The sequence below is a fragment of the Lepidochelys kempii genome, chromosome 27, assembly GCF_965140265.1.
Source record: "Lepidochelys kempii isolate rLepKem1 chromosome 27, rLepKem1.hap2, whole genome shotgun sequence".
Lineage (NCBI taxonomy): Eukaryota > Metazoa > Chordata > Testudines > Cheloniidae > Lepidochelys > Lepidochelys kempii.
The window spans coordinates 5628642-5751736 of record NC_133282.1 but is presented as its reverse complement, the minus strand read 5'-3'; the positions used below and the strand labels follow the sequence as shown (position 1 = coordinate 5751736).

At 52.6% G+C, this 123095-nt stretch overlaps 4 protein-coding genes across 9 annotated transcripts; 2 read left to right on the top strand and 2 right to left on the bottom strand.

Annotated features, from left to right (window-relative positions):
• The first annotated feature begins 17779 nt into the window (after positions 1 to 17779).
• HIGD1B (HIG1 hypoxia inducible domain family member 1B) lies at positions 17780 to 21365 on the top strand. Of its 2 annotated transcripts, none has more exons than XM_073326085.1 (4): positions 17780 to 17857; positions 19186 to 19289; positions 19855 to 19989; positions 21162 to 21365. In XM_073326085.1, the coding sequence occupies exons 2-4, from the start codon at positions 19193 to 19195 to the stop codon at positions 21224 to 21226; spliced, it is 297 nt and encodes a 98-aa protein (XP_073182186.1). In that variant the 5' UTR covers positions 17780 to 17857; positions 19186 to 19192; the 3' UTR covers positions 21227 to 21365. The 2 variants fall into 2 exon arrangements, with proteins under 2 accessions (XP_073182186.1, XP_073182185.1); XM_073326084.1 differs by lacking the exon at positions 17780 to 17857 and adding an exon at positions 18253 to 18334.
• A 2409-nt stretch (positions 21366 to 23774) lies between these two features.
• On the bottom strand, positions 23775 to 61122 carry EFTUD2 (elongation factor Tu GTP binding domain containing 2). 2 transcript variants are annotated; one of them, XM_073326246.1, is made up of 28 exons: positions 61022 to 61122; positions 57963 to 58071; positions 56127 to 56292; positions 55629 to 55707; positions 51147 to 51222; positions 46804 to 46869; positions 46488 to 46523; positions 44908 to 44998; positions 43312 to 43394; positions 42636 to 42802; positions 41481 to 41605; positions 39862 to 39925; positions 39119 to 39209; positions 38455 to 38590; positions 37586 to 37713; positions 36047 to 36240; positions 34933 to 35044; positions 34431 to 34571; positions 33749 to 33850; positions 32018 to 32100; positions 31166 to 31252; positions 29818 to 29944; positions 29196 to 29283; positions 27583 to 27701; positions 26856 to 26950; positions 26302 to 26455; positions 24828 to 24935; positions 23775 to 24551 (listed from the first exon to the last, which is right to left on the bottom strand). In XM_073326246.1, the coding sequence occupies exons 2-28, from the start codon at positions 58065 to 58067 to the stop codon at positions 24456 to 24458; spliced, it is 2919 nt and encodes a 972-aa protein (XP_073182347.1). In that variant the 5' UTR covers positions 58068 to 58071; positions 61022 to 61122; the 3' UTR covers positions 23775 to 24455. The 2 variants fall into 2 exon arrangements, with proteins under 2 accessions (XP_073182347.1, XP_073182346.1); XM_073326245.1 differs by lacking the exons at positions 51147 to 51222; positions 55629 to 55707; positions 56127 to 56292; positions 57963 to 58071; positions 61022 to 61122 and adding an exon at positions 47901 to 48063.
• Positions 61123 to 61204: 82 nt separating this feature from the next.
• Positions 61205 to 87578, top strand: LOC140904047 (Ig-like V-type domain-containing protein FAM187A). 4 transcript variants are annotated; one of them, XM_073326250.1, is made up of 5 exons: positions 61205 to 61318; positions 64287 to 64438; positions 79454 to 79586; positions 81024 to 81126; positions 86132 to 87578. In XM_073326250.1, exons 2-5 carry the CDS (start codon positions 64296 to 64298, stop codon positions 87454 to 87456), a joined length of 1704 nt encoding a protein of 567 aa, XP_073182351.1. In that variant the 5' UTR covers positions 61205 to 61318; positions 64287 to 64295; the 3' UTR covers positions 87457 to 87578. The 4 variants fall into 4 exon arrangements, with proteins under 4 accessions (XP_073182351.1, XP_073182348.1, XP_073182349.1 ...); XM_073326247.1 differs by lacking the exon at positions 61205 to 61318 and adding an exon at positions 61325 to 61744; XM_073326248.1 differs by lacking the exons at positions 61205 to 61318; positions 64287 to 64438 and having other exon boundaries at positions 79499 to 79586; positions 86106 to 87578.
• A 4988-nt stretch (positions 87579 to 92566) lies between these two features.
• GFAP (glial fibrillary acidic protein) lies at positions 92567 to 121866 on the bottom strand. Its single transcript, XM_073326252.1, has 9 exons — positions 121333 to 121866; positions 113625 to 113685; positions 108886 to 108981; positions 107075 to 107236; positions 106275 to 106400; positions 104920 to 105140; positions 104152 to 104195; positions 102182 to 102267; positions 92567 to 96211 (listed from the first exon to the last, which is right to left on the bottom strand). The coding sequence occupies exons 1-9, from the start codon at positions 121845 to 121847 to the stop codon at positions 96176 to 96178; spliced, it is 1347 nt and encodes a 448-aa protein (XP_073182353.1). The 5' UTR covers positions 121848 to 121866; the 3' UTR covers positions 92567 to 96175.
• Positions 121867 to 123095: the final 1229 nt, after the last annotated feature.

Below are 123095 nucleotides of genomic sequence, written 5' to 3'. Positions count from 1 at the left end.
AGCAGCGGCAACGCCGGCTCATGGGGAGGTGGCGGTGGTGGGGCACCTCTCCGCGCAGCAGGTAGGCTCAGCGCCAGGAGGGTCCCCACCCCACCCCGGAACTCGCGGGGCTGCTGCATAGCACCCTGCCCTCTGATTTTTGCATAACACCCTCACATCGTCCTCCCCCGGGCGGTGCTGCATTGCTGGGATGGGTATGATCTTCTCTCCCGGGCCCCTCGCTGAGAAGGAACCAGCGAGAGCAGAGGCTTGAAGTTGTGAATGGCTGTGAAGTGGCTGGGAGTTCAGGGTGGTAACAAAAGGGACCAGGAGACCGGTGACTGAGCCACCTGGGCTGTGCTTAGTGCAGCTGCAACCCCAAGTGAGCAGTGTGTTGGGATCCCCGGGGTGCAGCTTGGCACTGTGGGACCGCTGTGCCCCCTGAAGTCTCTCCAGCCTGGGCGGCCTCTCACAATGCCTTGCTAGTGACCAGCAGAAACTCCCTCCAGGCGCTGTGATCACTCAGCACCACAGCATGCGGAGCCCCACACCCAGCTGGATTGCACGAATGCTCCCAGAGCCACTCAGGAATCACCCAGAGAAAGGCACCCGCCAAGTCCCCCCAGCTCCCAGCACTGCACCCCAGAATATACCGTCTTGCGCTGCTCAAGATGAGCACTGCAGATTTACTAACTGGTTCCCCACTTCATCAATGGAAAGTGGGCATACACCCGCCTTTGCACAATATGAAGAGATTTGCCACACACGTCATACACACTCACGGGTAAAGATAAACAGTAAAACAAATTTATTGACTACAGAATATAGATTTTAAGTTATATTAAGTGATAGGCAAAAAGTCAGAGTTAGTTACCAAAAGAAATAAAATATCAGCACGCAGACTAACCTCTCAGCCCTATTAGACTGGGCAACAACTAGACTAAGCAGTTTTTCTCACCCTACTGGATATTGCAGTTCATAGGACACAGATTTCACCCTTGAAATCTGGGTCAGTCCCCACAGTTGGCTTCAGAGTGTCCTTGTTGCTTGCAGTGTAGTGGGTGAAGGAGAAAGGCCCAGCATATGGCCATTGTGTCTGTTTTATACCCTCTGTCCATCTGCTTGGAAAACACAAGTCCACACATGTCTGGGGACATTGCTGAGGCCCCAGACAAGGTTGAGCAATTCCTCTGGTGTGGCCTCATGCAGGTGAGTCATTGCATTGTAGCTCCCTTGCTGGACAATGGCTGGTGATGGGTTGTTTGACACCCCGCCTGGGTGTTGGCGACTTTCCTTGCTGTTGCCTCTGGGGAGCCAATATCTGGCTGATTCCCCAATTTACAGCATGTTTTAGTGACCACCATACAACACACGTCTCATAACTTCATATGCATGAATGATACACATCTATGGATAGAGAAATGACTTTCAGCAGGTCAGAATGTTTCCCCTGATACCTTACAAGGCCTGCTTTATATGTGAGATCACGACTGTACAAAAAGGCGGAATATGGGGTTCCAGGACTCTGTCTCCCCCAAGGTATAGAATGTCACAAGTCACACGAACAACTTCTGGGTCTGCTTCAAAACCCTGGGCAGGCATGTGACTGGCACACACGAGGGAACCCAAGCTGGGAAACCTGGGCTCAGGGGCACTGGCTCTGGGGAGACAGTGGGCGACTTCTCTGGGCACAAAGACATGGGTCCGATTCTGGGCTACCAATGCTGTTTGCTCTCTGCAGAAGTGGAGGGAGGGTGCTGACATAGAATCATAGAATATCAGGGTTGGAAGTGACCTCAGGAGGTCATCTAGTCCAACCCCCTGCTCAAAAACAGGACCCATACCCAATTAAATCATCCCAGCCAGGGCTTTGTCAAGACTGACCTTAAAAACTTCTAAGGAAGGAGATTCCACCACCTACCTAGGCAACACATTCCAGTGTTTCACCACCCTCCTAGTGAAAAAGTTTTTCCTAATATCCAACCTAAACCTCCCCCACTGCAACTTGAGACCATTACTCCTTGTCCTGTCCTCTTCCACCACTGAGAATAGTTTAGAACCATCCTCTCTGGAACTACCTCTCAGGTAGTTGAAAGCAGCTATCAAATCCCCCCTCATTCTTCTCTTCTACACACTAAACAATCCCAGTTCCCTCAGCCTCTCCTCATAAGTCATGTGTTCCAGACCCCTAATCATTTTTGTTGCCCTTCGCTGGACTCTCTCCAATTTATCCACATCCTTCTTGTAGTGTGGGGCCCAAAACTGGACACAGTACTCCAGATGAGGCCTCACCAATGTCGAATAGAGGGGAACGATCACGTCCCTCGATCTGCTCGCTATGCCCCTACTTATACATCCCAAAATGCCATTGGCCTTCTTGGCAACAAGGGCACACTGCTGGCTCATATCCAGCTTCTCGTCCACTGTCACCCCTAGGTCCTTTTCCGCAGAACTGCTGCCTAGCCATTCGGTCCCTAGTCTGTAGCTGTGCATTGGGTTCTTCCGTCCTAAGTGCAGGACCCTGCACTTATCCTTATTGAACCTCATCAGATTTCTTTTGGCCCAATCCTCCAATTTGTCTAGGTCCCTCTGTATCCTATCCCTGCCCTCCACCGTATCTACCACTCCTCCCAGTTTAGTATCATCCGCAAATTTGCTGAGAGTGCAATCCACACCATCCTCCAGATCATTTATGAAGATACTGAACAAAACCGGCCCCAGGACCGAGCCCTGGGGCACTCCACTTGACACCGGCTGCCAACTAGACATGGAGCCATTGATCACTACCCGTTGAGCCCGACAATCTAGCCAACTTTCTACCCACCTTAAATGCACCGGTTTGTTGGTAGTACAAGAATTGCAGCAGCGTGGGAACAAGATCCAGTCGTACCCAGGGTGCGAAGGAATCGTGCTGCTGAGTGCTCCAGAAGGAGGTGAAAACCTCGCCTCAATGCCCCTGCCATGAGGGGATGGCAACTGTGCAAGGGAGCTATGGGTCCTGGTCCAGTCCCAGGGATGCCCCATATGCCATCCACAGCCACAGAGTCACGGATGCAGAGACACGGGCAGAAGGGAGCATTGTGATCATCAGTCTGCCCTCCTGGGTAACACAGGTCAGAGACCTGCCCTGAATTAATACCTGGTTGAACTAGAGCAGATCCAGTCTTGATTTAACACTTTCTAGTGCTGGAGAAGCTCTTGGGATGTCGTTCCAAAGGTTAATTATCCTCCCTGTTAAAAATGTGCCTTATTTCTAGTCTGGATTTGTCTTGCTTCGACTTCCAGCCATTGGCTCATGTTATCCCTTTGTCTGCTGGACTGAAGAGCCCTTTGCCACATTTCCGTTCCCCACACAGGTACTTACAGGCTGTGATCAAGTCGCCCATTAGCCCTCTCCTTGTTAAACTAACCAGTGAGCTCCTTAAGTCTATAGCATGCTAAGCATTTGTTCACATCCTTTAATCATTCTTGTGGCTCTTCGCTGACCCCTCCTCAATTTATCAACATCCTTCACCAGAACTGGACACAGGATCCCAGCAACAGTCACACCAGTGCCAGATACAGAGATAAAATAACCGCTCGGCTCCTACTTGATTCCCTTGTTCATGTTTCCCAGGGTGGCATTAGCTCTTTTGGCCACAGCGTCGCACTGGGAGCTCGTGGTCAGCTCATTATCTACCACGATTCCCAAATCTTGTTCAGAGTCGCAGCTTCGCAGGATAGAGTCCCCCACCCTGTACATACGGCCGACAGTCCTTGTTCCTAGGGGGGACATTTACATTTGGGCAGTCTGAACTGCGATGTGTTTGCTCTTCCCCGCCTACCAAGCAATCCAGCTCACTCTGTATCAGTGACCTTGGCCTTTTCATGATTTACCATTCCCCCAATTTTGTGTCATCTGCATATTTTCTCAGCTTTGATTTTATATTTTTTTCAGGTCATTAATAAAAATCTTAAATAGCTTGGGGCAGGGGTTCTCCACCTTTTTCTTCCCAAGGCCCCCCCAAGATGCTATAAAAACTCCATGGCCCACCTGTGTCACAACAACTGGTTTTCTGCATATAAAAGTCAGGGATGGCGTTGGGGATAGCGAACAGGGCAATTGCCTGGGACCCCATGCCAGAGGCCCCCCTGCGAAGCTAAGTTGCTCCAGCTTTGGCTTCAGCTTTGGGTGGCAGGGCTCAGAGCCACGGGCTTTGGCTTTCTGCCCTGAGCCCCAGCGAGTCTCATGCTGGCTGTGCTTGGAGGAGACCCTGAAACCTGCTCACGGTCCCCTGGGAGCCCCGGACTTTGGTGAGAATCACTGGCGTAAGGCCAAGAACCGATCTTTGAGGGACCCCACTAGAAACACACCTGTAGAATGTGAGACCTATCAGTGAGCCAGTTTTTAATCCATGTAATGGTGCCATGTTGATTTTGTATCGTTCTAGTTTCTTAGGATACTGTGCAGTACCAAGTCAAACGCCTAACAGAAGTTCAAGTATATTACATCAGCACTATTACCTTTATCTACCCAACTTGTAATGTCACCAAAAGATATCAAGTTAGTTTGACAGGAGCTCTTTCCCATAAACTCACATTGGTGGGCATTAATTATATTACCCTTGTTTAATTCTTTACTAATCGAGGACTGGATGAGCCTTCTATTATTTTGCTGGGGGTCAGTGTCAGGCTGACAGGCCTATAACTACCTAGGTTGTCCCATTTATCTTTTTCACATATTGGCACGTTAGCTTTCTTCCAGTCCTCTAGAACGTCCCCTGGGTTCCAAGACTGACAGAAAATCAACATTAATGGTTCAGAAAGCTCCTAAGCCAGCTCTTTTAAAATTCTTGATTGCAAGTTATCCAAACCTGCTGATTTAAAGATGTCTAACTTTAGTAGCTGCTGTTTAACATCTTCCTGAATTACTGCTGGAATGGAAAGGTTTTCATCATCACCATGTGATGTGACCGTGTCATCTGGCTTTTCCTCAACTAGGGAACAGGAACATTTATGCTAACATGTGCTCCCTATCTAAGTAATAGACCACATTTCCCAGAACCAGCAACAGAATCTAGGTACCCTGAGACTGGTAACCACTAGATTAGACCATTCCCTATTCCCCAGCAATAGAACCCAGGAATCTGGAGCCCCAGGCCTTGCTGTAACCAGTAGATCACATTGCCCCCGATTCTCCAGACTGGGACTATAACCTGAGTCCTGCCATCCCTGCCTGGCTCTCGCCCACACTCCCCTCCCTTAAGAATGCCACCAGCATCCCCCAGGCCGGTGCGTCTAGCCCAGCCAGGTTTGTCTGAGTCTCCGTGTCCAGTGAGTGAGGCTGAGGAGGGTGTGTGAGAGGAAAGCCCCTTTGGAGGCCTAGCGACTGGGGAAAGTGCAGTGCCGGCCACCATGACACAGGCTGAAGCAACGCGGTCTCTTTGTTTACTTCCTCCACTGTGATTTCCTCGCGGTCTATATATAGCTCAGGGCCACAGCTTGCACGGCCAGCTCCAGACTGCCATCAGATCTGCTTCCATTGCTCCAGCCAGGCTGCAGGCGCAGGGTCAGCCAGGAACCCTCCCGGCTGACAGCATGGCCTGGAGAGCCAGTGGTTAAATAAAACAAAAGCAAAAGGAAATCGATTAAATCCTTGCGGGGGGCAGGTTTGGTGAGGGGACATGGGCAATGCTCCTCACCTGTGTGTGTCTGCGCCGGGGTGGCCTGGAACTCAGGGCCCACAGCACGGCTTCCTCCGACAGGCATCATGGCAGGACTTACCGGTGTCTCCATTGTCTAATTTTGTGCATCTTCTCTTCTCTTCTCTTCTCCTGCTCTGCGTTGCTGGAGGGGGATTCTAAAACAAGCCAAATCTCCGCTGTCACACACGCTCCACCCGGGGGTGCTTCCCTGCCGTGATCACAAGGCTCCAGCTGTTAGCTGCTGCAGAGCTGAGTGCAGTGAGGCGAGGAAGTGGGAGAGACGTGTGAGGGCCCTGGCCTCTCCCGACTCTTCTTTCCTCTTTGCAGGTGATGGCCATCCACGTGCCCCTTGCCCACAGGCCAGAGAGAAAATCCCCAGGATGCCGCCTGCTCTCCACAGGCCCCGCCCCGGCCCAGCTGCTGATCACATCTCAGGGTCTCTTGCTTTTGTGTGTCACTGGCTGACAGTGAGAGACTGACAGATGCTCCAAAGTTGTAGCCACAGCATCTTGCGCAACGTGGCTGAGTGGAAACATGGGGCGGCAGAGACAAGACAGGGATGCCAGGGCCTTGTGGTTTTCCGGGGGAAGGTTTCCGTGGAGGCCACAAGGAAGCTCTGATCAAGAGCAATGTGCACTCAAGGGCTGGCACCCTCAGCCCTTAAAGGAAATCTCCTGTCTCTGTGGGTGGGGGCCCTGAGCAGAGCCCCCTGCAGCCCTTCCCCGCAGCAGTGCCAGGCTCTGGCCACACCCCAGGCGCTGGCTCTGAGGGGAAGGGACATCACGTTGGGCCCTGGCAGATGTGCCTTTGTGGAGCTGAAGGTGGCACAGTGTGCTAGACTCCCACCGCCTTGCAAAGAGCCTCGCTCCCTGGACTCTGGAAGTCATAATTCTCCTCCCCACAGCCCCACAGGAAGGCCAAGGCTGTGAGGTTCCTGGGACGGCCTCCCTGCTTCCTCACACAAAGCTTGGGCGACCTCACGGCTTCCTGGTGGGCTGGCAGATGTGGGCAGAGTCCCTGGCGTGATGACCCAGGAACAGCAGAACCTGCGTTTATTACTGGCAGAGGGACAGAGCCAGCTCCCCGCATGGGGCTGACGCCAAAACACTGTCCCTGTCTCTGAGCAGGAAGCATCCCCTCCCCTGCTTCCTCTCAGGGCACGGCCGGGGGCCCTGCCCTTCCCCTCCAGGAAGACCCAGCCAGTGCAGTGACTCGATCACGATGCTGCCCCCTCCATCCAGGAACCTCCACGGCCCTTGGAAGCCCTGATGCCCTGAGGCTCACGCCCTGTGTAGTAGGTCCCATCCCCACTGGGCAGGTGGGTCACAGAGGGACCTGCTCAGTCACACAGGAGGGGGGAACAGAACCCAAGTCTAGCCCTCTGCCTTGGCCAGGAGACCATCCTTGCAGCTGCTGAGCCTGTGGCCCCGTCTCAGCTCTGCCCTGGAACCGGACTGGGGTAAAATGTTACCCCCCCCTTGGCTTCAGCCACGGCCTTGGCCCGGCCTCTCCCTTTCTCTCCATCCGCCCCGTGGCTGTGTCCCCGTTACTCTGCGCACTCTCCACAGCATCCTGATGAGTGCTGGCCAAGTGCCGGCCCTGCCTTCCTTCGAACCCCGCCCCAGCCGGACGATCCCAGGCCCCGCGGGGCTTCTTCCCAAGCGTACGGCGTGGTAGGGCCCGCACACTGTGACCATCTGGGGACGGGAATCTGTGGGCCAGGCACATTTGGTCCATGGCCCAGCACCATTCGCCCTACTCCTGCCTAGGGTTGGCAACTTTCCAATCGCACAAAACTGAACACCCCAGCCCCGCCCCTGCCCCGAGGCCCTGCCCCTTCCCACCCCTTCCCCAATGTACCGCCCCCCGCTCACTACATTCCCCCTCCCTCAGTGGTTCGCTTTCCCCCACCCTCACTCACTTTCACTGGGCTGGGGCAGGGAGTTGGGGTGCCGGAGAGGGTGAGGGCTCCAGCTGGGGGTGCGGGCCCTGGGGTGGGGCTGGGGATGAGGGGTTTGGGGTGCAGGAGGGGGCTCCAGGCTGGGGGGTGGGGCCATGGGATTCGGAGTGCAGGAGGGGGCTGCGGGTTGAGGCGGGGGTTGGGGTGCAGGAGGCAGTACAGGCCCTGGGGTGGGGCTGGGGATGAGGGGTTTGGGGTGCAGGAGGGGGCTGCGGGTTTGGAGGGGGGCTCAGGGTTGGGGTGCAGGCTTACCTCAGGCAGCTCCTAGTCAGCAGTGTTGCAGGACTACGGCAGGCTAGTCCCTACCTGTCCTGGCACCGCACTGTGCCCTGGAAGTGGCTGGCAGGTCTGGCTCTTAGGCGGGGGGAACGGGACAGGAGGCGCCATGTACTGCTCTCACCCACGGGCTCCGCCCCATCTCCCATTGGCTGCGGTTCCTGGCCAATGGGAGTGTGGAGCTGGTGCTTGGGGTGAGGGCAGCGCGCGGAGACCCGTGGTCCCCCCGCCTAGGAGCCAGATCTGCTGGATGCTTCCCGGGCGCAGCACTAGCCTGCCTTAGCTCTGCAGCACTGCTGACTGGTCTTTTAATGGCCCGGTTGGTGGTGCTGCCAGGAGCTGCCAGGGTCGCTTTTCGACCGGATGTTGCAGTTGAAAATCAGACACCTGGCGACCCTATTCCTGCCCTGGGATAACGCAGATGGGCTGAGCGTGGGGCTGTAGCAGCCCAGATCCTGGGCCCCAAAGCATTCTGCCTGCCCTGGGCAGAGCTGAGATCAGCCAGTAGGAGTGCAAGTCAGGAGAGCTGGGCTCTGCACTGACTTACTGCATGACCTTGAAAAACAACGGCCCCCGTCATATTCAAGGTGAATATTCATTAGCAGAGCCCCAAGTCAAATGCTGGAAACGGCACCATTAACAGGGAGGGTGACTAACTGTTGGACCAAACACCAAGGGAGTCTTCAGAGCCAGGCCGGAGGCTTTCGGGAAGATGCTTTGGCCAAACAAGCTACTGGACTCAGTACTGGGGTGACGGGGGGAAACTCTGAATTGCGATTTACCAGAGTTCCGACCAGGTGATCTAATGGGTCTGTCCGGCCTTAAACTCTGTGAATCTACAGCGTGGTGACTGCACTGTCCAACCGAGCAATCCTGGTGCCCTCAGCAAGTTCTTACACGCACAAGAGGGAAGGCTGGTCGGGTGACGGGTTCTCGATTCTCGAACCTCCACTTGGACAAACTCTGATCAGCACGCGTGGTTGTGCAGACACCTGGGCTGCAAGCGGGTGCTCACAGTGGCTGAGATGCCACCTTCTTCTTTCTGCTCACAAACCCACCCTGAGCTTTGCAGGTGGCTCTCTTCTTCGTAGCTATTTGCTGGCTGGTGTCAAGCCGCTCCCATCCCTGGAGCTGTTCAGTTGGCTCTTTGCGGTGTGTCTTTCGTCACTTGGTATCACGTCTGCTTTCTGACTGGGTGGATGGAACTTTTTAAAGCAGGAGAATAGCCACCAATGACCATTCTTCTTCACCCCCCAAATTCCCGTCTCCACTCAAAGGGGAGTGTCAGAACAATGTACGGCCATTCCCCCTTGAGATGTTTGCAAGGCCGGGTCCCCAGGGGCACGGCTGTGGGTCAGGATCCAAGCAGGTATTGCCAAAGAATCTTGCACAAATCCACTAGCACTAGCTAGCGTCAAGGACATAGGTTCTGTGTTCAAGGTGCACTCACGCTCTGCGTTGGGAGGAGGAATACAAAGCCCCAGCACTCCGCTCCTGTTAACTTCAGAGTCCCAGTTGCCTCATTAGCGCCTTGTCCGGCTCGCTTTGGGGAAGCTGGAGGGCTTTCAAGTTTCCTCCGCGCCTTCTCTTTTTATTCAGAGCATCTCCCCGCTCCGAGGGTGGTTTATTTGCAGTGATGAATGCAGCTGGCAGGCCGAATGACACAAATGCTCGTTGGACCTTGTTAGTGACAAGTCACCAGTTTGGGTTTCTTTGAGACTAACAATGGCTCTGCGTCCTAGGGTTTGACCTCCGCTCTCCTTTCCCGTCCCCGCGATGCCACATCCTAACCAGACTTGGCAGCTAATATTAAGGCTTCCTGACACCCAGTTAACTTCCAAAGCCTTGCTCCTCTCTTTGCATTGCATTGTATTGCGGGCTCAGCACTGGGGGAAGCTCAAAGTCTCTCTGGAAAAAGGGCAGAGTATCTGGGGCCAGGTGTGAACTCCCAGCACCCTTCAGCACAAGGCTCGTCAGAGCCATCCCAGTCTGGCTCCAGTCAGCGAGGAAGGGGGTGGGCACCGCAGGGACCTGCATTGTCAGAGTGGCCCTGGGTTTGGTCACAGAACCACTTGCAGAGTTGCAAAGGCTCATTAAAGCCATTGTCATTCACTTCCTCAGACTAGACAAAACTCCCTGGACCTCAGGGAGTCAGGCACAGATCCCCAATGGGAGTTAGGTTCCTAAATACCTTCGGGCTCGGGCACCAACTCCCATGGGTTCAGAATGGCTAGCTTCCGTCAGCCCTTTGAAAATGGCAGTCTCCATGCTAATGGTGCCAAGCTCTTCATCCGACCCCTCCCACCTGGAATGAGGGCAAAGCACAGGCCTGTGAGTCAAGAGATGGGTAGCTCTGTCCCTGATGCTTCCCAAGTCTCTGCCCTGCTCCGTGCCTCAGTTTCCCCATCTGTCAAATGTCAATCACCATATTGCTCTTCTCCCCCCGGGGGGGCTGTGAGGTTTATTTCATTCTTGTATGTGAACTGCTTTCAGATCCGCACGCCCAAGACAAGTTGTATTGTTGTTATTATATCTCCCCCGTGCACTGTCCTCCCCGACACCAGTCTTTGAGGGATACAGCCAGCCCCAGCTGTCACCAGCAGATACATCCAGCTGTCACAGGAATCCAGCACCTGGGCACTTGTTCTGAGAGAGCAGGCATGGCCCCACTGGGCCCCTCGGCTCCGGCACCCCTGCACGGAGCCTCTCGGTGGACTCCACCCAGACCCAGTAGATGAGACGCTCCAGTGCCTCTTCCAAAACTTGCTTTTGCCCCTCTCCAGCCCATCGATGGGAGGGTCTCCCAAGTGCTTTCCAAAGCTGCCAGCCCCTGTGGGAGGCGTTTCTCCGTCTCTGGGCTCCCGTAGCGGCTCAGTGCACACAGGAGCCAAGGCTGAGGTTTCCCAAAGTGGCGAATCATTTTTGGGCTCCAAACGCAGACTCTTCTAAAGGGGCAAGTCAGTTTCCTAGGCCCAAGTAAGTGGCCACGCTGGAGGCCAGGTGTTGCAGTGTAGGGGTGGGGGCAAGAAACTCCCTCCCATCAGTATATGGCGCCCCCTTCAGTCTGCTTCCCGACATTGCTCTTTAGCCAAGCTAGCATTTCCTGGCCTTGTCCAGCTGAGCTGAGGAGTGGTATGGGGGTGGGGAGGGAGCAGGGAGCGAATTCCCCCTTGTGGGGAGCAGGCAGGGATGGTGTTTGAAGCTGCTCTGGGAGCAGGGAGGGAGACGGAGTCCCAGGATAAGGGTTAGTGGGATAAACACAAGGGGCCGTGCCCCGCCCCACCTGGCTAGCTCCCCCGGAGACACAGGCAGGGCAGAAACCAGGCAGTGTGGACAGGCTCCATTCGGGAAGTGGGAGGAATGGGGCTGTACAAAGCAAGTGTTACAACTGGAGGGAGGCTGGCTCAGTGGTCAGGGCTCTAGCCTGGGACTTGGGATAGCTGGGCTCAGTTCTCTGCTCTGCCACAGCCTGTGTGACCGTGGGCAAGTCAGTCAGTGCCTCAGTTTCCCATCTGAGGAGAAAGATGCTCTTGTTCTCCCATCCTGTGGAGCCCTGCGGGGCTGGGACCATTTCTTACTCTGTGTCCATGCAGCACCTAGCTGAGGAGGGCCCTGAACTGGGGCAGGGCCTCTCGCTGCTTCAAGTAAATAAGGACAATACTTCTCAATCGATCCCATTAAATGTTCCACTCCAGCCGGTGTCTCAGTGGCCCTTCACCTGCGTCTCCGTGGAGGGCTGGGAAGCCCTGATGTGCCCTGCCCTGGCACCCTGACGGAATGCGCTCGTTAACCTGGCTGCAAGCCGCCCGCCAACTGCAGTTGAGAGGCCTGCACAGCGTCTGTCCGAACCAGCCCCGCCACCCGGAGACCCAGCTGAGCCTGCAAACAAAGCTCCAGTTCCTTCCCGCTGCTTTCCCAGAGCCCGGCCAGCTGGTAGACAAAGGACACACGGGGGGCACTTACCAGACTGGTTTGCCATGCTTCAAAGGAAACGACAGGACCCCCCAGCAAAACAGTGTGAGGTCCTGGATGCATGAAAAGCCAATTAGCTTAATGAAGTGAACCATTACAAGCTCCCGAGCTGCCTCTCCAGCAGGAGAGTGAATTTGTGTGGGGGGGTGGAGGGTGAGAAAACCTGGATTTGTGCTGGAAATGGCCCACCTGATGATCACTTTAGATAAGCTTCAGAGGAACAGCCGTGTTAGTCTGTATTCGCAAAAAGAAAAGGAGTACTTGTGGCACCTTAGAGACTAACCAATTTATTTGAGCATGAGCTTTCGTGAGCTACAGCTCACTTCATCAGATGTTTACCGTGGAAACTGCAGCAGACTTTATATACACACAGAAATCATGAAACAATACCTCCTCCCACCCCACTGTCCTGCTGGTAATAGCTTATCTAAAGTGATCAACAGGTGGGCCATTTCCAGCACAAATCCAGGTTTTCTCACCCTCCACCCCCCCACACACAAATTCACTCTTCTGCTGGTGCTAGCCCATCCAAAGTGACAGCTCTTTACATAATCAAGTCGGGCTATTTCCTGCATAGATACAGTGGGGTGGGAGGAGGTATTGTTTCATATTCTCTCTGTATATATAAAGTCTGCTGCAGTTTCCATGATATGCATCTGAGGAAGTGAGCTGTAGCTCACGAAAGCTTATGCTCTAATAAATTGGTTAGTCTCTAAGGTGCCACAAGTCCTCCTTTTCTTTTTTCTCCCCGCGCTCTGGCCCAGATACTCTCCTGCCCAAGCCTCAACAGAGACGCTGCGTGGGCAGCCCTGGGCCGCTCGGTAGCGCACCCTCTCTTGCTGGGAAGGAGCAGGGGGACAGACGGCTGCGGACCAAGGAATCCACCTTTACAAATGCACTAACTGGCCCTCATGTGCCGGCGGCAGAGCGTGGGAGAGCCCCCCGCTCCCCTCCCCCGCCTCAGCCAGGGAGGCATGTGGGGGAAGCTGGCCCTCCTGCTGCCTGAGCTTTCCTGCTCTGTGGGTAAATAGGGGCTGCCAGGCCAGCACCATTTGCTAGTAGCTGAAGCAGCTTCAGGGAGGGAAGAGCTCGCTTTGGAGTGAGCCCAGCATTCCCCAGGCGGGTCAGTTGCCAGAAGGGGACCAGGAGAATAGCTCCAAACCATCCCAGGCCAGGGGCCTGCTTAGACAGCCCCACACGGCCCTGGCCACGCTGCCAGAGCGGTGCAGCTCCTGCTAGTCTCCTTGCTCTGGAGAGTGCCAGGCCCTGACCTGCCGGCTTTCCTGCAGCACCAGAGCCCACAGCAGCAGGGTGAGCTTGGCTCCCATTTTACACGTCCCCTTCCCTGCAGGGTGGGCCCCAGAGCTCACCCCACCCCCCGGCTGCTGGTCCCAGAATGGGAGCGTCCCCCTGGGGTTGTTATTTCGATGGGGACAGCTAGCGTGGCGGATCAGCCAGCCTGGGACCGCACGTGGTCCGGGCTGCTGCCAGGGGCCCATGAGCAGGGTCCGTCCCCCGCCCAGGAGCTCTCCGCAGGAGGGAAGCAGCTGGGTGTTGGTGCCAGGAAAAGAGTGTGACAACGGACACGTGTGTCTGGGGAGGAGGGGGGCGTTGCCAGTGCAGGCTGCAGGGGTTGCCCTGACGGGTTCCTGCCCCCAGGCCGCTCAGAGGCAGCCTGACAGAGCCAAAGTGGCGGCGTGGCTGGAAGCAGCTCTGGGCTCCAGCGAGAGGAAGCAGCAGGGCCGTGCCGCCCTCCCTCCTGACCCCGCTGATGCACCCTGGGGGCACGTGGGAGCTCACACAGCCAGCTTGGGAAAGGGCTGTTTATCTCTCTCCCTTTCACCCCTGGAATTCACAGGGGCTGGGGCCCGGCTCCAGCCCTTTGATCTAAGGAGGGGTCAGTGTTTTCCACTCGAGCTCCCCGCAGTGAGGGAGGGAACAGGATGTTGGTGGCTGCAGCTGGGCCACCAGGCTCTGACCCGGGTCCCTCTGTAAACATCCCTCATGAGAAACAATCCCGTCCCCAGCCTGGTGGGAACGGGTGGGACACGTCTGTCGCACTCTCCCTCTGCTGGAACCTCCCTCCCCGCTGGCCCCGGCTCAGAGGCTGGCTCATGGCGCCTCACTTCTCATCCCTGTGAGTCCAGAGTAACTCAACTGACTTTGCTGGCTGAAATCAGTGGGCCAGATACCACGGTGACAGGGGCTAGAATAAGATCTCAAGAAGCAGTATAGCCCAGCACACAGACCTGGGACGCAGAAGACCTGGGGTTTATTCCTAGCTCTAGCTTGCTGGGTGACCTTGAACAAGTCATTTCCCTGCTCCGTGCCTCAATTCCCCCAGTTAGAATGGGGACAGGACACTGACACTGACCTCCTTTGCACGGCTCTCTGAGATCCTCAGGGCAGCTCGAAGGGGAACTGCCTGATCTTGCCTATACTGGAGAATTCCTAAGGAACTGTGGAAGGGCACAGATCGGAGCCTCTGCCCTGTCGCTCCCCGTCACTCTGGCAAGACGGCCACATGCCCCAGAAGCAAGGAGCACATGGCAAACCTAATGGGGCTCTGAGCTCGGCACCCTGGGGAACATGTGCTGACAAGTTCGCCACCTTTGGCTGCATGCGGAACTGGGTCCTTAGTGCTGCACGGCAGGGTTGAGGGGCTGTTGCACCCCAGCTGGGGCTGCCCTCCCCCACCTCCCAGCTGGTTTATTACTGGTGGGGGATAAATCGCTGCCGCTGGGAAGCAGCAGCCAGGGTGCCAGTGTCCCAGGTGGGCACTCTGCTGCTAAGCCAAGGCAGGGGCTTGCCCCAGTGCATCCCAGTTTATCCCCTCTCACATTTCTGACACCCTCTCCCTCAACCATGGGCAAGCAGATATTGCTTGCCTCTTGCAGGGGGCTGTGGGAGCTGCACATGGGGCGATGGATCCGGGCTAGCGGGGGTCCCACGGGGTAGGGGGACTCAGCACATCCTGGGGGGCAGGCAGAACTAGATTAAGAGAGAGGGAAATGGGGCGGAAGAGCAGGGAAAGCTGCCTGGCTCCGAGATCCACTGGGACAGAATCCTTTCCCCGGGGAAGTGCTGGGAGCCCCAGCAGGATGGGGACTGGCTGCTCCCCAGATCTTCTCGGGCAGCTTAGCCCACTGATCAGGGTGTGTCACTGTCTGCCACAGCGGAGGTTAGCAACACCCTGGCCTCGGGCACGCCAGCTGTAGAGACTCCGGTGTTGAGCCCTGGATGGCCCCAGTGCAATCCCTTGTGTCTTGGTCAAGACGGCGATGGACTGGGCACTGGGCGACCAAGCTCAGGCCTTGGGCCTCCTCCGAGACCCCGCGTCCTCTAAAAGCTTGTCTGCTGCTTCAAAGGGCTGCTCCTAACCCACAAAGCCCTATGAACTGGCAACACCCTTTGCGTTGCCCACGTTCTGAAGCGATCCAGGGACCTGGCTTCCTCCCCACTCACCCCTCCCCCAAGCTGTGTGTCACCTGCAGAGTTTCCCGGAGATGATTTCTGATTTGCGTCTAGGTTATTAATCAAACTGTGAAATAGTGAAGGGCCAAGAGCCACTCCCTGCAGGACTCCACTGGAAACACACCTGCTCAATGATGATTCCCTGTAAACAGTTATATTTAGTCAGTTTTTAATCCATGTAATGTGGGCCAGGTTCATTTTATATTCTAGTTTTTTAATCAAAATATTGTGCAGTATCGACTCAAATGCCTTGCAGAAGTCTAATTATATTATACCTTTGTCAACCAAACATGGAATATCATCAAAAAGAGATATCAAGTTAGTTTGTCATGATCTATTTTCCACAAACCCATGTTGATTGATATTAATTATGTTACGCTCCTTTAATTCTTTATTAACTGACGAGTGGATCAGCTGTTCCATTATTTTGCCCGGGATTGATTTCAGGCTAACAGGCTGGTAACTACCCACATTGTTCCATTTCCCTTCTTAAATATTGGCACAACATTAGCTTTCTTCCAGTCCTCTGGATTTTCCCTAGTGTTCCAAAAGTTCTGGAAAAATCAACTTTAACATTCCAGATTGCTCCTCAGCTAGCTCTTTTTAAACTCTTGGTTGTAAGTTCTCCGAACCTACTGATTTAACAATCTCCAACTTTAGTAGCTGCTGTTTAACATCCTCCTGAGTTACTGTTGGAATGGAAAGTATTTCTTCATCATCTTATGATATACCTACATCATCTGTCTTTTTCCCAAATACAGAAGAGGAATATTTATTGAACACTTCTGCTTTGTCTGCAATTCTACCATTTCCATTTAGTAATGGACCAATACCATTTCTAGGATTCCTTTGGTTCCTAATATACTTAAAACCCCCTCTACTTATTGCCCTTAACTGTGCCGGCCATAGATGCCTCCTTGTGTCCTTTTGCTTCTCTTATCAATTTTCTATAATTCCTAGCTTCTAATTTATATTCATTGCTATCAACTGCCCCCTTTTTCCATTTGGTATCTATTGTTTTGGTTTTTTATATATATCTGCTTTTGCTTCAAATTAATGGCTTGAGACCTGGTTTATCAGAGATTGCCTTACACTTCATGATCATCCAAGACAGCTATTCTCCACATTAATGATGCAGCTGGACAGACCAGGCATGGACCACTCTCTGCAGCAGCCTTCCATTTATCAGCTCCATAGGGTGATGGAAGGTCTATGCCAAATCTATAAAGCCCTTGGAAAGAAAAGATGCTCTTGTGGCTAAAGCCCCTGCTAACGTGGAAGAGAAGCCCTGGAAAGCCTCTGCCATAGATTTCATAGAGAGCCCATACACCATTTGCTGCAGAATGGCTGCGCGGGAGCAGCACGCAGGCAATGCTCCATGGTGATGTTCTCTAGACTGGTCTAAATCCAGCAGAGAATGTGACAATTCGGAAGCCCTGCCTCCCAGCCTGAAGTTACTGATTTTCACAACGCACCGGTGCTGAAGCCTCTTCCCCAGGCTCACTGGGACACGGCCAGTGAGCAACATCAAACAATGCCATGGGCATGTTGGTGACACCGCCCACAAGAGGATCTCCAAGCATTTTACCAATGTCTGGTCACTTGGCTGCACAGCCCCCATGTCGGCAGATATTAGTGTCCTCGGTTTACACATGTTCAAACTGAGGCCCCAGGAGGGGAAATACTTGCCCAATGAATCAGTGCCAGACCTGGTGCAGAACCCAGGAGTCCTGACTCCCAGCCCCTGCTGTCTCTCCTAAGCAGACAACCCGGCCTTCCTCGTGTGGGGCGGGGGAGGCCGCTGGGCTCTTCCCTCCGTACTAACATTAGTGTGTGGGGTTGTGTAATTCCTGCCACCAGCCTGCCACTGCCCAGCACCACCTGCCCCCAGGGGATCTTCTAGCCCCACCACTTCCCCCATCCCTCAGGCATGAGGGGCCGGGCACGGCCGGGTGTCACTGCCTACCCATGGGGGGCCATGTAAGGGGGTCCAGGGGACGGGAGTCCCGTGGTTAACGGGGCTGGCAGCAAAGGCAGGGCAGGGAGCTCAAAGGCTTGTTAGCGGGAGGAAGGCAGAGCCCATCCTGGGGCGAGGGTGGGGAGTCTGGGGGCTGTGAGCTACGACTGCAGGGGTGGCTGGCAGACAGGGAGGGACAGGAGGCTGGTGGACACCCTGAGGTGCTGGTGGAGCTGGGACTTTTCCCGCCTGTTTCTCGTGGCTCAGGGAATCCTGGGCAAAGCTGGAGGCCTGGGTGCTCAGCCAGTGGGTGCGGTCTTGATTTCACCAGAGACCCTTTCCTCTGGGAGAGGAGCTGGAGTCCAGCAGACAAAGGGTTAAGGTCCCTGGAACTGGTGCCAAGTTACCAGCCCCCTCTCTGCTCTCTCCCCCTCCCCAGCCAGTGACTTTGCTGTAACCCTAACGTGAGGGGCTGGGAAATGTCCCTGGTGCGGACGGGGAGAGGAGATCCAGCCCGGGCAGCCTGCAGACCTAGCCCAGCAACACTGAGAGCAGGTAAGTGCCAGCAGGCCCCTGGCACATGGCTCTGGGTCCTTTGGATGGGGCCCGGTGAGTGCTGGACAGTGCCCAGGAGCCAGCAGCCTTGCCAGGGGCTCGGCACCCTGGCTGCCTGCGCAAGGAGGGAGGTTCAGTGTCTCAGGTCACGGCGCTTCGCTCGGCTCTCTGCTGGGTTGGGCCTGCAGCTTTCTCGGCCGCTTGGCAGAGCTGTTGGCGCTGGGCAAGCAGCCCAGGGATGAGGGGTTTGGAAATATCCCTCACTGGGAAGCCAGGCCATGCCATACTGGTGCCCAGCGGCCCTTGGCAGGTAATGGCTACAGAGCTGCTGAGCATTAGCAGCATGAAAGCTGCTCCAGCCCCATCCGCTGCGCACCTGGGCACGGACCAGGGGATGGCGGCTCCTGTACAGAGGGAGGCAGGTTCTCGAGCAGAGGGAAGTCAGGACCCCACCCCCTCAGAGGATACCAGCTACAGGTATTTTACTGCACCCCTGGGACCCTGACGCTTGCTCCCCACCGTGAACTCAGCCTGCCCTGCTTTAGGACAAACGTGGCCCTTCATGGTGTCATGCTCACAGGCCCGTCACTGACCGTAGCTACAGCTTATCCCTGGCCTGTGGCACACGAGCGCCATCCCGGTTACCTGGGAATTGTCCCGCTGGCTCAGGGGCTGACAGTGGCCTCGGGTTGGGGCTGGCACCGGGCAGGCCCCAGGCACAGCCTGGCCTTGGGCTGGCTGGTGCGAATGCCGCGTCCCCTGCGCTGCAGACCCAGTCGCACCCGTCCACGATGCCCAAAGCCCAGCAGAACGATGCAGGGGTGAGGCACTGGAGCCCTGCTGGCATCTCAGATGCTTGCTGCAGCCGCACGAGCCCATCGCTGGGGGCAGCAGGGCACAGCACGGACCGCGTGGGTTCTGTTCTGGGAACCTCCCCCCGCCCCAGGGGGAACAAGTGGCCAGCAGTGGCCCAGCCATTCACATGCCTTAGCTGGGCAGCCCCTGGACAGGCCCCAGGGAGGCAGGATTCCTGGGTTCTGCCCCTGGCCCTGCCACCGATTTGCTCTGTGACCATGGGTAACAGACACCCGCCCCTCTCCGGGCCCCAGGTGTAAAGTGGGGAGAGGGAGGAGGCGTGGGTTGTTCCTGTGGTAAGACACTAGGAAGCACAAGGAAGTTGTGATAGTGAAAAGCCCTGGCTGGGGGCACCAGGCAGACCCCAGGGTACAGCTCGGTGGGGTGGGGTGGGGGCAAAGGGGACACTGGAGGAGGGGAGTCACTGACTGCTGGGGTTGCAAAGCTGGCTCACGGAGCCTGTTTGGCTGCAGGGGCAGGATGGTTATGGATGAAAGCCAGTGGGTCCCTGAGCGCGAAGGCACCGTCTCCACCAAGCTCCTGCAGAAGGCGGGTGCGGCCCCATTCGTGCCTGCTGGTGAGTGGGGGCGAAGGGGTGCTGCTGGGAGGGCAGCGTGCCCCGGGACCCAGCGAGGGGACGGCCTCAGGAGCTGCTCCCTGGAGGCTGGGTGGGGATGGACGGGGGTGGCAGGACCGGAATAGCAGGGCTGCGGCAGGTCAGATGGGAGCTGCGGGAGCTTTCATAGCATCTGCCCCACAAGCTGCGTGGCCATGAGAGGTGTGAAAAACCCTTCCCCAGCCGAGCCAGGGCAGCTCCTGGCTTCCCACAATCGCTGGGTGCAGAGCGCTGGCTGGCATGTGAAATGGACCCATCCTCCGAGCCCAAGGGAGGGGAAGAGCTAGTAACTACCGGGCCCATGTGCTGACCGGCCCCTGCAGGGGGAACCGTAGCATGGACGGTGCTACGGGCGGGGGCTGCCGACGGGAGCAGGGTAGCACAGAAGCCGGGAAGAACCAAACACACCAAAAGTACCAGGGAGGCCCTTGGCCAGCAGCTCACGCCGCAGCATCAGCCTCCTCAACGCCAGCTGTGTGCCCCGGAGAGCCTCCCAGTGACCCAGCTGCCATGTGCTCTCCCACAGGCATTGGGGGCTTTGCCCTTGTGGTCGCTTATGGCCTCTACAGACTGAAGGCCAGAGGAAAGATGAAGATGTCTGTGCACCTGATCCACACCCGCATGGCTGCCCAAGCCTGCGTGGTTGGAGCCATCACGCTGGGTAAGTGAGGGCTGGGGTATGCTGGGGCCAAGGTGTACATGGGCTGTAGCCTAGGCAAGCTGGGACCACAGACGGGGGCTGCATTCTGCTAGGCACCAAAACCCCCGCCAGGGTGGTGGATTCTGCAGCCGCTGGATGGTGCGTTGGCATTGGCCACCTCTTCTTGGGGCCGCGGCCTGAGTCACGCAGAGGAAAGGGGGGGGGTCACTCAATCGGAGGGGTTCACTTGAAATTGGTGCCAGATAGAAGGGACTCCTTTGTCACACACAGAATTGGGCCATGAAGTCCAAGGTCCCTGCCCTCACGTACAAAGGGAGAAGCTTTGTCCACACCCAGGGCTGCTGCTGAATATCACCTTGGGCACCTGAATCACCCATACAGTAACGGGGCTGCTTCTGCAAGCGGCGTCCCCTTTCCTCCACCCTGCTGGAGAAACCTGCCTTCCTCCCCTTCCCCACCATGGCTTGAGACAACGCAGCCCCTCTCTGCCAAGATGTGTGGAGGGGCCAGCAGGCAGGGGGGCCAGGCAGCTGGGGAACATCAGCCGGGCGAGGACAGCTGTGCGGAAAGCTGATGGGCCCCAGTGAGCTCTCTGGAGCGCGCAGTTAGCAGCTTCCAGCAGGCCGAGTGCGTCAGCCCAGGTGCAGGGCCGAGGCCACAGCCGCTTGGAAAAGCTCTCCTGATGCTAGGGCCCTGCCCCCTGGCCAGACTCCAGCTCGGCGATCCTGTAGCAGTTCGCTGGGCCTGAGTCTCGTTTATACTGCAAGCCCTTGCAGCGAGACTTGGGCAATGTGATTTGGGGGCCGGAAGGGAGTGTTGTGCCCATCCGGTCTGCCCTCCTGCATGGCCCGAGCCGGAGCGTTTCAGCCAGTGCCTCCTGCAGCGAGGCCAACTGGGGGCAGGTTTTAGAGACACCTGCGTGAGGCAAATCGCCCGCAGCCTGGGGGTAGCTGCGTTGGTGGCCAAGGGCCCTCGTGGTTCACACTTTACAAACTTCTGTTCCCAGTTGCCCCTACGGGTTCAGCTGCCAGCTCCTCGGGAGTGGGTGAAGTGACCCACAGCGCTCCAGAACAGACAACGCTCTAGAAATACAAGTTATTTGTGTGGCATGTTCCTGGTGCCACTGTCCCTTTCCCTTTCGGGCCTGCACGATGTCACGGTCTCTCTTGCAGGAGCAACCTACACGGTGTACAAAGACTACCTGCTGAAACGGGCTGCAGACAGAGCCCAGAAATAGCCCAGAGGAAGCTGCAGCGTCCGAGGGCCACAGCACAGCGATCTTCCCTTGGCGGAACCTAGGTCCCTGCAGCCCCGCGCTCCCTGGGGCTGCTGTTGTGTATGGAACCAATCCTGCTTTCACGGTTTATAAAGTTACAGGTAACGGGAGGCTCAGCCCCGTTCTTGGAACACACTTTCTGAGCTGGTCAGTAAGGCAGGCAGGCAGTGCAGGGCTCCAGGGGGCAGGACGCCTGGGTTCTAATCCCAGCTTGGAGGGAGAGCAGCGTGGCAGCTAGGCAGAGGGGGGGGGCGAGGGCTCAGACTGCTGCATGATGGATGAATGGTGCTAAGGTGAAGGGAGAAATGATGCCCGTGTGGCGAAGGCCGGGGCCTGCGCTCCATGCCCTGCTCTACACCTGGGTGGCCTGGCACTAGTGTCTCTGAGCTGCAGTTCCCAGAGCCGGATTAACCTTTTGTGGGCCCCCATGGGGGCAATGGAGCAGGGTGCAGTGGGGTCAGTCCCTGGAGCGAGGGGCTGGCCAGGGGCATGGCATGGCAGGGATGGCTACGCTCCGCCCAGCCCAGTGCAGGGAACTATCTACAAACTGGCACCCACAGCTCTTCCCCACCCCCTCACAGCCCAGCACCCACTGCCCCCCAGACACCCCTTTCCCCATACCCTGCCTCCCGGCTGCACTCACTGGCTCTGCTGGGAGGTGACCGTCTGACGGGCTGAGCCGACAACACAGCCAGGGCTGGTCCTGGGGCGGGGAATTGCTCCAGCCCCTCGGGAGTGGTGCAATCAGCCAGGCCAGGGCCCACTTGCCTGGAGGGGCCCAGTCAAGCCCTCCCCCACCCAGCTGGCTGAGACTGGCCATGCTTCTGCACCAGTCCCAGGTGGCTCAGCTCCCGGGAGACAGGCGCAGAAACGGACTGCAGACAGAGCCCAGAAATACCATGGGTGGTGGGAAGCATAGACTGCCCGGAGCTGCACTGGGGTCTGGCCGGGGGGCAGGGCCAGGGGATGAAGAGGAACAAGTGGTGGGTGGGATGGGGTGGGGCAGGGAGGCTGGCAGGGTCTCAGCGCACAGGGCAAGCAGAGCAGGCTGGGGCCCCTTCTGAGCATGGGCCCGGCTCCATAGCGCCATTGTAAACCTGGCACGGGCAGTTCCCCCAGCTCTGAAACAGGGTAACCACCCCATCTCCTCTCCCTTGCCCCGGTTGTGGTCTGGGGCGGAGCTGTGCCAACAAAGGACTGCCGCAGGGCTGGGAGAGGTGCATGGCAGGGTCCTGGGCCAGAGCCACGCCATGGGACTGAGATCTCCATGGAGAGAGAACAGGGCTCAGGGCCCCCACAGGCTTGTTACCAACATGCACTGAAGCCAGGCCAAACTGGTCTCCTTGGAGCTGAGCCCCCTCATCCAGCCCTAGGTAGCCATAAGACAGAGACCTGCTCTGTTAGGCAGCCCTGCTCCCCGCTGCTAGCATAGAGCCAAGGGCCATGCTCACAGCCTGGCACAGGACACAGGTGCCTGCCCAGAGGACAGGAGCTCAGTGCTGCCGCCGGGGGCCTGACATCCCAAGGACTTTCCACCTTGCCTCAGCTCAGGCCAGCAAGACCCACATGAGTGAATAAAGCAGGTGCTCAGCTCCGGCTGGCTCCAGAAAGCCCTGGGAGCTGCAGACAGGGATGAGGATGGGACTCTGGAGGGGCCATGGCTAGGGCCAGCCCAGCAGGAGGTCGGGGCTCCAATATGAACGGACCCAGGGAAGTGCAGTCACATGGAGCTGGAAAGAGACCAGGGACCAGCACAGCATTTGCTCCACGAGACCAAACCCAGCAAGTTGGAGGGTGAACAGAGGCAGCCTCAAGCAAAGGCCCCAGGGTATGCGGAGAAGAGGTATGGCCTGAGCAGGGGCAGGGCCGGCTTCCCAACACTGACCTGGGGGGGCAGCACTAGGGCTGAGGGGAAACCGTCAGTGTCCACCATGGGCCATTCAGGGACTGGCCTCTTCAGAGACTGACAGGAGATGGGACCATTACTGTGCCCCTGCCTGCTAGCCCGGAGAGAGTGCGGGCTGGCTGGAAGCAGGAGACTGGAGTGTGATCTGGGGGAAGGCCTGTGACCGAAGGGGAAGGGGACATTATGATTTGCAGAGCTACGTTGGAAGGCAAACACGAGAGCACAGGCCCTGCACAGTACGTATGAGGCAACAGCCACAGGGCTGCCGAGAGAGTCTTAAGCCTAGCGCACCGGCGATCCCCCAGCCCATGAGCCACAAGCTGCAGAGATGGGAGCAGCGACCCTGCCAAGCCATGGCGGTGATTGACACTAGCGCATCCTGCTTGTTGGAGAATCCACAGGGGGGCTGCACTGAAACCTGCTGAACCCAGCACACACCTCCCCCCAGAGGCAGATGGGCCAGAGGACGGGTGCAGCTCACAGTACAGAAGCAAGGGTCAGTGGGTCCTTGCTCCTGTGCTGGCTACTGGCTCCAGTATGTGGGCTCTGAGCCAAGCATCTCTCCCCTCTGGGCAATGAGACCCCCCGGGACAGAGACACACGCCAGGGGAGAGGGGTTTTATTCAGTCTTTACAAAGCTCAAAAATAAACTTGTACAAAATAGAAATAAAAATCCAGACTGTCAGGAGGTCCAGACTCCCGCCACCCGTTCCCTGCAAGGTCACTAACAACCCCCCAGACACAGGCCATCCCCCTTCCTGGGCACCCCAGGAGAGGCTCTGTCTCCCCCCACCACGAGAAGCCTACGCACGTCACTGGCTGCAGGAGCTTGGCGGCAGCTCCCAGCTTTATCAGAGGCAGAGGGCTGAACCCAGCATGAAACCCCTGCACGAAACTTCAGTTTGTCCCTAACGCCATGTTCACTAGGGGAACACGGGTGTGGATTAACCCCTTTGGGCCTGGAACTGCCACGCACAGCTATAAAATTCATTTGTACACAGCAATGGAAGTGACAGGCTGCAGGGGACCAAGAGTGATATCAGCCATGTCCATATTCTGTCCGTCTCGAGTGCAGACTCCTGGCCTAGGGAGGCACTGAACACACACAGCCTATAAGGTCGTGGGTAAGGGTACTTCTGAGGCCTTAGCAGAAGTGCCCAGCACATGCAGTACCAGGGCAGCCGGACTGCGAGGGAGGAGATGTTTGCAGGACGACGAGGAGGGGGAAAGAGCTGGGCCGGCAGACACTGGAGCAGTCTCTGGTTAGCCTCTGCAGCAACATGGTCACATGGGGTAGTTCAGAACAACATCCTGCTTGGCCAGCTCCAGCAACATAGGGTCGTCGAAGAACTTGCTGATGCTCACGTCCTCGCTCAGGCCCTGTGGAAGGAGAAGCAGCAGCGTGAGCTGGAGAGGTAAGAGCCAGCAGAGCTCCCAGAGAGCTGAGCAGCCCACCCTGGTGCGTTCAAAGCCCTGCTGAAAGACCCTGGGAAACAGCGCAGCCATTCCAGCAGCAGTGCAAGGGATGGCTCCATGCATAGGGCAGCATACGGAGTCCAAAGCACAGCTGTGGTGCGAGGGGCATGCTGGGCCCTGTGAACTGTGCAGATAGGGGAGAAGAGTCAGCAGAGTAGGCGAGGCTGCTGCGGGCCTTACCTTTCTGCGCCTGGTCTTGATCATGAACTCTCTGGCCAGGTGAGGTGCTGGCTGGGGCTCCAAGGGCCGGATGACGATACTCTTGTCCAAGGGGTCTCCAGGCACTATCTGAAACACAGGCCAGAAAGTCAGCATGGGAGAGAAGAGCCCCTGAAGGATCCTGAGAGCAACCCTCAACTAGAGCAAACTGGGCGAAAGCCTAGTAAATCCGAGTCCTGGTGACTGCAGTCACTGCCGCTGACAGCCAGTCTGCCTGTTCTCCGTGTGGGGCTAGGCAACTTAATCTTCCACAGCACCACTAACTGTGCCTATGAGTATGACAGCAACACGGCTGCAGGCCTGCTCAGTTATTGCCACCAACAGTCCCTGAAGGGTTAATCTCGGCTATAGTCAACCTCTTTCGGTTGGAGCATTGCCACAGTGACAGTCAGTGGAGAAGAGGTGTTTGCAGAATGCACTAAGCTGCGTATTGGTTCCCAAGTGTCACAATGAGCTTTAGGAAGGTATACACGGGCCGATTTGTTGCTGATTTAGTTGGGGTTGGTCCAGCTTTGAGCAGGGGGTTGGACTAGACGACCTCCTGAGGTCCCTTCCAACCCTGATATTCTATGATTCAGTCAAAACCAGGAAGGGTTTTGTTTTCTGAAACCCAAGGTGCGTAACCTGTCTCACAAGCGTGGAGGCCAGCTCCTGAGCCTAGGCCCCAGGACCTTCCGTAACGTGCATGCCAACCATCAAAGGAATTTACTCATCATTGCGGAGATACGGCTGCCTGCTGGCAGCTCCCATTTGAATGGAGGTGCTGGCTCAGGGTTCATTCTAATGGGAATTTCCAAGCTAAGGAGTTAACAGTCCAGCCTAGGAGTCTAATGTCTGAGGTGCCCGTTAGGAGGGAACTATTGCCTGCTCCTGCTGAGGGGGGACTTGCAGCCCCAGTGTTTTAGGCATCTCTACCGTGCCAGTACGGTCTGGGGCCCACAGCTCAGCCGGCACTTTCCCAGAGTAGAGAGGCACTGAAACAAGTTCTTTAATAGTTAACCGCTGAGGCGGAGCCTGTGCGCTCAAGGGCTAGTGCCCTGCACTGCAGAAACCGGGATCCCAGTTCCTGGCCCTGGTTTCTTGCTCCCTGAGTTGAAGGGCTGGGAGTGGCACTGAGGCAGCTTCCTGTGTCACCAGTGAAGGACCCATTAGTGCCCATTAAGCAGCGGTGAAAGGGATCCCATCCAGATCACATCATCCAGGGGGAAGCTGCAATATGGAGCCTCCTGGCCTAAGGCCTGGGACTGGTCATCTGGCTAGCAGCAGTAAATGTACAGCTAACATACAAAACGGGAAGGGAGCAGAGGCTCCTCCCAACCCCCGAGGGCCTGCAGTCATCCGTTCCCTTTGCTCGTGGTGCACAGCGAGGCTGGTGGGGCACAGGCCTTGAACACAAAATGCCCCCCCACATGGCTCAGATGGTGCAGGCACTCACCTGCCAATGGTGGAAGACGGAGAGAGAGAAAGCTTGTCCCTGCGTGTGAGTCCTCAAGTCAGTCTCAAACCCAAACGAGTCAATGGCTGGGATAAAGGCTTTGATGGTGTAAAGCGGGGACCCTGGGATTGGAGCGTCCTGAGTCACATGACCTCTGGCGAAGAGTCACAAAGAATTAACCTCCCACATCTGCCTTTGAGGCATCATCTGTTAAAACATCCCACTGACATTACCTCTGTTCACCCCTCCACTGTGAGCACTGCAGGAGAGAACCACATACACAAAGGACTGAATCTGATCTCGAGCACCCCCCTCTGGCTGAAGTGGGGGCTCCCCGAGACACCCTCGCCCCTGCATCAGGGGCAGTTGAGATCCGCCAGAGAAGGTTTCATGCAATGCCACTGGAAAATGAACACTGTGACTGCACATACTGCAACTCTGATTTCCTCACGTGGCCTGCCACCCCAAAGGGACATCGCTTCTGGGCAGAGTCGCCACCTCGCACACACATCCACGAGGGCATCCCGTGGAGCCATGGGCTCCCTGCAGCTTACCTCCGCCGGGCCAGCACAGTGTACACTGCAGACACACAATCAGCAGGGGCCTGGACCTCCACAAAGTAGTACGGTTCCATCAGCCGAGGAGTGGCCTGGGAAAAGGAATGGGAAATAAGAAGCCAGGCACACACCAAGCCCAGGCCCCAGGTGTTCCTATAGGCCAGGAGGGAGCACACATGTGTGAACTGGAGATGGACAGCACTGTGGGCACATACGGGAAGGACCAAGAGTTACTAGCGGAGGGATCCTGACCCCGCTGGCCAGGCTCCTGACCTGCTGAACGCCTTGCAGCGGATAAACAGAACCTCGTGGAGCTGCTGCAGGTGTCTGGTCTGTTCTACAACCATCCCAGAGCAAACCCACAGAGGGAGGATCTCATCTTGGCTCAAAGCATCCAGGCTGCTCCCTCCCGGTCTCAGCAGGCCAAACACAGTAATGGACCTGGAGATGGAGCAGATTCGTGCAGGTTCTCAAGCAGACTGGGTTTACTCTGTAGCACAGGAATGACACTGTTATCGCTGCGCCTGCCTCTTCCTCTGGGGACTGGGAAGATTAATTGATGAATGAGTTGATTTAGGCTGAAAACGTCTCAGGGCAGGAATTCACCACGCACCTCCGCGGTCCTTACCACCCACCCACACAAACCCCACAGTTCCACACTGCCCCTGAAGGAGACAGAAGCTGTGTTAGGCCCTGGCCTCACCATGCCCAGCACAGGCCTTACCATGAGGAAGGCGGAGTACACAACCCTCCTTGCTGTTGGGATAATTTGCCCTCCTCCCCGGTGCAGCGGCTCCTGAGCGATCACAGCGTCCAGGATCTTAAACTTCACATTGCGGATCACTGAGCATGGGAAGGAAGAGAGCAGGGAGTGACTGACGCCGTGGCTGGAGGAAGTCCCATTAAGAGCGGAAGGCTAACCCTTCCGCAAAGACCAGCCCAAACCGCACATTCTCAGGGATCATCACGCCCAGCGCAGACACATAGCTTGGGTGCACAGGAACAGGGGAAAGGCCAGTAGGGACCACTGTGATCATCTAGTCTGACTTCCTGTGTAACACAGGCCACAGAACATCTCTGCATTAATTCCTGTTTGAACTAGAGCGCATGTTTTAGGAAAACAGCCAATCTTGGTTTAAAAGTATCCAGTGATGAAGAATCCATTATTTCTAGTGTAAATTTGTCTAGCTTTAACTTCTAGCCATTGGATCTTGTTACACCTTTGTCTGATGGACTGATAATGCACTCTTCAAAGTTTTGTTCCCCATGTAGGTACTTACAGATAAGGCTGCAAGTCTGTCAGAGAGGTCACAGATTCTGTGACTTTCCGTGACGTCTGCAGTGGCCATTGCTGGCCACCCCCCAGCAGCCACAGGCGTTTGGGTGGGGGATTCAGGGCTGGGGCGCAGGAGGGGGTGAGGGTTCTGGATGGTGCTTACCTCAGGGCGGTTTCCCGGAAGCAGCGTAATCCCTCCGCTCCTAGGGGAGGCACGGCCAGGGGGCTCTGCACGCTGGCTCTGCTTGCAGGCACTGCACCTGCAGTTCCCATTGGCCGCAATTCCCGGCCAATGGGAGCTGCAGAGCTGGTGCTCGGGGAGGAGGCAGTGTGCAGAGACGCATGGCTGCGCTTCTGCCTAGGAATGTTGTTGTTTCCGGGAAGGCATGGAGCTGGGTAGGGAGCCTGCCAGCCCCGTCACCCAGCACCAGCATGGGTCCCAGGCCACATGCCGCTCCCACTCCCCTCCCCCCGAGCACCCGTGGTACCGCCCTGGGCCACCCCCCTCCCCAAGATTTAGTCAGGGGTATATAGTACAAATCATGGGCCGTGAATTTTTGTTTACTACCAGTGACCTGTCCATGACTTTTACTAAAATACCTATGACTAAAACATAGCCTTACTTATAGACTGTGATCAAGTCATCCCTTAACCTTTTCCTTGGCCAGCTCTTTTAAAACTCTTGGAGGCAAGTTCTTTGGATCTGCTGATTTAAAAATGTCTAGCTCTAGTAGCTGCTGTTTAACATCCTCCTTACTGTTGGAATGGAAAGTATTTCAGCAGCATATGACATCTGATTTTTCCCCAAACCCAAAACAGATATATTTATTGAATATTTCTGTCTTTTCTGCATTGCTAGACATCTAGTCCAACCTCCTGTATAACAGGCCACAGAGTTCACCCAGCAAGTCCTGTTTAGACAGCAACACACCTGGTGGTTAAACCAGAGCAGACCTTTTGCCCTGGGGCATATTATAGACAGATAATTTGGCTGCCAAAGGGGAGGAGAATTAATTCTTCTTGTTTTATTATTTGCATCTGCCTCAAGTTCTCTTACTTACACTCATCACAGAGGGGCCCTTCCCTTGTGCCCCATTGGAACCCCTGCACGATGCTGTCCTTCACAGAGCCCAGCAGGGCCTTATCCACCTACACAGAAACAGACACATTACAGATCAGCACTGCTGCATCCAGCTGCAGCAAGGGAAAGAGGGACCATTCTCAAGAGTGAATTCTTAGAGTAGCAGCATTGCTTTGCACTTCTAAGGGCACTCCAATCACGATGCAGATATTCTCTTCCTTTGACAGAGGGGTAACAATAAGGCAAAGAGCTCAGAGTCAACATTTCAAAATTTGGCACCTCGATCCATTAATCAAAGTGGCTTGACTTATGCGGGAGCTAAGCAACTCTGGATCACAGGGCACTTAAGCCACAAGTGGCTGGGCCCAAAGTCAAGGCAAGTCAGTGACAAAGCTGGGACTAGCCCATAGATGCCCTGTTAGCCCCCTGTTCTAACCAGTAAGACAGCACTCTTGCAAAATTACAGCTCCAGACCCCTCCTGCCAATGCCTGGGGAAAACATGTTGCCTCTGAACTACAGGGTAGACAAAGTTGCCCAAGTCCCTCCAGTGTGACTGCGCTCCTCACATCTAACTTCTTTCCCCAGGGCTGTGGTTCCTCACCTCCGAGGGCAGCGTGTCATCTACTAGAATGTTTGGGCCAGTAGCGTCTGGCCCAAAGGCCCAGATGGAACGGGCAGCCAGCAAATCCCAGTCATACTTGGTCTGGAAGAACTCGCCCAGCTTCTTCCTGATGGGAAGGGAACAAACAGGGAAAACGTTGGACAGCCCAGATCCTGACTCACTGGGTAGAGACATGCAGGCACATAGCTCATCCTCCTCTTACGGCGCGTCTACATTACACAGTTAGGTCGACATAAGGCAGCTGCAGCCTTCCTTCCACCGATGTACGTGCTCTGCTACACCGACATCATAACTCCACCTCCATAAGAGGCGAAAGGCTTATGTTGGTGTAGTTAAGGCGACACAGTGTCTGTGTAGACAGGGTATCCCTTACATTGGCTGTCTTGTCAACTTCACTGAACTGTGAAATTGACAAGAAAGCCCCCACTCCTCTGGAGAGATGGGAGGCTGGACCCTGCTCCTTGCTGAGAGCCGGGGCAGCTTTGGACCCCAGTCCTAGCTGGGAGCCTGGGTGAGAAGTTGGGGCAGCCCCCTGCCCACTCCTTGCATGGAGCCTGGCAGCCTTGTCAATTTCACAGCTGGGCGAGCCATGAAATTGACAAGGCTGCCCAGATCACAGCAGGGGGCGGGGCCGAGAAGGGGGGGCAGCTGGACCCCACTGTCCAGTGGGGAGGAGCCCCAGGCAGCTTCTCCCAGCTCCTGGAGGGGAACGGGTGGAGGGGGTGAAGAAGCCTCGACCGTTTCCCCCTGCTCCCAACGGGAACGGGTAGGGGAGAAGCCCTGGGTGGCTTCCTTCACTTCCAGTAGGGAACGGGGGTGGGGTAGGGTATGAAGCCCCTGCTCCTGGTGGGGAACAAGGGTGGGCAGCTTTCCCCACTCCCTGAGAGGAACGGAGAGCGGGGGTAGCCCACCAGGAGTCTGGGAGCCTGTGGGGAAGCCAGGCTCCTGGCAGGGAGCTGCTAGCAGAGCTAAGAGACCGGGCTCTCAGCTCCCCAGACTGCCCCTTTTAGGTTGGTGGAAGCGCTCCTGGTGAGGCCACGCACCACTGACCCAAGGAGAATAGTGTGGCACGTGCCACCACAGTAATTACTGCGGTGGCTGTAAGTTGACCTAATGTAGGTTGACTTAGGTTTGTCCAGTGACATAGCCTTAGCCTCAGGGTGACCCACAGGCTGTATTAGGGCTGCTCATGGACTGGCAGGGTAGCACCGTCCCTATTAGGTTCCTCTTCCTATACACTGATGTTGTGTGACTTCCAGAGCTGTACATTTCCCTCCAGTTCTTCTACACACACCCACAAAGCCTCTGCTCTCCAAATTAGGCAGACCTGTTCCAGGTGATCTGGACCACCTCATTCTCAATGTCCTCCGCGAGTCCCTTCTCCAGCGGCTCAGCAATCATTGTGATCTTGTTCCTGTGCAGAGAGAGACGATGCCAATCAGCTAGTCACAGAGATGGGAGCTTTCCCAGAGGGCAAGCTGCACAGTTAGCGGCAACAGACTGACGTGAAAGGGGATGAGGAACCCAGAGAAAGTTACAGTGGAAAAATACGTTTCCCCTCTTGTTCTGTGGGAAACCACTGTGTTTTTACAACAGCTGCGTGCACAGTACAACACCTGGAACGTGGCTAGGGAGACAGAGCTAGCCGCACATGTGTCAGTTTACTGCCTGTTTATATTTCCAGGACTGACTCGCTCACAGCTCTTGGAAAGTCAGGAGACCCAGAGTTCTGCCATGGGAATGGCAGAACCGGGAGCTCAGCAGTCAGAAGGTTTGCAGATGATGATGTGCAGTGGAATCTGATTAGAATGAGCCCTGGACACTGGGAAGCAGCCCTTTTAACCAGCACATATCAAAACAGAAATTCCAGTTCACAGAAACTCCTGTTAGGTCCCTTCCTGAGGCCGGTGTAGGAGTGTGCCCTCTTGTACACTACAGAGTGCTGGAAACAGGGGTTGCCAGATCAGATCACATGCAAGGTACATCTAGCCCAGTACCCTACCTCCAACAGCTGCCAGTGCCAGGTGCTGCAGAGGAAAGTGCTGGTGTGATATAATGTGGTTAGGAGGATGGGGGAAGGGACACAACAGAGACTGGCTTCAGTCCAGGGGAAGGGGTTCCCACTGTCTCCCATGGGGACACCATTTCAGAGTTGGACTATTGGGTCACTAAGCCATACTTCTTATTGGGTGTCTCGGCAAAACACTTCAGGGAGGAAGTTTCCACAACAGTCTCACAGAACGTCACAACCGGATCAGCAACCTTTAAAAAGAACAACAGCAGCAGTTTGTGCCTTTTCTTTGAACTTTTCAACTTCACAAACACACTTTACACAGGGACTGTCTGAAACCTTTTAACCCTCCCATTGTCCCCAGCAATGCCTGAGATCACTATAATCAAAAGCAACGCGAGAAATATTAGCTGCTTGTTTTGCTCAGTATTCCCTTTGGGCAACTGGCAGCACTGGGTGTCGAGTCAGTGTCCCCACTCCTCTCAGCTGGTTAGGCTGCCCTGGACAGTTGTGGGTCTTTCACAGCAGCAAGGGAGAGAAAAACATTGAAAAACCAAGGAAGTGTGACTGTGAGGCCACAAGGGGCTCTGGGCAGGGGTAGCTCTGAAAACAGTTCTCAGGGTTTGAAATTGACTGGATTTCAACTTGACAGTGTCCCTTTAAGGCACCTGGATCCAGGAGACTGACTCCCTAGGTTATACTCTGAGCCCCATGCACTCGGCAGCACCGTGGGACTGAATTCTTCAGCAAATATCCCTAATGTGAATGTACTGCAGTACCATGAAATACTCTTCATTCCCACTCCTGCCCCCAAACACCTGCCCCCAACAGGGCCTCAGGGCTGAAAGTGCTCAGTGACCTACTATGCAGTGGGGATTGTTTCCAACAATGGCTATTTCTGACAATGGATTTTTTCTCTGTGGGTCTCAGTTGTCATGGTGTCATCTGGACAGCCTGGCTCAGAACGGCCTTTCCCCCATGTATGTCAGAGGAAAGGGGAGCTTGTAGTGAGCTTCGGCGGTTCATGTCAGTTCTCAGGCCTTGGCTGCTGGCTGTTCCACAGGCAGCATAACTACCCAGCCGACACTTCTGGCTCTGCAGCTCCCACTCCCTGCTGCCCGGCTCCACGGAACAGAAGCTCGAGAGCTGCAGTAAGTCTCGGCAGGAAACAAAACGCCAGGTGCCTGCATCTGGCGAAACAGTAACTTCTGCAGCAAAAATGCTGGATTCTATGGCATCTTGGAAAAACCAAACAGCAAAGCTCAGGAACTGTGGTGATGACAGGATCAGGCTGTTCACTCCTCTCTGAGCCAGCCACTGAGGCTCTCTGCAGTCAGACCTGCACTGGTTACACTCCGTCCAGGTTTTCAAAGTTATCTTTGCAGCCATAAGGGCTAGAAGCTCAATTTTAAAAACATGAAGCTGAGATTCTGAGGCATGACTCTGTGCCAAGGGACGCGCAGGGCCTGGAGGGATGTATTTGCTTTCTTTGATATTAAGAAATAAAGGGAAACTTCTCCCCATGTCCTGAAACCCCGGAAAGGGAATAACAATTCTTCGCCCTTCTCTAGTGCCTGTCATGTGAGGATCTCAGACATCCCAAATCTCACCCCTCCTGCGAGGTACGGAAGTATGTTTCACAGAGGGATAAAGTGAAGCCTACAGAAGGTAAGTGGCTCGTCCAAGGTCACGCAGCAAGTCAGTGGCAGAGGTACGAATAGCACCGTGCTCTGTCTCAGCAGACAGCAGTCTCTCTACACCTCAGGAGCTGCAGTCATGAGACCTGCTGGAGCAATGGGCTGGGGGCAGCAGCTGATTGCCACACTCTCAAGGGGGAGGAAGTCCTGTTTTATGTACCCCCAGTAACGACCACAGGAAAGGTTCATTTTGCTTCCTCACCTTGATATCAATCTCTGAATACATCTTCCGTAAGTCATGCATCACACAGTCCAGGTACAGCTCCCCCGTCCCCAGGATCACGTGCTCCCCAGACTCTTCCACCTGAAACAGATGGCCCAAGCTACAGCACAGCATTCCTTCTGACCTAGCCCCTTCCAGCTTTGTCCACAAGGCCAAGGGAAACTTATTACAGTCAGAGAACCAAGAGGGAAAGGTCCCGGCTCCTGAGTCTAATCAACAAGGCAAGTGGGGCCAACTCCTGGCTTGCTGAGAAGGAAGAGCAGCCCGAGCCCTAGGTTCCCAGCATGGGACACTGCAGGACGTGCTGCAGAGCCGTTTGGCTGTGAGGGAGCACACAGTTACTCTGCTTCCAGCCTCTTCTTGCTGGAGATACAGGCTCTGTGGGAAACTTGTACCTTCATCTGGCCTAGCCCCCGCAGCAAAAGATGCTCTAGGGAATGACGTAGGGTTCAGCCCTTGGAGAATCATGGTCGGCTAGTCCATGCAGACTAATAGCAAGTGAGTTTCAGGGGAGAGAATGGCAAAGTCAAAAATGGGCTGGTTTTGACCATTTAAAGCGTTAAGTGAAGACAGCACAAGGGGGCCCAAAGAGCAGGGCAGGGCAGGGCCTAGGAGCAGCCTAACCAGGGGCACCTGGATCAGCCTCGCCTCAGCGACACACCTTGGTGGTGAGCGATGGGTAACTCTTGTTAACTTTCCGCAGGCCATCCAGCATTTTAGGGAGCTCCGAAGGGTTGACTGGCTCCACGGCTATTTTGATGACAGACGTGGTGTTGAACTTTAATGGACGGAAGATCTGAGCCTGAAACCAAATCAGAACCATCAGTAAGATTCTGGTGACAAGGGAAATCTCTACTTCGTAGGACAACCATCCCTTGGAGCCTGGAGTCAGCCACAGTACATGCCCATGTCATTGCTGGGCAGCACCATGGAGCAAGTGCAGGCTAGTAGGAGGCCACCTGCATTCATAGTGAGTGTTCTTGTATTGACAGACACAGCCAGGCACCCTGAAAACTGGTAATCCACAACGGGGCTGCCTTGCTCATGGGAGAAAGTAACATTCTGGTTGGAGGAAGTCACTGCCCCCAACCTGACCATCCTAGACAGCCAGCAGACTCCTTGACGCTCCCCTACTGGGAAGGATGCTGAGTCACGCACAGTACCTCCTCATTGCCTCTAGGCTCTGTGATGGTTGCAGTCTTCACAATTGGCTGGTCCACCCCCTCTATTAGGATCCAGTTGCCGGCAGGGACCCGGTTCACCTCTATATGGTATCTGACATACAGAACAGGATAGCACACCCATTAGTCACTGCTGTCCCCATGCTGTCTTCTGTTCATCCACCTTCTCGCCCCCTGGTTCTCAGACATACATGTCTGCACCTTCTTCCATGCTGCCTGTTCCCTGTGGAACAACGCCCCTGTGCTGAGCAGAAGATTGGCTGCCCTCTTCTTCTGCAAACCTCTCTTCTGCTGCAACTCCAAGCATGCAGACAATGCTGATAGGGCTCCAACAAGGTTCTAGATCGGTGGTTATGTCTAGGGCCGGATTAACCTAGGCAAACATATACTTCTCCTGGCTTGGAGGGGACGGAAAGGGCTGGAGAGCGAGCGTGCCTCACACTCACCTTGCGGAGGCAGCTCCTGTCCTGCAGGGGGCTGGGCCTGGCTCCCTGCTTCAGGTGTCACAATGTGGTGTACGGGGGTCACAGCACCACTCAGGTTTGGCCAGCCCTTCAAACCTGAGCGATGCGGTGACCAGTGCTGGGCCCAGCCCCACAAGATAGGACCCCCCTACATGCTCGGTCTCCAACCCTCCCGCACCCCACCAGGGCCGCCCCTCTGCACTTGGCCAGGATTAGTGTTGTGATGCTAGGGTGGAAGGTGCATATCTGTGATGATGGTAGCATGCAGTTGGCAGGTCACTTAGTAAAAAGTTTGGGACCCACTGGTCTATCAGATAATGGTAAAAGAGAATGCAAACGCATCTATAGCTGTACTGATCATATCCCTCTCTGCACCCTTTGAATGTCACTTATCCTCTCCCATTGTAAGATCTTTGGGGCTCACCGGGTATTTTGGCTCAATTTCGTAAACTCAATGTAGCCTCAATCCAGTTGGTCAACCTGGGACTTTTCACCACACTAAATGCACCCCTCCCCGCCTCCAAAACCCTGAGCTTTTCTCCCTCACACTGCAGCATCAAGAACAGCAGCAATGAGTGGGGACTCCTCTCCCAGACTGCCGAGGTTTGTCCTCTTCACTGATACCCTGGTACCTTGCCACTGAGATCCAGAGCCGTCCCACAGTGCAGATCTGGGAATCCTCTTCATCCTCCAACGTGTAGTTTTCTCCCAGTACCTTCACGGGCTGCCCTGCATGGATGGTCCCACTCAGCACCCTGCCAAAGGCGTGGAACTGAACCCCATCGTCTGTGCTGTACATTTTCGTGGTGTGACACATTAGTGGACCCTTGCCCCCAAAAAAGAAATCAAAGTAAGTCACTCCCAAGACACGAACTCATAAAGCAGCTATTAGACCCACGTGGGATTATCAGGAACTCTGTCTGAAAATCCACAAGGAACAGTTTTCGGGTCCTCAATTTTCTTCCTCTGCCTGGAATTCCCTCCCCATTGGCCAGATCCCTGGAAAGAGCATGGTTAAGTGCATTTCTCAAATGAACACTGCGGCAAATTGCTGCTTTCCTCACGTAAACACCACCACGTAAGCCTGTAACAGTGCTACCTCACAATATGATCCCAGAGATTGCAAACTGAGAAGTTTGGGCCAGGCCTCTACCTGGATGCACCACTTTAGAAAGGGGGCTTGGAGAGAAGAATGCCATTGCTGAACTGCCAAGTCACTCCTTAGCCTAAGACCCAGTGCTAGAATTTCTGTGCTGCTGGAGGTCCCATATTTCAGATGAGACACAAAACCCAGGTCGTGCCCAGGTCCCTTGACGGTTAGCACTGGTAAATCTGCTTGGGTAATTAATTTTTGCTAAAAGCGGCAAAGAGTCCTGTGGCACCTTATAGACTAACAGACGTATTAGAGCATAAGCTTTTGTGGGTGAATCCCCACTTCATCACATGCATCCGACAAAGGGGGTATTCACCCATGAAAGCTTATGCTCCAATACGTCTGTTAGTCTATCAGGTGCCACAGGACTCCTTGCCGCTTTTACAGATCCAGACTAACACAGCTACCCCCTCTGATAATTTTCGCTAGTTACACAGACCTTAAATGGGGCAAGGCACTCTCTTTCTCAACAGTTTGAAGGTGATGCTCTACTATTTACAGGTCAATTCTTCACTTCCTAAGCTGCTGTCTAGCATTGGTGGGACTGTTAAACAGCTGCCGAGTGCCACCCCAGAGGAAGCTACATTTGAAGAAGTGATCCCTTTAAGTACAAAAGACACTGTAAAGGCAGAAACTCTGCTCAGACTAGCTCAGACCAATTTTTCAGGTCAGACTTTCATGCAGAGATCTACCTTCATCTAAAATGGAAAATAATTGTCCACAAAAGGCCCCGAACATCCCACCATCACAGTGCAGTTCCCAACTGTTGGGAAGTTCAGTCCTGATCTCTGTCTTTCCCTGCACATTCTCCAATAACCCTCTCTCTCTACGGCTGCCCTGGCAGGCTTCTGAATTTCTCAGAGCGGAGAGATTTGCTTCAGTAGCAGATAAGAGATTGTGAAATGCTGCTGGATGCCTCTCTAGGAGGAGGCTGCCTTGGTGACCGCAGGAAAGGAGGACTTCTCTTCTACCCCATGCTGCTTTTAGAGAGGTAATGGTAAGTGAAAGGGGTCCTTACATCAGGGTCACACTCGCTCATGGCCTCCCCCAGGTCTGAGTCGACGCCGCCGGTGTAGGTGTGCTCGATTTTGGTCTTGGCTCCCACCTTTGGGGAGGGAATATGCTGCACACACATGTCCACGAAGCCTAGGAGAGCAGAGCTTCATGAGAATGCTGCTAAGTGGAGGAATCCAGAGTACAGCATTGAGGGGGCTTGAATAAAACACGACATCTTTAACCCAGAGGACTAGTCAGTCTACAGTCCTGGGTGACAACTCACTTGGGAGCGGACAGCTTATACTGGAACTGCCAACAGAGGACACTGTGCTGCTGGCGAAGGATCAGTGAACCCCCACAGGACGCCAGCCTACTGGTTTTAGGCTGCACATTGGGGCGTTCAGGGGCAGCCTTTCAGGAGAACATGCTGAAGGCAGAGTTGAGGGCATGTGTGCGCAAATGAATTATTTTCAGGGAGTTCCTGGCATACTGAACCCAGTGCAAATCAATGTCATGTATAACGTGTGGCCTGGAAACTATACTAGAGCTTCTGGGCACCTACGTCTCACTTCCTCCAACTCAGTCAACTGAGTTTAGGTGCAAAGGCCAAGACCGTTAAAAGCCAGGAACCTACAATTTGTCTCTAAATCCAAATGTAGGCACCAAAATAAGCAGCCTGACTCGTGGAGCAATGGGCACCACCAGCACCAGCTGAGAAGTGAGGGGAACCTGCAACATGGGGACATCACCACTGAAAACAGAGCCCTAATGCTCTGCCCGCAGCAGGTTAAACTGGCAGCCGAGGCATCCAGCTACTGGCCCAGAGTGCTGGCAGAGCACTGCACAGCTACAGGAGCCCAGCAGCTAGGGCAGGGGAGAAACAGGACCTACCTGTGAACTCCCCAAAGAACTTCTTGCAGACAAGCCTTAGCAGGGGTCGAATGTTTAGCTTCAGCTCCTCTTTGGTCAGGTGGATGCCCAGCTCATCCAGAGTGCGGGGGAGAGTGGTGTCCACATCACCAACCACCTGTGGGATGGCACACACCACTGCCACAGTTACTGAGAGATTCACTGCCATTGACTCCCGTGTGCAGACAACGGTACATCTGAGCCATTCAAATGGCGATGGGACAGGACATCAGTGTGAAAGGACTAGGGGGCCTGCAGGCTAACATCGGGCCTTTTACCCTGGGAGAGCTGGGTTCAGATCAGTTTAGTTCCTGCAGTGAAACTGGTTGGGTAATTTAAAGTTAGTACTTGGTGGCCACTGGGACACATCCCAGATCCAACGCACCTGGTGCAGGTCCTGCTGAGGAGAGCACCATGAACAGAGGGCGTATTTGGAACGAGGAGCAGAACAGGTGCCGGAAGAGAAGGGGCTGCCCCTCAGACACAAACATTTGTGATTGTGGAATTTTCCTAACAGGACAGCAGACAGATTTCATGTGTAGCGCCATCTAGTGTTCAGTCTTTAAACACTCAGCAACAGATACTACAGGCTTCCATCACTTGGCACTGCACTCACGTCAAAGGGAAGGGGAAAGAAAGCATGTACCTGAGCCAGGATCTTGTACAGGGGTTCTAGGACAAACTCCACAAAGCTCCGCTGGGAACTGCTGGTCGGGGCCTTTTTAGTGAACTTTCGTCTGTGCAGGAAAGCCAAGAGGAAAGATGTGAATGGAAAGTGCTCTGCCACCCAAAAGCACCATGACCTCTGTGATATGTACACTAGCCCCTGCATGCCTGGATATTCATATTTCCCCCTTCCCCCTACGCAGAGTGTAAGATCTGCTGGGCAGGGACTCTGACCTGACCTGTCCTGGGGAGCTCTGTGCACTCCTATGGAGCTATACACATTATTAAAAAAAACAGACCCCAATGCACCCTCATGGGCATTTAGTAGGAATGCTAGTAGGGCATTTAGGTCCCTAGGAATTGAACCTGCAACCCCTCCAAGGTATCCACTACCACTCAGAAAAACAGGAAGTTTAGCCACATGCCATCCTGCATCCCCTTTCAAAATCCCTCTGCATAATCCCGGTGAGTTAGAGCAGGCATGTCTATGCCCCAGGGTAAGCCCAGCAATGACAACTAACCATGCCTGCAGAGGAACATGATCGCTGTGCCACCAACAGGCAGGACACACAGCAATGTGGATTCACACTTAGTAGAGGAGAGGCTCAACTCAGCCTCTTCCAACTCCTCTGTTGTTCTACAGGATGGGGTCGGGGAGGGCAAGAGATGCTGCTTGCACAGTAATAAAGCTGGTGAACAAAGATAATTAAAAACACTACGTACGTCTTGGGGTTGAAGTAGATGTCACCCCAAAGCCGCTTTGCAAACTCCTGGTAATTGATGTCTCCTACAAGGGAATAAAGAAATAACCTCAGCTATCACACGATGAAATACCTCTCTCCACTGTTTTCTTTGTAAATGATCAAGGGAGTTCAGAGCTGCAGAAGGGCGCTGGCTCGACAGCTCTGAGGCTGAAATTCAGGCAGCTGCAGAGCAAGATTCCCTGACACCAATCCTCAGCACTAACTTGGAAAACCACGCAGCGGTGAGAAGGGAGTGCAGTGTCTGTGACCTGACTGCTGACAAGGGGATCAGTCAGGGCCCAAGGAGTCTGTTCAGTTCCAAGGGACACTGGAACTCTTTCCAAAAAATTATGACTGAAAAGAGCCGACCTACGGGATCCACTCGCTTCTCCAACTCACTTCTCAAGCTAAGCACTGGAGGGCAGCTGGCATAGCATGATCTCCACCTTCCACCCAGGCTCATTACAATATTTTCTGCCTACGAGTATCTCTCAGCATCCCCTCTCCCTCCCTTCCCTAGCTTTTAGATCGTGTACTAAGTCCATACATGAATATCCCTCCTCAAATGCCCAGGGAATAGGCGGGACCGTAGTTCTAGATTTCAAGTCATGCTGAGTTTACAAGTGATAAGACATCAGCACCCACTCACACCACTTCCACTAAATGCAGAGTCCATTAGCGTGCCTCACCAACTGCTGCCCGCACGCTAAATTAGCCTGAGAGTCGGGAAAACCTCAGGCCGGGCACCAAAGGATGCCACAATGAAAGAGGATCTTGTTTATTCCTTCTTATGGTGCATGAGCGCGTCAGCCCCCTGATCTCTGAACAAAGGCTGCTTTTCATGCCCACCCCCAAAGTTGGGCCAGCTGCCTGGCAGCATCTCCTAGATCCCAACTTCACCACAACTGCAGCCCCGTTCTGAACCTGGGACTTGCCAAGTTCCAGCTGGCCAGGCTAAGCACATGGCTATTCTTTTACTGCCTGCTCTTTCACACCAGGCAGATTGCCTCAGGCTGGCATCGAGGCAGCAGAGATTCAAACCACAGCCAGGACAGTTACATAAAAAAGATCCAGGGGGCAGGAAGAGGGCAAGACCCCCCAGGGGCAAACTTCAGCCTGGATACAGTGGAGTCTCAACTCCAGAGAACCAGGCTTTCCTCATGGCTATGCTGAAAGATTCTTAACCCTTTCAGCTCTGAACCATTTTGTTACCCCATGCAGAGGGCAACACATATGTAACCCTTTATCTAGAACAGCGACAGTGGGTTTTCTCCATTATAGATGTACGTACCATACAGTGGCTTCCACCCATTCCGATATTTACAAGATAAAGAATTACAAGAGAAAATATTTATCCAACAACGTTCCTCACTGGTATTCCTGTTTCCTCAACAGCCAGAAAGTGGCAGGTGAGAAATACCCCAACTGGGCTCTGCAATAACTCTCAGCTCCCTAAATGTTTCTGACTGCATGTGCTAGCATATAAGTGCATACACGAGCCAGCGAAGACCTGAGCTGCTGTAAGTACTTGAAGGGGCTCCACAGAAGTTAACAGGACTTGAGATGTTGATGTGTGCATGGTTTTTGGCTGAGTCTTACCAAATGTGTCTGCATAAATCTTTGCAAAGGAGCCAAGCGTGAAGCAAATGCTATACTGGGAACTGGAGAAGCAGACGTTCCCCAGAAGAGGGGAGAGGATCAGGTTCTCGTCGGTGGAATACATGCTGAAACAGAAAAAGCTTTTATGTATGGCATAACTCTATAGAGTGATGGAGATATAAACAGAGGAAGACACTGTCAATGAACCTAAACCCAGAAACAAGAGCCACTCCACTGAAGGAACTCTGCACTGCCCCCAGGGGCCTACAAGAGGGCTCCAGCACTAAGGAGCTGTGTTTTAGGGTTGGTTGTTGTACACACACACACACACACACACTTCATCTAAAGGTATTTTGCAGTTTAATTAACTATTGTTTACTCTTTTCAAAACACATGAAAGAAATGGAGAAGGAAAAAAAAACCTTTTGGACAATTGAGGGGAAGAGACCAACAGAGGACAAACAAAGCCGGGATGGAATAAAATGAAAACGTGAATTTGCAACATGCCACCATCCCAACTGCCAGTGCTGTTCTGTAGGGCGCCTGATAAAGCAGCGGGCAGTAACACATGGTGTGTATGGACAGCAGTGAAATGCTGCCTTCCTCCCCTCTGCCCTGTTCAGGAAGGGTCCCACTGCACTAGGGGCACAGCAGTACGCAGGGATGCTTGAGAGACAGCAGTACTTCACAGGGGATTTAGCAGATTGGGATGCCCAAGTCCCATTACCTTTTAATGGAAATTGGAAACTCAAATCCCTTGGTCAGCTTTGAAAAAATCTCAGCCCAGGCTCTAAAAAAAAATTATCTACAGCTTCATACCATTTTGAGGACATCCACCATGGGACAGGCTGGCCCTGCCAAAACACCAGATAATGACCAGGGCCAGGGCTCCCCCACCCCCCCAAAATGTACATGCACACACTGTAGAACAGTGAAGTCCTCTCCACCAAATGTGTGTTAAGTGAACAAATCCATTCCAAGTTACGTATCTAGTGCGTGCACTTGCCATGGGTGGAGAACGGTTCCATGACATGCAACTGTAATGACATATACTTTTGATTTTAGCATGAGTGATGCTCAAACACAGACTCCAAGATGGACTCAGTGGGCCAAGGATACCATGCTCCAATGACCACCCCCCTCACAAATCTTTACCTGATCAAGCCATTGACCTCATCTACTATGTGTCGGAGTTTGTAATAGGCATCAGTGGGTGGAAGCTTCAGCTCCAGGATCAGCCGATCTATCTTATTAATGCACACGGTCACTGCCAGCCTCTCCTGCACTGCGTGCTTGATCAGCCTCTCTGTGTTCAGCATAACCTGTGGAAAACAAGGAGCATTACCAGACGAGCTAAAGCCCTTGATAACATGCTCTATGGGGCGTGACAGACAAAGCAGTGACCCTTATCCACTAGGCCAGCAGCCTGGAGAAAAGTCTAAGCTCACCCACCAGTGACCTGCTAATAATATGAATTTTAGAAGTATGTATTTGACCCAAGAGCATTCCTTTAAGCCACCCCTTCTGACACCTCTGATATAAATAATCATCTTTATTTCAGATGTGGGGGGAAATGGAGGTACAAAGTAGTTAAGCGAGTAGTCCAAAGTCACAGTGGATCAGTGTCAGACCTGGAAATAGAACCCAGGAGCCATAACTCTCTGCTTCAATACCTAGAAAATGCTACCCATTCTAAATCAGCCTCCAAAGAGCCCCATCACTAATGCAAATGAACTCTACACAGATTGCTTCAGCTAGATTGAAGTCAGGATCAAGGAGCTCAAGAGATTCTGAAATACATCCACAGGAGGTAAAAGAGACTAACACTTACCCCCTCGGCCGCATCAATGAAAAGCACAACTCCGTCGGAAATTCGAAGACCGGCAGTAACCTCATCAGAAAAGTTCACATGGCCTTCAAAACAAAAGCAGTTAAAGCTCAGTGAGCCCAGTTCACAGAAATGACTCACTGGAGTGGGGAAAGCTGCCTGCACCTCTGATAACCTGTCATTGGCCACAAGCTTGCACTCCAGAGGGCAGGGGTGAGAAGAATAGTGTTCCTTTGCCTTCCAGAAAGCACCTCAGTTAATCTAGCCAGGGCACTGTTGCCAGCATTGTGTATAAAGACCTTCCAGACTGTCTTATGCTGATTTTTGAGACTACAGCATGCTACTAATGTTGTTTCTAATAGTCATCTGTTTGCAACTGTAACTCTATCCCCAGATCTTTGTACAAATGCCTGTGGAAAGGTGGTAATTAAAGTAGTACTTTCAGAGAGGTGAATGAACTAAGTTAAGGAGCAGAGTTGGGCAGCAACCAGTATAATCCCTGCAAAACCCTCCTGCCTCTTCTGGTGTCTTCTGTGCTTGTCTCTCCTTGGCTTCGACTGAAAGCTCTTTGGACACAACAGGGGTGTTATTTTGTAATGCACTGTATCAGTCTCCAGTCCCAGGCTGTTTTGTAACTCCATACATAGCAAGCAGAAGTGTGGCTCTGATTAGAGCAGGAATGAATGCATTTCACTTTCTTGCCCAAATGGACCACGTGTTCAAAAGAGCTCAGTACGGCAGGCACCAAGTTCTTCTGAAAACCTAAGCGTAAGTCTCACAATCGCACTTTGGAAGAATCTGGCCCAAACGTGGGTGCTGAGACTTTGAAAATCTGGCCACACATCTACTTCCCATATATTTAAGTCACCTCTGCTGATTCAGCTCATACACAAACAAGATTCATAGGTTCCAAGGCCAATAAGGGACCATTCTGATCATCTTGTCTGACCTCGAAAAAGTGAGAGAGCAATGTTCTCAGTCCTGTTAGTCATGAAGGAACTAGTCCAGCTAAGAGAGCACGAGCTGAAGCCTATGCTGCCTTAAGCATCAGAAACAAAAAACTGCCGGCTAAATTCCAGCTGCAAAATCTCTCTATAGCTGGTAGTGTCTTCAGAAGCAGAGAGCAGCCAGCTGGAAGGTCAGATCTGAAGCTCTGTTAGGGCTGAAATGGAATTACTAAGAGTAAACATGAAACCCCAGGAGGTCATCTTTGAAGGGAAACTTTTTAGAGTGTTGTTGCACTTTATAAAGTCTAAACTGAATAACTGGTCTATGAGATTTAAATAGACAGACACTGGATTTGAGAAAATGTAAACTGGTTTGGCGCAAAACTCCATTATGCCCTAGCACCAAAGCCCCCCTCAGACCCTCCTTTGTCAGACAGTGGTTTATATTTTTAATATTCCATTCATGTCTATGCACCTTCTTTCAGAAGACCTATAGGTTTTATGAACTGGGGCCCATTTGTGGAAGCCTTTACTGAAACGTGCATTTCTTACTCACACCAATAGCACCACTGGCTTTACTGAGACTAACTCACAAGCAGGACTGCCAGGATTAAACCCACAAATTGTTAGTGTCTGGATCAGCTCAACACACCTGGCGTGTCCATGATGTTGAAGAGAAATGATTTCCCCTTGGTGTCCGGTAGAACAACAGTTACCGGGGTGCTCTTGATTCCAACACCCCTCTGAAAGAAATGAAGCCAGGATTAGCAGATAAATTACAGTGCAACATGACTGAAGGAAGTGGCAGTCAACCATGGAAGGAGAATTCATCAGACAAGACACAGGAAATCGCCCATCCATCCCAAGGTCCCATTCTCCTGCCATACTGGATTGGGCTGCTGATCCAGACACCCAGTAAACCTGCTCGAGCAGTAGCTAACACCCAGGTCATCTGAGGAAAGAGAAATCTCCTGAATACTGCACTCAGCTAATGGGAGAATGAATTCCTTCTGCCTCCCTTCTCGCTGCTGCCACCAGGTCATGCCCTGGCACGAGCTCTGCCCATACGCAGTGTAAAGAAACAGTGAAGGGATGGAAATACAAAGTTGACAGAACAGACCCAGACATGACTCTGCACCAACAACGTGTAATCAGTATGACCCAGTTTGTTTTTAAATATAATCAAAGACCCCAGTCTAAAGGTTGTAAGTATCAGAGGGTAGCTGTGTTAGTCTGTATCCACAAAAACAACACAGAATCCAGTGGCACCTTAAAGACTAACAGATTTATTTGGGCATAAGCCATCTGAAGAAGTGGGGTTTTTACCCACGAAAGCTAATGCCCAAATAAATCTGTTAGTCTTTAAGGTGCCACCGGACACCTTGTTGTTTCAGTCTAAAGGTTCAAATCCCAGAAAGCCCAGGATTTATGAAAAATGGAATCTGTTTATTCTGATCTCTGAGTTTACCCTCCACTGCCACAGCAGCGAATAACCCCTGCCCTGCGCCTTCCCTTCACAGACCGAACCCACACGTGCCACTGGGACAGCCTCGGAAATTAAAGAGTTTAACTTTATAACCGTTATCATCACGGCAATCCCCCTTGCAGATCAAGTGCCACCCGGATTCTTAAGGTGATCTGGCTGGCTGGCCAGTCTGTGTCTATCTGACCTTATTGTGCCACTGAAGCTTTTGGTTCCCAAGTGATTGCCAAATGCATAGTGGCCTTTCTTGGTATACACACTTCAGCATTCGCTGGTCTTCCATCCAAATAATACATCCATCACCAATTTTACATTTACCTCCAACATGCAGGATATTAAATAGCCCTTTCATAATACTACATTGGTCAGTTAGCCTCAGCATCAGAGAAACTCTTGGCAGTTTCAACTACAAGGACAACTGACCAGATTGCCACAGGTGGTCAGCTTCAGTATATCTTTTTTATTTAATTAAACGTGACTATTAAGGTTATATATAAGGAGGCAAGAGTAATGGAAGGAACATAAGGTTTGGTCTGCTTGTCATTGCTTGAAGCAATAAGATCCTTGGTTTACAGATCAACTGGTGTGATTAATCAAAATGAACCTTCCTCCCAACATACAGGGCAAAAGAGGTCACACTTGGAAACATTACGAGTGAAGAATTAATTTTTTCATGACTTTCTGCAGCTTGAGCGCAGTTTGCCAGAGTTAGTTGCTATCTCAAGCTTGCTATCTCAAGGTGCACTTACCTCTTGCTCCGTGAACAGTATGTCAGTGTAGCAAAGCTGCAGAAACAGACAGTTCTCAGGGTCAGATCATGAAACAAGATGTCTTTATATCAAACATTTTGAAGTCTGAACTAGGAAGTGATGGCTGTCTACATATAAACAACACAGTAAATAAATGGCAGAGCTAAGAACAGAACCCAGATGCCTGACTTCCAGTTCTCGGCTCTAACCTTTAGATTGTATTCTCCCTCATGCACAGAATCTCTCTATTTGAATGTGAGCACCCTCTGCCTTCCTGTCATCCCAAACGATCAGAACATATTGAAAAGCCACTTACATCCTGGTCGTAGCGCTTCCTGATCTCTGGGTGCGTCTGCTCTATCAGGCAATCCACAAAACAAGTCTGAAAGTATGAAAAAGGCAAGAAAAAGCAAGGTGACCGTATGGCTGATAAGCAGATATAGATGGGCCACCAAATCTTTGCTATTTTAGCCAGAGAGGTGGGAGGGAGCGGAGCTGGTGGCTAACTGTATGTTACCTGAAGTGGACTCTCTGTGATAGCAATCTCTCAAGGGACTAAAACTATCAGAGTAGTGATGAAGTAACTGACAGATCATTAATACTACTACAATTTTACTATGGGCCCACTCAGGATGGGGGCCCCACTGTTTGGGCACCAGTACAAACATAAATAGATGTAATCTGAGCCCTGAAGGGCTTCCAATCTAAAGCACACACAAGAGATGAAGGGTCAGGAACAACCCTTAACCATGGAGTGGGGATACTCAGGAAGACCAGGGCTTTAAAGAGCCCGCTCCTAAGCAACAAGAGGAACTAGTGAACAGGAGCAGCTAACAGGGGAGTTTTGTGAGGGATTTTACAGGGGGCACTACATACACTTAACATTTCTTAAACTTCTTTAAACTTAAGCTACAAAACATCCCCTGATAAAAACAAAACGACAACAAAGGAACCAGTGGCAGGAGTAAAAAGAGAATGCAGGCAGAAGTCCAGCAACAGAGTGGGGGGCTACCCAGTGTATTGCACCCAATGCAGCATGTAGGCAGGTAGCATATGGCCCTGAGAGAGCATGTATGGGTTTTGGAGGCCAAGGTGGCTGAGCTAGAAGAGCTAAGGGAGACAGAGAGATACACAGACGAGACTTTCCAGGACACAATAGTATGATCCCACCCCCAGTCTAATAGCCTCTGTGCTGTTGAGGAGGGTGAAAGTCTCAGGGAAGGAGAACATCCAACTGGAGCAGAAGGAAACGATCCCATAGCTGGGACCCTCCTTCCAGATGATGTTGTGGTATCCTCTCGCACTGAGGATACCTCTCCGGAGGAGGGAACTCCAGTTATTAGGAAGATACAGGTATTAGTAATGGGCAATTCGATCATTAGAAACATAGATAGCTGGGTTTGTGATGATCACCTTATTGTGCCACTGAAGCTTTCGGTTACCAAGTGATTGCCAAATGCGTAGTGGCCTTTCTTGGTACACACGCTTCAGCATTCACTGGTGCTGAGATAAAGTTTCTTGACACCTTAAATGACTGCTTCTTGGAGCAGCTAGTCCTGGAACCCACAAGAGGAGAGGCAATTCTTGATTTGGTCCTAAGTGGAGCACAGGATTTGGTTCAAGAGGTGAATATAGCTAGACTGCTTGGTAATAGTGACCATAATTCAATTTAACATCTCTGTGGTGGGGAAAACACCACAGCAGCCCAGCACTGTAGCATTTAATTTCAGAAAGGGGAACTACACAAAAATGAGGAGATTAGTTAAACAAAAATTAAAAGGTACAGCACCAAAAGTGAAATCTCTGCAAGCTGCATGGAAACTTTTTAAAGAAACCATAATAGAGGCTCAACTTAAATGTATACCCCAAATTAAAAAACATAGGAAAAGAACCAAAAAAGAGCCACCTTGGCTAAACAACAAAGTAAAAGAAGCAGTGAGGCAAAAAGGCATCCTTTAAAAAGTGGAAGTTAAATCCTAGTGAGGAAAATAGAAAGGAGCATAAACTCTGTCAAATGAAGTATAAAAATATAACTAGGAAGGCCAAAATTTTTTTCTGGAAGAACAGCTAGCCAAAGACTCAGAAAGTAATAGCAAATTTTCCATTTTTAAGTCCATCAGAAGCAAGAAGCTGCTGAACAACCAGTTGGGCCACTGGACGATGGAGATGCTAAAGGAGCACTCGTGGACGATAAGGCCATTGCGGAGAAACTAAATGAATTCTTTGCATCAGTCTTCACAGCTGAGAACGTGAGGGAGATTCCCAAACCTGAGCCATTCTTTTTAGGTGACAAATCTGAGGAACTGTCCCCGATTGAGGTGTCATTAGAGGAGGTTTTGGAACAAACTGATAAACTAAACAGTCATAAGTCACCAGGACCAGATGGTATTCCCCCAAGAGTTCTGGAGGAACTCAAATGTGAAATTGCAGGACTAACAACTGTCGTCTGTAACTATCATTTAAATCAGCTTCTGTACCAAATGACTGAAGGATAGCTAATATGACACCAATTTTTAAAAAGGGCTCCAGAGGAGACCCCAGGAATTACAGGACCCCAGGTAAACCTGACTTCAGTACCTGGTAAACTGGTTGAAACTATAGTGAAGGACAAAATTGTCAGACACATAGATGAACATAATTTCTTGGAGAATAATCAAAATGGTTTTTGTAAAGGGCAATCATGCCTCACCAATCTACTAGAATTCTTTGAGGGGGTCAACAAGCATGTGGACAAGAGGGATCCAGTGGATATAGTGTATTTAGATTTTCAGAAAGCCTTTGACAAGGTCCCTCACCAAAGGCTCTTAAGCAAAGTAAGCAGTCATGGGATAAGAAGGAAGGTTCTCTCATGGATTGGTAACTGGTTAAAAGATAGGAAACAAAGCATAGGAATAAATGATCAGTTTTCAGAATGGAGAGAGGTAAATAGTGGTGTCCTCCTGGGGTCTGTACTGGGCCCAGTCCTATTCAACATATTTATACATGATCTGAAAAAAGGAGTAAACAGTGAGGTGACAAAATTTGCAGATGATACAAAACTACTCAAGATAGTTAAGTCCCAGGCAGACTGTGAAGAGCTACAAAAGGATCTCTCAAAACTGGGTGACTTGGCAACAAAATGGCAGATGAAATTCCATGTTGATAAATGCAAACTAATGCCCATTAGAAAACATAATCCCAACTATACATACAAAATGATGTGGGTTAAATTGGCTGTTACCACTCCAGAAAGAGATCCTGGAGTCATTGTGGATAGTTCTCTGAAAATATCCACTCAATGTGAAGTGGCAGTCAAAAAAGCGAACAGAATGTTGGGAATCATTAAGACAGGGATAGATAATAAGATAGAACGTATCACATTGCCTCTATATAAATTCATGGTACATCCACATCTTGAATACTGGGTGTAGATGTGGTCGCCTTATCTCAAAAAAGATATATTGGACTTGGAAAAGGTTCAGAAAAGGGCAACAAAAATGATTAAGGGTATGGAACGGCTGCCGTAAGAGGCAAGATTAATAAGACTGGGACTTGCCAGCTTGGAAAAGAGACAACTAAAGGGCGATATGATAGAGGTCTATAAAATCATGACTGGTGTGGAGAAAGTAAATAAGGAAGCGTTGTTTACTCCTCATAAACACAAGAACTAGGGGCCACCAAATGAAATTAACAGGCAGCAGGTTTAAAACAAACAAAAGGAAGTATTTTTTCCACACAATGCACAGTCAACCTGTGGAACTCTTTGCTAGAGGATGTTGTGAAGGCCAAGACTCTACCAGGGTTCAAAAAAGAACTAGATAAATTTATGGAGGACAGGTCCATCAATGGCTATTAGCCAGGATGGGCAGGGAAGGTGTCCCTAGTCTCTGTTTGCCAGAAGCTAGGAATGGGCGACAGGAGGTGGATCACTTGATGATTCCCTATTCTGTTCATTTGCTCTGGGGCACCTGGCACTGGACACTGTCAGAAGACAGGACACTGGGTTAGACGGACCTTTGGTCTGACTCAGTATGGCCGTTCTGATGTTTAACAGGGAAAGAACATACAAGTAGATGAACACTGTGAAAAATGTACACAGCATGACTAGTTACATTTGGGGTTTTTTCCCTTTCTTTATTCATTGGGAGTAGAGGGAAAAATGTGGGAGTTAGTAAGAGCAAAGGAGGGAAGGAAAGAGGGACTGTCACACTCTGTCAGCTCCCTAGCCATGAGGAGCAGGCCTGGTTTTGTAGGCATCACAGCAGAAGGCAGCCTTGACAAGGCCACGGTAAGGGTATTGCTCCCCTCTCCCCCAATTGGTTAGATATACCTACATATTGTACTGATATATACTATCAAACACTCCCAAGCTGATGCGTACACATCACTTCTTAAAGCAGAGTTAGATAACTACACATGCATTAGCTAGAGAACACAGAACTGAATGCATAACTGGCTTCTGGCTTACTACTTTAACCACTGAGAGACTATCAACAATCGGCTTGGCCTCCTAATTAAAAAAACAGTCACTACTGTGAGCCAGTGAGCTCTTACATAGGTGCTATTAGCAAGGCATGTCCCTGCACAAGTGTGCTGTTATCCTTCAACAGCACCAGCTGATTCATTAACACAGAAGACACCCTCTGTCCTCAGCTAGGCACAGCCCTGTATTCATTCTACCTTGCCATGGTGGAGATGCCCGCACAGGGTCACATTCCGAATCAGCTCAGAGTTGTCCATCAGATCTGCCAGGAAACTAGAGGAAGGGAAGAAACAAATGACAGTTAGCTGCTTCTATTCTGCCCACAGTACGATCCCCCAGTAAGACCTGGCACTTCAGCTGCACCTTTCAACCCAGGGTCTTGAAGTGCTTTAGAACGTTCATTCTCCTAGCTCCCTGCCAGGTACATAAACATCCTCAATTCACAGACTGGGAAGCTGACCCACAGAGATTAAGTATTGGACCAATGGTATTGATCCATTACTTGATGAAATAGTAGAACTGTCAATAACAGTGCTGAAAAGATGGAAGTGTTCAATAAATATTTCTGTTCTGTACTTTGGGAAAAACAGACGATGTATTTATATCATATGATGATGATAATACACCTTCCATTCCAACAGTAACTATGGAGGATGCTAAACAGCAGCTACTAAAGCTAGACATTTTTAATTCAGAAGGTCCAGAGAACTTGGATCCAAGAGTTTTACAAGAGCTGGCCAAGAAGTTTGCTGGACCATTAATGTTGATTTTCAGTAACTCTTGGAACACTGGGGAAGTTCTAAAAGACTGAAAAAAAGCTACTGTTGTGCCAACATTTAAAAAGGGGATGACCCAGTTAATTATAGAGACCTGTCACCTTGACAAGATAATGGAATGGCTGATATAGGGCTCAAGAAGAATTAAAGGAGATTAAATTAATTTGATGATATTTTCCATAAATCCATGTTACTTGGCATTAATTATATTATAGTCCCTTCAACTACTGCTGGAATACTGTGTCCAGTTCTGGACAATTCAAGAAGGATGTTGATAAATTGGAGAGGGTTCAGAGAGGAGCCATGACAACGATTAAAGGATTTGACAAAATACTGTATAGTGATAGATTTGAGGAGCGAACTCTATTTAGTTTATCCAACAGAAGGTTAAGGGATAACTTGATCATAGTCTATAAAGACCTATGTGAGGAACAGAAATGTAATAACGGACTCTTTGATCGAGCAGACAGATATAACAAAATCCAATGGCTGGAAATTGAAGCTACACAAATTCAGACTAGAAATAAGGCACACATTTTTAACAGTGAGGGTAATTAACCACTGTAACAACTTTAACATAAGAACATAAAAATGGACAATGGCCCTTCTAGCCCAATATGTTGGTCTTCTGACAGTGGCTAGTGCTAGATGCTTCAGAGGGAGTAACAGATCAGGGCAATTTATTGAGTGATCCGTTCCTTGTCATTCATTCCCAGATTCTAGTAGTCAGAGGTTTAGGGACACCTGAAGCATGGCGTTGCACCCCTGCCCATTTTGGCTAATAGCCACTGATGGACCTATCCTCCAGGAACTTATCTAATCTTTTTTTAACCCAGTTATACTTTTGGCCTTCACAAAATCCCCTGGCAACAAGTTCCCCAGGTTGACTATATGTTGTGTGAAGAAGTTACTTCCTTATGTTTGTTTTAAACCTGCTGCATACTAATTTCGTAGGGTGACCCCTGGTTTGACTGTTATGTGAAGGGGTAAATAATACTCCCCTATTTACTTTCTCCACCCCAGTCATGATTTTATAGACCTCTGTCCTATCCCCCCCAGTCGTCTCTTTTCCAAGCTGAACAGTCTCAACCTTTTAATCTCTCCTCATATGGAAGCTGTTCCATCCCCCTGATCATTTTTGTTGCCCTTCTCTGTACTTTTTCAACTCTAATTTTATTTTATTTTACTTTATTTTATTTATTTATTTTTGACATTGAAGGACCAGAACTCCATGCAGTATTCAAGGTGTGGGGTACCAGGCATTTACATAGTGGCATGATGATATTTTCTATCTTCTTAATGGTTCCTAACATTCTGCTAGCTTGTTTGAGTACTGCCGCACACTGAGCAGGTGTTTTCAGAGAACTATCTAAAATGACTCCAAGATCTCTTTCTTGAGTAGTAACAAATAATTTAGACCTCATCATTTTGTATGTATAGTTGGGATTACGTTTTCTAATGGGCATTAGTTTGCATTTATCAACATTGAATTTCATCTGCTATTTTGTTGCCCAGTCACCGAGTTTAATGAGATCCCTTTATAGCTCTTCACAATCTGCTTTGGATTTAACTCTCTGGAGTAGTTTAGTATCATCTGCACACTTTGCCTCCTCACTGTTTACCCATTTTTCCACAGCAGCTAAAATTTAGTCAGGGGCATTTATAGTAGAAGTTATGGACAGGTCAGGGGCTGTGAATTTTTCTGTTTATTGCCGTGACCCATCCATGACTTTTTACTAAAAATACCCATGACTAAATCTGAGCCTTATTTATGAATATGTTGAACAGCACAGTTCCCAGTACAGATCCTTGGGGAACCCTCCTATTCACCTCCTCTATTGACACTTCAATCTGGTACAGTTCCTAAGATCTACCACCTAAAAAGAACAACTCAGGAGTTTGAATCTCCCCTCAGATCCTCTGCAGTGAAGACGGATGCAAAAAATTCATTTAGCTTCATTTAGCTTCTCCACAATTGCCTTGTCTTCCTTGAGTGCTCCTTTAGCACCTCAATTGTCCAGTGGCTCCACTGATTGTTACGTTTTTGCGTCTTTTGCTAGTTACTCTTCAAATTCTTTTTTTTGCCTGCCTAATTATACTTTTACACTTGGCTTGCTAGAGTTTATGTTCCTTTCCATTTTCCTCACTAGGATTTGACTTCCGATTTTTAAAGAATGCCTTTTGTCTCTGCCTTTTTTATTCTGTTGTTTAGCCATGGTGGCTTTTTTTGGTCTTCTGTTTTTTTCCTTTTTTTTATTTGAGGCATAGAAGCTGAAACTATATCTATTATAGATTGCAGAGTAGCAGCTGTGTTAGTCTGTATTCGCAAAAAGAGAAGGAGTACTAGTGGCACCTTAGAGACTAACCAATTTATTTGAGCATAAGCTTTCATGAGCTACAGCTCACTTCATTGGGTGTTTTAAAAAAGTTTCCAAGTAATGTGCAGGCATTTCACTCTTGTGACCATTCCTTTTAATTTCTGTTTAATTAGCCTCCTCATGTTTGTGGAGTCCCCTTTTTTGAAGTTAAATGCTACTGTGGTGGGTTTCTTTGGTATTTTCCCCCCTACAAGGATGTTCAATTTCATTACATTATGGTCACTATTACTGAGTGGTTCAGCTATATTCACCTCTTGGACAGATCCTGTGCTCCACTTCGGACTAAATCAAAATAGCCTCTCCCCTTGAAGACTCCAGGACTAACTCCTCCAAGAAGCAGGATTAATGGTGTCTAGAAATTTTATCTCTGCATCCCGGCCTGAGATGACATGTACCCAGTCAATATGGGGATAGTCACTATCTCCATCCTGGTCATGTGGTCAGTAGTATATTCCTACAGCTGTATTATTATTCAAGCATGGAATTTCTATCCATCGAGATTCTATGGTACAGTTTGATCCATTTAAGATTTTTATATGTTTGACTCTATGTTTTCTTTCATATATAGTGCGAGTCCCCTACCAGTGCGACCTACTTTGTTATTCCAGTATATTTTGTACCTGGTATTACCATGTCCCATTGGTTATCATTCCACCAAGCTTCTGTGATGCCTACTAAAGCAATATCCTCATTTAATACCAGGCACTCAAGTTCACCCATCTTAGTATTTAGACTTCTTGCATTTGTATACAAGCTCTTATAAAATTTGTCAATATTTAGTCGTCTGCCTTTATGTGATGTAACTGAATGGGACTCTTTCCTTTGACTGTTTCTCTTCAGTTATTTTTCAGGGGCTTTGATGGATTCTCCATCACTGGACATTTTTTAATTGAGATTGGATGTTTTTCTAAAAGATCTGCTTAATGCCTCATACTGCATTATATAGGATGTCAAAGACCACAATGGTCCTTTCTGGCCTCACAATCTACAAAGTGCCTCATACAGTCAGTAGGACAGCTGTAACTAGCACCCAGGATTCTGGACTCTCTCTGCACTTTTTCTGAGTCACTCAAGAAAATAGCTATGTTTTAAGTGAATTCAAGGTGTGGGTTTCTGACTGACAAACTCCACATTAACGGGTGAAAACTAGGGTTCTGAAGTTAGTGAAGTAACGACACTATGTGTGCTGTGCAGTGCAGTGAGTGGAATGCATTTTTAAGCTTCAGTTCCTTTTGTACCTTCTTCCTTCTCCCCTCTAGCTAGAAAAAGGGAAACCAGCTGCTCTTGCAGTTCTGCTGATGGTATCCCTATGCCAATGAAAGGCCAAACTGCTGCTGTTTTGGAAAGCTGGAAGACAAGACGTTTTCACCTCCACTCTAGAGCAGCTTTTTCCTCCGAGTGGTACATACCAATCCCTCTTACCTCCCCTCAGCCTGTGAACATGGGAAAGCAAAGGGTACACTGTATGAATGACTTGAACCAAATACGAACTTTTGAAAGAAAAAGAAAGCCACACAGTACTCACTCCATCTCATACACGGTGACAGGCAACGTCTGTTCCATCAGGGAGAATTTCTTGGTTTTCACAGGTTTAATAATAGGCTCTGGAAACAAACCAAAGAAAAATGGAAAGGTATTCCCTAGTACCCCTCAGCTCCAGCATTCTCTCTAATTTTAGAAATTAACTGTAATAAATAGTAGACAAAACTTTAAGCTGGCACTGTGATTTTCAAGTTGATGGCATCCCTTCAACTCTTGTACGTGCAGAGGATCAGAAACTAAACTGAAATAAGTTTTTATTTGCCATCTTTAAATTAACTCATGAACAAAATTCTTCTTTGTTAACTGTCTCAATAGAACTTCTGTTAAAACGACAAACCAAATGCTAACCAGAGAGAATTCTGAAGTGAGGAAACTAACGATACTGCCAGCAGCAAGACTTTGTTTTCCTTCTCCCTTACAAGTTTGTTTTAAGAAACCCTCCCTGATCGCACCCACGATTTACTAACCTCTCATTACTCACCAGTGAGAGGCTGTGTATCTTCCTCCTGCACTATGGTCTCTACCTCAGGCCCGTAAACCTCTTCTGCAGTCGGATAGTATTTCTTATCCTCATGCAGTACCACTTCCATTCCAGGATGATCTTCATCATGATCTCCTATATCATCGTCATCGTCATCATCATCAAGCTGAAACCAAGAACAATACTTTGCTATTCTTTAGAGCTTTACATCCAAGGATCTCAAAGCACTATACAAACATTAAACTCCTATTTTACAGTTAGGAAACTGGAGGCAGTAAGTGGGTAGGTGATTAGCTGATGGTCACACTTCAAGTCATTGACGCAGCTGGAAAAGAATCTGGCCATCATAACTACAACTAGAATCTAGATCATATGCAACTGCAGTGCAGGTCCCAGTCTTGCTGTATCAGGCACCGATCAAAGTCAGGTCCTGAAAAACGTTCTGATGGGCTCCCCCACTTTCAGTTTGGAGGTCATTTTTCCACCTTGAATCCATTCCAGATAGCCACAATGAACAGCAGGTCATCTTTAAATCAGATACCAATGTCACATGCAAGTGATGCTTGCACAGCAAGCAATTGATACCAGTACCCTTTATCCATGTGCACAACATACCCAAGGCTGGCAGTACAAGTAGTGAGACACAGTGGACCCCTTCTGCATCAAAGTGCAGCTACCAAACCCTGTGCATTAAACCCCAAAACCCCACGTGTGTGAGTTATGATTTCACTAGTACAATAATGATTATTTTGCATATACATATAAATACTGGCACCATTAGGAGCTCTACTTCTTTAAAGGAACAATCCAGTGATTAGTTCCAATTTCTTAGATCACTAAAGATCTACCAAAGAACTCACAGTGAAAGAGCAATTTTCAGCACCATTCCTAAACATATCAGTGGCTGTTTCTGTTTTCATAAATATAAATACTACTCATATTCCCCTATTCTATGTTCTTACACCAAGCTCATCATCATAATCTCTGAACACCTTCCAGTCATGCATTAAACATGACTAATAGTGTCATGTGTTGGTGTTAACATCTCTTAATGGGAGACACCGGAAAGTATGAGTAAAATAATGAGGGACTCAGTGTAAGGATCTTGTTTAAAACACAAGATATGGAGCTCCTATTTGAATGCGTACAACAGCAAGGAAACTCACTTAAAACAGAGAAAGTTTCTTATTTTTTTTTCACACATTCAAGTGGAAGCTGAATTTCCTTGTCTCTTTCTGACTATCAAGAGGGCAGCTTCCTATTAGATTTTTAATTTTTATTATATTTTTAGATACTTTGTTTTTAGAAATCTACTAAATCAGAATATTTAATAGTACATCAAAGTTTTCCTTGAAAACATTAAGTAAGTTTGCTGTGGTGTGGAGTTTTGTTTTGTTTTTGAGAGAGAGAGAGAGAAAAAATCATTTTCTGGGGACAGGAGACACTGACACAGAAGGAACAGTTACTTTTCAGCTTGCACCAGAGATCGGTTGATAACTGTAGTCAGGATTAAAATTCAGGAGAAACAGGTTAGAGCAGGAGTAGGAAAACTTAAGACATGAATAACCTTCATTTCAGTTTTCAGAGTAACAGCCGTGTTAGTCTGTATTCGCAAAAAGAAAAGGAGTACTTGTGGCACCTTAGAGACTAACCAATTTATTTGAGCATAAGCTTTTGTGAGCTATAGCCCACTTCATTGGATGCAAGCTTATGCTCAAATAAATTGGTTAGTCTCTAAGGTGCCACAAGTACTCCTTTTCTTTATGCTTCATTTCAGTATTACGTTATTCTGGTGAAAATACAAATTAAGATCTTTTTGCGCAAGTTTCATTGCACCTCATCAAGATCCTTGGTCTCTCTGCCCAGTTCATCATCATCATCATCGGAGTCGAGCTCTGGCCCGATGTAGTTCCCAAACTCATCATACAGGTCTGTGTCCATGATGCTAAGTACCAAGAGAGACAAAGCCATGTGTAACTAGAATAATCGGGGCAACTGTTTTCCTGCACCATGGATGAAGGTGCATCCCGCCCCCCCCCCACCCTGTCATTTAAGTTTATTTATTAAACACATTTGATAACTGACTCTCTCTGCCATCACCCAGTGCTCCCCCATGACCCCCCTCTTCACCAGCACCCATCCCACATCACCCACCCTAGAGCCCCTGGTTAATCAGCAACCAGAGCCCATCCTACATTGCACCCCTGCCACGCCCAGCATATCATCCTCCCTAGAGTCCCTTCTGCCAGCACCCAGCATCGCTGGCAAATGTCATCCTCCCCAAAGCCCCCAGCACAAGCACCCAGTGTGCCCTCAGATAACCCCTCTCTGCCAAGTCCTTCACATCACCCCCTCCAGAACCCCTTCCATCAGACCCCAGCACTCCAACACCCTTCCGAGCCCCAATCACCAGCACCCCCTACATTACCAAGCCCCAGCACACCACCCTCTCCAGAGCCCCTCTGCCAGTCCCGCACATCACCCCGTCCAGAGCCCCCTGCCTTCCCCCACATCACCACAGCCCCCAACTTCCCAGCACATCACCCTCAGCAAGTCCCCCACATCCCCCCTCTCAGAACCCCCTGCGTCTCATCACATCCCCCAACTTCCCCCACATCACCTCGTCCAGAGCCCCCTGCATCCCCCCTCCACATCACCTCGTCCAGAGGCCCCTGCATCCCCCCTCCACATCACCTCGTCCACAGCCCCCTGCATCCCCCCTCCACATCACCTCGTCCACAGCCCCCTACATCCCCCCTCCACATCACCTCGTCCAGAGGCCCCTGCATCCCCCCTCCACATCACCTCGTCCAGAGGACCCTGCATCCCCCCCACCACATCACCTCGTCCAGAGCCCCAGCGTCCCCCCTCCACATCACCTCGTCCAGAGCCCCCTGCATCCCCCCTCCACATCAACTCGTCCAGAGGCCCCTGCATCCCCCCCACCACATCACCTCGTCCAGAGCCCCAGCGTCCCCCCTCCACATCACCTCGTCCAGAGCCCCCTGCATCCCCCCTCCACATCACCTCGTCCAGAGCCCCAGCGTCCCCCCCTCCACATCACCTCGTCCAGAGGCCCCTGCATCCCCCCTCCACATCACCTCGTCCAGAGGCCCCTGCATCCCCCCCTCCACATCACCTCGTCCAGAGGCCCCTGCATCCCCCCTCCACATCACCTCGTCCACAGCCCCCTGCATCCCCCCTCCACATCACCTCGTCCACAGCCCCCTGCATCCCCCCTCCACATCACCTCGTCCACAGCCCCCTGCATCCCCCCTCCACATCACCTCGTCCACAGCCCCCTGCATCCCCCCCTCCACATCACCTCGTCCACAGCCCCCTGCATCCCCCCCTCCACATCACCTCGTCCAGAGGCCCCTGCATCCCCCCTCCACATCACCTCGTCCACAGCCCCCTGCATCCCCCCTCCACATCACCTCGTCCAGAGGCCCCTGCATCCCCCCTCCACATCAACTCGTCCACAGCCCCCTGCATCCCCCCTCCACATCACCTCGTCCAGAGGCCCCTGCATCCCCCCTCCACATCACCTCGTCCAGAGGCCCCTGCATCCCCCCTCCACATCAACTCGTCCACAGCCCCCTGCATCCCCCCTCCACATCACCTCGTCCAGAGGCCCCTGCATCCCCCCCTCCACATCACTTCGTCCAGAGGCCCCTGCATCCCCCCTCCACATCACCTCGTCCACAGCCCCCTGCATCCCCCCTCCACATCACCTCGTCCAGAGGCCCCTGCATCCCCCCCTCCACATCACCTCGTCCAGAGGACCCTGCATCCCCCCCACCACATCACCTCGTCCAGAGCCCCAGCGTCCCCCCCTCCACATCACCTCATCCACAGCCCCCTACATCCCCCCTCCACATCACCTCGTCCAGAGGCCCCTGCATCCCCCCTCCACATCACCTCGTCCAGAGGCCCCTGCATCCCCCCTCCACATCACCTCGTCCACAGCCCCCTGCATCCCCCCTCCACATCAACTCGTCCACAGCCCCCTGCATCCCCCCTCCACATCACCTCGTCCACAGCCCCCTACATCCCCCCTCCACATCACCTCGTCCACAGCCCCCTACATCCCCCCTCCACATCACCTCGTCCACAGCCCCCTACATCCCCCCTCCACATCACCTCGTCCAGAGGCCCCTGCATCCCCCCTCCACATCACCTCGTCCAGAGGCCCCTGCATCCCCCCTCCACATCACCTCGTCCAGAGGCCCCTGCATCCCCCCTCCACATCACCTCGTCCAGAGCCCCCTGCATCCCCCCTCCACATCAACTCGTCCACAGCCCCCTGCATCCCCCCTCCACATCACCTCGTCCACAGCCCCCTACATCCCCCCTCCACATCACCTCGTCCACAGCCCCCTACATCCCCCCTCCACATCACCTCGTCCACAGCCCCCTACATCCCCCCTCCACATCACCTCGTCCAGAGGCCCCTGCATCCCCCCTCCACATCACCTCGTCCACAGCCCCCTGCATCCCCCCTCCACATCACCTCGTCCACAGCCCCCTGCATCCCCCCTCCACATCACCTCGTCCAGAGCCCCCTGCATCCCCCCCTCCACATCAACTCGTCCAGAGGCCCCTGCATCCCCCCTCCACATCACCTCGTCCAGAGGCCCCTGCATCCCCCCTCCACATTACCTCGTCCAGAGGCCCCTGCATCCCCCCTCCACATCACCTCGTCCAGAGGCCCCTGCATCCCCCCTCCACATCACCTCGTCCACAGCCCCCTACATCCCCCCTCCACATCACCTCGTCCAGAGCCCCAGCGTCCCCCCCACACCCACACCAACGTCCCATCAGCAGCGCGCAGCCCCCCATCCCCTCCCAAGAGGCGCCGTGGCCCCAGCTCAGGCCGGGCCCGCACGCCTCACCCAACGCTCGCGCTCCGCGCCTTCCGTTCCGGCGGCCGCTGCCTGCGACTGTGCGACACCAGCGCGGAAGGACCCGGGGGGCGAGCGGTACGATTGCCTAATGGGCCGCTTCAAACCCCGTTGCAGCCAGCGCCGCGGCCGGAGCGGGGAGTTCGGAGGTGTAGGCCCAGCTGGGTCCGCGGCCCCTGGGGCCGGACCGTCTCGGCTGTGCAGTCGGTTCTGATCAGGCGTTTGGCAGGGACACCTCTAGCCGGGGGCCTCGGCCCCGCGGCGCGGCCGTTGCTATGGAGACGGCAGGTGAGGCCGGGGGCGGAGCAGGGGTCCCCGGGGCTCGGTGGGCTCAGCTCCCTGGGGGCCCGGCCCCGAGCCGCCCCCTGCACTGACCGGTCCCGGCGGGAACAGTCCCGCCCAGCTCTGCGCCCCCTTGGCGGGGCTAGCCCAGGGTCCCCCGCAGGCCCGGAGCGAAGCCGGGACTCGCCCCAGCGTGGCCAGGGCCCCTGCTCCCTTCGCTGGGCCGCTGTGATCCCGCGGGGGCGGGGGGCCCCGTCACCGCAACCGTCCCCTGGCTGCTCCCTGGCAACCCTGGGGCGGGGGGCCCCGTCACCGCAACCGTCCCCTGGCTGCTCCCTGGCAACCCTGGGGCGGGGGGCACCGTTGGAATCGTAGAGCCGGAGCTAATGGGGGGACTTTTTGGCCCGAGGGCCACATCTGGGACTAGAAATTGTATGGCGGGCCATGAATGCGTAGACAATTGGGGTTGGGACGAGGGCTCTGTTCGAGGGTGCGGGCTCCGGGGTGGGGCCAGCGATGAGGAGTTCAAGGTGTGGGAGGGGGCGCTGGGCTGGGCTGGGGAAGAGGGCTGGGCGGTGCGGGCGGGCTCTGGGGTGGGGCTGCGGATGAGGAGTTTGGGGTGTAGGAGGGTGCTCCGGGCTGGGACTGAGGGATTCGGAGGGCGGGAGGAGGATTAGGGCAGGGTCTTGGGGTAGGGGAAGGGGGGTCTGGGGATGAGGGGTTTGGAGGGTGGGAAGGGGATCAGGGCTGGGGCAGGGGGTTGGGGCTTGGGGAAAGGCTCAGGGGTGCAGGCTCTTGGCGGCACTTACCTCAAGTGGTTCCTGGAAGCAGCAGCATGCCCCGTCCGCAGGCACCACCCCTGCAGCTCCCATTGGAGCACCGGAGGGGGCCATTGGAGCATGTAGGAGCCGGAGGGGGTCATGCCGCAGCTTCTGGGAGCCTTGTGGAGCGGCCCCCAACCCTGCTCCCCGGTTGGTGCACTGTAGGGAGGCCATGCTGTGGTTTCCAGGAGCCACATGGAGCGGCCCCTGACCCTGCGCCCTGGGTGGAGCGCCAGAGTGGGACGTGGAGCGGCCCCAGACCCCGCTACCCAGTGGGAGCTCGAGGGCCAGCTTAAAACGGCTGGAGGGCCGGATCCTGCTTGCGGGCAGTAGTTTGCCCACCCTTGGTCTAGAGCCCCTGCCGGGACCATCCCAGCTATAGTTATTGTGTGGGAAGCCTACACGCAGGGGCTAACAAATTTATTAGAGCATAAGCTTTCGTGGGCTACAGCCCACTTCATCGGGCTGTAGCCCACGAAAGCTTATGCTCTAATAAATTTGTTAGTCTCTAAGGTGCCACAAGTACTCCTGTTCTTTTTGTGGATACAGACTAACTAGGCTGTTACTCTGAAACCCTACACAAAGGGGGTGTCCTAAGGCACAGGGATGTTAATGGACCACTTTACCTTTAACGGCCCCTTAGAATATGTGCTGTTTAGCATAATGACAGGTTTCAGAGGGGTAGCCCTGTGAGTCTGTATCAGCAAAAACAATGAGGAGTCCTTGTGGCACCTTAGAGACTAACACATTTATTTGGGCATAAGCTTTCGTGGGCTAAAACCCACTTCATCAGATGCATGAAGTGAAAAATAGAGTAAGAAGAATATATATTATAGCATATGAAAAGATGGGAGTTTCCTTACGAAGTGGGGGGTCAGTGCTAATGAGCCAATTCAATTAAGGTGGAAGTGGCCGATTCTCAACAGTTTACAAGAAGGGGTGAATACCAAGGGAGGTAAAATTACTTTTATAGTGCTAATGAGGCCAATGCAATTAAGATGGCCCATTTCCAGCAGTCGACCAGAAGGTGTGAGTATCAGCAGAGGGAAAATTACTTTTTGTAGTGACCCATCCACTCCCAGTCTTTATTCAGGCCTAACTGTTAGTCTCTAAGGTGCCACAAGGACTCCTCGTTATTTAGCATAAGTAATCTGTTCGATCTTTTATTTAGCTGTGACACTCTGAGTACCTCGCGACCCCCGACCTGAGGAAGAGCTCTGTGTAGCTTGAAAGCTTGTCTCTCAGCAACAGAAGCTGGTCCAATAAAAGATATTACCTTACCCACCTTGTCTCTCTAGCTTCTGCTAGTGAAAGAGACAAGCTTTTGAGCTACATGGAGCTTTTCTTCAGCACTTTGAAAATAAAACACAGGGTGTCACACCCTTATGCACTTTGAAAAGTACCTTACTCCATGAGTATTGCCATTGAAATAAAGTAACATGCTACTCAGCATGAGGAAGCGTGCCTGACTGGCACATAGTGTTTTTATTTTCAGTGTCTGTATCTGACCCTGAATATTGTTAAGAGTATGTGTGAGCTGTAAATTTTTTTATACTCTCTGGCAACATGACCCTTGCCGTTCTTTTTGACCCTTAGGCTTTATTAACTGTAACATTCTTAGTCTGTATTTTTAGCAACGTTTATATCCTGGCAGTCTTAAGTCAACGTTTAGGGTGTCTGATGATAGTGATATATAATGATGCCTGTTTTCAGTGACTAAATGGGAGTCCAGAATAAAAGCATTTGTGTAGTAGAGGGTGGTCTTTAACTACAGGTTAAACAAAATTGCACTGGAAAATTTGGGCATACTTCAGGGGTGCTGGAACAATTTATATAGTGGGGGTGCTGAGACCCATTGATACAAACTGTAAACCCTGTATATAATGGAAATCACTTCAAGTCGGGGTGCTGCAGCACCCCCAGACCCTTAGTTCCAGCACCTATGGCATACTTTGAAGTGATTATTTAAGACAGGAGTTTGCCTGGCTGAGGTGGGATCATTAACGCATGACACGCTGTACTATTAGTTACTTATAGTGAGTCTAACAAAATCTCTAGTGATGAAATGGATAGATGGGAAAGAGTGAGGAGTATCTCTTGTCTGATGCTTATGCACCTGAAGTCACTCTCGTGGTTATATGTGTGGCTCTCAGGTTTTTGAAATGGAGGAAACTGGAGCAATAGATTTTTGTGCTTTGGAGAGAGAACTGCAGGCTGCTGTTGCTGCTGATGAAAAGTATCAAAGAGAAAACGATGCCAAGTTCCGAGCCGTTCACCAGAAGGTGGCATCCTATGAAGAATTCAGGTTTGCAGGATTTTGTTTTCTATGGTGAATCACAGAATTGGGAATATAACAATCAAATGTTTCTTTCATCAGGATGAAAGTTTCATGTTAGTTAATCAGAGAATCAGAGAAATGTAGGCCTGGACGGTAGCTTGATAGGTCATCTAGTATAGTAGTCCCCTGTGCTGAGGCAGGAGTTAGTTTTATCTAGATCAGGGGTGGCCAGGCTGGGGCTCCGGAGCGCCATGCGGCTCTTCCGAAGTTACTATGCGGCTCCTTGTCTAGGCACCGACTCCGGAGCTGGAGCTACAGGTGCCAACTTTCCAGTGTGCCGGGGGGTGCTCACTGCTCAACCCCTGGCTCTGCCCCAGGCCCTGCCCCCACTCCACCCCTTCCTGCCCCCTCCCTTGAGCCTGCCATGCCCTCGCTCCTCCCCGTCTCCCTCCCAGAGCCTCCTGCACACCATGAACCAGCTGATCGGGAGGTGTGGGGAGGGAGGGGGAGGTGCTGATTGGCAGAGTTGCCAGTGGGCAGGAGGCGCTGGGAGCGGGGGCGTGGAGCTGATGTGGGGCTGCTGACGTATTACTGTGGCTCTTTGGCAATGTACATTGGTAAATTCTGGCTCCTCCTCAGGCTGGCTACCCCGGTCTAGATCATCCCTGACAGGTGTTTGTCTGACCTGTTCTTAAAAACTTCCAGTGACAGAGATTCCACAACCTCCCTATGTAATTTGTTCCAGTGCTTAACTACCTATATACGTAGGCAGTTTTTCCTAATGTCTACTCTTCTCCCTTCCTACAATTTAAGACCATTACTTTTTGTCTTGTCCTCCGTGGTTGAGAACAATTTATCCTCTTTAAAGCAGCCTCCTCTTTGAAACAACCTTTTACGTACTTGAAGACTGTTATCGTGTCCCCCATCAGTCTTCTCTTCTCCAGACTACACGAACCCAATTTTTTCTATCTTTCCTTGTAGGCCTTATTTTCTAGACTTTTAATCATTTTTTGTTCCTCTCCTCTGGACTTTCTCCAATTTCTCAACATCTTTTCTGAAGTGCATTGCCCAGAACTGGACACAGTACTTCAGTTGGGGCCTTATCAGTGCTGACTAGACTGGAAGAATTACTTTTTGTGTCTTGTTGCAATGCTCCTGCTAATATATCCCAGAATGATGTTCACTTTTTTTGCAATGGTATTACATTATTTACTAATATTTCGTTTGTAATCCACTATAACCCCCAGATTCTTTTCTGCAATACTCCTTCCAAGGCAGTCATTTCCCATTTTGTATTTGTGCAACTGATTATTCCTTCCTAAGTGTAGTACTTTGCATTTGTCCTTACTGAATTTCATCCTGTTTATTTCAGACCATTTCTTCAGTTTGTCAAAATTATTTTGAATTCTAAACCTGTCCTCCAAAGCACTTGCAACTGCTCCCAGCTTGGCATCATATGCAAATTGTATAAGTGTACTCACTATGCCATTATTCAAATAATTTGTGAAGATATTGAACAGAACCAGAACCAGACCCAGGACAGATCCCTGTGAGACCCCATTCGATATGCCATTCCAGCTTGACTGTGACTACTCTCTGAGTACCTTTTTCCATCCAGTTATCATCCATCTTATATAGGTTTGTCTAGGCCAGAGGTGGGCAAACTACGACCTGCGGGCCACATGCGGCCCACGGGACTGTCCTGCCCGGCTCTTGAGCTCCTGGCCGGGGAGGCTAGCCACCAGCCCCACCCCTGCTGCCCCTCCCATCCCCCCCATAGTTACGCCGCTGCATGGGCAGCGCATCTGGCTCCATCTGGGCAGCAGGGCTGTGAGTTCCTGCCACTCTGAGCGGCATGGAAAGGGGGCAGTGGCGGGGGTTGGGTAGGGAGTCCCGGGGGGCAGTCAGGGGACAGGGAGCAGTTGGATGGGGCAGAGGTTCTGGGGGGGGAGAGTGGTCAGGGGTCGGGGAACAGGGCAGGTTGGGTAGGGCATGGGAGTTCCGGGGGACCTGTCAGAGGGCGGGGGTGTGGATAGGGGTTGGGGCATTCTGGGGACAGGGAGCAGGGGGGTTGGATAGGTGTGGGAGACCTGGGGGGGCCTGTCAGGGGGCGGGGGTGTAGATAGGGGTCGGGACAGTCAGGGGACAGAGAGCGGGGTGGGGTTGGATGGGGGTGGGATCCTGGGGGGCTGGTTAGGGGCAGGGGGTGCCGGTTAGGGGCAGGGGGTGCCGGGAGGGGGCGGTCAGGGGACAAGGAGCGGGGGGGTTGGATGGGTCGGAGGTTCTGAGGGGGGCAGTCAGGGGGCAGGCAGTGGGTGAGGGCGGATAGGGGGCGAGGGCCAGGCTGTTTGGGGAGCACAGCCTTCCCTATCCAGCCCTCCATATAGTTTCGCACCCCGATGTGGCCCTCGGGCCAAAAAGTTTGCCCACCCCTGGTCTAGGCTATATTTCCATACTTTATTTATGAGAAGGTCATGTGAGACAGTATCAAAAGTCTCACTAAAGTTGAGATATATCACATCTGCTGCATCCCCTCATCCACAAGGCTTGTTACTCTGTCAAAGAAGGATACTAGGTTGGTTTTACATGATTTGTTCTTGACAAATGCATTTTGACTGTTACATATCTCCTTATTAACTTCTAGGTGCTTACAAATGGATTGATTGATTATTTTTGCTCCATTAGCTTCCTGGATAACAAAGTTAAGCTGACTTTGTTACTCCTGAGGGCATTCTGCGCCAAAAAATTAAAAATTCTGCGCACAATATTTTAAAATTCTGCAAGTGTTATTTGTCATTAAATAAATGCAGAGGCTCCAGCATGGCAGTGGGGAACATGGACCACTGGCTGCACGAAGGTGGGAGATTGCCTAGCAGCTCCCCCACTCCCGGGACATGGACTCAGCAGTGAGGCTGCATCCGACCCAGACACAGCACAAGGTCTGGGCCTGCCCCAGAAACACCCTGGGATCTTGCCCCGCTGTGCCAGGTGTACCAGATGTGGGGCAGGCAGGCTCAACCAGGCAGGATTCAAGTGTGGAGGGGCTCAGTATGGAGGGATCCAGGTGTGGGGTGAGAGGGTTCTGTGTGGGACAATCTAGGTGCAGGCAGCTCAGTGGAGGGTCTAGCTGGGGGGTGGGGTTGGATGCACAGAGGCTCACTGGGGGGGCAGGTTCCAGGTGCAGAGGTAATGGGACTCTGCAGGGGCTTCCAGGTGAAGGTGGTTGGGGCTCAGCGAAGGGGTCTGTGTGCTGGGGAGTGGGGCTTGGTGGAGTGGGGGTCTGGGTGCAGCTAGTTGGAGGTCAATGGCGTGGGGGTCTGGATGTGGGGGCTCAGGGTGGTGCAGGAGGTGGGGCATCAGGGTGGGTGTTTGAGTGCATGGAGCTCAGTGGGAGATGGTCTGAGTGCAGGGGTGGGGGGAGCCGGAGGCAGGGGATCTGGGTGCAGGGAGGCTCCTGATGCAGGGGTTGAGGTTCAGTGGGGTGGGGTTTGGGTATGGAGGGCTGAGAAGTTCTGGGAGTACCAGGTGAGGCTTGGCAGGGGTGTCTGAGTAGGGGAGGTCCAGATGCACAAGGGTTGGGTGGATGGGGGAGCAGCTGCCCCCATAGCTGAGGAACTATGTGAGGAGGAAGCAGGGGAGGATGCTGAGCTTCCTGCAGCTGGGAGAGATTTCTGGGGGTGGTTCTGACACAGCCCCAGCCACTGCTTGCAGGGGAAGAGGAAGTCCCGTCCTCTCCTGCCTCCAGCTCAGCCGGGACTAGCAGCTGATCCCGGCTCAGGGTAGGAGCCACTGGCAGGGGTGTCCCCAGCCCTGCAGTGATTTACCTCTCTGCTGGCTGCCTGAAACAATGTATCTGTGCAGCTAGGGCGTGGTGCGTGACTGCTCTTGCAGCTTCCCTTTGCTTCCCTGTCAGAAAGTCATTTTCTGTGGGGGACATGAATTCTGCGCATGCACAGTGGCAGGGAATTCTCCCAGGAGTAAAAACTTGTCTATAATTCCCTGGATTGTCCTTAATTCTCCTTTTTATAGCTAGATACTATATTTGCCCTTTTCCAGTTCTCTGGGATCTCTCCTGTCTTCCATGAGTTTTCAGAGATAATTGCTAATGTCTCAGATATCTTCTCAGTCAGCTCCTTGAGTCTTCTAGGATGTATTTCATCAGGCTCTGCTGACATAAAGACATCTGCCTTGTCTAAGGCTTTGTCTACCCTGGGAAGTGAAAGACAAAACTTTTGTCGTTCGGAGGTGTTAAAAAAACAGCCCCCAAAAGACAAAAGTTGTGCTGATGACAAGCACCGGTGTGGACAGAGCGTTGTCAGCAGAAGCGCTCTCCTGCCAACAACGCTAATGTTGCTAGCTGGGGTGGAAGTTTTTTGTTGGCGGGAGAGCTCTCTCCTGCTGACAAACATCGGCTACACTGTGCGCCTTTTAGCAGCATGGCTGTAGAGGCGCAGCCATGTCGCTAAAAGCTGCATAGTGTAGACATAGCCTGAGCCCTTTTCAACTTGTTCTTTCCCTATGTTAGCCTCCGATCCTACCTCGTTTACACTGATTTTCACTGTTAGTTGCACAATCGCTGCTAACCTTTCTGGTGAAAATTGAAGCAAAAAAGGCATTTAAAACTTTGGCTGTTGCTGCCTTTTCTGTTATTGTCTCTCCCGCTTCATTGAGTAATGGGCCTACCCAGTCCTTGGTCTTCCTCTTATTTCTACTGTATTTGTAAAATGTTTTCTTAATACCCTCTATGTCTGTAGCCAGTTTAATCTTGTTTTGTGCCTTGGCCTTTCTAATTTTGTCCCTACATGTTTGTCCCTACATGTTCCTTCGTAATTTGACCTAGTTGCCACTTTTTCTGTGATTCTTTTTTGAATTTCAGGACGGAGATCTCCAGGTTAAGCCAGGGTGGTCTCCTACCATACTTCCTGTCTTTCCTATGCATTGGGCTAGTTTGCTCTTGTGTCTTTAATAATGCCTCTTAAAAACTGCCAGCTCTCCTGAACTCTTTTTTCCCCTTAAGCTTGCTTGTAACAGGATGTTTTCTTTATTCCATTGTCTTTATTCTGCATGTCTCCCTCCTATCATTCATTAGAATCATGAACTCTTATCGTTTCACGATCACTTTCATCCAAGCTGCCAACCACCTTCAAATTTCTCCCTATTTGTCAGAATCAAATCTAGAACACCCTCTCCTCTAGTTGCTTTCTCCACCTCCTGCAATAAAAACGAGTCTCCAATGCACTCCAAGGACTTGTTGGATAATCTTTGCCCTGCTATGCTATTTTCCCAACAGATATATGGGAAGTTGAAGTGTCCCATCCCCATCAAGTCCTGTGTTTTGAATTATTTTGTTAATTTAAAAAAAGCCTCATCCACCTCTTCTTCCTGGTTAGGGGTCTGTAGTAGACCCGACCATGACAGCACCCTTGGTTTTTACCCCTTTAATCATTATCCAGAGACTATCAACAAGTCTGCTTCCCACTTCTATCTCAACTTCAGTGCAAGTGTGTATACCTTTGACATACAAGGCAACACCTCCTCCTTTCTTTTCCCTGCCTGTCTTTCCTGAACAAGCTGTACCCTTCTATGACAATATTGCAGTCATGTGAATTATCCCACCAACTCTCTGTGATGCCAGTTATGTCATAAATGTGATTATTCGCTAGTATTTCTAGTTCTTCCTGTTTATTCCCGTACATCTTGCGTTAGTATACATGCCCACATTCCCCTAAGATTCTGACCCTTCACACAGGTTCTTGTTTTGGACTTACATGTGGGCTTTTGTCTCCTGCCCCCATCAAACCTAATTTAAAGCCCATCTCACTAGGTTAGCTAGTCTGTATCCAAAGATATACTTCCCCTTGATAGATGGACTCTATCTCTGCTCAGCAGTCCTTCTTCTCAGAGCAGCATCTCATGGTCTAGGAAACCGAAGCCCTCCTGGCGACACCATCAGTGCAGCCATGTATTTATTTCCAGGATATCTATCTCTGCCTGGGCCCCTACCCTTGACGAGAAGGAATGATGAGAACACCACCTGTGCCCCCGACCAGTTCACCCTCACTCTCAGAACCCTGTAGTCACTTCTGATCTGCTCAGGGTGAGACTTTGCATTATCATTATTGCCCACGTGGATGACCAGCATAGGGTAGTAGTCAGAGGGCTGGATAATCCTTGGCAGTCCTTCCATAATGTCTTGGATATGGGCCCCAGGATGCCATGTCAGGCCAGCAGATGGATGCCTCCATCATCCTTAGAAGGGAATTACCGACCACCACTACCCTTAGTTTCTTCCTGGAAGTGGTGGCTGCGATCCTCCCAACCTTTGGGATACATGGCTTCTCCCCCTCCACCCTTGGGGAAATTCCTCATCCCTTGTTGCCAGGGTAGCATACCAGTTTTTTATCTTTCTAGATAGTGGTTTGGGAGTGGGGCAGGGGTGGGGAGCACTGCCTGCTGCCAGAAGTAACCAGCAGCCAGCTTCCTCCCTGTGAAGGAGCCATTTTCTCCTCCCCTGGTGACGCTCCTTCAGTCCTGACCAGCTGGATTGCTGCCTCAAGCTTGGATGTTTCCATATGAATATTTTCAATTAATTCCTCATATGCATGGATGCTCCTCAACCTAGGCTCCTCCTCCTGTAGCTCTCCCTCCTGCTTCCTGAGAGATTGTACCAGTAGGCCCCTCTCACACTGGATGGTCCCCCCAGCCTGGCTTTCTGTGATGGGGAAATGCAGGCCACAGTTTCTGCAATTCCACATCAGGACCTGGTAGAGACATCCATGGCTGGGTTGTCTTGTCTGGACGCAGGAGCAGGTGGAGGAGCCAGGAGCAGTGTCGGCCTTGGCGATGTAGCCTTTCTGAACCATGCTGAGTTTACTCTTTCTCCCTCCTACAAACTCCCCTGTTTGCTAGCTCCCTTTGGTCACTTTGCATCTGGCTTTTAAGCCCTTCTTTCCTACAAGGGAAGAGTGATCAAATGAATGTCCTGCAGTGACACAATTGCATCTTTCACTGGCATCCTGTCGGTTTTGGGAAATGAAGTAGGGGTTTGGTGGGTCAGTATTTAGATGAGAGACCTCAAGGAGATTCTTTGGGTGCAGAAGGAGGTAGAGATGGCACTCTTATTGGTACTATGAGACTACTGCTCCAGCATTGTGTCAGAGGTCACTGGGCTGTTAGAGGTGCTACCTTTTCAGAAGACATAAAACTGAGACCCTGGCCACCTAGGGTGATTAAAGATCCTGTGACACTTTCACAGTAACAGTGCTAACTCATGCCTTGATCAAATTACGTTTTGGGTAATTAAATTCAATCTCCCTAAATTGTTCCTGAAGCTTCAGTTGAATAAGGTAAGTCTTTGCTTCCCTTTAGGGCATGTCTACACAGCAGGTCTGACACATGTTTAAGCCCAACCCCCTTCTCCCCAACCATCCACATATAAATCCCCAGACAAGTTCCTGTATGTCATCAGAACTTGAGCTTGCTAGCTTGTCTGGGGGCATAGGTACAAGCCTGTGGCCCACTGTAGTGCATGTCTCTGCCCACCCACTATAGAGTGAGGATGTAGCTAAAGTACATGTTGCCCGCCAATGCTATCCAACAATTCCCAAGCTGTTAAACATATGCCATGTTAGACCCCAGAAGTGTTTGTATGTCCTCCTTCCTTTCCATTTATTCATCCATCTGTATCCAGCTATGTCATAACCATACAGCTAAGCATAGCCTAGAATTCCTCCTTATCTGTAAGGGGTTAAGAAGCTCAGATAACCTGGTTGACACCTGACCAAAAGGACCAATGGGGAAAGAAGATACTTTCAAATCGGGGGTGGGAGCGGGCGGGACGGGGGCGGGGGAGGGAGAGGAAGGCTTTATTTGTGCTCTTTTTTTGTGTGTGTTCTCTGGGGAAGCAGAGAAGCATCAGGTCAGAAAACTCTTTCTCCTAAAATCATCCTAAAATGAGTCTTAATATTGCAAAAAGAGTAAGTAAATAAGGCAAGGCGCGTTAGATTATCTTTTGTTTTTTAGCTTGTGAATTTTCCCTGTGTTGAGAGGGAGGTTTATCCTTGTTTTTTTGTAACTTTAAAATTTTGCCTAGCGGGTAATCTTCTGTGTTTTGAATCTGATTACCCTGTAAAGTTACCTTCCATCCTGATTTTACAGAGGTGCTGCTTTTACTTTTTTTTCTTTATAATAAAGTTCTGTTTTTTAAGAATCTGGTTTACCTATTTGGTTGGTATATTATTCTCAAGCCTCCCCAGGAAAGGGGGTGAAGGGGCTTGGGGGGATATTTTAGGGAACCAGGAACTCCAAGTGGCCCTTTTCCTGAATCTTTGTCTAACTCACTTGGGGGTGGCAGCAGTACCCATCCAAGGATAAGGAAGGATTTGTGTCTTGGGGAAGTTTTTAACCTAAGCTGGTAGAAATAAGCTTAGGGGTCTTTCATGCGAGTCCCCACATCTGTACCCTAGAGTTCAGAGTGGGGAGGGAACCCTGACAAGCTACATTGTAGTTTTTCTCTTTTTAATCTTTCTCAGAATCACTTCCATGAGTTCCCATCACATCCAGTTCTCAGCCTTTGCTATGCTACTGTCCAAAGCTTCCTCTAGCAGTCAGCAGTTGCCCTGTACTCTGATTCCAGCACCACTGTTGAAGTCCCTGTTGTCATGGGAGAGACAGGCTTGGTCTACACTACAGAGTTAGGTCGACATAAGGCAGTTTACGTTCGCCTAAGTCTGGAAGCAGCTACACTAAAATGTTGCTTCAACTGAGTAGATCGCTCAGTACACGACTTAATAACTCCACCTCTGCAAGAGGCCTAGTGCTTAGGTCAATGTAGTTAGGTGGACACAGTGTCAGTGTAGACACTGCATTACTTATGTCGACTTTAATGGTCTCCAAGAGATGTCCCACAATGCCCCACCATGACTGCTCTGGTCACCCTTTTGAACTCCACTGCCCAGTGCCCACGTACACAGGTATATGCCTCCCCCCCCTCTAAATCCCTGCAAATTTTTGAAATTCCATTTCCTGTTTGCTCGGCATGGAGAGCTTACCTAGCAGCTGACCATGCTGCAGCTGCCCTCCTGCCTGGAGTAACCAGGAGGTGGTGGATCTCCCAGGACTGTGGGGAGAAGAGGCTGTGCAGCACAGCTCTGATCCAGCCATGAAAACATAGATATCTATGAGCAGATCGCTCCGGGCATGGTGAAGAAGGGCTAAGAGAGGGACCCTCAGTAGAGGCACATGAAAGCCAAGGAAGTGCGGCAGGTGTACCAGAAGGCAAGAGAGGCCAACAGTCACTCTGGTGTGGAGCTGCAGCCATACCTCTTTTACAAAGAGCTGCATGGCATTTTTGGCAGAGACCCCCCACCCCCAAGAGCCATAACTGGCCATCAGGAAGTTTAGACTTGAAATTAGACAAAGGTTTCTAACCATCAGAGGAGTGAAGTTCTGGAACAGCCTTCCAAGGGGAGCAGTGGGGGCAAAAGACATATCTGGCTGATAAGTTTGTGGAGGGGATGGTATGATGGGATAGCCTAATTTTGGCAATTAATTGGTCTTTGACTATAGGCGGTAAATGTGCCCAATGGCCTGTGATGGGATGTTAGATGGGGTGGGATCTGAGTTACTACAGAGAATTCTTTCCTGGGTGTCTGGCTGGTGAGTCTTGCCCACATGGTCAGGGTTTAGCTGATCACCATATTTGGGGTTGGGAAGGAATTTTCCTCCAGGGCAGATTGGCAGAGGCCCTGGGGGTTTTCACCTTCTTCTGCAGTGTGGGGCACAGGTCACTTGCTGGAGGACTCTCTGCACCTTGAAGTCTTTAAACCATGATTTGAGGACTTCAGTAGAATCATAGAATATCAGGGTTGGAAGGGACCTCAGGAGGTCATCCAGTACAACCCCCTGCTCAAAGCAGGACCAATCCCCAACTAAATCATCCCAGCCAGGGCTTTGTCAAGCCTGACCTTAAAAACCTCTAAGGAAGGAGATTCCACCACCTCCTTAGGTAACGCATTCCAATGTTTCACCACCCTCCTAGTGAAAAAGTTTTTCCTAATATCCAACCTAAACCTCCCCCACTGCAACTTGAGACCATTACTCCTTGTTCTGTCATCAGCTACCACTGAGAACAGTCTAGATCCATCCTCTTTGGAACCCCCTTCCAGGTAGTTGAAAGCAGCTATCAAATCCCCCCTCATTCTTCTCTTCAGCAGACTAAACAATCCCAGTTCCCTCAGCCTCTCCTCATAAGTCATATGTTCCAGTCCCCTAATCATTTTTGTTGCCCTTCGCTGGACGTTTTCCAATTTTTCCACATGCTTCTTGTAGTGTGGGGCCCAAAACTGGACAGAGTACTCCAGATGAGACCTCACCAATGTCAAATAGAGGGGAACGATCACATCCCTCAATCTGCTGGCAGTGCCCCTACATATACATCCCAAAATGCCATTGGCCTTCTTGGCAACAAGGGCACACTGTTGACTCATATCCAGTTTATTGTCCACTGTAACCCTTAGGTCCTTTTCTGCTGAACTGCTGCCTAGCCATTCGGTCCCTAGTCTGTAGCGGTGCATTGGATTCTTCCGTCCTAAGTGCAGGACTCTGCACTTGTCCTTGTTGAACCTCATCAGATTTCTTTTGGCCCACTCCTCTAATTTGTCTAGGTCCCTCTGTATCCTATCCCTACCCTCCAGCGTATCTACCTCTCTTCCCAGTTTAGTGTCAGACATAGGTTAGGGGTTTGTTACAGGAGTGGGTGGGTGAGATTCTGTGGCCTGCGTTGTGCAGGAGGTCAGATTAGATTATCATAATGGTCCCTTCTGACCTTAAAATCTATGACTAGTTACCAAGGCCATTCTGTGTCTGGAGATTTTTATTATCAATAGTCTCCATCTGTACCAGCTGGCATACCTGCATACACCTCCCCTGATCTTGGGCACCCACCCCTGTTCTCCGAATCAGTTTTCTCCAGTTACCTAGGCCATGTCTACACTACAGAGTTAAGTTGACTTAAGTTACATTGATGATCATAAACCGCTTTGGTTGTGCGTGTCCACACAACGCTCCTTGTGTCAGCAGAGTGTGTCCACAGTCAGTGCTCTTGCATCAACAGAGAAAGTGTTGCATTGTTGGTAGGCTATCCCACTGTGCAACTCACCCCTCTCTGCCTCTGGGAGCTCTGGGAACGGATTGCAGTGCATCATGGGGACGTGCTTACCATCCCATGATGCAGTTCTTTCTGTCCTATCATTCCATGGGCTTCCAACTTTGTTTCATGATGTTTTTCAACAGCCCTTGTTAACTGTGTGCCCTTCATCTCTGCCTGAAAGCATGGATCCTGAACTGCTCACCCGTCTGGTAATGAGTGTTATGAACACAATGCAGCTGGTCCTGCAGTATTTCATAAGCTGTGAATCAGAAAGTGAATTGGTGGTACCTGCCCTGCTGTGTGCCATGGAAAGAAATAATTCAAGATTGCTGCTGGCATTCATGGAGCAGCTGCACATGGACCTTCGGTACTGGGCTCAGGAAACAAGCACTGAGTGGTGGGATAGCATTGTTATGTAGGTCTGGGATGATAAGCAGTGGCTGCAGAGCTTTTGGATGCACAAATCTACCTTCCTGGAATTGTGTGTGGAGCTTGCCCCAGCACTCCAGTGCAAGGGCACCAAAACGAGAGCTGCTTTCACTGTGGAAAAGCGAGTGGTGATCACTGTGTGGAAGCTGGCAACTCCAGACTGCTACCTTTCAGTCGTGAATCAGTTTAGAGTTGGAAAGTCCACCGTGAGGGTTGTGATGATGCAAGTGTGCAGGGCCATTAATTACCTTCTGCTGCAAAGGACTGTGACTCTCAGTAATGTGCATGCAGGAAATACTTGATGGCTTTGAGACAATGAGATTCCTTAACTGTGGTGGAGTGATAGATGGAACGTATGTACCAGTTTTGGCCCTAGACCATCTTGTGACAGAGTATATGAACCGGAAGGGCTACTTCTCCAGGGTCTTGCAGGTGCTGGTGGATCACCGAGGCTGTTTCACTGACATCAATGCAGGGTGGTCAGGGAAGGTGCATGATGCTCAAATCTTTAGAAACACTGAACTGTATAGAAAGCTACATTCTGGGACTTTCCAGACCAGAAGATTCAATCGGGGGATGTGGAAATTCCCATAGGGATCTTGGGAGACCCGGCCTGCCCCTTGGTCCCATGGCTCACAAAGCCTTACACTGAGAACCTAAACAGCAGCAAGGAGTGCTTCAATAACAAGTTCAGCAGGTGCTGAATGATTGTTGAATGTGCCTTTGGCTGATTAAAAGGTCGCTGGTGCTGCCTTTTTGTCAGGTTAGACCTCAATGAGGAAAATATTCCAATAGTTATCGCAGCCTGTTTTGCGCTGCATAACATTTGCAAAGGGAAGGGGGAAAAGTTTCCTCAGGGGTGGAGCACTGAGGTAGATCATCTGGCTGCTGATTTTGAGCAGCCAGATACCAGGGTAATAAGAGGGGTACAGCAGGGGGAGTATTCAAATTAGGGAGGCTTTGAAGGAGCATTTTGACAATTATTCCCAGTAATGTGGCTTTAAGTGATGCATTCGGCCAGGCAATGTTTACTTGCTGCCTTGAATGATCCCTGTGGTGCTTGCTTTCTGAACATTAATCATACTAGATATCAAAGTTCCTATGCTGGAGCAAAGCTGCCACAGCACAGCCTCCTCTCCCCACAGATCCAGCAGATCCAACAGTTCTGGTGTATTCCATGCAGGAGCGCGTTTACTGTGGAAAGCCGGCATGGTCAGCTGGGAAGATGCTGTGTGAACTGTCCCCGCTGAGCAAACAGGAAGAGGAATTTCAAAAATTCCAGGGCCTTTAAACGCAGGAGGGGTGCACACATGTGTACCTTCAGGGCAGTGGAGTTCAAACTGCTGACGAGAGTGGTCATAATGGATATTGTGGGACACCTCCTGGAGGCCAATTAGGGCAACGCAAGCAAGCACAGGACCTACACTGACGCTGTGTCACTCTAACCATGTTGCAAACAGCCCTATGCCTCTCTTTGAGTTGGTTTTATTATGTTGGTGTAGCAAGGGAGTTACATCGGCAGGAGGAACATTGCAGTATGTACACCTCCACTGTTTTGTCGATGAAAGCTGACTTTTGTTGACAAAACTGTGGAGTGTAGACAAGGCTCTATACATGCAATAAGGGCTCAAGCTTCCTGCTTTCTCTAAGGCCATATCTGCACTACAAATTTAAGTGGGCCTAACTTATGTCCGCATACAGCTGTTGCAGTAATTACATCACTTGTGCATGTCTACACTTTGCTTCTTGTGTCGGCAATGTGCATCCTCACCAGGAGTGCTTGAATCAATTATACTGTCAGTGTGAGACATTGTGGGACAGTGTTTCACAGCCAGTAACAGTTCACGTAAGCAGTACAGTGTCTACTAAATTGTATCTAAATTTATGTGAGCACAAGCTTTCGTGAGCTACAGCTCACTTCATCGGATGCACGTATCTCACGAAGGCTCATGCTCAAATAAATTGGTTAGTCTCTAAAGAGCCACAAGTCCTCCTTTTCTTTTTGCGGATACAGACTAACACGGCTGCTACTCTGAAAAGTGTCTACACTGACACTGCATCGACCTAACTACATCGACCTTGACTCTATGCCACTCACAGAGGTGGAGTTATTAAGTTGGTGGACCTGGGCTGTTAAATCAGCAGGAGTGAAATTTAAGTGTAGACACTTCCGTAGTGAGGTTGATGTAAACTGCCTTGCATCGACTTAACTCTGTAGTGTATACCAGACCTTAGAGATAGCCCAATGAGGATACAAAGATCTGTAAGGATGAGTAATAGCTTCCTTTCCAAAGGCTTAACTACCACTTTGAAACCTCATTTCACAGACCAGTATGCAGGTCTCTGACACACACTCGCTCTCTCCCTCTCTGTCGTTAGTGTGACGAAGTGGGCCTGTTCTTAATGTTTCCTCCGAATATTGTGGGGGTGCCTCAGTTTCCCCTATGCAGTTCTTAAGTATCTAGGGGGTGGGGTAAGGGTGTATGATCATTGCAAAGCCCTAGAGGGCAGGTGTGTGCAGGGGTCTGGACACAGAGAATGGCCAACACCCTGTTTCCTGGCAACTGATGGCCTGGGCCCTTCCCCCCCTGCAAGGTGAGAGCTGAAGGGTTGGAGAACAAAGGAATCAGGTGACCTCCTGGCCCGGGAAAGGAACAAAGCCCAGAGGAGGAGGGGCTGGAGGGAGTTTCAGTTTGGGGCTGGCTGGGACATGGAGTGAAGTGCAGACGTGGTTGTCTGGCTCACTGCCCCCCAAAATGGACCCAGCTGAGGGGTCCCGTTCTCTGCACCTGCAAGCTCTGTTTTAGACCATGTTCCTGTCGTCTAATAAACCTTCTGTTTTACTGGCTGGCTGAGAGTCCCGTCTGACTGCGAAGTTGGGGTGCAGGACCCTCTGGCTTCCCCAGGAGCCCCACCTGAGTGGACTCACTGGGGGGAAGCGCACGGAGGGGCAGAGGATGCTGAATGCTCTGAGGTCAGACCCAGGAAGGTGGAAGCTGTGTGAGCTGTGTGTCCTGAAGACAGGCTGCTCACAGGAAGGCGACTACCCCAGAGCCCTGACTGGCTTCATGGGGAGCAGTTCCAGAGCATCGCCCAGGGACTCCGTGACAGTTAGGAACTATCAGTTAGGGACAGAGGTCCAAACTCTCTGTCACAGTGCCCTTAGCCCCTTTTCATTCTGGGATGACAGGTTTCAGAGTATGAGAGATCAGACTTGAGAAGTGGAATTAGATCTCTTGCATGTTAGTCTGTGTAGTAGTAAGCAGTAACTGGGAACATATAATCTGGCCACAAGAGATTTTGTGATCTTGATTTGAACCCAGATCTTTTACATGGTAGAACTTTGCACTACAAACTCAGTGACTGTGCCAGTCTCACAGAGAGGAATCAAACTGGAAATGGCGCTAATTTCAAGAGGATATTTGCTCTTGCTGGGTTTACTGCTCCCTCTATATTTCCTGCAGGGATATTGTGCTAGCATCACACCTGAAACCTCTAGAGAAAAAGGACAAAATGGGAAAAAAGAAAAACCTTCTTTGGAATTCCTATGCTACCCAAGCTAATGGCAAGCAGGACAGAGAGATGGAGCTAGCCCAGGTGAGGAGGAAAACTCCATTAGTGTTTGTCTACACACAAAAGTTAATTCAAATTAAGGTAGGGTGTGAATTTAAAATGCAATAGCTATTCCAGAATAATTCCATGTATGAACACTTATTCCAGAATATGAGTACCTTGTTCTGCTTTAGTTTAATCTACTTCCAAAGTGGATTGAGCTGATGAGGGCTTGTCTACACTTAAAAGTTAATTTGGTTGGCGGGGGTGAATTTTAAAGCACAATAGCTTTAGCACAATGTGTAGACAAGCAGTAAAAGAAATCTCCAGAATCACCACAGTAGATCAGACCAACGGTCCATCTAGTCCTACATCTTATCTCTGACAATGGCCAGGACCAGCTGCATCAGAGGAAAGTGCAAAGCAGCCCCTAGGGAACAATCTATATAATAATATTCCAGGATTCATCTGGGTGTCACTCTGAAGCATAGAATGTCTTCTGAGTCAGTGTGAAATGGTGGAAACAGCCACAAGCATGGCTGAAAGCTCTTTTTGTTTAGAATATCAGCTTGTTCAGTCATCCCTCGGATTGCTGGTCTGTTACTCTCCAGTTTTTTAGTCCTCAGCCATTCTGATGCTATGAATTACACCCATGTGACAGCAAGGCATGCATTTGTCTATGCCATGCCAAGAGTTCTAGCCATTGTGATATGAGAGCTAACTCAACCAATCAGTATCTTTATGCTACATGTAATTTGTATACAACAGTTTCATTGGTTGTAATGAGTGATATAAGGGAGACTGCACAGATGGTGAATTACTTGGACCAGTTGCCACAGTTCTTCAAAGGTTGAATTGCCACCCATATAACTTTACATAAACTCCCCCAACAAATCTGTGCAAACTCCCCACCATAACACACATACCCAGACAAATCAACACAAATCTCCCAGCATCATCCACACACAAATCAACACAACAAGCCCAAACACATAGCACCACACTCACCACAGCATACAACCCCTCATTTGCTACATACACAAATCGACACACATCTCCCAGCATTCCCTCAGACGCTGTTCAACACAAATCTCCCTGCACCACCCCTCAAATACAAATCAACACAAATTCCCAGCACAACTCCTCCAGACACAACCACACACAACATCACAACCAGCACACACAATAACCCCTAACACACATAGCCCCTCACCACAGTCCATACCTCTCATTCACCTACTGCACAAATCAAAAAAATCTACCAGCACAACACACACCCTCACCCACTCTCACTCATACTTACCATAAACTTGAGTGGCAAAGCCATTTTGACTTTACGAATTAAACTCAGTGATAGCACAGCCTTTCAGTTACCAGTTATGGAATGACCTGTCCAGAGGGAATTCTGCTCCCAACCCCCACCAGCTGGTGGGATTCTGCACCTGTTTTATGTAACTGTTATTGACCATCTTTTTCATCCAGGGATGGGATGGACTCCCTGAAACGTCTGCAGACTTTTACAGATATTGGCGCAGATGCTTGAAAAGTGGACAGGAAAGATACCAGTTCCTGTTTCAGCTCGGCGGTAAGGACCTGGGCAGAATCTTTCAAGCTGATGTTGGCTTTGGCCTCCTGGGTGAATTTCTTGTGGTGCTGGCCGAGCATGCCTGTAGGGAAGACAGAGAAGCTGTCCTTCAGATATTACAGAGCCTTTCTGGGACCAAGCGCTTTGGACTAAATGTGGCTCTCCTGAGCCAGGTGGAGAAGGATAGCTGCAGGGACTTGTTCGGGAAACTACAGCGCATGGGCAGGAATTGTGGTGCTGATGGCCTTCCCGAGGGCACAGTTGAAGCAGGTACAGCTGCTTTGCAGGAAGAGCAGAATGAGGCTGAGAGAGAAACCCATCTGGGGGGGGCTGGCCAGCGAAAGGAGGCAGATGACAGACTAATTAAAGAGCTGGTGAAATGTTACTGCGTTAGCTGAAGGAGCACAGGCTCCCGCTACAGCTCACGCTCCACCAGGATTATAGGAGCTGAGGGCCAGGAGGGACCTTTCCTGTACTGCTCTATCAAAGATGGAGGGACAGTGAGAGACCCGTTTTCTACAGAAAGTTGTTGATTGAGTTTTACTTTGTACCTGCTTCACCTACCTAGAAGAATGGCCTGGTACAAATAAATATTAGTCACCAGAAGGATTATCTTGGGGAAGGGGCCATCACACAGGAGACAACACTTGCTGTGAATCAGTAGTACTGTATTGAATATATTGTTTGGGGATGGGAAATATCACTCTAGTATTAGTGGGAGAAGATGAATCCCCCTCTATTCTTTTCTCTGGCCACGCGTTTTTGGTCAACAGGGGATTTTAGAAACATAAGCAGCTGTATTATAATAGTTAAACAGTAACCGCCAAGTGTGGAATGGGTTCATGTGTACAGCCATATCTAGGACTGATCTGACGCCCTGCTTAAACAGAACCTGGAATAAATATATGGAATGTACATTGCTAATTTCCACAGTCATACTCCTGAGGGCATTCTGCACCAAAAAATTAAAAATTCTGCAAATTTTATTTGTCAGATAAATGTGGAGGCTCCAGCATGGAATTGGGGAGCACAGGCCACTGGCTGCACAGAGGTGGGAGATCACTCTGCAGCTCCCCCCAGGACACAGTGTCAGGACTGGGCCTGCCCAAGAAACACCCCAGGGCCCTGCCTCTCCATGCCAGGTGCACCAGGTGTGGGCAGGCAGGCTCAGCCCAGCAGAATCCAAGTGTGGAGGGGCTCAGTGAGGGGGGATCCCGGTGTGGATTGAGAGGGTTCTGTATGGGGCAATCTGGGTGTGGGGAGCTCAGTGGGGGATCTGGGTGTGGGGGGGATCTGGAGGCACAGGGGTTTGTTGGGGGTTCTGGGTGCAACGGTAATGGGACTCTACAGGGGGGTCCAGATGAAGGTGGTTGGGGCTCAGCGGGGGGGGGGGGGGTTCTGGGTGTGGGCGGGATAAAGCTTGGCATGTGGATCTGGTGTGGGGGTCCAGATGCTGGGGGGAGTGGAGCTCAGTGGCGTGGGGATCCAGGTGCAGCTGGTTGGGGCTCGGTGGGGTGGGGATCTGGCTTTGGGTGACTCATTGGGGTGGTCCATGTTCAGGGGGAGTGGGGCTTGGCAGGTGGGGTTCTGGGGGCGTGTGATGTGTTAGGTCACGGAAACCCCCTTTGGACTGCCACCTGATGTGCTGGGACTACCTCTGAGCCCATTTTCCCTGGCAGCTTGGGACTTCAGTACCCTGTCTTGTTGAGCCAGACACACTAGCCTGCTGTAAACACAGACCCAGGTCTGAACCATGTCCCCCACAAGCTGCAGACTTAACTGAAAACAGCTTAAGAAATGCTCCTGTCTTCACCACCCAGATACCCAGCTCCTAATGGGGTCCAAACCCCAGATAAATCCATTTTACTCTATATAAAGCTTATACAGGGCAAACTCATAAATTGTTCACCCTCTATAACACTGATAAAGAGATATGCACAGCTGTTTGCGCCCCCAGGTATTAATTAGTTGCTCTGGGTTAATTAATAAGCAAAAAGTGATTTTATTAAATATAAAAAAGTAGGATTTAAGTGGTTCCAAGTAATAACAGACAGAACAAAGTAAATTACCAAGCAAAATAAAACAAAAACACGCAAGTCTAAGCCTAATACAGTAGGAAACTAAATGCAGGTAAATCTCGCCCTCAGAGATGTTCCAATAAGCTTCTTTCACAGACTTGATTCCTTCCTAGTCTGGGTCCAGCAGTCACTCACACCTCCATAGTTACTGTCCTTTGTTCCAGTTTCTTTCAGGCATCTCTTTGCGGTGGAGAGGCTATCTTCTGAGCCAGCTAAAGACAAAATGGAGGGGTTTCCAGGGCCTTTTATATTCTCTCTCTTGTGGGTGGAAACCCCTCTGTTCTCCTGTGCAAAATCACAACAAGATGGAGCCTGTAGCCACTTGGGCAAGTCAGATGTTCATGCATGACTCAGTTTTTTGCAGGCCAGTGCCACTGTTTACATGTTAGTTTGAACAGGAAAGCTCAGATGTGGATTGGCATCTCCCAAAGTCCATTGTCTGTTAAATGTTTCTTGATTGGGCACTTACTGAGAATAGTCCTTTCTCAAGAAGCTGAGAAAATGCTTCACTGAGACTACTTAGAATCAAACAAGTTCATAGCCAATACTCATAACTTTGAATACAAAAATGATGCACAAATACAGACAGCATAATCATAACCAGCAAACTATAACCTTTCCATGGACACCCCACTGAACCTCCTCTGTACAAGACCTGGTGCAACCATAGGACCCTGGTTGCAACAATGATCTGTACGGTCACAGTTCCTGTCAATAACATCACAGGGGGTGAGGCTCGGCGCAGGTGGGGAGTCTGGGTATGAGGGGGTCTGGATGCATAGGGGTGGGGTGGATGGGGGAGAAGCTCCTCATACAGTGATCTCTCCCCCTGCAGCTGAGGTGTGATGTGTACAGGAAGCAGGGAGTTGTGGGGAGGGGAGTTTGCAGAGCTTCCTGGAGCTGGGGTGGAAATCTGGGGGTGGGTCTGACCTCGCCCTGGGTGCTGTGCAGAGGAAGAGGAAGTCCCATCCTAACCAGACCAGCCGGGGCAAGCAGCTGAGCTCTGCTCAGGGTGGGAGCCACCAGCCCGGTCTTCCCAAGTCCCATACCCTGTATGTGAATAGCATATTGGGTTGCATTAGTAGAAACATTGCCAGCAGATTGTGGGAAGTGATTATTCCCCTCTATTTGGCACATCTGGAGTATTGCGTCTAGTTTTGGGCCCCCCACTACAGAAAGGATGTGGACAAATTGGAGAGAGTCCAGCGGAGGGCAACAAAAATGATCAGGGGGATGGGGCACATGACTTAGGAGGAGAGGCTGAAGGAAGTGGGCTTGTTTAGTCTGCGGAAGAGAAGAATGAGGGGGGATTTGATAGCAGCCTTCAACTACGTGAAGGGGGGTTCCAGAGAGGATGGAGCTCAGCTGTTCTCAGTGGTGGCAGATGACAGAACAAGGAGCAATGGTCTCAAGTTGCAGTGAGGGAGGTCTAGGTTGAATATTAGGAAAAACTATTTCACTGGGAAGGTGGTGAAGCACTGGAATGCGTTACCTAGGGAAGTGGTGGAATCTCCTTCCTGTGAGGTTTTTAAGGTCAGGCTTGACAAAGCCCTGGCTGGGATGATTTAGTTGGGGATTGGTCCTGCTTTGAGCAGGGGTTGGACTAGATGACTTCCTGAGGTCCCTTCTAACCCTAATCTATGACTCTATGAAATCCAGTGCCCCCAGCTCTAGCTTTTGGAAAGCTGAAGGCAGGGAGGGCTTAATGGCCTAAGTGTCTGGTTTGAAATCCCAAGACCCCCTAGAACCATGGGGTCAAATCCAGACAGTGCTGAGCCCTCCCCATCCATCTCTCCCAGAGGGGTACATGGGATCCAATGTCAACCAAAACATTAAACAATGGAGGTCTTGTCTGCTCTGCATCAGTGTTCACAACCAATGTTTGCCCTGATATTCTGGGCAGGATAGAGTGGTGGAGGGCAGATCTATCAGCCCTAAAATGATGAAGGCCCTGTTCCCTACGAGCTGAAAAAGGGTGACCTCAAGTTAACTAGAGACACCTGGGCCCAGTTAAGGGCTCCAGTGACCTTTAAAACCCCCTTTTCTGGTGAGAGAGGGGAGGGGAGAGATGAGAGACAGGCTGCAGCCAGGGCAAGGGCGGGGGGAAGGAGGAAGGAAAAGCTTCCTCTGGCTGGAAAGCAGTCTCCCCTCCCTATAGGGAAAGAAACAAAGATAACGCTGCTTGGGGAAACCCTGGCTAGTAGGATCCTGTGTAGTACGGTAGCACCCGGGAAGAAGAGGCAGGGAAAGCTTTTCTGTTTGCACTGGGGGACTCTGTTGTTTTGCTGAAAGGGACTTCTTGGGCCTACCGTGAGGCCCACCGTATAAGAAGGGAAAATAGAACAGGAGTGAAGAGGAAAACCTTCCAGAGTCAGACTGGTTTATTCCAGCCCCCATTGCCTGGGAGTAACGCAGAGGCCGGTGAGGCATGGGAGGTGCCCTGCCACATCCCACAGTTGTGCTGTGTGCCAATGATTTATATGGCTGTTGCCTTCCACTCAGAGGTGGCTGCGTTTCCATGGTACCTTTGTGTACATGCCTGTAACATGCTTTGGGCTGCGAGGGCTTGTTTCTTTCCTGAGACGCCCATTCTCAGGGCGGTGTTCACATTCTAGAACCGACGTGAGACAAAAATAGAAGGTTCTAGAGTTAATGTCTCTGAACACCCAGTCGATAGCCTTGAACCTTCAGCACAGGACAAACACGAAGTTCTTTCAAACAGTACACTCACCTTTTACAATAGCTTCCCCAGCAAGCATTTGGCCGTGATGAGATAATCCCAACTGCTATCTACCTTCTCCCATCAACCAAAGCAGTTCCAGAGGGGAGAGTCTACTGCCAAACTCGACTACAAAACCCATACTTATATAGTGAAACATATTAAAATCATCTTTGTCCCAGCGCTGTTCTCTGGCTGTTAACCTTAGTGACAAGAGGATCAGTAAGGATCTTGAGATGTTTTGATGCCGTTCCATCACACTGCTTGATTGAGGATCTAGACTGGTTAATGGAGATGAGGCTGGTTGGAATTGCCATTCTCCTTGGGATGGCAGATGTTCTCCATGCCTTTGCAATCATGGAGAAGGAAGATGTATTCAAGAAAACACCCTGCCCAGCCTTCCTGATGTTTGACAATGCTGCCTACTTGGCTGACATGAGTTTTGAGCTCTCTTGTAAGTGCAAGCCAGAGGAAGTCACCTCAGTCGTGTGGTACTTCCAGAAGAGCATGGGCAGCCGGCAGACCAAGGTCTTAACCGACTTCGATGGAACCATGTTCTTGGACTCAGGCCACATCCGTGTGGGCAGCCACATGCTGAAGCGCTTCAGCATTAGGATGTTCAGTCTCATCGTCTTCCGGGCCCAGGTGGAGGATTCAGGCCACTATCTCTGTGGTACCAAGGAAGGGGACTTCTTCTATGGCTATGATGTGGATGTGCAGTCCTCCAAGGCCATCACTGTGGCCTTTGAGGACAGGAACCAGCACCCACAGAAGGATCATACAGAAGAGCATTTCAGCGTGTTCACCACCTTCTGGGACTGGACCAAGTGTGACCGCTGTGGAGTGAGAGGTGAGCAATGGAGAATTGGTCTCTGCTACGTGAAAAGCGCCTACCTCTACCCCAGGTACCGCACAGTCCCGACAGACGTGGTGTCCTGTGGCTCAAGATCTGTCCCTAGGCGCTTCCAGGGCACCATCCGGCTCAGGAAGCCTGAGGTTGTCATCCGAAGCTGCCTGACGCCTTGTGTAAAGAGAAAGGGCCCCGAGGAAGGAGTGCTGTCCATCTCCAATCTCATTGCAAAGGTTGGCCAGAAACCCTGGCTGCCCAAAGTCCCCATTCAGTTCCACAAGCAACACCTCGGCAGCGGTCTGATAATTGCTTGCCCCGGGGCCAGGCCAGAGCATGCAGTGGCGTGGGACAAAGATTCAACTCGACTGTACCGCACCAGCTTCCTCATTGGGGTCAACAAAAGCATGCGGGTCTTCATTGACCATGGCAACCACCTGCACATTCGATTTACCCAGCTGGACGACAGGGGCACTTACTACTGCTGGCGTGAGGGGCAAATGGTTGCTGGCTTCCGGCTCTCCGTGCGGTTCCAAGGTGACCGTAAGCGAACCCTCGATGACCCTGAGACGAGATATGCCATCAAGGCCATCCTCACAAGCTATGTCCTCATCACCATGGTGTTCGTCGGCATCCACATCAGCCGCTGCTGCTATTATGCGTTCAGATGCACTCTCTTGGGGTAGCCTCGCTGACGAGCGCTGCCTGCAGGCCAGGGAAATTATTTCTCTTGTTTGTTCATGATTATGTCTTGGAACATTTTCGCTTGGGCTATTGGGAATTTTTCTAATGCACGTTAGCAATAAATACAAGCAAAATGCTACCCGTGCATGTTCATTCATTTCCTTTCATTGTGGAGAAAGAGAGAACTGAACCCTAATGAGAACGGCATTCAGCTTGTTAGAGACAGAGTCTGGGAACCAGGACTTCTGGGGACTGTTCCTGGCTGTGCCATTGACCTGCTGTGTGACTTTGGGCAAGTCACTCAGTAAAATAATACGAATATTTTGCACTTACTTAGGGCTAGTCTACACTAGAAGTGCTACATCAGCACAGCTACGCCGCTGTGGCATGTCTGGTGAAGATGCTGTATGCCCCTGGGGGAGCTCTCCCATCAGCATAATTCCACCTCCGCCGAAAGTGGTAGCTATGTTGGTGGGAGAAGCGCTGTCCACACCGGCACTTAGGTCATTGCAACTTTCGTCGCTCGGGGGGTGGCTTATTTACACTCCTGAGAGACATAAGTTACGCCAAAGTAAGTGGTAATGTAGACAAGGCTTTATTTTTCCTAGCCAAGGGTCTCAAAGCATTGTATGAAGACGGTTAAGTACCTTACTATTATCCCCATTGTACAGGTGGGAAACTGAGGCACAAGGGGCCAGCTTTTCAAGGGCTCAGCAGCCAACATGCACCACAGTGCGCTGGGCTCTTCTGAAAGTCCAACCATTTATCTTGGCATCTAAAGGGGAGCTGAGCTCTTTGGAACGCTGCCCCCAATTGCAGGTGTTGAGCCCTTGGAAATTCTGGCTCTAGTCTGATGGCTCCAGCAGCAAGTCAGTTCAGCCCCTCCCCAGAGCACCTGTTTGTAGGCTCCTCATGAAGGGTTCCTGCTGCTCAGCTCCCCCATCCTCATTGTCTCCCCTGTGCTTGGAAAAAGTTACCCTCGGTTCTTCTCTCTCACGTACACACCCAGAACCATAGGGTGCCCTGCGGGGAGAATCTCCAGCCTAAACCCCCAAGCCTCAGGGTGGGGCACAGGTAGGGTGGCCAGATGTCCCGATTTTATAGGGACTGTCCCGATATTTGGGGCTTTGTCTTATATAGACACCTATTATCCCCCACCCCCATCCATATTTTTCACACTTGCTGACTGGTCACCCTAGGCACAGGTAGGTTCCTTATCTCTCTCCAACCTCAGTGGGCTCCCTTATCTGGGGCCTGCAATGCATTCTGGGGCATGCCTTGGTGATGCCAATGCCATCCAAAGGAGGCAGCTGCTGAGTCCCCAGGAGAGCACCCAGTCTGTGCAGCTGAGACCAGGAGCCTCCTGCAGCATGGCCAACCCCACAGGTTCAAACGTCATGAGTCAGACTCCAGACTCAGGAGACTGGCCCAAAATCATGTGATTTAAAAGACCATGATATTGTGGGTTTGGTCTGTCTTTGACTGAGGATGGCCCGCCCCACACACGGGTGTGGGTGATGATCAGTGCAGCCAGCACTCATTTTACAGCCCTGATATTTCAGTGATTCTGGCCCCTGTTTCAGCAGCAACCACCCCTATGTCTGCCCACCCTGGTCCAGCAACTGATCTGCCCCACATCAGTTCTGCCCTGCACCCTCTCAGCTCTGTTCCTTGAGGGGCTCTTCACCTCCCTCTCCCATGCTTGGGGGGGCTGCAGTAGGGTCCCCTCTGCCCATTCCAGGCTTGGTGTGTGTGACTCCAGGGGCTCTTCAGCCCCCTTCCCAGGTGTGTCCTGCTGAGGGAAGGGCAATGGGGCAGAGGTCCCGTCCTGTCCCCATTGCTCACAGGAGGAGGTGAATGGAGGGAGCAGGGCTGCCCTGAGCTGCTGACTCTCTGCTCCTTTTCCCTCCCTTCCTGTCAGAACTGGGTTCTTGGCTCCTGAGGGAAGGGGGTAGAGTGCTGCCAGTTTCCTGCAGCACCCATGATTGGCTGTTCTTCCCCAGTAGGCAGGGCAGTGGGGAAGACAGCCAATCAGAGGGGGTTTCCCCCACGCAGGGCTGGCATTGGCAGCAAACCCACGTGGTGGTGAAGAAGTTGCGAGGGCTGGTGACGCTGCTCGTGGGAGATGGCCAGTGCCTGGGCGAGGGGCCTGCGCTCTGACCATCTGCCCAGCTCAGGGTTGTTCGCTGTCAGAGCACAGCATGAGGGTCACCGCTGCTGCCCTCCAGGCTGCATCTAGATGAGGACTGAAAGGGTGGATTAGCACACGGAGACCAGCAGTGGGACTTTAACCCAAGGCAGCTGGTGGAGTTAAAGCCGAAGTTTTAACCAAACCAGCCAAGGCCCTGGTAAGGTCAGGGTGCCTTGTCCACAGGAGCAGCAGCTGCCACCTTCCAGCAGCAGCCCTTTAAATCCTGAGGCCCTAGGCCAGATGGGGGCGCTGTCCATCTCACTCCCCTTTTCCTTTGTAAGGGGTAAGGCAGGTGTTAGTGTGGTGATGCTGGCTGAGCTGCTAAACCTGCCTAAATACTGTGCCAAGCTCAGGCTGTGCGCCAGGCCCTGTAACCCACGTGCACCAGCGTGTCACGTTACGCCCCAGGTCTTTGGGGCAGGGCCTGTCTCTCATGTGTCTGTGCAGCACCCAGCAGGACAGCCCCCTGACCTTAGCTGGGGCCTCTAGGGGTGCTGCTGCCATAGAGCTAATGAATTATAAAATAAAATTAATTGACGGGGATGAGAGCGCTCTCTGGAGAGGATCCCGGGGCACAGAGGGCACTGCAGGCCCTGCCATCTGTGGTGCCTCTCTTCCAGCTGCCAGCCTTGTCAGTGCCCGATTGCTCTCCCCTGGGTGCTAACTCCCTCCACCCACTTCTCTTTGGGAGCCTGCCCGGAGTTTGGCAAGGCCAGGGTAACCAGTGCGTAGGTACTGGGGTGCTACACTGGAATGTGTCAAATGCCTTGAGCACTGCAGCACCGGGTGTTGCAAACTGTGCCTAGTGGAGAAAGATGCTTGTGTCTGTAGGAGACTGGCCACATGGGGTATCATGCCAGTTCAGGCAAAGAGTCCAGTCATCCAGCTGGCCCAGTCTCCAGCCATGGTCAGCACCAGCTGCTTCAGAGGAAGGTGCAAGAATCCCCTACTGGACAATAGTGGAATAACCGGGCCTTAAGGGAAGTGTCTGCGTAGCCCTGTCAGTGGTTGGTTAATTCTCTGAAGCAGGAGGTTTTACATACACTTTTTTGCCTCTCTCATGTAACTGTGGATGGTCTCACGCATTAGCCATTGACATTCCACCAAGCTCCTGTCTCAGTGGCAGGCTGTGGCAATGAGTTCCACAAGCTAAACCATATTGTGTGAAAAACAACCTCTCAAGGAGCTGCCTTTGAGTTTCTCTGGATGTCCCCTGAGACAAGGTCGAGAGAAGCAGTTGGTTTACCTTAGTTTGGATCTCACTGTCATGTTCCCTAAATTAAAGAGGACTGGTCTTTTCAAACTCTCCTCATATAGAAATCGCTCTAGGCCTCTGCTCTCTTTTGTCACCTGTCTCTGAACCTCACTTGTGCTGCTATGTCCTTTCTGAGACAGGGTTACCGACACTGGACACATTAGTCCAGGTGAGGGTGAATCACTGATCTATATAAAAGTATTAGAAGATTTGCAGTGCTACTTACCATACCTGTCTGTGCATCTTAACACTGTCTGCCAGACCCTCCAGGGTGTGTGTTGGTTCACACCAGTCTCACTGGCGTGTGTGTCTTTTCACACCAAACCCTCCGAGGGTATGTGTCAGTTCACACCAGTCCCACCAGTGGTGTGGATCGGTTCACACCAGTCCCACCCATGGTGTGTGTCGGTTCACGCCAGTCCCACCCATGGTGTGTGTCGGTTCACACCAGTTCCAGCTGTGGTGTGTGTTGGTTCACACCAGTCCCAGCTGTGGTGTGTGTCGGTTCACACCAGTCCCAGCTGTGGTGTGTGTCGGTTCACACCAGTCCCAGCTGTGGTGTGTGTCGGTTCATACCAGTCCCACCTGTGGTGTGTGTCGGTTCACACCAGTCAGTGATCTGGGTCCTTGTTTGCTTTTCTGCCTACTCCCTGCACTTTGAGCACGTGGCTCTTTCCTGAGGGACTGCAGTTAATTTGGAACCTGAACAATGGGCATCAGTAGGTCGGATTATTCCTTCCAATGGGCTTTTCCTTGCAATCGACAACACTGAGTTTCATTTGCCATTGTGTTACCAGTTCACCCTGATTGGTTGGGTGCCTCTGACTTTCCTGACCTTTTTCTCAAGTCAAGGGAACTTGGTGTCAGCTGCAGATGTTACCACCTCCCTGCTCACTCCCTTTTCTAGGCCTGGGACACTGGGGCAATATGCTGAAAATTGGCTTTGTCCCAGCTCCTCCCTGCAGCTCAAGCCTGTGCTTTTGCTGCTAAAGTACCCAGGTTCAATCCTTCTTCCTCTCTCCTGAGGCATGACGGGATCTCTTCCCTGCTCTGTCCAGATAATGCTGCCTGGCTGCTGTATTCCACACGAGGGTCACACCTACAGCACTCGTGTGCCTGTCCTGCCATTTGGGAAAGTTGCCATATTATCTTGGAGCCAATTGGTATCCGCTGCCTATTTCCCCTTCTGCGTCTGAGTTCCTCTCACAAGCCCCATGGCACCACAGCATGGCTGGGTGTTGGCAGCTCAGAAGTAGAACATCTGGAGTGTTACGGATGGGGCTGAAGTGCATTGGCAGAACTGTCATGGGAGGACTGTAGCAGGGAGTGCTGAGCTCCCCATGGAGACGCTCAGCAAAGACACTGGGGCTGGGAGCTGGACCTGCCATAGGGCAAGTTTCAGGTCAGGATTGAGCTGCTTTGGCAAAAGCTGGGTGGGACCGCAGGCCTGGAATAGCAGGGGGCCTCCAGGCTGGGTGTGAGGGGCACTGGTGGAGCAGAGGGTTGGGGGGATGCCAGCTGGGACTGGTAGAGCTAAGCTTGCCCAGGAGCTGCCCACTCTAGTTTCTTGCAGATACAACCAACTGCTCATTTTTCTGAGCGCTGAACGCAGCCTCCCCTGGTGCGGCGCAGGGAGATTTATCCAACCAGCACAAAAGCAGTGCTTGCTTTAGCTTTATTTCTCGACTCAGGCTGCTGCTATTAGCATATGAATTCAGTAGCCCCACGCAATGCAGAGCGCAGAGCGAGGGTTCTATGCAAACGACACACAACACACCTGCTCCCTGGCGCGCCTCAGGCCACCTCCTACCTAGGCCCCCCACACACCCCCGGCCTTCCAGGAACAGCCCAGGGCAGGCAATTCCTGCAGCTCTGGGGACTCTGTCTCTGGTTTGACCCTGGCCCTCCCTGCGGCTGGATTAGGGTCTGGGCTCTGGAAACAGAGGTTCTGAGGCCAAAGGTCCCTGCTCCATAAATGACGAATGAGTTGGGGCAGGGCTCCATTCTGGGGGCCCATGTGGAGACACTTTGAAGGGTTCTGGTTTTAAGAAATGCTGGGCACCCACCTCTGAAAATCCCCCAGATCCCCAAAACCTGAGCTGCCCAGAATCTCTGATCTCTTCTGAACAGGTTGGCACCCAGCTGGGAGAGTCACTCCAGGGCCCAGCACAGCTGCTGCAGGTGCCTTGCAGGGCCACGTCAGTGCCACCATCCCCTCAATGCTCTTGTGGAGACTCTACAAGGAGAGTGTTGTCTAGTGGGTAGGGCACAGGCGTGGGAGCTAGGGTAGCCAGGGGCTACGCTGGCTCTGCCACCGCCTTGCTGGGTGAGCTTGGGCACGTCACACCTCTCTCTGCCTAAGCTGGCCCAGCTGCACGTACGGGATGATAATACGCCCCTGCCTCTGGGGAGCTGCAAGGTTGCGTGGATTCATGGTGATAACCTGCACTCAGAGCCTGCGAGCAGTGGAGCTAGCGGCCATTAGATCTTCGCTCCTCAACCAACCATGCACAAGGGAAATGGGGCGGAGGGCTCCTAGCACCGGGATGCAGCTAGATACGGCAGCCCTGGGTCAGGAGCGGGCAGGCCCAGTCTAGCAGGCTGAGCACTGGGGAGGTCATTCTGATGAGTTATGACCGTCCTGCCCTGCGGGGTGGCTGGCTCACATTGGCTTGGCTCCGTGTATAGCGGAGGCCCGCAGGTTCAGGGCAGTGGAGCAGGGCTGACCTTTCCACCCCACACACGGGTGCGCTCGCAGGATTCGCTGCCCACGTGTGATGGCTGGCAGGGTCTTTGCCAGGCAGTCCCAGCTGACTGGGCTCCTATGGGACACAGAATATGTAAACTCTGGGCCTGCTGCCGCCCCCCCTCTCCCGCTGCCCATCTCCGTGTGAGGCTGCAGGGTGGCAGGCACTGGGGGCGTGTTGGCATGCAGATCACAGGCAGAGCATGGCCCATAGGGGGCTGCAGCGCAGCTGGGGCTGGAGTGACAATGGAGCCTCCTTCCTCCCCAACGCGGCTATGGTCACTAGGAGCATCTCCTGCCCCTGAACACACAATGGGGCTCCCAGACAGGCCGGCCCCATCCGGCTCCTCTCTCACCCTCCAGTCCCTTTCTCTCCACCCTCTCCATTTTCACATGCATTAGAAATGTCCAACTGGGGGAAGAAGCACTGGCTGGTTGAGATCAGCCACCTTGCTGGCTCTACACCCATAGTCACATCCCTGCACTGTATTCACCCCGGCTGCAATGCAGCCACCTCTGGGGCAGAAGGTGGCAACTGTTCACCGGCACACACCACTGTCCAACAGTTCAGGACACACGGAGAACAATCCATAGAGAGAGTTCGACATAGAGCCAGATTCTGCCACCCTCCCGAGCCAGAGCGGTACCTCCCTGAGCCAGGCACCCTCTGCTGGCACTGCTCCACAGAGTGAGCGTTTCAGAGCAACCCCGTAGGAAACTGGGAGACAAGGGGCCCCGCTAACAAACCCTTCGCACTGGGAGGGCGCAGGGACCCTCCTGGGCTTTAACTCATGCTGCCAGTCCCTCCTGCCGTAGGGCCTGCTCTGTAATGGCTCTGCCCCCTCCCAAACACCAGTGAGCTTCCCTCAGCCTGTCTGGGAGCGAGGAAAATACCCCACACACACACACACAGATGGGGGAGCTAGCGGCCTGCTCTGCTCCCAGGGGAGCCAATGGCAGGGAGCGCCTGACCCAGTCCCGAGCCCCTGAGCCCCTGACCTGGCTGGTCTTGGCCCAGGCTGTAGCCAAGCAAGGCACAGTCAGCTCACCAGCTCCCTGGCTCTGCAGTGCCGCTTGGAGGGGCCGTGACAGCGAGGGCTGGACACCGCCATCACCAAGCAGGGCAAACCTGCGCCTCACTGCTCAGCAGGGCCCCGCCGCTCACGCCCCTCGCAGCTGGCCAGCCCGGGGTCTGGGAACAGGCCTGGATTAAACCACGAAGCTGCCAGGAGGCTGCGGCCCGCAGCCCTCCCCTCATGATGGGTCTGATGTCCTCTGTGCAGCCTGAAGAGGCTTCGTGGCCTCCTGCCAGCAGCAGGGAGCTGTTTCCCTGTGAGGCTCTGTCCCTCCCGTCCCCTCAGCTCCTCTGGCTAATCTGCCTGGTGCTCAGTGAGCAGGAAACATCCGTTCCAAGCCCTCAGCACAAAGGGGGGACATCAGCCAGCCCAGCCCCCCCGTGTCCAGGGCTCTTGCCTCCAGTTCCAATCAGCTCTCCTCCACATTAGCCCAGCCGCAGCTCCTGGGCCGGCCAGGGCCTTCGGTGCAGCGCGGCTGCCTAGTGCCTTTGCCTCCCCCAGGCCCACCGCTGGTGCACTGGGCGGCAGGAGCTGCTGCACCATCCCATTGCAGGGGCCAGGAAGCAGAAACCCTGCTCCTTTGGGCCCAAGCCCATCACAGGGAGGGCAGCAGCATCTCCCGCCCTGGAAGTCTTTCAGCCTGATCTCCAAGAAGCTGGTGGGGGGGCGTGAGGGGCTGTGCTGAAGGAGAGCTGCTCTCCACAGCATCACCCCCCCTTGCAACTCCATGGGGGTCTCCCTGGGCCAGATCATGGGCGCTGTCAGCATTAACCCTGGGCAGACTCACACTCAGGGCCCCTCCTACCTCTCCTGGGGGTGCCTGGGCCTGAGCCGGGGTCAGGGCCTCAGCCATCCTTGGGGCTTTGAGATCTGGGGCAGGTGGTGGGGTGCAGCCAAATCCCACCCCTTGGCTCCAGCAGGCCGTGGAAACTCTGCAGCCGCTGGGCCAGGGATTTGGCCCTTTCTGTGGGCATGAGCTGGGCCTTCCATTGCTTTGCCTTCCCTGCGCAGACGGCCTCCTACAGAGCCCCCCAAGGGAGCCGGCGTTCATGGGTTTCTGGGTGGGCCCAGCACAGCCCTATCCCTAGGTGAGCTCTGGCAGCCTCAGCAGGGCCTCAAACACCACCAGGCTCTGGAGCAGCTCAGCAGGCGTCTCCCAGAGGGGTGCGACTGCCGCGGACCAAGGCAGATGGGAGACTGGGCAGGGGCAGCGGGAGGGAGAGACGGGGCTCGGAACAGTGTGCAGCGGTTCTAAGGGGCGCTGGTTACTCTAGCTCCTCGGTTAGGCTCGTTAGCGCCACTCTCCCGCAAGCGAAACACGCTCCCTCCATGTGGGTCCCTCGCAGCAGCTGAGCCCTCCTGGTTCCACATCAGAGGGGCTGAGTGTCAGGCAGGATCTACGCTGCTAGAGATCTACAGCTACAGGCTAGCCGACCCTCGCGCTCCACCCGCCTTAGTCCTTGTGCTCCTGGGTGGATTCCTTGGTCACCTGTGGGCAGACAGAGGGCAAATGTTACCATCATGGCCAGTCACTGCCCCCCTCCACTGGCGGGATTTCCTTGGCTTGGAGCCAGCCGAGGGGCCCCCAACCCCTGGGAGGCCAGGAGGCAAGTCCCTAGCAAGCCCCACTCTCCTGTCGGGGATTTGTCCCTGTGAGGAACCAGGGCTGCACGTGGGTGGGGCGGCGGGTTAGCACGTACACCTCGGGGCTCCCTGAACCCGGCCCCGCCATGGCACCCGGGGGCTAGTGGCTGTGCAGAATCGCTGTGCACAGCACCGCCTGCTCTAGGGTCACTCCCTGTCTCCCTGGCCTGCCCCCAGAGCTACTGTGTGGGCAGTGCAAAGCTGGTCGAGAGGCCCCTGTGCTGGTGAACTCCCTCGGTGGGGTCCTTCCACCAGCCCCATGGTCCATCTGCACCTGCTACACCACAGACCAAGGGTGGGTCTGGCCTGTGGGGCTTGAAAATTCCTCCTGTCCTGCAGCGAGGCTCGCTGAGTGTCTGGGAAGCAAAGCGCAGCCCCAGGCTGCCGGGTGTGGCATTGTAGGGCTCCAAGACACCGGCTCTGGGGGGCCTGTGTGGGGCAGTTATCTGGCAAGCTGGAATGTGCCTGTGTCCTACAGGGTAGAGTGGGCTCACTGTAACCAGAGACAGTTCACACCCCCAGCAGGCGCCCCCCGGACGTACTCTCTCTGCCCCAAGGTCTCCTGGCACGGAGCAGGAGAGAGGCAGCCAGTCTCTGTTAGCACAGAGGAGTCCGGACCCCTGGGTTCTTTTCCCCGCACGGTCACTGGAAGCTGGCACCCCAGTCTAGCTGTGCGGATAATGCTAGTGACCCCCCTGGCAGGGCTCAGTCCACCCAGGTTAGCAAAGTGCTTGGCTGGAGTCCCTGGGATGCCAGAGGCTTGGAAAGGGTGTTACCGTGCCCACTGCAGCTGCCTGCACCTGACCCAGTGTGTTTCTACTGAGCCAGCCTGCTGCTCCCCACCCCAGTGCTCCTGCGGGCTGACACAGCTTGCTGGGACTTGCAGCTCCTCAGTGTGCCAAGGCACCGAGGGAGCATGTGGGCTGCTCACACCCTGGGGCTGGGTCACTAACATGCCAGCTTTGCCCCTCCGTGCCAGGTGTCAGGAAGGGTCATGGCCCAGCCTGGGACCTCCGAGAGCCAACATTCAAAGTCACGGACATCAGTGGGGAAAGCCACATGCTGCCAGCTGGAGCCAGTGAGCACAAGCCAGGAGCAGTCCAGTGCTCCGCCCAGCAGAGGGGACTCCTTGTAACGGCAGCGAAAGAGCCTTCACGGGAGGGCTGTCTCTCCTGGCAGGTGCATGGCGCATGTGGGGAACCTCCCCCTCATCACGGGCCAGCAGAGTCGACTGGCCAGGCCAGGACTCCACATGCCTGGCTCCCAGTTCCCTCCCCTGCCTCCTCCAGAGCGTGAGCCACCCCCAGAGCTGTGTCAAAGCGGAGCGCAGAGTGGTGCATTCTTTGCTCTGTGGTGGCACGGCAGTTTTTATGTGTGACCTGATCAAACTGTCTCTTGCTTCCCCGGGGCGATCTAAAATGCCCTGTATCAGAGGAGTAGCCCTCTCAGTCTGTATCCGCAAACACAGCGAGGAGAAGTGGGGTTTTTACCCACGAAAGCTTATGCCCAAATAAAGCTGTTAGTCTTTAAGGTGCCACCATTGTTAAAATGCCCTGCAGAGGCTGTGTTGAGTTTTGCCTGATCCTCTAGTATAACCCCACCAAAAGTTTGTCTTTTCAGCCCCTCTCCCCTTTGTTCCCAGGGTGTGAATACTCCAGGAGAGACAGCCCCTGCCCCAAGGTTTACAGTCTAAACAAGAGAGACCAGAGGGGAGGGGATATCTTTTACTGGACCAGCTTCTGCCGGGGGGAAGGGACAAGCTTTTGAGTGACACGGAGCTCTTCTCCAGTGTGAGGCAGGAAGCCAAATGCAAATTGGGCTGGATTGTTAAGCAGAAGGGGTACCTGGAGTTGGAGGGTGTCACTTGAAATGAAGTGGGTGTAACACACACACCTCTTGGGTGTGGTGTTCTGTCCCATCTAGTGGCAGTTAGAGAGAGATTAATGAGCCTGCTACAGCCTTAGATAAAGGGCCATGGGAGCTTTTAGCTCACGCAGCGAGCAGTGGTTCTCAAACTTTTGTACTGGTGACTTCTTTTACACAGCAAGCCTCCGGGTGCGACCCCCCCCCCCCACTTTATGAATTAAAAACACTTTAAAAATATTTAACACTGTTATAAATGCTGGAGGTGAAGTGGGGTTTGGGGTGGAGGCTGACAGCTCGCGACCCCCCACGTAATAACCTCATGACTCCCAGTTTGAGAACCCCTGCAGTAGAGGCTCATGCACGAAGATTCAGAGGTCCCTGGTTCGATCCCGACGAGTGGGGTCTGTTGGGGTTACATGGGCAGTTGTGGGTTAGATTGTTATGCATAAAGGGTTTGAAGTAGGTGTGACGCTGGCAAGCCAGGTGCCAGCTCATGCCAAGGCCCAGGGCCTCACTGAACACTGACAAATGCAGAGCTGGAAACCAGTCTGGCTCGGCTGTGGGTCAACATAGAGTTAAAACAGGGTTCAGTGTTATAAGGATGTGTTTCCTGTTTAGACTTCATGGAATGCTTGTAGGATGCTGCATGTATGAATCCTGCTTATAATAGCTGCATCCCCTGGTACAAAGCGATATCGAGTGTTTGCACCGCAAACCTCTGTGATTGTGTAACAGGAAAAAGAATGAATTAAGGGGAAGTAACTGTCCTGCACACTAGGGGGCCCATTGGAGGCAAATGAGGCTTTGTGCAGCATCAAAGGCCAGACACTTCTCTGGCTGCACTCCTCACTCCCTCCAGGAAGGGGAGGCCTGCGCATGAACTCATCCCACCAGCTTGGCATCTGGGGTGAAAGGGATACAAAGGAGAAACTGGGTTGCTTTTTATGTCTGGTCGCAGAAGGGCAAAGATTCCTAAGCATGAGCAAGAGATCCCCATGCTGTTTGGCATGGGTCAGCCCCAAAAGACATAGAGAGCCGCTTACTGTGGAGGCTTATATTAAATCAAAGACTGGAACTCATTTGTGTGTGTATGTTTGTGTTTTAACCTTGTAAATAATTCTCATTTCTTAGTTAATACATATTTAGCCAGGATTGGCTACAGGAGTTGTCTCTGGTTTGAGATCTGAATACAATTGACCTGGGGTAAGTGACTGGTCCTTTGGGACTGGGAATAGCCTGAATATTGCTGTGATTTTTGGTGTAATGTGACCATCTATTGCATTGTCCAGCTTGCCTGGGTGGCAAGACAGACTGGAATGCCCAAGGGGACTGTCTGAGTCCACGGTCAGCCTGTTATAGTGCTTTAGGAGGTCACTCTCATTACTGGGTTGGTGAAATCTAATTATGGAACATACCACCTGATTGGGGTCTCTGTCCTGCTTTTTGACAGTCTGCCCTGAGGCTGGCATGCATGGTTGTGAGCTGCTCCAGACAGTGAGCAAGTAAAGGTAGCAGGCAGTGTGGTGTGTTATGAATTGTTGTAATGAGCCATAAAGTGTCCATGTTAAGTCCATGTTTTTTGGTGTCTAGCAGAGTTATGAATTTAAGTTCCCAGGCTCATCAATTTGTAACACCACACTGCCTGCTATCCTTAATTACCCACTTCAACCCCTTTATGCATAATAATCTAACCTAGAACTGCCTGCTTCATTTCAAGCCACTGCCTCCAACATACCTTAACGCTTCTGCTTAACAAGCCATCCCCATTCGTGTTTAGCTGGGATGCTCAAAGTACCTTTCCCAGACCTGAAGAAGAGCTCCGTGTGGCCCGAAAGCTTGTCTCTCTCCCCAACAGAAGTTGGACCAATAAAAGATATTCCCTTCCCCACCTTGTCTTTCTCATATCTTGGGACTGACCTGGCTACACCAGCACTACAAACAGTCTAAGGACAGAGGACAGACGAAGGGTGGGAGAAGGGAAGGATCATTCACCCCAAGTTACAGATGGGGAACGGAGGCTCAGATTCATTAAAAGCCTTGCCCAGCATCACACAGTCTGGGGCGGAGGTGGGACTTGAGCCAAGATCTCCAGAGTCCCATGTGGTGCCGTAACCACACAGTGGAAACGGCTGGAAATCAGAATTTCTATTTAGCTGGAAATTCTGATTTTCAGAGACTAATGAGTTCAGAGTCAGAACAAAGAGCCGACATTTCCTGTGCCGCACAAACTCCAAAACACAGGGCATTTTGGGACCATCAAGTCATTGCATTCTGATAATGTTAAAACATGGCCCTTTGATAAGGCGAAAACATGTTGTTCTTACTCAATAGTTCTGATTCATTTTGTTTAGACTTTGATATTACATTAAATATTAATTACAATAAATAGTGACTAGTGAACATAATATAACATTAAATCAATGTTTTAACATAACACACAAGTCCAAGTGAAATGCCTCGAAACACATCAGAATGAAATGGCTTTACCATATCCAAACGCTTCAGTGTTATCAAAACGCCACATTATCGATCTAGTTGAAAAGAAACGAGAAAGCCAAAACATTCATTTCAACTTTCTTCTGTCAAAAATGGCACCAGAATTGACACTGAGGCCTCGTCTACACTACGAAGTTTTGTTGGCAAAAGTTATGCTGCTTGAATTAAAACCGCTGTTGCATGTCACACTAGCTCCTTGTGCCGGCAGAGTGCATCCATGCTAGCAGCTCTTGTATCGACACAGTGCCGGTGGTAGCTATCCCACAATGCAACTGGCCGCAGGGTGCTTTGGGAAGGGTTTGCAGTGCCTATTGGGGCAGATACAATATCACATGATGCAGGTTTCTTAATCCCATCCAATTGTCAGCCGCTTTTCAGCGGACGTGTGGCGGGGGAGAGAGAGGACGGGGTGGGTCTGGGGTGGGAAGACAGCAGGCTGACCAGCCTATCCTGAGAAGGGGGAAGGGGACACCCCCCACATCAGCTCCCTCTCTGCTCGGCACAGCAGTCTCTCCCGAAGCAGCCCGCTCTGCCTGCCTGCCTACGGTTCCCTCCGAGTTCTCCCACAGCTGGGAGCAGCATCCTGAGCAGCTCTGTGAGCTCTCCCTGCTGAGGAATGTCAAGGCAGCATGGCTGTCCCCTGTCCCCCGCCCACCCCGTGCTCCCCGCCGCAGCAGTCTGCCTGCCCCTGTGTTCCTAGGGCAGGGCAGAGCAGGAGCCTTCCAGCTAATGATTTGCTCTTTGTTCCCCAAAGGGAGCAGCAGGCTCAGCTGTCAGACACGTCCCGGAGCTTTGAACGGGGAGGGCGCATGCCTGCCTCAAACAGTGAGCAGCGCGGCCACGGCGGGCATTGTGGGATACTGGCGGAACCCCATTCTGTCGACAAAGCAAACAGCAGTGTCGACCCTGACGCTTTGTGCCTCTCCTTGAGGTGGTTTTATTTGGTCAGCAAAACAGCAGAGTTTTGCCGCCAAAAGTCGCTTTGCAGCGTGTACACCTCCCCTGTAGTGTAGACAAGGCCTGATTTCGATGACACCGCATTGTCCAACAGAACCGGTTCCACTGAATTGTCTTGCCCAGCATTCCCGCACAGCAGTACGTCCTTCCCCAGCGCCTGGCCTGCCATACACCCCAGCCTTGCTGCACACCTCACCAAACACACAAGGGGGGTCACTGACTCGGCAGGCAGTCGACTAATGGTGAGATCCACCAAGAGAACAACCCCCCTGCTTCTCCCCAGGAGAATGCTGCCCCTGCTAGGCCGTTACAGCTGTACAGCTCAGCAAGTGAGGCACATGCCCATCACCCCCCAGGACCAGGCCCATTCAAGGCCCATTACTTGGAAGCCCCAGACAACAGGGAACTGCAGCATGGCAAGGTCAGGTGGTCTCCAGCAGGCAGGGGAGGGGTGGGGATGGATGGTGGGGCAGGGGCAGGGGAGACCATCTCCTACCTCTGCATCTCTGGTCTCCACAGTTTTGACCACGATGTTCCTCTTCAGGTGAGCCTCAGACACTGACTTGGTATCCAGGCTGGTTTCTGTGGAGAAGAGCACGTGTGGTCGTTGTCTCCACTCTGAGAAAGCCCAACCAAGCAGAACAAGGCAGAACGAAGCACCTAGGGCCACACAGGCTGCCAGGTCGGGCTAGCTCTGGGCCTGAGCTGAGATTCCCTGCACATGGCACAGGAGCCATGAAACCTGTCCCCGCGACAGCTAACAGCCCTTCCACATTCACAGGGCTCCAAGATCTGTTAGCAAAGGGCTCTGTGCTCCCCTCCCTGACTCAGACCGGGAGCGGAGCGGCCCACACAGCAAGTGGACCTACAAGCCCACGCAGTACCCTGCATAGGTGCTGGAACAAGGGGTGCTGCAGCACCCCCTGGCTTAAAGTGGTTTCCATCATATCCAGGGTTTACAGTTTGGTTCAATGGCTCTCAGCGCCCCACTATACACATTGTTCCATCACCTCTGGTACCCTGTGGACTATCTGGGGCTGTCCCCTGGCATGCCCCTGGCTGGGCTGCCCCTGACATGATACTGTTTGTTCAGATGGATCGGTGGAGTTCGTGGGCTGCACCCTAGCCCCCTCTCTGTGGGGACTGCCCCGGGATGGGAGCAGCCGCGTATTATCGCCTAGGCCGACAAGGCCTAAGCCTACGGCGGCAAATTTGCAGGGGTGGCAAATTTATAATAGCCACAGGCATCAACTTTATCCAGCACCGGTGGGTGCTCGTGCCCCCCCGGCCCCGACCCCACCCCAACTCCACCCCTTCCCTGCCCCCATAGCAACCCCTTCCCCAAATCCCCAGCCCTGCCTCCTCCCCCGGGCGCGCTGCGTTTCCCTCCTTCCCAGGCTTGCCGCGCCAGAGCACCGGGAGGGAGAGGGGGGAGAAGCGGAGCAGCGGTGCGCTCAGGGGAGGAGGCGGAGCGGAGGTGAGCTGGGGGGCGCCGTGGGGAGCTGCCGGTGGGTTCAAATGAATTTGTAAAAAAACTAAAACAAGTTCATATGGGGCAATTATTTCAGGGCCTAGGGCTGGCAAAATCATTAATCCACCACTGAGTGGGAGAGTCACCATGGGTCTGCCCTGTCTGAATTCCTACTTGGAAAGGTACATGGCCCGGAGTGAGGCACCGCTGCTCCGAATCTGCACCTCCTCCTGCCCCCCAACACACCCCGAAGCTCTGGGTTCCCTGGGGCTCCCCCATCCCACATTGCAGGGTCCCCCGGCACAGCAGAGCAGACTGCAGAGAGAAGTGGCTTCAGGGACACTCTCAGGGCTCCTGCACCTGTTACAGGGTCCCCATGTCACCGGGCTGGGTCCCAAAGGAGGCCACGGCGCAGGCTTCCCTTCACCTGTACCTCCTGGAGTCTGGCCTGGCTGGAGACAGGGAGCATCAATGTGCTGGATGAGTGGGCCCAGATCAGACCAGTGGGGCCCCAAGCCTGGGAACCTGCCAGTGACAATACTCAGACTTTACAGGCCACTGAAATCCCCAGGCTCTGGTTATCCCTGTTTGGCACACAGTGGGGAAGGTCGCCCACGCTCACGTAGCAGGTTAGTGAGAGGAGCAGAGCCAGGTCTCCTGGCTCCCGGTCCACTGAACCAGCCCTGATGCGTCAGAGGAAGATGGGGAAAAACCCACAATGCAGCTGGCCAATTGCACAACTCTGTGCATTATGGAGACGTTCCCCACAGTGCTCAGCGTATGCCCTGAAGCATGAGATTTGATGGCCCCCATCTTAGTGCCTCTAGCTGCTATCACATTACCCAGCCCTTCCTCCAGTCCTGGCCAAGAGTCAGAGCCTGCACGTGGCGGGGGCAGTACCATGGGAAAGTGATTCCACACCCAGACGTGAAGGCGCGATGTAGCCATGACCACCCATCCCATCCCTCCTCCCTTGGGGCGCGCAGCGTCCTGACCTCGGATCTGCAGGTTGGAGAAGGTCTGCACGGGGATCGTGATCCTGCAGAAACAAGGCAATCGGAGAAGCACAGGTGTGAGACGGGCCACACAAGAGGCACTTCCCAGGCAAGGCTGCCTCTGAGTGACTGGGAGAAGGGAGGCCTTTGCTGGGAAACCCACGTGACAGGTCCAGCTCATCAGGGAGCTCGAGAACAGCCAGGTGACTATAGGGTTGCCAACCCTCCAGGAGTGTCCAGGAATTAAAGATTAATCTTTAATTAAATATTATGTCCTGTGATGAAACCTCTAGGAATCCATCCAACCAAAATCGGCAGCCCTAGATGACAACTGGCCCATTCCCACCACGTACCTAACCCAGCCATATACCCTCAGCGTCTGGCTGTCTAGACACTTCTGCTTGCAATGATGCTGTTGAGGTCAATGGGTTGCAGGGGGACAATTGAAAGTCATTCGTTTCCAACAGCATATGGAAGAGATGGGCCCATGCTGCCAGGCTTGGATCCGGTCCTAGCTTTCCTCCAAAGGTTAGGAGAGTTTGGATCCAGAGTTTTGGTTCAGGCCCTTCTCTAAGTGACAGAGCATGAGACCCTAGCCATTCAATCCAGCGGTGGCCTGGAGCACCTGTTAGCTAAAACAAGGGGTGCTGGGTTGGCAGCCCTGGGCACTGGTGTCCCTCTGGGTATCCACGGAACAGGTTCCTCAGAGTCCCCCTGAAAGAATGAATTCCCCTTCCTCATCCTGCAATTTGTCTGCAGGAGGCTCACCTGCTTTCCTCTCCCTCCAGGAGCTTGCGGTAGGTGGTAATCTCAATGTCCAAGGCCAGCTTGACGTTGAGCAGGTCCTGGTATTCCTGGAGGTGCCGAGCCATCTCCTCCTTGAGGTTCCGGATGTCCTCCTCCAGCTGGATGACGGTGTCCTGGTAACTGACTGTCTCAGTGGCATAGCGGTCCTCCATCTCCCGCAGCTGCCTCTCCAGGGATTCATTCTGGGAGGGGCGGGGGTGAAGGGCTGTTACTGATCTGCCTTCCGTTGTCTGCCCCCAGGGATCATGTCAGAGTTGGTGACATGGCACCAGGAGGCCAGGGTCATGTGATCCTAACAGGGATCATCACGCTCCAGGGCTGCTACAGAGAGGCCAGTGTGGGCTGCCCCACTGGAGCAGATGGTCCAGTCCCCCACCTCCTGCCTGCACCAGACCAGACCACTTCGCTTCAGCTGCTATCCTTTCTTCTCGCCCTACGGGAGCAGACCCCGTCCCCTAGCCCCTGCGGGAGCAGACCCCATCCCCTAGCCCCGTCTCCTGTCTCTGCCCTACGGGAGCAGACCCCAGGCCCCAGCCCCGTCTCCTGTCTCTGCCCTACGGGAGCAGACCTCGGGCCCCAGCCCCGTCTCCTGTCTCTGCCCTAAGGGAGCAGACCCCATCCCCTAGCCCCGTCTCCTGTCTCTGCTCTACGGGAGCAGACCCCAGGCCCCAGCCCCGTCTCCTGTCTCTGCCCTAAGGGAGCAGACCCCATCCCCTAGCCCCGTCTCCTGTCTCTGCTCTACGGGAGCAGACCTCGGGCCCCAGCCCCGTCTCCTGTCTCTGCCCTACGGGAGCAGACCCCATCCCCCAGCCCAGTCTCCTGTCTCTGCCCTATGGGAGCAGACCCCAGACCCCAGCCCCATCAGCAGTCTCTGCCCTATGGGAGCAGACCCCAGGCCCCAGCCCCGTCTCCTGTCTCTGCCCTATGAAAGGAGACCCCCAGGCCCCAGCCCCGTCTCCTGTCTCTGCCCGATGAGAGGAGACCCCAGGCCCCAGCCCCATCTCCTGTCTCTGCTCTATGGGAGCAGACGCCTGGCCCATCTTGTCTGGCCGCCTTCCTCTTTGCACATTACAGGAACACAAGGGAGCCCAGCATTGTTTGATATCTGTTGAGTCCTCATTTCCCAGCTTGGCATGTTTGATTCTGAGCCGAGGTTTATTTGACAAGGTTAACTGGAGATGAGGGGAATTTGGAGCCCAAAGCAGGGCTCAGTGATGGGGTGATGTTCATTGGGAGGCCTGTGCTAATGGAGGGCACCCAAGGGCCCATGCGCTGTCTCACTGCAGCCTGCCCCTGCCCCCAGCACCCACACCTACCATTCCCCGCAGGGACTCCAGGTCGCAGGTGAGTGCCTGGAGCTGGCGCCGGTACTCATTGGCTTCTTGCTTGGCCAGGCGCAAGGCTTCGATGTTCCGAGCTGCCGCATCCGTCAGGTCTGCGAACTGAGGAAGAGGAGTTAGTGCACCTGGCCCGGAGAGGTAGGGACGTCCCTCCCCAGGGAGAGCGCTCAGCAGGGGCTTGGTGCCCCGGGGAACAGGAAACTGGGAGAGAACAGGGTAAGATGACGATGGTGATACCAGCTGATTGAACAAAGTACTCCAGTGGCTGGAGCAGGGGCTTGGTAGCCAGGATGCCTGGGTTCTAGGCCCTGCACTGACAAGTGGTTAGAGCTCAGGAGTCAGGGCTCCTGGTCTATATTTCCATCCTGCCACTAACTGGCTGTGTGACCTTAGGAAAGTCTCTTAACTGCTGTTTCTGATCTTCCCCCATGTGTCAAAGGGGGAGAATAATCCCCCGCGGCTCCTAGGATGCGGGGGGTACAACTAGTGAAGAGCTTTGAGATCCTGGTGTGAAAGGTGCTAGTCAAAGACAAACATCTAAGTATTATTATTCCCACAGCCTTCATGAAGCCAGGAGACACTGCAGGGGAAAGTCCCATGAACCAGCCCTTCCAACCTGTCTGGTAACTCCCCTGGGTGGCATATAGCACATGGGGCATCATGCAGGGGCGAGCCACAATCCAGTGCCAGTCAGTAAGAGACAGAAACTGCATGTGCGACCCACAGGGCGCTTCACTGGCAGCCCCGGTCTGAGGGCCTGTCTCAGGCCCCGTTACCTTGGACTTGTACCACTCCTCGGTCTCGTGCATGTTGCTGGAGGCCATGGACTCGTACTGAATGCGGATCTCCCGCAGCGCAGCCGTCAGGTCCGGTTTCGACATGTCCATCTCAATGTGGACCTGCTGCTGCGCCAGCTGCTCCTGCAGCTCTCTCAGCTCCTGCAAAGATGCAAGTGAGGCGGGTGGGCGGCACGGAGACAGGGCTGTGCCACACCCAGGCCGCAGAGCCGCGCGCCGGGCACAGGACTGAACATGCCACGGTGGCCACTGCGGATCCCGGCGTGGCGGGGATAGCCCGCTAGCTCCCAAGGGATGGAAAGGGCTGACCATGTGGGAGATTGGGTCAGCCACATCCCTTCTGCAGTGCCCACTGCTGGCCACTCTGTGGTCTGACATTCCATTGCTGTGGCTGCTACAGAAGACCTCCATCCAGCCGTCCTTCTCTGGGTCTCTGGACAAGCTGGTGGAAATTACCAGTCCCTGCCTGGGTTCACGGGAAGGGACTCCCATAACTCACACACCCAAAGGCTGACAGAAAAGGGTGGAGTTGACAGGACAGCAGAAGAAGGTGTAGGTCCTCCTCATGTGACTGTGGGGTGTAAATTACACCGGCTAAGATCCCCTGACACCCCTTCACAGATGCAGAATTTACACATCACCCTTTGAGTTTGGGCCAAAGATTTCTCCCTCCTTGTCTCTCCTGGCTGGCAGGAATAATGGGCCAGGTGATGGGAACCCAGCACGCAGGTGCACAATGGAACTCAAGGGAGGGCCTGGGGGAGAGGTGAAACCGCCCAAAGGAGAATGATGAGCCATTTGCACTGTAAGGTCCCTGCCTCTCTGGATAGCTGGGCCCAGGCTGCAGTGCTTGGCAAGGCAAGGACAGAGGTCATAAGAACATAAGAACTTAAGGACAGCCATACTGGGTCAGACCAAAGGTCCATCCAGCCCAGTATCCTGTCTACCGACAATGGCCAGTGCCAGGTGCCCCAGAGGGAGTGAACCTAACAGGTAATGATCCAGTGATCTCTCTCCTGCCATCCATCTCCACCCTCTGACAAACAGAGGCTAGACACCATTCCTTACCCATCCTGGCTAATAGCCATTAATGGACTTAACCTCCATGAATTTATCCAGTTCTCTTTTAAACCCTGTTATAGTCCTTGCATTCACAACCTCCTCAGGCAAGGAGTTCCACAGGTTGACTGTGCGCTGAGTGAAGAAGAACTTCCTTTTATTTGTTTTAAACCTGCCCGTTAATGTCATTTGGTGGCCCCTAGTTCTTGTGTTATGAGAAGGCGTAAATAACACTTCCTTATTTACTTTCTCCACACCAGTCATGATTTTATAGACCTCTATCATATCCCCCCTTTAGTCTCCTCTTTTCCAAGCTGAAAAGTCCTAGCCTCTTTAATCTCTCCTCATGTGGGACCCGTTCCAAACCCCTAATCATTTTAGTTGCCCTTTTCTGAACCTTTTCTAATGCCAGTATATCTTTTTTGAGATGAGGGGACCACATCTGTATGCAGTATTCAAGATGTGGGCGTACCATGGATTTATATAAGGGCAATAAGATATTCTCCATCTTATTCTCTATCCCTTTTGTAATGATTCCTAACATCCTGTTTGCTTTTTTGCCTGCCGCTGCACACTGCATGGACGTCTTCAGAGAACTGTCTACGATGACTCCAAGAACTTTCTCCTGATTAGTTGTAGCTAAATTAGCCCCCATCATCGGCCCTCTCTCTCTGCCATCCCATCCCCAGCCAGGCACCCTATGGGCTAGGAGGGTGGGTCACACACGATACCTCCTCATGGACTTTCCTCAGGAAGTTGATCTCCTCCTGCAGGGACTCGACTTTCCGCTCCAGGTCCAGGCGCACGAGTGCTGCACTGTCAACATCCTGCCATGTGGGCGAGAGAAGGGGAGGCGAAGTCACAGTGCCGCTCCGAGTGCGCTGGGCTGAGGACCCGGCCTGACACCAGGGCCAGCCATGCTTTTGGGCACAATGGGTTAGGGGCTGAGCCGCTCTTGTGGGCTCAGTTACCTGGGCCAACCAAGGGCTCAGCCTGCTTCCTGGGCCTGTTCAGCAGCTGAGTCATGGAGAAGAGTTTGCTCTTCATCCGCCCGTTTGCGTCTTCCCTGCTATAAAACGTGGGGTAAAATCACCCCTTGCACCCAGTTCACTGGCCTGGGACTCTCAGTCATCCCTCCCTCCCTCCCAGCCACTGCCTCCTTCTCTGGAGGTCCATCAACAGAGAGAGCTGTGACGAAGTGGGACTGTTCTTAATGTTTCCTCTGAATAGTGTGGGGGTGCCTCAGTTTCCCCTATGTAGTTCTTAAGTCTCTAGGGGGTGGGATAAGGGTGTATGATCACTGCAGAGCCCTAGTGGTCAGGTGTGTGCAGGGGTCTGGACAGAGAGAATGGCTGACACCCTGTTTCCTGGCAACTAATGGCCTGGGCCCTTCCCCCCTGCGAGCTAAAGGGTTGGAGAACAAAGGAATCAGGTGACCTCCTGGCCTGGGAAAGGGACAAAGCCCAGAGGAGGAGGGGCTGGAGGGAGTGTCAGTTTGGGGCTGGCTGGGACATGGAGTGAAGTGCAGACGTGGCTGTCTGGCTCACTGTCCCCAAAATGGACCCAGTTGAGGGGTCCTGTTCTCTGCACCTGCAAGCTCTGTTTTAGACCATGTTCCTGTCGTCTAATAAACCTTCTGTTTCACTGGCTGGCTGAGAGTCACGTCTGGCTGCGGAGTTGGGGGGCAGGACCCTCGGGCTTCCCCAGGAGCCCACCTGGGCAGACTGGCTGTGGGAAGCGCACGGAGGGGCAGAGGCTGCTGAATGCTCCGAGGTCAGACCCAGGAAGGTGGAAGCCGGGTGAGCTGTGTGTCCTGCAGACAGGCTGCTCACAGAGAGGAGACTTCCCCAGAGTCCTGCCTGGCTTCACAGGGAGCAGTTCCAGAGCATCGCCGGGGGACTCCGTGACAAGGGCCAAATGCTTTGCCCCGGCAACACTCTCACTGGAGCAATACCCCAGCTGCCTAGACTGCGCAGCCCAGAGCCCGGGGCCGCCAGCCCCAGAGGGGCAGGGCTGGCCCTCACACCCAGGCAGGCTGAAGACACAGCTATATGAATCGAGCAGGACTCAGAGTCTTTCTAGCAGGCAGCCGTGCGCCCTGTGCGCTACATGGCACAGGCCTAAACTTCGACCCCAGCCTCCAAATGGCAGCACATTGCACCACTACCCACACTCACACAGTGCGTGCGTGTGTCTGTGAGGGAACGGGGTGGGTGTTGGTGTCAGGGGGATCAGGATGAGTGTGAGACGTTGGGTCCATGTGATGGGGATTGTGGTGAGTGTGAGACATTGTGATGGTGTGATGGGGATTGGGATGAGTGTGAGACATTCATAGAATCATAGAATCTCAGGGTTGGAAGGGACCTCAGGAGGTCATCTAGTCAAACCCCCTGCTCAAAGCAGGACCAATCCCTAACTAAATCATTGTGTTGATGTGATGGGAATCGGGGTGAGTGTGAGAAGTATCCATATGAGAGGGATCAGGGTGAGTGTGAGACGTGTCTGTATGAGAGGGTTCGGGGTGAGTGTGAGATGTGTCCGTGTGAGGGGGATCGGGGTGAGTGTGAGACAGGTCGATGTGAGGGGGATCAGGGTGAGTGTGAGACATTGTGTCCGTGTGAGAGGGATCATGGTGAGTATGAGATGTGTCCGTTTGAGGAGGATCGGGATGAGTGTGAGACATTGTGTCCGTGTGAGGGGGATCAGAGTTACAGAGTTGAAGGCAGCAGGGACCCCCAGCTCACCAAGTCTGACCTCCTGTGTAGCCCAGGGCATCAGCCCCACCCAGCACCCGCACACTGAACCCAACTGAAATGAGCCCAAAGGGTCACAGCCCTTAGGACACTGAACTATGCCGAGCGGCAAGGGGTGCCAGGCCCTCGCAATGGCAGGGGAATGAAGTGAGAGATACCCAGATAATCCTGGCCAGTGACCCACCCCCCATGCTGCAGGGGAAACCCCTAAGCTCACCACCAACCCCTAAGCTCACCACCAACCTGACCTGGGGGGAAATTCCTGCCCTACCCCACATTCGGTGCTTGGTTAGACCCTGAGCTTGTGAGCTAGACCCACCAGCCAAGGACCTGAGAGAGAAAATGCCCAGGGCCACCTCAGAGCCCTGGTGCTCCTCATCCTGAGGCTTCAGAGGAGGGAGGCAAAAAACAACAACACAGAATACTTTGGGGGAAACCATAGCCCTTCCTGACCCCTGCAGGTGAGTGGCCAAAACCCTGACTCCTGAGTCATAGGAAGAAAATGGGAAGGGACCCCAGAACTGCTGAGCTCTGCCCCCACCATCACAAGCAACCCTGTCACCCAGCCACACACCTCAATGTGTCCACTCTCATCAAACTCATTCCATTGTTTACCCCCTACAGCTATTGGGAGGCTGTTTCAAAACCTCCGTGGTTAGAAGCCTCCCTCTAGCATCCAGCCTGAGTGTGTTCATGGCCAAGTTATCCCACGTGTGTGGGGACCAGGAGTGTGAGGGGCCATGTCTGTGTACAGGGATTGTCTGTGCGCGGGGACTGCCTGTTTGTGGGATTGAAGTGAATGTGAGATATTGTGTCTGTGTGTGGGGGATTAGGCATGTGGGGGGTTGTGTCTGTGTGATGGGGATTAGGGGTTAGTGGGGTCATGTCAGCATGGTGGGGATTTGGGGTGTGTGGGGACTGTGCCCTATAGGTCCACTGAGAAAGATCACATCCAGTACTGCCAACCTCAAGAGACCATCAAGGTTTGAGAGACCATCAAATCATGGTTTTCAGTCTCTCTTTTGCCCTTTTAAGTTCCCCTCTGTTCCACTGCCCGTGTGTGTGAGAATTGCAGACTGAAAAGTCGACTTGTCACGCCCACAGACACATGGCTCTCCCTGGCTACTCCGAGGACACACCACTTGTTCTCTCCTCACCCCCAGGACAGGGGCCTACCATCCACTGCCTATTACTGGCTTGACTCTCCCTGTCCTGGTTTATATCCTTTTAGAAGAGAAGGGCTGGTTGGTAAATAGGGATGTAATTCAATAGTGCAAAGGGCAAGTTCGTGCATTTAGGGACTAAGAAGAACTTCTGATATAAACTGCATGCTAATCAGTTGGAAGCAACCAAGGAGAAAGACCTGAGTGTGTGGGTCGATCACAGGATGGCCACTAATGGGATGCGGCCATGGAAAAGGCAAATGAGACCCTAGGCTGTCTCAGGCGAGGTATTTCCAGGAGAGAGAGAGCAGTGTTAATGCCATGGTACAAGGCACCAGTGAGACCTCATCTGGAACGCTGTGTGCAAGTCTGGTCTCCCACATTCAAGAAAGGGGGTGCTGTGAAGGACTGCTAGGCTGGTCAGGGGTATGGAGCTGGACACATTCATGGGTACATTATGTGACAGGATGGCTTGTGATCATAGGGGGCAGGGCTTGGCAAGTCTGGGGGTCCTTTCTGGTTTGCTGTATGTTCCTAAAATCCCATGCTTCCGAGCTTCAGCTGCTCACCTGCAGGGGTCAGGAAGGGATTTCCCCCCGCCCCCCCAGTGTATTCTGTTCCCCCCCTTCCTCTGCAGCATCAGGAGTAGCCACAGCTGGAGATGGGACACAGGCCAGGGGTCTGAGGCAGCACTGGCTGGTCCTTGCTCACAGTTCAGGTGTTCCAGTTGGTGCTGCAGTGGCTCAGGGAAATGCCTGGTCCTCCAGTCTCCTCCCAGCCCGCACCACCAGGACTCTGGCAGGGGGTCTCCCATTGGGAGGGGATTGGGTGCCCCGCACCCAGGGCGGGGTGGGGAGGGCGACTCACCGCTGCACACGCAGCACACTGACCGCAGTGAGGCCACGGCCAGGGGCTCCTCCCCGAGTCAGGAGGCCAGGGCATGCGGCTCACTTGACCGATCTCGGGTGGGCCCTGCCTGGCTCAGCTCTGAAGTTCAAGTGAGAGCTGAGCTAGTCCCGTCTTTCACTCCGTTCTATCATCTCCTGACCCCGACATGCCTCAGTGGCTAACCCCAGCCGCAGGGTCTGAGGCTAGAGGAATGATGGCTCTGGACGTGGCCTGCAGAGGTGCCTCGGCCTCAAAACTGGCATCTTGCCCTCAGCGTTGAAATGGTTGGGCCCCCTGGGCAGGAATTTCCTCCCAGGTCAGAGTGCCAGGGCCATGGGTTGTTTTGCCCTCCCCAGCAGTGTGGGGGGCCGGTCACTGGCCCAGATTAGCTGGGTGTATCTCACGTAACCCTTTCCCTGCCCTTGCAGGGGCCGCGAGCACTGGTGACCCTCGGCCCCGCCTCATCTCTCCCCGACACTGGGCTGCCCGTCCACCCGAGTCCCACCCTCTCCCTGTTCCCCTGCCACAGCGGCCTGGGCTTGTCAAGCCAGGGCTCTGGGGTTCAGTGCTCTGGTGTCCAGCTTGAGGGGCCTGACCCCACAAGGAGCTGAGGGCCCCCGGCTTGCAGGGCAGGGCCTGGCGGGCCGCAAGCAGCGCACGCCTCACCTGTCTGTAGGAAGACAAATTGTTTTCGGCTTCAAGCCGTAGATTAGTCTCTTCCTGTAACCTGAAACAAGAAGCAAACAGGCAGTTGGCAGGATTTTATATAATTATCGGCTTTTCTGAGCTAAATCCAAACAAACAAACCCTCAAGGTCAAAACAACCAGGGAGCGAGCAGAGCCCTTATAATTCCCTTTCATTGATGTATGTCCACACGCTCCCACTCCTCTTCACAGACACCCACACCCGACCCTCCTCTGTCACACACGCACCCCACCGAGTATCCTTCTTCACACAGACACCCACACCCGACCCTCCTCTGTCACACACGCACCCCACCGAGTATCCCTCTTCACACAGACACCCACACCCGACCCTCCTCTGTCACACACACACACGCATCCCGAGTATCCTTCTTCACACAGACACCCACACCCTACCCTCCTCTGTCACACACGCACCCCACCGAGTATCCCTCTTCACACAGACACCCACACCCGACCCTCCTCTGTCACACACACACGCGCATCCTGAGTATCCTTCTTCACACAGACACCCACACCCGACCCTCCTCTGTCACACACGCACCCCACCGAGTATCCCTCTTCACACAGACACCCACACCCGACCCTCCTCTGTCACACACGCACCCCACCGAGTATCCCTCTTCACACAGACACCCACACCCGACCCTCCTCTGTCACACACGCACCCCACCGAGTATCCTTCTTCACACAGACACCCACACCTGACCCTCCTCTGTCACACACGCACCCCACCGAGTATCCTTCTTCACACAGACACCCACACCCGACCCTCCTCTGTCACACACGCACCCCACCGAGTATCCCTCTTCACACAGACACCCACACCCGACCCTCCTCTGTCACACACGCACCCCACCGAGTATCCTTCTTCACACAGACACCCACACCTGACCCTCCTCTGTCACACACGCACCCCACCGAGTATCCTTCTTCACACAGACACCCACACCTGACCCTCCTCTGTCACACACGCACCCCACCGAGTATCCTTCTTCACACAGACACCCACACCCGACCCTCCTCTGTCACACACACACACGCATCCCGAGTATCCTTCTTCACACAGACACCCACACCCTACCCTCCTCTGTCACACACGCACCCCACCGAGTATCCCTCTTCACACAGACACCCACACCCGACCCTCCTCTGTCACACACGCACCCCACCGAGTATCCTTCTTCACACAGACACCCACACCTGACCCTCCTCTGTCACACACGCACCCCACCGAGTATCCTTCTTCACACAGACACCCACACCCGACCCTCCTCTGTCACACACGCACCCCACCGAGTATCCCTCTTCACACAGACACCCACACCCGACCCTCCTCTGTCACACACGCACCCCACCGAGTATCCTTCTTCACACAGACACCCACACCTGACCCTCCTCTGTCACACACGCACCCCACCGAGTATCCTTCTTCACACAGACACCCACACCCGACCCTCCTCTGTCACACACACACACGCACCCCACCGAGTATCCCTCTTCACACAGACACCCACACCCGACCCTCCTCTGTCACACACACACACGCATCCCGAGTATCCTTCTTCACACAGACACCCACACCCTACCCTCCTCTGTCACACACGCACCCCACCGAGTATCCCTCTTCACACAGACACCCACACCCGACCCTCCTCTGTCACACACACACACGCATCCCGAGTATCCTTCTTCACACAGACACCCACACCCGACCCTCCTCTGTCACACACGCACCCCACCGAGTATCCCTCTTCACACAGACACCCACACCCGACCCTCCTCTGTCACACACGCACCCCACCGAGTATCCTTCTTCACACAGACACCCACACCCGACCCTCCTCTGTCACACACGCACCCCACCGAGTATCCTTCTTCACACAGACACCCACACCCGACCCTCCTCTGTCACACACACACACGCATCCCGAGTATCCTTCTTCACACAGACACCCACACCCTACCCTCCTCTGTCACACACGCACCCCACCGAGTATCCCTCTTCACACAGACACCCACACCCGACCCTCCTCTGTCACACACGCACCCCACCGAGTATCCCTCTTCACACAGACACCCACACCCGACCCTCCTCTGTCACACACACACACGCACCCCGAGTATCCCTCTTCACACAGACACCCACACCCGACCGTCCTCTGTCACACACACACACGCACCCCACCGAGTATCCTTCTTCACACAGACACCCACACCCGACCCTCCTCTGTCACACACACACGCACCCCACCGAGTATCCCTCTTCACACAGACACCCACACCCGACCCTCCTCTGTCACACACACACACGCACCCCACCGAGTATCCCTCTTCACACAGACACCCACACCCGACCCTCCTCTGTCACACACACACGCACCCCACCGAGTATCCTTCTTCACACAGACACCCACACCCGACCCTCCTCTGTCACACACACACGCACCCCACCGAGTATCCCTCTTCACACAGACACCCACACCCGACCCTCCTCTGTCACACACACACACGCACCCCACCGAGTATCCCTTTTCACACAGACACCCACACCCAATCCTCACCTGTCACACCCACATACACTGTCCACCTCAAAGAGACACCCACACCTGACCCTTCTCTGTCACACACACAGTCCCGCTCCTCACACAGACACCCACACCCAATCCTCCTCTATCGCACACACATACACACAGCCCCCATTTTACACAGACTCCCACACATGATCCTGCTCTGTCGCACACAAAACCACTCAGTCCCCTTCACACAGACACCCACACACAATCCTCCTCTGTTGCACACACATACACACAGTCTCCTTCTTCACACAGACACTCATACCTGACTCTTCTCGGTCACACACATACACACAGTCCCCCTCACACAGACACCCACACACGATCCTCCTCTATCACTCACACCTGGCCCACCTCTGTCACACACACATACACACACACCCGGCCCTCCTCTCTTGCGCGCGCGCACACACAAACACACATGTACTGTCACGCACACACAATCCTCCTCTATGGCACACACATACACACAATCCCATCACACAGAAAAACACAACCGACTCACACACACATATACAGTTCCCCTCTTCACACAGACAGCCACACCCGATCCTCCTCTGTCGCACACACATACACCCAGTCCCCCTCACACAGACACGCACATTGATCCTCCTCTGTCGGGGACACACACACACACACACACACAGAGTCCCCCTCACACAGACACCCACAAACCATCTTCCTCTATCACGCACATGCTCCTCTGTCACACACACATACATGTACACCCAACTCTCCTCTCTTGCACACATACGCACACACAAACACACACATGATCCTCCTCTATTGCACATATATACACACAGTCCCCTCACCCAGACACACACACCCAACCCTTCTCTGTCTCACACACATACAGTCCCCTGCACACACCCACACCCAACCCTCCTCTGTCTCACACACATACGCACAGTCCCCTGCACACAGACACCCACACCCAACTATCCTCTCTTGCACACACATACACACAGTGTCCCTCTTTACACAGACATCCTCACCCGACCATCCTCTCTTGCACACATGTACACACCGTCCCCTTCTTCACACAGACACCAACACCCAATCCTCCTCTGTCATTTTCACATACAGACAGTCCCACCTCTTCACACAGACACTCACACCCTATCTTCCTCCATTGCACACACATACACACAGTCCCCGTCACACAGACAGCCACACCCGACCGTCCTCTGTCAAACACATACACACAGTCACCCTCACACATACACCCACTCCCGACACTCTCTCTTGCACACACATATACACAGTCCTCCTCTTCATGGAGACACCCACACCCGACCCTTCTCTGTCACACACACATACATAGGCACCCCTCGCACAGACACGCACACCTGATCCTCCTCTCTCGCACACATGTACACACAGTCCCCCTCACACAGACAGCCATGCTCCCCCCAATGTACACACACTCCTCCTCAGCCAGAGAGCCCATTCCCCTCTCACTGTCACCAGCACAGACACCCCATCCCCTCTCACATGCACACCCCATCATTTTCCCACCCTCACTAACACCCACTGATACCCACCCAGATCCCCCCTCCAGCCATGTTCACTCCCACGCTGGTGCAGTGCAGGCAGTGGCAGGGAACAACTCCCTCATAGCTCCCTGCCAGGAGGTGTCACCCTGCTTCGTGGCTAAGAGTGGAACCAGGAGCCTTGAGGTTCAGGGCTCCATATTGCCAGTCCCCTGAGCCACTCAGCCCCTAGTCGCTTCTCTTGCCTGGGCTCGTTTTCCCTGCCTCTGACAGGGGGATATTGTTCATACACTGCTCACGGTGGAGAGTGTGTAGGGTGACCAGATGTCCCGATTTTATCGGGACAGTCCCAATTTTGGGTCTTTTTCTTATATAGACTCCTATTACCCCCAACTCCCGTCCTGATTTTTCACACTTGCTGTCTGGTCACCCTAAGCGTGTGTGAGGTTGGATGTGCTGGTATTGTGCAGATCGTGGAGACAGGCAAAGGGTCTTATTGCCAAGTGTATCAGGACTTCATTCCTTTGATCCCTGCTCCATGTGATCTGTGACAGGGCATCCCCAAAGGTCATTGTCTGAATGTGTCCCAGCCTTCTGGGTAGCAAATTCTGCCAAACACAAGATCTTTTGGAGACAGAAACATTGCTTGCCCTCCAATCTCTGTCCGGCTCTTGGATTATAGGTGGGATGTGTGTGTGTGGAGTGTTCAGCTTCCTAGGGATCTAAACTGGGAGGAGTGGTAGATATCCCGGAGGGCAGGGATAGGATACAGAGGGACCTAGACAAATTAGAGGATTGGGCCAAAAGAAATCTGATGAGGTTCAACAAGGACAAGTGCAGAGTCCTGCCCTTAGGACGGAAGAATCCCATGCACCACTACAGACTAGGGACTGAATGGCTCGACAGCAGTTCTGCAGAAAAGGACCTAGGGGTGACAGTGGACAAGAAGCTGGATATGAGTCAACAGTGTGCCCTTGTTGCCAAGAAGGCCAATGGCATTTTGGGGTGTATAAATAGGGGCATTGCCAGCAGATCGAGGGACGTGATCGTTCCCTTCTATTCGACATTGGTGAGGCCTCATCTGGAGTACTGTGTCCAGTTTTGGGCCCCACACTACAAGAAGGATGTGGATAAATTGGAAAGAGTCCAGCGGAGGGCAACAAAAATGATTAGGGGACTGGAACACATGACTTATGAGGAGAGGCTGAGGGAACTGGGATTGTTTAGTCTGCTGAAGAGAAGAATGAGGGGGGATTTGATAGCTGCTTTCAACTATCTGAAAGGGGGTTCCAAAGAGGATGGATCTGGACTGTTCTCAGTGGTAGAAGAGGACAGGACAAGGAGTAATGGTCTCAAGTTGCAGTGGGGGAGATTTAGGTTGGATATTAGGAAAAACTTTTTCACTAGGAGGGTGGTGAAGCACTGGAATGCGTTACCTAGGGAGGTGGTGGAATCTCCTTCCTTAGAAGTTTTTAAGGTCAGACTTGACATAGCCCTGGCTGGGATGATTTATTTGGGCATTGGTGCTGCTTTGAGCAGGGGGTTGGACTCGCTGACCTCCTGAGGTCCGTTGCAACCCTGATATTCTATGATTCTATTATCTCGCCCCTTACCTTTTTAACTGCTGGTTTTATCCCCTACATCTGTCATTGTCCTCAGCCCAGTGTTGTCGTAACTATTGAGTGTTTTACTATGCTAGAGGCCCAGCATTCCCCGTGCTGCAGAGATGCAGAGTAAGAGATGGTCCCTGCCCAGAAAACTCACATTCAGAAGAGACAAGAGGAGGCCGGGGAGAAAGGAAGGAGCCTTATCCTCACCTTGCACACGAGGAGCTGAGATCCAGAGAGGTTCAGGGCCAGATTTTCAAGGGCTCAGCAGACACAACTGGGGCCAGATTTTCTAAAGAGCTGAACTCAACACAAGCTGAACTCTCTGAAAATCCGGCCCCAGTTGTGGGTGCTTGCCAAAGTCACACAGAGAACCTCTCGCTGCCCCACCCCCATGCTTCGCTCAGTGACAGCTGGGTGGGGAATGCTGTCCCAGAGCAGGAGAGTTTTACATAGATCAATATTTTTCCCATCCTGAGTCAGGATACAAAAGTAGAAATGTGAAAACTTTTCATGACCCAATCATCTGAGAAACTTTTCAGATGGCGTCAACTGAAACTCTTCAGTTTGATCAGTTTGTTACATTTTTAACCTTTTAAAAGCATATATTATGTAAAACTTAAACCCAAAGTCATAGCTAGCAGAAAAGTGAAACTTTTCCTTTTGAAAATGTCAAAATGGGAAGTTTCAACAATTTCAAACCGTTTCGAATCCAGAGATTCATCCAATCTGCCCCTTCCCGGGAAGTTCTGCTTCAATGGATCAGCATTTTCTGATGAACCACGCTTTCACTGGAAACCTCCCGACGAGCTCTTGCCAGCAGCAATAATCCTGTGCCCTTCTTCAGCACAGACATAAACTAACCCTGTTTCTAACTCCCTGTGGTGCTAAGACACTATTATTATCCCCTTCGACACAGAGAAGTAAACACCTTGCCCTGGTCAATGGTGAGGACCCAGGAGTTATGACTCCAAGACCCTTCTACCAACTACTAGACCACCTTTCTCTCTCCAAGCAGGGGACAGAATTTAGGAGTCTAGGTTTTCCATATGCTAACTGCTAGATCACGCTCCTCTTCCAGGGCTGGAGCTAGGGCACTGATTCCATTGCACTAACCATTAGATAACAGTTCCTCTAGAAAGCAACAGACGGTTGGTGTAGAACCAGTAAAATACAAGAGCAAACCTCTATCTGAGGCTGGTAAACATTCGCCTCCTTCTGCTGCCCTCCCCGTGCGTTCAGTCAGATGGAGGTTTTATTACATGTGTAGAGTGAGCAGCCTGGCTCCCAGGGCAAGGTCTTTTCGGCTGAGTCTCAGCCCAGAGCACATTGTGCCAGGAATGTTGCACATTTCTGAACATCGGCTCAGCAAGAGAAGCGCCCCGATTGAGTCAGGGTGATCAGGTCCCTCTGCAGTACACGTTCTCAGCTGAGGCCTGGGCCAGCTGCCATCCCTGAGATCCAGCTGTTTGTGCGTGCATGTGTGTGTTTTGTGCAGGTACACAGGGGTTTGTGTGTAGCTGCTCACCTAGCTAGAGGTGTGTGGTTTACGAGCGCGCAGGTTTACAGGTGCAGACATTTGGGTGCGGATTTTTGTACATTGAAAACTGGAGGCCGCTCTGCAGCTGTGGAATAACCCTTCACTCTTCCCACCCGCAGAGCCCTTCCAGGGACCAGTGCATCACCCCATTGTGCAGCTGGGGCACAGAGCAAGGACGGGACTTGCCGGCAGGGGCGCGGCAGAGCTGGGAACCAGGAATTCTAGCACCCAGCCCCGGGCATTAGCACTGCACCTCCCTGCCTTCGCAGCCACACACAGATTCCCCACCAGCTTTAAAGGGCAGCTACTTGGCCTTAGTGACTGCTCTCTCTCTGGGTGTAACCTGTCCACGCCACTCTCCTTGGTTAGGTGACCTGCTCTGGCTGCGTGGCCACCAGACGCTACTCTGGCTGCTCTCCAGCCCTGCGCCTGGCAAAGGAGGCTCCTTACTTTTGCCGGAGGCCGTTGACGTCGTCCAGCAGGTTGTCCCTCTCGATCTCCAGCCTGGTCTTGGCATTAGACAGCTGGTCCACCTGCCGGCGGAGCTCTCGCAGCTCCTCATGATAGATGTCGCCCAGCTTGGTGGGCTCCTTGTCTCTGATCTGGTTGAGCTCTGCCACCAGCACCTTGTTCTGCTGCTCCAGGAAGCGCACCTTCTCGATGTAGCTGGCGAAGCGGTCGTTCAGCTCCATCATCTCCACCTTCTCGTTGGTGCGTGTCTCCTTGAACTCCGTGTTGAGGGCGTCGGCCAGGGAGAAATCTGCCTTGTCCTGGGAGAACCTGGGGCTGGCACGGATGCTCAGGCTCGAGGTCCTCTTCTTGGTCATGGAGACTCTGGTGCTGGGGCTGGGGGACAGGAGCCAGAAGAGGGGTGAGGATCTCAGGGGCTGGTGGACAGCGGTGGCTTGGGGGCCAAACCGCCGCCGATAAGAGGACTGTCGCTGGCTCTCCATGCTCAGGCTCATCCTGCAGGCTGTGCTGAGTCCCGAGTGCAGCCCTTAGATGGAATTCTCTGTGCGGCCTGGGGTTTATATACAGGACCAGCCCTCTGGGGGTGGGGGGGGTGACAGAGGCAGAAGGAGGGGGAGGCCAGGAGGAGGTGGGGACTGTGCCTGGTCCTAATGTCTGCCATGTACCAAGCCAACCACCCAGGCCCCTGGCAACGAAACAAAGAGTGACAGAACAAGCAGAAACTCTCCGCTATTGCCTTGTGCAGAGGAGAAACAAATGCAAATCGACATGCGCCATGGTGATGTGCGTGGCACCATTCCAGGCACCCCATGCCCCTCTGGCACCGCTTTCCGCGAACTCGTTTCATGGCTGCATGTACTTGGGAGGCGGCGGCAGCAGGAGGGGACAGCCTGGTCTGCAAGTGCCCCTTTCCCAGTATCCTAGAGACTCGTAAGAGTCAATGTGGCCTTTTCCTCTGAAGCACAGGTCGAGCCCCAGTCCCCAGGGACGCAGCAGGGCCTTCCTGGGTGAAAGGAGTTCTGCTCAACAAGGGATGGGTGTGCAAGAGGGGGGCATGTGGCTGTGTGTGTTTTGTGAGAAGGGTGTGCATGGTTTTCTATGGGGGGTGAGAAGGGTGAACAAATGTCTGGGGTGTGCGCATGTGAGGGCTGTGTGTTTGTGTGTATATGTGCAAAGAGTGTGCATGTGTGTATGTTGTGATAGGGTTGTGTATGGGATATGCACCTGTGTGCAAAGGGTGTGTGTTTTGGGAGTGCATGTGTGTGTGCAAAGGGTGTGTGTTTTGTGTGTGTGTGTGTGGGGGGTTGTGCATGGATGTGTGTGGATTGTCTTCAGGATGCTTTTGCTTCTGGGAACCAATCTGCACAGAGCTGGTTTCCCAGACGATGATGTTGTGCAGCTAAGGCCCTCTGGAGACATGGAGGAACTCCAAACCAGGGACAGCTCTGAGACCAGGCGGTGTGATTACCCTTGTCAGAACTCTCTGCTTTGGCTGGAGATGGAGCCAAGCCATGTGCACGCACTGGCTTTGGGACCCAGCCCCTACTCTGAGCTGCTGAAATACTTGGAGGAGTTGGGGTGGGAAAGATTTCCTTTCGGGTAAGGAAAGATTCGGTATAGCAAGGGAGCTGGCTGGTTTAAAGGAAAATACCTTTTCAAAAATAACACCAGTGATGCTTGAAGGAGTCCCGGCAACCGGGGCATGTCGTGTATTTCATTGCACAGTACACATCTGCTGGCTG

Coding starts and splice junctions, on each gene's coding strand:
- HIGD1B (XM_073326085.1), top strand. CDS start 19,193: ATGGTTATGGATGAAAGCCAGTGGGTCCCTGAGCGCGAAGGCACCGTC. Junction 19,290..19,854: donor GGCCCCATTCGTGCCTGCTG/GTGAGTGGGGGC, acceptor GCTCTCCCACAG/GCATTGGGGGCTTTGCCCTT. Junction 19,990..21,161: donor GGTTGGAGCCATCACGCTGG/GTAAGTGAGGGC, acceptor TCTCTCTTGCAG/GAGCAACCTACACGGTGTAC.
- EFTUD2 (XM_073326246.1), bottom strand. CDS start 58,067: ATGGACACAGACCTGTATGATGAGTTTGGGAACTACATCGGGCCAGAG. Junction 42,803..43,311: donor TCATTGATGCGGCCGAGGGG/GTAAGTGTTAGT, acceptor TGTTTTCCACAG/GTTATGCTGAACACAGAGAG. Junction 31,253..32,017: donor GCCGAGACACCCAATAAGAA/GTATGGCTTAGT, acceptor CTCTCTGCACAG/GAACAAGATCACAATGATTG.
- LOC140904047 (XM_073326250.1), top strand. CDS start 64,296: ATGGAGGAAACTGGAGCAATAGATTTTTGTGCTTTGGAGAGAGAACTG. Junction 64,439..79,453: donor GCATCCTATGAAGAATTCAG/GTTTGCAGGATT, acceptor TATTTCCTGCAG/GGATATTGTGCTAGCATCAC. Junction 79,587..81,023: donor GAGAGATGGAGCTAGCCCAG/GTGAGGAGGAAA, acceptor TTTTTCATCCAG/GGATGGGATGGACTCCCTGA.
- GFAP (XM_073326252.1), bottom strand. CDS start 121,847: ATGAGCCTGAGCATGGAGAGCCAGCGACAGTCCTCTTATCGGCGGCGG. Junction 105,141..106,274: donor TGGAGTCCCTGCGGGGAATG/GTAGGTGTGGGT, acceptor CGCCCCTCCCAG/AATGAATCCCTGGAGAGGCA. Junction 104,196..104,919: donor CTGGAGGGAGAGGAAAGCAG/GTGAGCCTCCTG, acceptor TTGTTTCTGCAG/GATCACGATCCCCGTGCAGA.